Here is a 128276-nt window from a genome sequence, read left to right as displayed (position 1 = left end):
AGAAAGGAAGAAAGGAAGAAAGAAAGAAAGAAAGAAAGAAAGAAAGAAAGAAAGAAAGAAAGAAAAATAAAATAAAGAAAATAAATAAATAAATAAAATAAGAATAAAAGATTTAAAAATGTAATACCCTGGTATCTCCTCTATCAGTGTCCTTGCCCCAGTGGTGAGCTACAGCCTCCCCCTGCCTCCCTGGTAGGCCTCCAAGACCTCTAGGTAGGTCTCTGGACCTGCTGTGTCAGCCCCACCTCTGCATGTTCCTCTCACCAACATCTCTTCCTGAAACTGGCCCAGAGCACATGTGCCCATGCTGGCCAACTGGGGCGTAGGCCTCCACAAGCACATCCGCAGGGGCTGGAGCAGCCAGGAGGCCTGCTCGGCCTGCCTGGATCCGCTTGGCCAGAGGAGGCCCTGTCAGGGGCCGCACTTGGGCTGCCAGGCCCTGTGTAGGTCCTGGGCTCAGGCCCAGGACCTGCATGGCTGGAGGGGCCCCAAAGGGTGAGGGTTCAGGCTCAGTACTCCAGCAGGCTCGCCAGGGCCTGAGCAGGCAGGGGAGATGTTGGCCACATTCCCCTCTGATCCCCTGATCCTGCAAAGGTCCCTCTCTGTCCTTGCTGATCTCCTTGCTGTGAGTGGGCCGCTCCACGTGTGGGAACCTCTCCCCTCCCCCAGCACCCCCTCAGGGGCACTGGTCCCATCCCACCTCCACTTTCCCTCCCCCCCTTCCCCCCCACGTCCTACCTGGTTGTGTGGGTATTCCTCCCATCCCCTTAGGTGTCTGAGGTCCCCCACCAGCACCTAGTAGGTGCCCTATTAGGGCACCTACTAGTTGTGAGGAGACACGAACTCCACATCCTCCTACTCTGCCATCTTGACTCTGCCCCAATATATTATATATTATGTTATATACTTAATATATATATTATATAATATATAACATGATATATTACATATTATATATAAAGTGCATGTATAATATATGTATGTTATATTATAATATATTACATATTATGTATTATAATGTATTATGCATATATATAAATGTATGTATATTATAATATATTACATATTATATATATAATGTAGTATAATATGATACAATACATATATTATTGTATGTAATATATACTATAATACAATATATTTATTAATATATGTAATATGCAATATATTATATATAATGTTATATACTTTTATATATTATATATTATATATCTATTATAACATATATATTTTATAAAAATATAATATGTAATATAGTATATATTGTATACATATTATATTTTATACAAAATATTAATATATTTTATACATAATAATATATTATATTTTGTACATAATATTAATATAATACATATTATAATACAATATAATGTAATATGTAATATATTAAGTATAACATGTTATATATTATAAACTTATATATAAATAATATATAAATATAATAAATATATTACTTTATAATATATATTATTATGTATAAAAATATGTATATGTAACACAAAAGAAGGCAGTAATGCAGGAAGTGAGGGGCAAATTTATATATATATATTCTATGTATTTTAATATTCTTGTCCTTTCTTTTTCCATGTTTTCTGAGTTATTCTCTTAGTGCTGTCCTGGGGATTACAATTAACATCTTAACTTATAAAAAATATAGTTTGGAGTAATATAAACTTAATTTCAGTAATATACAGAAAATTTGTTCCTGTGCCCAGATCTGTGCCCAGCCCCCTCCTTTGAACCATTACTGTCATACAATTTATATCTTTACATATTGTGTGTCTTCCAACACAGATTTTTAATTATTGCTTCATGGAATAATTATTTGCTTTAGTCAGAAACAAAAAATACATTTTAATGTCTTTTATGTTTACCTTTGTAGTATCTTCACTGGTGCTTTTTATTTCTTCCTGTGGATTTTATTGAGTCTGTAGTGTTCTCTCATTTCAGCTTGAAGTACTTCCTCTTTTCTCAAAGGGCAGATTTTCTTGTGACAAGTTCTCTCAACTTTTATTTATCTGTGAATGTCTTATTTTCTCCTTCAATATTTTAGGATTGTTTTGTTAGAATTACTGGTTGAAATTCTTTTTCTTTCAGCACTTGAATATGTAATGTCTTCTGACCTCCATGGTTTCTGATGGAGAATCAGATAATAATCCTATTGAGGATCCCTTATACCTGCTAAATCTCTTGTTTCTTGCTGCTTTCAAGATTGTCTTTGATTTTGCTGTGTCTAGGAGTAAGATCTCTTTGAGTTGATTCTACTTGCAGTTCTTACTTTCTTGGTAGTGTGACAATATTTTTCATAAAATTTGGTAAGTTTTTGGCCATTCACTCTTCAAATATTCTTTCTAGTACTTTCTCACCTCTCCACTGGAACTGCCATTATACATATGGTGGTTACCTTGAAGCTACCCTGCAGGTCTCTGAGGATCTGCTCATTTTTCTTCTTTCTTTTTTCTTTCTGTTCCTCAATTGATTTATTCAAGATTGATAACTCTTTGTCTTTTGCCTGCTCAAATCTGCTAGTTAGGCCCTCTGATGAATTTGTCATTCCAGTTATTGTACTTTTCAACTTTGGGACTTCTCTAAATTTATATCTCTTTATTGATATCATCTATTTGGTAAGACACTGTTCTCACAGTCTCCTTTAATTCTTTATCCACAATTTCCTTTAACTCTTGTACATATTTAAAATAGCTGATTTAAAGTCTTTGTCTAGTAAGCACAACATCTGGGCTTCCTTAGGTACAGCTTCTATGGACTTTCTTTTTTCCTGGGTATGAGCCATACTTTGCTGTTCCTTGCATGTCTAGTATATTTTTACTGAAAGCTGGGAATTTAAAATAATATAATGTGGAAACTCTGGACATCAGACTGCTGCTTCCCCAAGGTTTTTTGTTGTTGCTAATTGTTTTAGTTGTTGTTTATTTAGTGACTTTATAAGCTAATTTTGTAAAGTCTGTATTCTTTGTGATGTGTGGTCACTGAAATCTCAACTCAGCTTGGTCATCAGCTAATGAATGGACAGAGATTCCTTAAACATCTGAAACCAATAAATGCCCCAGTTTTTGCTACAGGCTCTGTGTTCATGTTTAGACACACCATCCACACTCAGTCAGGCAGTTTAGACTCTGCCTTAGTTTTCACTTCCTTTTTGTACAGAGCCTGAAGGTCAGCCAGAGGTGAGAGCTTAGGACCTTCTCAGGTTTTTTGAGCATGCACACGGCCTTACATATGTGCATGGCTTTCTGGGTTCCCACAAATACATTGGAGACTTTCAAAGCCATAATGCACATCTTCTCCTTCAGCTTTTCCTTTTAAGCTTTTTAGCCTATTGTTTGTCCCAGTGGTTATTCATCACCTCAGGCAGCTATGATTAAAACATTTGCCAGTAAATGGTTTTGACAAATGACGCCACATAGAGGCTTTTAGTGCTAGGTTAGGTTTAGTCAGGTCAAAAAAGATAAGCCTTTGAATGGGGTCTTTCAGGGAACCTCCAGACAGGTCAAATAATTACAGTTCTTTCAGAACCAGGCTTTGAAGAGCTCCAGCTCTGTTCTGTTCCCTCTGGTACCAAAAATGTGGGCTGTTATTTTCAAGGCTACCTCTGAGCTAGGAAGCAGCAGATAGGACTAGCGTAAGTTAAAATGCCACAAAGCTTGTTGTTCTTACTGAGATTCAGCTGTTTTTCTTGAATAAATGCTCTTGGAGTTGCTGCAAACCTTTGATTAGTTTTCAGTTCTGAAAAAGTCAATTTTGACAATTTTTGCTAGCCTTTTCTTATTTTTTTATGCGGAGGAGAATTTTTAGAGTTCTGTTGCCATTTTCTAGGCCCGTATATTTAAGGGCAGATGCTATTATTGATCTTTCTTGGCAAAAAAAGAATCTTGGTATGGCAGGGCTTTCTAATATATTTAACAGAGTAAGATATAGCATGTTCCCTCCACTAACTTATGAATTGATTTAAGAATATTTGACCAATGCATGCCACTAATGGAAGTGACATTGAATTTATTATTAAACAGATATTGGTCAGTATGTCAACAGTTTTAAGGCCACTCATTAACTTGTAATAGTCAAACTCTGTTATTGCTCTAAAGGATTCTAGTCTTCCTCTAAGATATATAATGGTGATATGCATCTCTTTACTATAAAAGTTCTATCATTATTTAGATATTTTATAAAGGGGAAGATGGGCTAAGAATGTAGTCCTTGTTTAACCTTTTATTTTTTTTAATTGGAGTATAATTGCTTTACAATATTGTGTTAGTTTCTGCTGTACAACAAAGTGAATCAGCTATATGTGTACATATATCCCCTCCCTCTTGGAACTCCCTCCCACCCCCCCTCCAACCCACCCATCTAGGTCATCACAGACCACCAAGCTGAGCTCCCTGTGCTATACAGCAGGTTCCCACCAGCTATCTATTTTACACACAGTAGTGTATTTATGTCAAACCTAATCTCCCAATTCATGCCACCCTCCCCTTCCCCCTCTGTGTCTACCCATCTGTTCTCTATGTCTGTGTCTCTATTCCTGCCCTGAAAATAGGTTCATCTGTACCATTTTTCTAGATTCCACATATATGCATTAATATATAATACTCGTTTTTCTCTTTCTGACTTACTTCACTCTGTATGACAGACCCTAGGTCCGTCCACATTATAATACTGTGTAAATTTAAGGTGTACAACATGTTGATTTGATACACTTATATACTGCAAAATGATTACCACTGTAGCATTACCTCTTTTCTAATTCTTAAAAGAGGTGAAGACACCATCTGGCAATTAGAATGGCTGTCGCAGAAGAAGGGGCCAGTCACAGTCTAGGGTTTAGATATCAGCATTGTGGGACAGCCTGAGATGATCAGTCTCTGAAGATTTAATTCATACTACCTAAACTTTCAAAAGACTTCAGTATAAACCAGAATGTGATTTTACTAATCATAAAAATACATTCTGCAATAGAAACTGATATGTAGGTTGTAACAGTCTTTGCCACTGTGCATTATCTTCCAAAAGGCAAATCCAGACAAAAAATCAAAATGAAAAGAAAAGGCTGCCAGATAAACATGGCATTAGTGTGAGGCAAACAGATTAGATGACTTTAACCACTATCTTCACCAAATTACCCTGATGTATAAATATCCAGTAGAGGAAAATATCTGACATAATCTGAAATACATTATTCCTTTTCCCAGGATAGTAGTAGAAACTTTGTGACCAAGTCTTCTTCTTGGCTCATTGCTGACCCAAAGGTCTCTGATAACACAGTCTAACATGCAAATAAAACTTGATTCAGTTTAGGTTTTTTTATTTTTTTATTTTAAGTTACAGTACATTCTAGTCATTTCTGAGACTACACACTGGTAGCCTGCCTTCTTTCTTTTCTTTTTCTTTCTTTTTCTTTCTTTCTTTCTTTCTTACTTTCTTTCCTTTCTTTCTTTCTTTTCTTTCTTCCTTTTTCTCTTTCTTTCTTTCCCTTTCTTTTTTTCTTCCTTCCTTCCTTATTTTCCTTTCTTCCTTCCTTCCTTCCTTCCTTTCTTTCTTTTCTTTCTTTCTTTCTTTCTTTCTTTCTTTCTTTCTTTCTTTCTTTCTTTCTTTCTTTCTTTCTTTCTTTCTTTCTTTCTCTCCTTCCTCCCTCCCTTCCTTCCTTCCTCCTTTCCCTCCTTCTTTCCTTTTTTTTTTTTTAGCTTGAGTGTTGTTAAACCTTCTTAGCCAAGGGAATCTATCACAATACATAGTTTTAACGTTTCCTTAACACTTCTCACTATCTGATGTTGTCTTATTTACTTGTATAGTATCATCTCCATCTGAACAGACTTTCTCTTGAGAACAAGCTCCTGGAGAACAGGGACTTTGGATATGTACATTACTTTTACAAGTGTCTGGACCACAGAAAACAATCAATAAATATTTGATGAATTAACTTACTGATTTTTGTTTTAGGGGAGAATATTTCATAAAATGATTTTTCCTAATTTCATCCAAGAAGTGAAATCTTAACATTAATTTTGGAGATTCACTGTTGTTGCTTCCATACTATTTTTGAGACTAGAATTCGAATGATTAAAAAGCCAGTCCTATCTGTGTCCATTCATATAGTGGAATAGTACAAACTTTAAAGGAGTATGGGGAGAGGTTGGTCAAAGGGTTAAACTTTTGGTTACAAAATAAGTAAGTTTTGGGGATCTAAAGTACAGCATGGTGACTATAGTTAGTAACACTGCATTGTATACTTGAAATTTGCTAAGACAGTAGATCTTAAGTAGCCTCACCACATCAAAATAACTAAAAAGGTAACTATGTTAGGTGGTGGATGTGTTAGTTAGCTTGATTGTGGTAATCATTTCACAATGTACAGTCGGCCCTCTGTATCCATGGGTTCTGCGTCTGTGGATTCAACCAACTGTGGACTGAAAATATTTGAAAAAATATTCCAGTAAGTACAAAAAAGCAAAATGAATTTGCCACATTGGCAACTATTTACATATTTACATTGTATTCACAACTATTTACATCACATTTACATTGTACTGGATGTTATAAGTAATCTAAAGACGATTTAAAGTATACAGGAGGATGTGCATAGGTTATATGCAAATACTATAGCATTTTATATAAGGGACTTGAGAATCTATAGATTTTGGTATCCACAGGGGTCCTGGAACCAATGCCCTGGGGATACTGAGGGATATATATCAAACTATCACTTTGAACACCTTAAGTACATACAATTTTTATTTGTCAATTATACTGCCATAAAGTTGGAAAAAATAAAATATATGCTTGTTTTGAAAGTGAAAAATGGGATCATAGATAGCTGGGATCTATAGCCATTTTATATAGCTACAGAAGCAAAAAGTGATCAGAGCAATAAATACTTCAGAATGTCTTAAATTTGTCTTAATTATATGTCAGAAAAGTAAAGCAAAACATTGACTAATTGTTCCTATTATCTGCTTGTTCCTCATAGAACATATTGAGAGAAATTCAGAATTAAAAACTTGTAGTTGGCTAGCTCGCAAATCAATGGGTCAGAAATATGGGGGAAAAGGCAGTTGTTCTTTCTGGAAATGGGGTAGGCCAGTGGTTCTCTACCGTGGTCTCATTACTTATTGGTTTGCACAATCAGTTGGTCTCATACTTATTGGTTTGCCCAATCATCAGTTGTTGGAGGCAACGTTAAAAGTTCACATCAGGGGCTTCCCTGGTGGCGCAGTGGTTGAGAATCTGCCTGCCAATGCAGGGGACACGGGTTTGAGCCCTGGTCTGGGAAGATCCCACATGCCGCAGAGCAACTGGGCCCGTGAGCCACAATTACTGAGCCTGCGCGTCTGGAGCCTGTGCTCCGCAACAAGAGAGGCCGCAATAGTGAAAGGCCCACACACCGCAATGAAGAGTGGCCCCCACTTGCCACAACTAGAGAAAGCCCTCGCACAGAAACGAAGACCCAACACAGCCATAAAAAAAAAAAAATTAAAAAAAAATAGTTCACATCAAAGCCTCTGTCAAACATTTTTTTCAAAAATCTATTTTCTTCTGTTTCTATAAAACATTAGGGGGAAGTATATTCCAAAAGCAGTTAAGAAAATGCTTCAACTAGATGTCACCACAGGCCATTAAATTCTGCCTTGAGGAAACAGTGAAAAGAGCCTGTACATTATTCTTACATTATTCTCCTCAGAACTTTAGTCAAGTCCTGCTCAGCTGCAAGCTGAGGGCAACCCCCTGCTGTTCATTCCTAGAGTTAAGTGAGTCACACAAGTTCAAGGGTCCACGATGCATCACACACCATCAGGCATGAAACCGTGTGGAATCTTGCTTTGGAATCTTGGATTGACTGTATTGTGGCTCTCAAAAGAGTTAAGGTACAGTCTTATCCTGAGAGAGAAGCCATGCCTAATTTTGGAAAGTCTGATATCAATTCCATTTGATGGAATGGAAACATCTACCAAATTATACTGTGAAATTTTCAAAATCAATGAAACAGGTTACTCATTTAAAAAATTTTAATATGATTTGGTCACAGCCCATAACCACAGCTACATCCATGGCATTTTACATATATGCTTTTATTTCAAGTAATAGTTAACTCATTATATTTTATTAAAAAACATTTTCTTTTATAATTTTATTTGGCCATGCCACGGGGCATGAGGGATCTTAGTTCCCCAACCAGGGATCGAACCTGTGTCCCCTGCATTGGGAGCATGGAGTCTTAACCACTGGACCACCAGGGAAGCCCCTCATTATATTTTAAAATAATATTATTATTTTCAGGGTTATAAACCATACTGTGCCTCAAAGTATGTGAGTTCCTGTTGAGATTAATGTGACCAAGTCATTTTATTTATTTTGCTTTTCAACTAGCAAATGTTTTTTGCTTAAATGCTTAGTTTATAAAGGTGATTTGAAAACAGTACTATCTCTGTTTTCCAAGAAAGCATTTAGGAAGGTCTAAACAGTACAATATAGAGGATGAACATCTTCTACTATAGCTCACTCTACATACTCTTGTTTTGAGTGTGTTAATGAAAGAACTAATGATATCAAGATTATTGAATGAATGAATAATTGCAGATACTTGGTATTGTGGACAGAACCTGTGAACATGATGGAGTATCCCCGTGGGAGAATCATCATGAGAATATCTGTATTCATTTTCTATTGCTGCATAAAAAATTACCACAAACTTGGTGGCTTATAGCAACTTATTTATTATCTCACAATTCTGCATGTCAGAAGTCCAGGCACAGAAGTCCATGTTTGCTACTGAGGGCCTTGCAAGGCCGAAATTTAGGTGTCAGCGGGGGCTATGGTATCATCTGAAGTTTGGAGCACTCTTTTAAGCTAATTTAGGTTGTTGGAAGAATTCAGTTTCTTGAGGTTGTACAACGAAGGTTCCAATATTTTCTTGCTGGCTGGTAGCTGGAAGGTAGCTTTCATCTCCTAAAGGCCACCCATAGATCTTAGCCAATGTGGCCTTCCTACAACATGGTAGCTTACTTCAAGGCCCACAGGAGAATCTCTCGGACTTCTTGTAAGCTCTTCTAAGCTCACCTTATTAGGTCCAGCCCCCAAAGCAGCATCTCCTTATTGACAGTCAAAGTCAGCTGATGAGGGACGATAACTGCATCTGCAAAATGCTTTCAAATTTGCCATATAACATAATCTAACAACGGCCATATCATCATGGGAGTATCATCGGGGCATAATTGGCTTATGGTGAATGATTGCTTAAAATAGCACACTGTGAACATGACCCTATAAACAAATGACTGTAATAGGATTTTACAATCATTTATGTAAACATTAAATTTTATATCACTTTACAAGTTACAAAGTGCCTGTACATATTCTGTATCATTTGATTTTCATGACTACCTGTCAGAGAGGCACAGTAGATAATTAGTCCAACGTTACAGGTGAAAAAACCAAGGTTCAAAGCAGCTAAGAGGTTGCCCAAAGCTTTACAGAAAATTAGTAGTGGAGTCGGGCTTCAGCCCAGGGTCTTTCCACCCTATAGTTCAGTCCTCTTTTTTGCTAATTCTGAGTTTTCATACTGTGTTTGGTAAGGTTCCAAGGAGATCTCAGGGATTACGGTAAGACCTCAGAGTGAAAGTAGGGCTAAGTGTTGCTACGGCGGCTCTACTTTTGTTTGTTCTATATATTGGGGGTTCTACACAAGCTTTAATAACCACTGCATGCTGCTTTGTAAAAGGTAAAGAAGAATGTTTACAAAAAAATCTTAGTTTAAAAAATGATTTAGATAGCTGTATATAAAAAGCCAAGAGTCTATTCCAGTAAAGTTTTAAGAAGCTGTCATTTCTTGCAGCAGTTGTTGAACCTGTTATAAAGAAAGAAAGATAGAAAAAACAAAAAGAACCACATTAAATAGTTGGTTTGAAATGTACACTTAGGAAAAAATGACAAACCCCACCTCCTTCACTTTTTAAATATATGTAATAAAAATACCTTCTTAATGTTTGGTCTTTTATTTTTCTTTTCATGCAGACATTGACTGGCAACAGAGTACATAGTTTCAATGGAAGAGGAATCAATGTCATTCATTTTCGTATCAATATAATCTTCAATTGTCTTTTCTTCATCTTCAATTTCTTCTTTAATATCCAGCTTTAAGACAAATGTTAAAACTTTAAGAGCATCAAATAAAAGGGAAACAAATCAGATAAATTTATAAATATATTTATAAATAAATATAAATTATATTTATATTATAATTAATTTATATTATCAATTATATTATAAAAGAATACATTTAAATTATTTAATCTATATCATAATAACATTTACTTTTAGTTTACTATCTACCGTTGCAACCTTATTAAGAATTGAAGACATCTAGGAGAAGCTCTATTTATTTACTTACTTACTTACTTATGCACACATATATACCTCCCTCCTAGAAACTTTCAGCCATTTGCCTATTGGTTTTTGTATTTATGTGACTGAGCTAATTGCTCTCATGTACTCAGCAGTATTTACTGGCAGCCAGCACAAGGAGGTCTGCTTCTTTGCTGTGCTTCTGATGATGCAATTCCAGCTTCTGAATGCAGACCCCCTCCCTGCACAGGCACACTTCTCTACGTGTACTCACACTGTTGAATCAAAGAGAAAGAGGGAGGAGGAGAAAGGGGGCAGGGCCACGATGAAAAGATAATCAATAGGGAGAGAGGTGGAGGACTAGGATGGTGTAGTGGGTTGAGCGGTGGCCCCCCAAAAGATATGTCCAAGTCCTAATCCCCAGAACCTGTGAATGTGACTGTATTTGGAGAAAAGGTCTTTGCAGATGTAATTAAGCTAAGCATTTTGAGATGAGATCATCCTGGATTACCCAGGTGGGCCCTAAATCCAATGGCAATCATCTGTTTAAGAGACAGAAAGAAGAAAAAAAAAAGACACAAAGGAGAAGACGATGTGGTCACAGAGGCAGAAACTGGAGGGATGTGCGTACAAGTCAAGGAATGTCAACAGCCACTGGAAGCTGGAAGAGGCAAGGGAAGACTCTACCCTAGAGTCTCCAGAGGGAATGGAGCCCTGACAAAATTTTTATTTCAGACTTCTGGCTTCCAGAACTATGAGAGAAGAAATTTGTCATTTAAAACCCTATTTTGTGGTAATTTTTTCCTCCTATATATTTTTTTTTTTAAATGAGATTTTCTCCTATGATCTGACTGACTATGTTTGTCTCTGAGTGCAAGCTACAGCATTTAAACCTTAATGCATACAGTTTTGGACAATATCCACATCTGGTGTTTTTTTTTTGAAATTCACGTTCTTTTATTTATTTATTTATTTATTTATTTATTTATTTATTTATGACTGTGTTGGGTCTTCGTTTCTGTGCGAGGGCTTTCTCTAGTTGCGGTGAGTGGGGACCACTCTTCATCGCGGTGCGCGGGCCTCTCACCATCGCGGCCTCTCTTGTTATGGGGCACAGGCTCCAGACGCGCAGGCTCAGTAATTGTGGCTCACGGGCCCAGTTGCTCCGTGGCATGTGGGATCTTCCCAGACCAGGGCTCGAACCCGTGTCCCCTGCATTGGCAGGCAGATTCTCAACCACTGCGCCACCAGGGAAGCCCCTCCTCCTATATTTTTAATCTACACACTTTCTCTGTATAATCCGATCAACACACAAAGCTTTGGCATGCCTGTACACGAACAGCTCAAAAATTGTAACTCCAGCCCAGGCTTCTTTCCTGACCTCCAAGAACCAATGGGACAGAGGATTTTATTTCTTTGATAAGACAAAATTTCACTATGTGCTACTGTAAAATATTATGAAATATTACGAAAATATTAACTTTTCACAATTATGTTTTATAAATATATTTTAATGTGAAATATTATATAGCATGTAATATTCATTACTACATATCCAGGAACCCATGGAAAGCTTTATAATATATAGTTTTATAAGGGACACTTGTAGCAATATTGTAATATAGAGATATTATACTTATGGTTTTTCTTAAAAGTATGGCACCAAGCCTTTGAGCAAATATATTATACCTTCTGACTTTCTAATCCTCATTCTAGGGAAATAATCTGGTATACACATGTTGTCTGAATTTGTCACACTGGTTTGTTCCATTAGAACACATAAATTAGAATAAAGTCAGTGCAGTTATTTAACTAATTTTAAGAAAAACTTATATATAGTAGTAGGTATTTCTGTAAGTCTTTAATTTTATTAGAACACTCTCCAAGTTCTTAAAATTTAATATATAGGAAAAAAAAAAGGCATGGCATAATTTTCCTATAGTTTTAGCATTCAGTTAGTCTATTTATATAATTGTCAATGAATGCCTAATATAACACACAGGTAAAGTTTTCTATGATAACTTTATTAAAAAAATACTCCATAGAGTATCCATAGAAATGGATAGAGAATTTTATTAGCAATTCTATTCTGATATAAATTGCAAAGGAAGCAAATGTTGCTTTTCCTCTCTGCTGTTAGTAATCACCATGAAAGTAACAAAATAAAAATATACTGGAGGAGACCTCAGAAATCAAATAGCTCTATTGTGATTTTAGACACAAAGAAACTAGAACAGAATATATAAGTGTCTTTTCCAAGCTTCACAAATATTTCATGGCAGAGCTGAGATTAGAAATATTTGATGCTCTTTCCATATGCCACTATGTAATTGCCAACAGAAAGACTGCCAATAGAAAATGACATTTCTAGATGCCAAATTTACCCACAGAAATTTAGATTCTAAATGCAAAGAGAAAAGGACTGGAAAAAATGAAATCTTTCAATTACCAATAACTGAGGTTCACGGTGTTCATCCACAGCTGGAAGTCCAGTTATTATTTCTAGTAAAACCTAAGAAGAAAGTAAAATCCATTAATACGACTCAAGACAACATATAGAAACTAGAAGGAACATGGCTCTTGATTATGAAATCTGATGAACCATTTCCACACACTGCATTATGCCCTTTAGGCATGAAAGTGGAAAGAACATGAGCTGTGGTCATTTCTCACCACTCTTTCTTCCCGGACACCCGGATCCCACCCAAACCCACAAGCAGTTCTTTTCTACTGGCAACTTACTAAACAATCAGCACCCCCTCAACATGTGTTCTGGACACTGCTTTTCCTGTCTTGCAGAGGATTTTTCACAAGAATAATTTTCTCTGGTTCTTAGGAGAATATTATTTTCTAAACCTCAGGCATATCCTAGAACCCTGTGCCTTAACTTCACAGTACTATGAAGATAAATATCCATAAATGAAACACATATGAATAAATAAGATAAAGAAGCACCCAATTTCTCCAACCACTCCCACCCACTCCTCATACCATCATAAAAGTTATTAGGAACAGACTGGTAGATCAGAAAATGCCAAAGCATATTTTCTTCAAAAAATATTTCATTTTTAAAACATGACATTAAAGTGCATACTGTATGACACAATTTGTTTTATGCATTAATTCAAGTTTCATACTAATTCATGTGGCAAAAAATTATTTCTTGCAGTAATTTCAGGAATCAATTTAAAAGTTTTACAAATTCAGAGTAGTTTTTATAACTTTCTCATTTAACTAGAGGTTAAAGTGAACAATTTTAATCTTTACGTAAGAGAGCTAAGCAACATAGGTGTATTCAAAATATTCTATTTCAATTTCACAGGTACAGCCAGAATGATTATTGTTACTAATTATATATATAATATATTATTTTATATGTGTGTGTGTGTGTGTGTATATATATATACATATATGTATATATATATATGTATATGTATATGTATATATATATATATATATATATATATATGAAACTTACCACACCAAAGCTGTAGATGTCAGATTTGGCTGTTATTTCTCCTCGCAAAGCTTCTGGTGCCATATAAGCTGTTGTTCCCACAATTCTGCTTGTCAGGACTGTTTGGGCAAACTTCTCAGAAGCCCGTGCAAGCCCAAAGTCAGATATTTTGGCTGTAAAGTCTTCATCTAGTAAGATATTTGCACTGAAAAAAAGTTTTTCTTTTCAAGCAAATCAAATAGTTCCATAGGTAGGTGTATGAATGTTTGTATTTATACAGTATCCCATTTTATAATATACATCATAAAAGCCTGAAATTTGTGTAAATAAATGAGAATTTCAGATTAAAGCTAAAGAGAAATAAAACTGTCTTCTTTTCTTTATTGTTTCTTGAGGGAAAATCTGAGGAGAATAAAAGTGAAATAAAACTGTTGATATTAGTGAGAGATATTTTTATTCACAAATAATTTATTACAAGGTAACTTCCCTCGAAGTGTCCTAAAGCACCCTTCTTAATTCCTTCCCTAAAATATTCCAATTCATTTAAAAAATTTTCAACCAAAGTATCTTAATTATTTATTTCATTTCTTGGGGGGTATTTGAAATCTTTTGAAGAGGAAAGAATGGCTAAAAGATCTTCATTCATTCATTTTATGCATGTGCTCCTACACTCATACTTTCATTCAACAAAACTTTATTGAGGACCCCCAATGTTTTATAGTATTTAAGCTCAGGGCTGGGCATAGGGGCTATCTTCGAATCTTGTCTGTAACAAAGGTATAGGAATAATTTTTTAAAAATCCAGTAAGTGTTCATAATGGTGATATTAGGCACAAAATGCTGAGAGAACAACCATGTGTCTGGAAGAACTGCAGAAAATTCCAAGGAGAAGTTGAAAAGTGTGCGTAGTCTTGAAGGATTGTTAGAAGTTGAGGTTAAATGAAGGAAAGAAAGGCATCTCAGGCAAATGGAGCAACATGAACACAGTGATGAAAACATAAAAACAGATGATCAATTTGAAGAAACTGGTGTCAGTGGAACATGAGGAGAATTTGAACTTTATCCTGTGAGCAGCAGGATATCAGCTAATGGTTTTATAGAAGGGAACTGATGTTATCAGACTTGATTTTTAGGACCACAACCTGTCAGTATAGTAGTGCATAGATGAGAACTGGTACAGACTGGTTAAAGGATGACCAGGAAAGTTTGTAATAAAGCAAACAAGAGACAGAGTGTAAATAAAGGCTGGGGAGAAAAGGGAGGTGCAAATTTTGAGGCACACTCAATAGAACTTTGTAATTTGTATGATATGGGGAATGAGAAAGTCTTTAGCTTGGGAGACAGGATGAATACTGACTTCATTTGATTAGGAAAGAAATACAGAAGGAAGAACTTGGGTTGGAAGAGGAATGAGTTTGATTTCTGACATGTTGACTTAGGGGCTGCTGTGGGACAGCTCAGTGGGGTGATTTGGTCTGTAAACACTGAAAATATAGGACTGGAGGCTAATGATACAGATTTGAGAGTTGCCCACATAGAGGTAGAAGTTAAAGTCAATATATCACTCAGCAAGAATATGTAGGATGAACCAAAGAGACGATGAGGTAAGAACACACCAACTGGAATACACCAATGTGTAAGGGATGGGAGATGGTGTCTCTTCTCTTATCTAAGGCCAGTCCCTCTACTTGGACTCCTTTCTACATTCTCAGGAAGCTTATTCTATAAATTATCTCATTTCTCTCTTCTGTTCTATCACCTCCTTCTTCCCGTAGACATAAAAACATGCTTTAGTCTCTGCCATCTTAAAAAAATGCTTCCTGAATGACACATTGATTTCCAGTTATCCCTCTTCATGGGCTAAACGTCTTATCAGACTGTCTATACTCACCTCTCAGTTCTCTCGCTCCCACTCTCTGCTCAACTACAACCTGAATTCTGACCCAATTTCTACATGGAAGTAGGTGTCCATAAAGTCGCTAATGACCTTCATGGCACTAATCAAGTTGCTAATGACCTTCATGGCACTAATCAAATGCCTCATTAAAAAATTTTTTTAAAAAATGCCGTATTTTTCAGTCCTCATCCTGACCTCTAAAAAAGCAACTGACATTTTTGACTAGTCCTTCTTGGGAAACTCTCTTTCCTTGTTCTCAGGGATACCACACTCTCCTGGTTTTCAGTGTACTTGTAATACTTTCTTAGATTCCTTTTTAGATTCATTCTCTTCTACTTGGCCATTAAGTCTTGAAGTTCCTCAGGACTAAATCTTGGGAACTTCTCCTAATCTAGTTCTTTCTTAAAGTGAAGACAACCATATGATAGCTCTTCAATTAACACCTATATGCAAGTAATACACAAATTGATATCTTCAGCTCAGACTTCTTTCAGCTCCAACATGTACATCACACTGATTAACATCTCTACTCACTTCTGTATCTTAAAGGAACCTCTAACCACAACATGCACAAAAGAGAACTCACATTTTCCACCCCCAACCTTGTCCTCTTTCAGTGCTTTCTCTGTAAGTGAATCATGTCACAATCATTTCAGAATGCAATTCTGGAAGCCATAAATCGTGGTGTCACTCCTGATATGTCACTCTCCCTGACACCCCTGCAGCCAAGAATCAGCAAGTCTTGCCATCTTAAGCTCTCAAATCTGTTCATGTCTCTTCATATGAACTGCTACCACCAAGCCTTCTATGATAGGCTCCAAGCTACCCCTCCTTACAAACTGTTCTCTACACTCAAGTCAAAGTGATCTTCTCAAAACTTAAATATGGTGCCACATTCCTACTTACAGTTTTTCAATGGCATCTGATTACACCTGTGATAAAATTAATGTCCTTATTTTGGTCTATTAGGTCCTACAGGGCTTAGCTCTCTGCCTACTTCCATAATTTTATCTTACATCAATCACCCCTTGAATTACCGCATTTCAGTCATTTATTTCACTTCCTGTAATTCATCATGCTCCCACGTTCCCTTTCAACACTGGTCTCACATATGTGGTTCCTTCTTCCTAGAATGCTCTTTCCCCATTTTCTATGGCTGCCCTCAAATTGTGCCTACTTATTTCCTGTTCATTCTTTGGATCTCAGCTTAAATATCATTTCCTCAGGGAACTCTTCTTTATACTAATACTATAGACTATATACTAAAGTTGTTATTATTTTGTGATTATTTGATTGCTGTCAGATGCTACAAATGCTACTTTTGCTAACTATACCATCTACGGTACCTATCATGTCATAAGTGTTCAACTAATATTTGTTAACTAAATAAATACATAACAAGAAAGATAAATGAAATGCACCCATGGAGGATAAAAGTGATTCAGAAAAGAGCAGTGATTCAGAAAATAAGAAGGAAAATAATCTTGACATGGCAAAAATGGTCAAGAAGAACAGAAAAACATACTATTCTTTTAAAAAAGGTAAATTAGGATGAATACTGGAAATAGGTCACTGAGTTTGAAATAAGGCAGATTACAGACATCCTTAGTGAGGAGAGCTTTCATGGAGTGCTCCAGGTTAAGATGTGCATGTGAATAGTGAATAGAAAGAGTGATAGAAAATTATTCTTTAAGAGAGTTTTCCTAAACCTTTGTAAAGGTAGCATTTACCTTTTAATATCTCTATGAATATGATGGTTTTCATGTAAATAACTGAGGCCATTAGCTGCACCCTGAGCAATCTTGCATCTTATGCACCAAGAGAGTGGTGGAGTATCATCCTTATGAAGTAAGAAACAAACCAATTAAAAAAAAAGAGGAGGATAAAAAAAAAATCTATGCAAATACATAATAAGATTTTTTCTAAGCAGCTACTGACAATTATATTACATTGCTAAGAATTTACAAATATCACTTTTTAAGTTGTTAAAAAATAATCTCTAAATAAGATCAAATGGGGATTAGTATTTCTTATTTAACAATAAAAATATATAAGAGCATCTTCAAAGTCTAGCCTTGACTGATATTTTTACAGTTTAGATTATCACCTGCTAGGCAATTCCAGTTGTTTACATAACAACTGTATAGTTTTCACAGACCCAGAAAAATATTAAGATTAATACAGTTTAAATGATCCTGTCACAAAGTAAATATTAGTATTCCAACACAGAAACATAAAGCCTAACAATGTGATGAACAAACATCTTACCAAGCAAGACAGTCTGTCTAGCAATGAACCATTGGGCATGTAAACATACACTAAGCAGAGGTCATCTCCATCACTTGAGAAACCAAGTAGTTCTACTAAGTTTTCATGTTGACACCTGTGACAAATAATTTTCCACTCAAAATTATTATGATACATACATATATTTAGCTGTAGGTTATAAGTTATTTAATTTAGAGCTTTAAAAGAAAAAAAGAGCAAGAAATAATTATATGCTATATATCACTGTAATATGATACATATGTTTCTAACATCTTTATATATGTTTATTATAACTGCTTATAATTTTCTGCAAACAGTTCTCCTTTCAGTCAATATTAATCAACATTAGAAGCAAAACTGCTTTTGATTTTATAGCAAAAGCTCAATAATTCAGATCATTGGTACTTGTAATAGTTTGGTTAAGAACTAGGCTGATGTTTACCTTTGTTTTGTATAATTTTCAATGATAGCACAAACAAGATTTCAATAAGTGTGTTGAAACTTGTATGACAATCCTACAATCCTTGTATGACTCCTCCCAGAGTCTGCCATTAGCCCCACCAAAGAGCTCCGTAGGCTCCAGTGCTGGGTTGCTGCAGGCCAAACAACCAACAGGGAGGGAATCCAGCCCCACACATCAGCAGACAAGCGGATTAAAGTTTTACTGAGCTCTACCCACCACCAGTCCCTCCCATCAGGAAGCTTGCACAAGCCTCTTAGAGAGCTTCATCCACCAGAGGGCAGACAGCAGAAGCAAGAAGAACTATAATTCTGAAGCCTGTGGAAGGAAAACCACATTCACAGAAAGATAGACAAAATCAAAAGGCAGAGGACTTTGTACCAGATGAAGGAACAAGATAAAACCCCAGAAAAACAACTAAATGAAGTGAAGATAGGCAACCTTCCAGAAAAAAAATTCAGAATAATGATACTGAAGATGATCCAGGACCTTGGAAAAAGAATGGAGGCAAATTCGATAAGATGCAAGAAATGTTTAACAAAAACCTAAAAGAATTAAAGAACAAACACCTAGAAGAATTAAAGAACAAACAAACAGAGATGAACAATACAATAACTGAAATGAAAACTACACTTGAAGGAATCAATAGTAGAATAACTGAGGCAGAAGAATGGGTAAGTGACCTGGAAGACAGAATGGTGGAATTCACTGCCGCAGAACAAAGTAAAGAAAAAAGAATGAAAAGAAATGAAGACAGCCTAATAGACCTTTGGGACAACATTAAATGCAACAACTTTCGCATTATACGGGCCCCAGAAGGAGAAGAGAGAGAGGGAAAGGACCCGAGAAAATATTTGAAGAGATTATAGTTGAAAACTTCCCTAACATGGGAAAGGAAATAGCCACCCAAGTCCAGGAAGGGCAGAGAGTCCCAGGCAGGATAAACCCAAGGAGAAACACGCCAAGACACATAGCAATCAAATTGACAAAAAGTAAAGACAAAGACAAATTATTGAAAGCAACAAGGGAAAAGTGACAAATAACATACAAGGGAACTCCCATAAGGTTAACAGCTGACTTCTCAGCAGAAACTCTACAAGCCAGAAGGGAGTAGCACGACATACTGAAAGTGATGAAAGGGAAGAATCTACAACCAAGATTACTCCAGCTGGCAAGGACCTCATTCAGTTTCGACGGAGAAATCAAAAGCTTTACAGACAAGCAAAAGCTAAGAGAATTCAGCACCACCAAACCAGCTCTACAACAAATGCTAAAGGAACTTCTCTAAGTGGGAAACACAAGAGAAGAAAAGGGCCTACAAAAACAAACCATAACAATTACAAAAATGGTAATAGGAACATACATATCGATAATTACCTTAAACGTGAATGGATTAAATGCCCCAACCAAAAGACACAGGCTCGCTGAATAGATACAAAAACAAGACCCATATATATGCTGTCTACAAGAGACCCTCTTCAGACCTAGGGACACATACAGACTGAAAGTGAGGGGATGGAAGAAGATATTCCATGCAAATGGAAATCAAAAGAAAGCTGGTGTAGCAATACTCATATCAGATAAAATAGACTTTAAAATAAAGAATGTTACAAGAGTCAAGGAAGGACACCACATAATGATCAAGGGATCAATCCAAGAAGAAGATATAACAATTATAAGTATATATGCATCCCACATAGGAGCACCTCAATACATAAGGCAATTGCTAACAGCTATAAAAGAGGAAATCGACAGTAACACAATAATAATGGAGGACTTTAACACCTCACATACACCAATGGACAGATCAACCAGACAGAAAATTAATAAGGAAACACAAGCTTTAAATGACACAATAGACCAGATAGATTTACTTGACATTTATAGGGCATTCCATCCAAAAACAGCAGAATACACTTTCTTCTCAAGTGCACATGGAATATTCTCCAAAATAGATCACATCTTGGGTCACAAATCAAGCCTTAGTAAATTTAAGAAAATTGAAATCATATCAAGCATCTTTTCCGACCACAATGTTATTAGATTAGAAATCAATTACAGGGAAAAAAATGTAAAAAACACAAACACATGGAGGCTAAACAATACGTTACTAAATAACCAAGAGATCACTGAAGAAATCAAAGAGGAAATCAAAAAATACCTAGAGACAAATGACAATGAAAACACGACGATCCAAAACCTATGGGATGCAGCAAAAGCAGTTCTAAGAGGGAAGTTTATAGCAATACAAGCCTACCTCAAGAAACAAGAAAAATCTCAAATAAACAGTCTAACCTTACACCTAAAGGAACTAGAGAAAGAAGAACAAACAAAACTCAAAGTTAGTAAAAGGAAAGAAATCATAAAGATCAGAGCAGAAATCAATGAAATAGAAACAAAGAAAACAATAGCAAAGATCAATAAAACTAAAAGCTGGTTCTTTGAGAAGATAAACAAAATTGATAAACCTTTAGGCAGACTCATCAAGAAAAAGAGGGAGAGGACTCAAATCAATAAAATTAGAAATGAAAAAGGAGAAGTTGCAAAGGACACCACAGAAATACAAAGCATCATAAGAGACTACTACAAGCAACTCTATGCCAATAAAATGGACAACCTGGAAGAAATGGACAAATTCTTAGAAATGTATAACCTTCCAAGACTGAATCAGGAGGAAACAGAAAATATGAACAGACCAATCACAAGTAATGAAATTGAAACTGTAATTAAAAGTCTTCCAACAAACAAAAGTCCAGGACCAGATGGCTTCACAGGTGAATGCTATCAAACATTTAAAGAAGAGCTAACACCCATCCTTCTCAAACTCTTCCAAAAAATTGCAGAGGAAGGAACACTCCCAAACTCATTCTATGAGGCCACCATCACCCTGATACCAAAACCAGACAAAGATACTACAAAAAAAGAAAATTACAGACCGGTATCACTGATGAATATAGATGCAAAAATCCTCAACAAAATATCAGCAAACAGAATCCAACAACACATTAAAAGGATCATACACCATGATCAAGTGGGATTTATCCCAGGGATGAAAGGATTCTTCAATATATGTAAATCAATCAATGTGATACACCATATTAACAAATAGAAGAAGAAAAACCATATGATCTCTCAATAGATGCAGAAAAAGCTTCTGAAAAAATTCAACACCCATTTATGATAAAAACTCTCCAGAAAGTGGGCATAGAGGGAAACTACCTCAACATAATAAAGACCGTATATGACAAACCCACAGCGAACATCATTCTCAATGGTGAAAAACTGAAAGCATTTCCTCTAAGATCAGGAACAAGACAAGGACGTCTATTCTCGCCACTATTATTCAACATAGTTTTGGAAGTCCTAGCCATGGCAATCAGAGAAGAAAAAGAAATAAATGGAATACAAATTGGAAAAGAAGAAGTAAAATTGTCACTGTTTGCAGATGACATGATACTATACAGAGAGAATCCTAAAGATGCCACCAGAAAACTACTAGAGCTAATCAATGAATTTGGTAAAGTTGCAGGATACAAAATTAATGCACAGTAATCTCTTGCTTTCCTATACACTAACAACAAAAGATCAGAAAAAGAAATTAAGGAAACACTCCCAGTTACCATTGCAACAAAAAGAATAAAATAACTAGGAATAAACCTACCTAGGGAGACAAAACACCTGTATGCAGAAAACTATAAGACACTGATGACAGAAATCAAAGATGACACAAACAGATGGAGAGATAGACCATGTTCTTGGATTGGAAGAATCAATATTGTGAAGATGACTATACTACCCAAAGCAATCTACAGATTCAATGCAATCCCTATCAAATTACCAATGGCATTTTCTACGGAGCTAGAACAAATCATCTTAAAATTTGTATGGAGACACAAAAGACCCCGAATAGCCAAAGCAGTCTTGAGGCAAAAAAATGGAGCTGGAGGAATCAGACTCCCTGACTTCAGACTATACTACAAAGCTACAGTAATCAAGACAATATGGTACTGGCACAAAAACAGAAACATAGATCAATGGAACAAGATAGAAAGCCCAGAGGTTAACCCATGCACCTATGGTCAACTAATCTATGACAAAGGAGGCAAAGACAATGGAGAAAAGACAGTCTCTTCAATAAGTGGTGCTGGGAAAACTGGACAGCTACATGTAAAAGAATGAAATTAGAATACTCCCTAACACCATACACAAAAATAAACTCAAAATGGATTAGAGACCTAAATGTAAGACCGGACACTATAAAACTCTTAGAGGAAAACATAGGAAGAACACTCTAACATAAATCACAGCAAGATCTTTTTTGACCCACCTCCTAGAGTAATGGAAATTAAAACAAAAATAAACAAATGGGACCTAATGAAACTTAAAATCTTTTGCAAAGCAAAGGAAACTACAAACAAGACGAAAAGACAACCCTCAGAGTGGGAGAAAATATTTGCAAATGAATCAACCGACAAAGGATCAATCTCCAAAATATATAAACAGCTCATGCAGCTCAATATTAAAAAAACAAACAACCTAATCCAAAAATGGGCAGAAGACCTAAAGAGACATTTCTCCATAGAAGACATACAGATGGCCAAGAAGCACATGAAAAGCTGCTCAACATCACTAATTATTAGAGAAATTCAAATCAAAACTACAATGAGGTATCACCTCACACCAGTTAGAATGGGCATCATTAGAAAATCTACAAACAACAAATGCTGGAGAGGGTGTGGAGAAAAGGGAACCCTCTTGCACTGTTGGTGGGAATGTAAATTGATACAGCCACTATGGAGAACAGTATAGAGGTTCCTTAAAAAACTAAAAATATAATTACCATATGACATAGCAATCCCACTACTGGGCATATACCCAGAGAAAACCATAATTCAAAAAGAAATATGCACCCCAGTGTTCACTGCAGATCTGTTTACAATAGCCAGGTCATGGAAGCAACCTAAATGCCCATTGACAGATGAATGGATAAAGAAGATGTGGTACATATATACAATGGAATATTACTCAGCCATAAAAAGGAATGAAATTGGGTCATTTGTTGAGACCTGGATGGATCTAGAGACTGTCATACAGAGTGAAGTAAGTCAGAAAGAGAAAAACAAGTATCGTATATTAACGCATATATGTGGAACCTAGAAAAATGGTACAGATGAACCGGTTTGCAGGGCAGAAATAGAGACACAGATGTAGAGAACAAATGTATGGACACCAAGGTGGGGAAAGTGGAGGGGGGTGGGTAGTGGTGGTGGGATGAATTGGGAGATTCGGATTGACATATATAATTAATATGCATAAAATAGATAACTAATAAGAACCTACTGTATAAAAAAATAAATAAAATAAAATTCAAAAAAAAAGTATGAATATACAGGTAAGAAACTTGGCCAAGGTCATTCTGCTAGCAAGGTCCAGAGATTGGTACTTATCAAAAAATAGCAGTAATATTTAATGGTGGTGAGGTAGCAGTGAAGTCTGAAATTATAATAAATTGGTGGTAGAAGTATAAATTATCATAACTTATCTACAAAGCCATTTGGACAAATACTTAGAAAGTCTTTAAAAAGTTCATGCATTCGTAACCAGTAATTCTTCTTCTAGGACTGTCTCCAGATGAAATAAGCCACTTTGCATTTAAAGATTTATGTACAAAGAGATTTAAAGGAGCTTTAATATGTAATACTGAAAATTAGAAACAAACCTAAAAGGGTAATGGTTAAATAAAATATAATCCTTATGTATGCTAGAATGTTATACAATAATTTTAAATGTTTTAAAATTATTTTTAATGACATGGGAAAAATGCTACACACTCATCATGAAGCAAGTACATCAAAATACTAGCAGTGGTTATCTCTGAGTGATATATTTAAGAGATGACTTTTATTATTTAAAAATATTTTCCTGATTATCTATTTTGAACAAGTTACTTTTAGGAGGGGTTACGGGTACGAAGAACAAATCCTGAACAGAAGGCTTTTTAGTTTTTTCAGTGTGCATTATTTTTACTGTGAATGAATTAATTCCAGTCTATTCTTTCTTGAAGTTAAGCAACTAGAATTGGTGATTTACAGCAATGGGTCTAATGAGAATAAACTGGTAAATCCCATGAAGGATTTAGATCAAAAGCTCAAGTTCTGGAGTCAGACAGATCCGGATTTGAAATCCACGTATTTATTGTTTATGTGGCCTTGGGCAAAGTTTTTAATGTTTCTAAATCTCAGTGGAAAAAAAATGTGTGGGTGTGGGGGGTGTTATAACAATTGTTGGTTAATACATTGCAGTTTCTGGTCTATTGTACATACTCAAGTATCAATCACTATAATTATTGAATAAATTTCCTAATTTATTTCTCCTTCTCTTCCTGATAATGTCCAACAATTTTCAAACATACTGAGTCAATGCCTTCTAAACATTCTTACATATAACACTTCCCTGGCTTATGGTGTTAACTTATATCAAAGGGACTATTTGTCATATATATATATATTTACACATATATGTATTTACACATATATGCACATACATATTATATCGACAATTTATCTCTCATGGACTTTGGGAGCAGAAAACACAATAACGGAAGTTAGTTGAAATTCCATGTAATTTTCCCACGATTTAGAATAACGACTGCTGTTTAATCTACACACATACAAAAGAGTATATGTAGTCACAGAATTGTAGAGTCAAAGTTCTTTCAAGTTCTCTAAACTATTTTAATTTACATTATTTGAAAATATCACTAGTTCATGGCACACTCTGGGTAAGAAACAGGTCCCTTACTCCTTGTCCTGCTTTTTTCCACAGTACCACTCTGCCAGATTAACTTACTTTGCCATTACTTTTATTTCTTGATCAAACTGCTGTTTCAGTTCTTCAGTACTAATGTCAACCATCTGAAAAAATAAAATAATATACAGTATAATACCATACAATAACCCCAAGTCTCCTAAAGCTAAAAGGGGCACACGAGATCATCTGGCTGATTCTGCTTTCTTTAAAATAGTAAGGCATCATTCTCCCCATTTTATAGGACAACTGAGAACTAGAAATATTAGTAATTTGCTCAAGGTCTCATGGCTGGTGAGTGGAAGGAAGAAAACCTTATAAACCATGTAACTACATAAACCTCACTGAGTCATTATGGGAACAAAATTAAATAATATGAGACTTTACTGCATAAACATTCTGGAAAAAAAATTCAATGTAATAGAAATCATAAGCAAATTTGAAGGGAAAAAGAAAAACAAGACCTGCAAAAGTATTTGCAACATATATGACAAAGGGTGACTATCTTTATTGTATAAATATGTATTGTATTGGTATTTTTAGAATATAATAATAGATTTAAAATATAACAAATCGATAAGTAAATGGTAAACACTCTAATAGAAATGGGAACAAAGGACATAGATAAGAATTAGAAAAATTTTCTCTGATTGTATATTTTCTAAACTTTATTTTTAAATGAGAAAAGTAATACAAGGAAGCTACTTTTATAAAACTTTTTAGAATCTTACCGTTTTAATATTGATCATGCATGAAGCACTGTGTAGAGTTCAGCTTCTCTATTTTGTGAATCTCCCCAAATTATATGTATCATTGTATGTATGTGTATATAACTACATTTTTTATAGGGACAGAGTCCATAACTTTCAACAAATTTTTAAATGTTAAGAACTGCCAGCTTAGAATGATGTTTATTTAAAGAAAATACACACTGAAATCATATGCTTCCTAAAGATTAATTTAAAATTTATTATATAACACACTAGGAAGCAACTCTTCCTCTAATTCTTTGTCTTCCTGAAAATATAACTTACTGCTGCAAGCTTCTTCACTGCTACAGTCCTGTTGTTCACATAGCCTTTATACACAACTCCAAATCCTCCCTCTCCCATCTTGTTACCACCAACAGAAATGGGTCGTTCATCAAAGTTATTTGTGACATCCTTCAACTCATAAAATGAAAAACTGTGAAAACCTATAATGTCAATAGAATAAGAAAAAAAGGGCTTCAGTAAAAAAGAAACTGGTTTTAATAACTTCAGTATTTTTTCAATTTGGATATTTCATACATATGCAAATATTTACAATTTTGTATTAGGTACAGTGGAAGAGAGTAAAACCATTTTTAAAATACAAATTTTAAGGTTTATCTTGAGAACTGTTTGGTGGTCCTCCACTTAAAACTCTAGTCAGTTATTTTCTTTATAAAATGACCCTTTTAAGTTATGTAAATATTTACTTTTTTTTTTTCATAGCTTCTGTGGTTGTTCATATGTCCTATTACCTCTACTCACTTATAACACTGACTAATACAATGAAGATGGTGCTTAATAAATCAGGGGAAAAAAACAACCACAAAAGAGCTATTGCCAGAGTGCACAAACAAAAGGAGAGATTGATTTTAAAGCAGTGATGGTCTTAATAACAAACCCACTAGTGGAAAGCACTGCAAATGTTACTTACGTGTATCACTAACTTCTAAACTTCTATTTTCTGGACATGAGGAGTCAGGTGGCATATAGTTTTGTTCAGTATTCTCATCAGATATCACAGATGTCCTGTCTTTGCCATAGAGGGGCATATGTTTCTGCTGAACTGTTACAGGGACTTTAGAAGGCAGTGTATTAACAGTTTTGGGAACAGCATCTAACAAATGAAATAAGATACAAGCTGTCATTCCATTAGAAAAAGTGTTTGTGAAAAAGTTAAATTAGGAACTTGGTTCACTTAACATCATTCCAGTTTCTACACGTTAGCCCCACATTTTCACAGCACTACACAAGAAGCTACCTAGTAAGAATTTGTAAATTTTGATAAGGATGGGTAAGGCAGTGTTTCCAAAAAGTGGTTCATAAGCCACCTGCAACAGAAGCACTGAAGTACTTGTTTAAAAACTTAGACCTTGAACCTAATTCAAGAATTCTGATAATGAGGTCTAGAGTAGAGCCTGGAACGCTACATGTTTAACAAGAACTCCAGGCGATTCTTATGCCCTCTGAAGGGTGAGTACCACTGGTGTAAATGGCATCAAAGGGAAAAAAAGTAGCTTATGAGGAAGGCAACTAGACACCAGCCCACTGGAACACAATGTAAGGAATTCACGATCACAGAGTCCCATCAGGGTGGAAGTTGAGGGTGAAAAAAAGTAAGAGTTTTTTCTCATCGTTGTAAACTTCTTATTGGCACAAAACCACCTGACTTTAATGGTGGGATCAGACTCAATCCTGAAGCCTCCATTTCCTTAGCAGCAAGTCTGCAGTGTCTGGGGTGCTTGCTAAAGAGTTGGGGAGAGTTGAAAGAATGAAAAGGAGTCTTAAATGTAAGGCTCATCTACTATGAGAAGAAAGTAAGAGTCAGAAGAAATGTTCCTATTTCTGCTACTTGTCTTTCCACCCTAATTATTGATACCCTAGACATGCTCAGTTTACCTGGTAGCAAAAGACTTGCAGGGGCAAAAAACTCATTTTGGACCAAAAGATCCACGAGATCACCAACTGTGCAATTTGTGGTGCCCCAGTCAAACAGTAATTCACAAGTGGGACTTTTTCCAGTTTGAAGTAATGCTTCAAATCTCCTTAAAGTAAGTAAAAGAGAAACAAGATTAGTATGTAAACAGAGTTAACATGTAAATAGGAATTATTCCCCCCAGCCCACCTTGTCTAGCCCCGAACACTTCCTACAATACAGCAAGAGAATCAGCAAGAATTACAGAGAACAGGAAAGATAGGCAGAAGGAAAAAAGATGCTGAAGGTGATGGTAAGTTGACAGACACTGTGTACTTACAGTGGGCTACAGGATGCACACACATGAACCCATTTAACTCTCGAAAACACTATGAATATCATACTAAGTTACCAAAGAGGAAGCGTGAGAGGTAAAGTAAGCAGCCTACAGCCACACTGTCAATAAACTGCATACAAACTGAGATTCAAATTCAGATCTCACTTGACAGAAGGGTATACTCTCAACCTACTAAGCTATATTACTTCCTTACATGACATACTCACTCTGTTAGCCACATGATTTTTAATAAACCAGACTGCTTAAAGAAATAGAATATACTCAAACTTGCAGAATTATCCCAAGTTAAGAAATAGTTTTATTTCTATAGTTAAGAAATATAGTTCTTAACTATATTTCAGTTAAATTGAGGGAAAAACACAGAGCAGTTTTTCATTCAAAATTTCTTTAATAACTAGTTTTGAAAGTAACATCTAAAAACTTGAACAACTTGGCTTTTCCCCAAATTTTTTTATTTCAAAAAATTTCAAACCTACAGAAAAGTTGAAAGAATAATACCATGAACAGCCATCTGTTCTTCATCTAGATTCACCAAATGACCAATGGATAACATTTTGCCATGTTTGTGCTCTCACCCTCTCCATCTCTGTGTCTGTGTGCTCACTTTACAGAGTGTAGGTCAGATGCCTTGTAGAATTCACACAGTCTAGATCTGTCTGACTACTCTCTCACGATTAAATTCAGGTGAAAACCTGTTGGTAAGAACACTCCATAGATGACAATGTGTCCTTTGCACTGCATCACATCCGGAGGCACATAATTGCAGTTTGTGCCATTATTGACGACACCAGTTTGATTACTTGGTTAAGGAGGTGTACTTCAGATTTTTTCTCTATAAAACTACCTTTCCCCTTTGCAATTCATAAATAACCTGTGGATAATACTTTGAAATCGTGTGCGTATCTTGTTCACCAGCACCCTTTCGCCTTGTGATTTTAGCACTCGCTGATGAGCCCTCGGTAATCAATTACTCACGGGTAGTTGTAAATTGGTAACTTTTTAGTTCTATCATTCTTTCAATAATTATTTGCTGCCATTATTCTGTAAAGAAGAGTCTTTTCTCCTCACTACCACTCCCTCGACTATGCTCTCAAAGTTTTAAATAGTTAATATCAACAAACTGTCTATAAAAATGGTTTTCAAGGTTTAAACTTAAGCTTCTTCCAAGTAATTTAAGATGCTCATCCTTCATATGAGAAAACGTTTCCTGAAAGGACTAGTATGGGAACTAAGGCTTCAGGGGTTTTTCAGGTTAATGCTGAAAATCACAAATAAATTTCTTTTCCCCTTGCTTCCAAAGACAGATTTTGACATAGGTTTGGGCTGAAATAACTGACAAAAATAAAATGTGTACTTATATATTACACTTAATCAAGCAGAGACAAATAGATGGAAATTATCTGAAGATAGTGTTGAAAAATCCTGGCTAAGAACTAAGAAGTCTATTCATAGATGTGTACATGTACAAGCAACTTTAAAATGTCACATTTGAAGAATTCCTAAAATATACTGTTAAAGTGAATTAGAGACTCACACACTTTTAGGCTCCAGAATTTTACTAGAGATTCTTAAAATATTCTTATGTTACTTCAATCTGGAAATGACAGGTATGAGGCAGAGTGTACTGGGCTCGGCTTGCCAAACAGAAATTTAGAGTAAAAGTTGGAATCTTGATTTTAACCTCAAAAACTTATTTGCAATATCACAATATTGACGTAGCTGATATACTCGAGAATGAAGCAAAAATTGCAAAAAAAAAAAGGGTGTGTGTGATTTATTACCATTATCTCCCCTAGAGAGAGGTTTATTTTCTGAACTGCAGCAGTAGACAGTATTTGTACCTATTAATCATTCTAGATTGTGATGTAAGAATTTAAAAAGAATTTTACATGTTACCTTATGTGAAACTGATTGTATCTATCATCACCAGATGGTTTTTTAATAGCAACTGCTAACTTCTTCCATCCTTCTTGAGGATCAATAAAATCTGAAAGCTTTCTAATTAGTCCAAGATTGAGGCAGCGCACATATGTTGATGCTGTTATGGGCTTGTTCATCTTTTATTCCTAAAATACGGAAAATTCTCATTAAAATTTTACAGTAGCTTTAGCGATGACATCTGTAAGCTTATACATCACACTTTGCTCTAACTTATGAAATGTTGGGAACTCATTACACCATAATAAAGGAACACTCCAAAGCCAGGTAGTTGCTATTTTCGTCTTTCTCCATCTCTAAATATCAATAAATAAATTACAGGATTATTTTTTTTCTGGCACTAACATTTTCCAAGTGAAATTTACACAAGGGAGCAAAAAGTTTACTTTTTCAGAAAAATTCATGTAAACATATTCAGGAATCAAATCTATTACGAAAAAAGTTTTCAATTTAAAATATTTTTCTCAGTCCGTATTTATTTACTATTAAACATTTATACAACACTCTTTGGTGGAAGTAAAAAATGTCTTGAAATAATTTGCACAGCATTCAAAGATATGGTCTATCCACTGACTTTTATTTATTTATTTATTTATTTATTTATGGCTGTGTTGGGCCTTCGTTTCTGTGCGAGGGCTTTCTCTAGTTGTGGTAAGCGGGGGACACTCTTCATCGCGGAGCGCGGGCCTCTCACTGTCACGGCCTCTCTTGTTGCGGAGCACAGGCTCCAGACGCGCAGGCTCAGTAGCTGTGGCTCACGGGCCTAGTTGCTCCGCGGCATGCGGGATCCTCCCAGACCAGGGCTCGAACCCGTGTCCCCTGCATTGGCAGGCAGATTCTCAACCACTGCGCCAGCAGGGAAGCCCCTATCCACTGACTTTTTACATAACATGTTCTTCCTTGGTGCAGCCACAATTTCTGAGTCCATCAGATCTGCCTGATCACAGTTCATTCCCTACTGAGGCAAACCCTGTGGTTTACCACCTAACTACTCTCTAGACAGAACTTTTATTTCCTCAGTCCCCCTTTTCTTCTGCTACTCCAGCCTGGAGAGCTGTAGCCGGGGATAAATCTCACAGTTTTACTTGTACACCAGCGCTGCTGAATACAGCTGTGGAGAACTAGGTAACTGAGCAGACTGGTATGAATACAAATTTAGGGGACCCTTTTCCATTGGGCCTTCAACACTGCTGTTAGTCCTTTCACTTGTCTTTGCTCATCCTCCTTGGTGACTATTTCCCACCTTTAGCTCTGTCCACGTGCTTTTATTTGATCTCCATCTCCCTCATTCTCAGCAGGTGGTCACCTTTGCTTCTAATTAATCAAAACAAATAGATTTAGATATTCTTCTGTCAATTACTCTCCTGCTCCCCTACATATTTCTATTTTTAAAGTGTAATATAACTAATTTTTGGAATGAAGAATAGATTCATGTGGTATGAAATTCAGACGTTACAGAAGAGTAAGAAGCAAAAAGTCTCCCTGTGTCTTGTGCCTCTTATATTAGCATTCTCTTCTCTTTGGCCTTCTTTGACCACAGCTAGGTAGGTCCATCTACTCTCAACTTAATTATCTTTCATCACTGCACAATGTATTTGTAATCATATATTTATTTGTTTAGTTGTTTACTAATGGTCTCCCCCATTAGACTACAATCTCCATGAATTCAGGGTCTATGCTCATTTTATTCACTAATATGTAACTAATTACTAGCGCTTTGTAGATATTGGTGTTGTTAAGGGTTAGGAATGAATGAATTTCTTGCCCAGTACCATGCTAGGTGGTTTATATATTTCACTTAATCCTCACAGTGACCAAGGCCGTTTTATCATCTCTATTTCACAAAGGTCGTAAGTGAAAGAGCTAGGTCTTGAACCATATCTGACTCCAAAATTCATGTCGCATGTCCCTGTTTCTCTAACTCAATGCATTGTTCATGTCATTCTCTTTTCTAGAAAGACCAGTCCTTTCATTCATTCATAAACTCAATAAACATATATGTCAGGCTCTGCGCTAAGTGATGGGAGCTACAGAGAAGAGAAAAATCTGTTTTCAAGCTCCTCAAGTCTAGCAGGGGGTGCAAACAATTGCAATGAGAATAAATGTTACAAGAAGTGTGAGCAGAGTGTTAACGGGGCCCAGAGAAGGAGCATCAAGGGAGGCAGTCTGAAGGAGGTATGCCAAGACAGATTTGGGTGGGTCAGAGGTTGGAAGGATGAGTGAAAAGCAATGGGGATAAACCCAAAAGGAAATTCCAGGCAGCAGGAATAGCATGGGAGAGCATGGGTTAGGCTAAGGCAAGTAGTTTGTTAGGGCTGGACCACAGGACACATGTCATTAAAAGATGAGATTGGAGAGGACCAAGTCATCACACGCCTCATATTCTATGACAAGGGATTTAAACTTTATACTAAAAGTTACAGGGGAGCCAGTGCAGGATTTTAAGGAAAGGTGGTATGTGACCTTATGTGGCTAAGTGGATTCCTCTGGATGAAACACTGAAGGACTGTGTATTAAGGCAAAGAGAACAGTTTGAAAATTTTACAATAATCTAGAAATGAAAGCCTGAAGAAAGAAGTATACAGTTGGGTAATGGGGAAGAAAAAACTCCAAAGGTTTAGGAGGCCAAATCAAAGTAATTTCAGGATATTAGAGGGAAAGGAGACGGAGGGAAACAAAGAAGCTGATTCCTGGCTTTTTCAGCTTGGGTAATTATGTAGATGATAGAGGAAATAATGTGTTCAGTCCTGTACATGTTAAATGTGAAATATCTACCTCTGGCACCACCTAGGGGAGTTGGCACTAAGTAGCTAAATATATGGTCTGGAGCTTAGGAGACAGGTTCAGGTAAAGAATACTCATATATTCATACATGAATAGTTGGTTGAAACAACAAGAAATATGAGCCTGCCTATTAGGAATATATAGAATGTGAAGGAACGAAGGGAAAAAAAGAAACTTTTAAAAGTACTGATGAGTTGTGGAGGTAAGAAGGGAACCAGGACAGTAGAATACCAGCGATTTCTAGAATTGGCCATAGGTTGGTATAAAAGACCCAAAGAGGTCGAATAAATACTGATGGGTAACCAGAAGGTCTTTGGGTGACTTAAGAACAGTTTTAGTGGAGTGATGAGTGCATGGTACAAATGCATTTTCCAGGAAGTCTGGCTATGAAGGGAAGGAGAAAGGAAGAAAGGAAGAAAAAAAAAAAAGAAAGAAAAGGAGCAGCTCTCAGACTATGTACACTTTACAGTCTTAAAAATTGCTGGGGACTCCAAAGAGCTTTTGTTTATGTTGGTTATATTACCAATATTTACCATATTAGAAACTGACACTGAGAAATTGAAAAATTACTTATTAATTCATTTAAAATAATAATAAATGTACTACATGTTAGCATACATAATATATTTTAATAAAAACTCTATTTCCCCCCAAAATATGAGTGAAATTTTTTTACAGTTTTGCAAATCTCTTTAATTTTTAGCTTAATAGAAGACAGCTGGATTCTAATATCTGCTTCTGCATTCAATCTGCGGCAACATAACATTTTGGTTAATGTATATGAAGAAAATCCAGGTTCACACAGACATATAGTCAGAAAGGGAGCAGTATTTTAACAGCCATTTCACAAAGTAGTATTTTTCTTTGACGCTATACTAAAACTTGATAAGTGACAATTTGCTGAAAGTTAGCTGCAGTGCAGAATCTGAAACCATATCAGTGAACTTTGTCACATTAAAATCCATTGCACTCTGAATGAATCTTTTACCCATACCTGATTTCGACCTTACGAACCTCTTGAAAGAGACTCAGAGACCCCAACCACCCTCTGAGAACTGCTGGTTTAAGGTTTAAGACAAAACTTGGTTGAAGATATGAAACGGATAGTAAACAGAGGTGAAGGGGTCAACCTTGAATATAAGAAAACCTCTTCTTCTGAATCTAACAGGAGGGAAGCAGAGATTTGGATACAGAAATATTTGAAGCAAGAGGGAGAATTCCTATACAATGTTATTTTCTCTGTGAAGCAGGAGGTGAGGTCATCCAGGGCTAGGTTAAGAATCGCTCAAGCACCTTGAGGGTCACCTGGTAAATGCCTACTATTCCTTCAAGCTCAACACAAAAGGCACTATTGGCTTTTCCTGATAGTCATCTCTTTTGCTCCAAACTGTCACCTGGTTATTCTTCTATTATAACAATTATCATATTTTATTATTTATTGGTCTGCCTTCTCTCCTAGATGGTGTGCTCTCCTGGGCAGGGACCCAACCAACTTCAGCTTTAGCAGCTACTCAGAATATTTGTGCTGAATGACAGAAGGCTGATTTTTTAAATTAAGAAATCACATCTGCCTATAGATTTTACAGTTGCTACATTCACACTACTTTTTCTTATTTACTTATATTTCTCTCCATTGTTAAGAAGTACAATGTGATTGACAAAGCTAGTAAAGGTAGAACTGCTTAGTAATCCTAAAAGCTAGAGCTAAAATACAAAGAATTGAGAATAAGAGCAGTCTATCTGAAGACCAGGGATAAATTCTGTAACTCTCCTGCATCCAGATTTCTAACAAAGGTGAGAGCGTAGGGATGACAGAAAAGGAAGGCCTTCTAACAACTCCTCCATATATTTAAGTCTAGAAGTTCTAAACTTCAGAATTTAAAATGTTACTTAAAACATACATCCATATATCACCACCAACACGTATTTGGAAGAGCATACAGCAAAATTTTAACTGTGGTTATCTCTTGATGGTGATTTATATGGTGGTTTTGTTTTCATTTACTTTTCTGCATTTTCTATAATGAAAATAAATGATTTGTGCAGAAAAAATTAAAAAGTGTCACCTCTTTCAAAGTATTCAAGATTTTACTTTAGTACACTTAGGATTAATAGAAGTGGAACAGGATTACTGCTTACAAATAAATAAATAAATAAATTCATGACTATTTTCTCATACCATTAGTTCTCATGGTAAAGAAAAACCATTCATATTTTCACACTAGACAACTCAGCCAAGAATATGAGGTAAGGTGATCATTGAGAAATAATACTAAAACGAGTATCTGCTTGTGGAACCCAGTGCCTTCCCACCTGCATGCACGTTCTCAAAGTACAGTTCAAAATAGAAATTCAAAAAATTCTTATGAAATGCATTAATAAAGTTTTAAGATTGTGCTTCACTAACAGTCTGGTCAGAAGAAGAGAGTGTAGAGGGGTGGATGGAAGATGCACTTTGAGGTTGCCTGGGCCTGGGTTCTAATGTAGCTCTTCCACAAGCCAACTGTGACCAGGGTCAATAACTCAGTTTCTCTGGACTTTGGTTTCTTCATCTGAAAAACAGAGATGGTCTTACCTAAGAGTTGCTGTATAGATATAAAATTAACAAACGCCTAATCCTATCAATAATGAGTGATCAAAGAAAATGTAGCAATGACTATTGTATGGCAGAAGTTATTCTTATGTCACATTAAAAAAAAATAAATGTGCAGAATTGTATTTAAGCTCAATTTTCAGAATAGCAGTGACTGAAAGAGTAGAACTAAGAGGTCTGAGAACATAGCTAAGCTTTTCATGGTGTTATTTTATCAAGCATAGTATCTTTAAAATGCTTATAACCTTCCTAAAATACATCATCTACGCATGCTTTCTTAAGCAAAATATTCTAGACATTTCTGGACAACTCAATATCATCATTATGAACAAAAGCTCATGATACCTTCTAGACCTAATAAATTATATAGGGCTGCCCTTCTTAAACAGGATATGTGCTGGTATTCCATAAATTAAACATCACATACCATTCTCAAACATTGATTTATCTCAATGGCAAGTATTTAAACATTTTGGATATATTTTTTAAAAGCCAAAATATTATACATTCATCAAATATTTACTGAGTCTCTATTTTGTGCTGGATATTGATCCAGGTCCCTGGAGATAAAGCATAAGTAAGAAAAAAAAAAAACTGAATTCATGGAGCTTATATTCTAATAGAGAAAGACAGGTAATAAGCATTTGCTTTATAGTACATTAGATGGTGCCAAGTGGAATGGAAAAAAATAAACTGAGAAAGGGTTTTAATTTTAAATAGGGTAGTCAAAGTAGCCCTCAATAAGAAGGTGCCGTTTGATTAAAGGTTTGAAGGAATGAGAAAGCTAGCCACTGGGATATCTGTGGGAAAGGTTTCTGGGCAAAAGAAATCGTAAATGCAAGGGTCTGGAGTGGGTCCACTGAAAAAGAGCAAGGAGACAGTAAGACTGGAGAAGAGGGAGCAGGAAAGTAGAATAGATGAGAGAGGTAATGGGGCCAGGTCCCCTCGGGCCCTAGAGCCTTTGGATTGACTTTATCTTCTGCAGGAGATGAAAAGACAGTGGAGGTTTTGAGAAGAGGAGAGACACACTCCATACTCATGTCTTAAAAGGACACCGGGGACTGCTGCTGAGAATAAAGGATATTAAAGTACGGGCAGAGAAGCAGGAAGAGACCAATTAGGTCAGTACATCAATAATCCAGGTGGGAGGTGCTGGAGGCTTGGATCGGAGAGGTAGCAAAGAAGGTAGAAGTCCTAGGATGATGGATATTTTCTGAGGTAAAGCACACAGGATCCTGTGTGCTGATGTGAAGGGTGAGAAGATGGCACCTTTACTGAGGTGGAGAAGCCTGTGGCAGGAGCGAGTTTAGCCTGGAAGCTCAGGAGCTCTGTTTGGACAGGTCGGAAGCAAACTTCAAATGAATGTTTAGTGTGCAAACAGAAGAATTAAGGAAATCTGAACTTTCTGACAGATCTCTTCAAGGATTACCCCCAGAAAGCGAAAGGGCAATTCTGAATATTCTCCGCTTAGGGCTCCTCGGGCAGACACGTTTTTGAGGCACTAAGAGAGCCATTTGTTCCCATTCTAAATGGCTAAAATGCTTTCTGAGGTCTGCTTTTCATCCCTTCGTTCCCCCTCTTGTTTCCAGGCTGTCTGTACACTTTTCCCATCTGATAAGATACTGACAACCCCGCTCCACTTTCTAAGTTCCTGGAAGCCTGACAAACAAGCTAATTAGAATCTCGGGGAGGGGTTCGGAATGCTTTCCAAGCGGCGAGCATCTCCGCCGGGTGCTGGTCTTACTTCCTGGTTCTCAGGAAAAGATATTTCATTTCGTAAACGGGTTCTCGGAACACACCGCCCGGGAGTCGAGAAATCCCAGGCGCTGTCTGACGGAGCCACCAGGTGACGTCTCTTCTCGCCCCACGGTCCTCCACAGGTCCCACTAACTTTCTGATCCCCAGGGACCCACCCACGTCTTCATCCTGGAGCAATTACTGCCCACGCAACCTACTTCCTCTCTACCTTTTCTCACTTGGGCTGAAGATAAGGCGATTTTCCTTCCGAACCGTCCCTCCACAACCCTGGGGCAGAGAAGCCGAGGCCGGGACGCGGACCTCGGACACCTCGCGGAGAAGGTGGCGCGCACGGCCGGAATCCCTTACCTGCCCAGGCGCGGGGAGCGGGGGGCGGGCGGGGCGCCGCGGGGCTGAGCCAGCGGTCGAGGAACCCGGGCCCTAGGAACGGCTGGGGCAGGCCCAACCCGTCAGGCCCCGACCAAGCCCGCCCCCAGGCCCGCCCCGTCCCCACCCCCGTCCCGCCCTCTTCCTCTTTGTGCCTCCAGGCGGCTCCACAGCGTGAGAAATTCCAGGTCTCTTTTAAGGTTCTTCTTTAAGCGGGAGCCTGGCCCTTTAAATAGTCCGTGTCGGAGGCTATTTTAAGCTTCCGGTCATGCGCACAGCGTAGTGCAGAGGAATGCCTTCACCTGGACATGAGGTAGGCCGGGTTGAGTTTCTTGCGCCATGTGGGGCTTGTGTATGCGGCGATGACAAGATAGGCACTGGGACCCTGACCCTTTGTCCCCAAGAGGAGGGCGACCTGAGCTAGTATCGCGCCTTGGGGTAGGCGGGGCTGGGGGAGGAGAAGAAGCCAGTGGAGCTGCTGGCTGTGTCCGGGGTGCTTTTGAATGCGCCTGAAGGCTACGCAGCAGGGGACGTTAGTCCTGCTGGTTGGTGGCCGAAGTAGGAAGTAGGAGTGAGTTAGGCGGAGCAACGGCAGTGGAAGGAACTGGAGGCGCTACTGGCCTCCTTTTTTCTTAACACCCTCTCAGACTCTGCCCTTAGCCAGCACTTCCCCAGCCTCGGGTCAGCCAGACTACCCTCTCTCTCCCCGCCCCGCAAGCTCTTCAACGCATCTGTTGCCTGGGAACACTGCACGTGTGTGCTTTACTCCACGTGGGTTCCTTGGCTGCCTTACAGCACGGTTCCACTCTTACTGAGATGCTTGGCTGTAGTAATTCCCTCATCATTGTATTCTCCTCAAGTTGTTCTACCTATGCCACTAGCTTAGAATGTCTCCATATCTTCTTCCTTTTACTGGGTAAAGAGTAGGTCATTATTCTTTCCAAGGCCAATCCAGCAGCTGAGCTCTTGATCACGTCTCATTGCTTTCCAACTCTTCTAACTCTTCATCAGATTCATGTTGCTCAGTGCTGTCAGTCATCTTACTAAAACATCTTTTTGGATTGTGTCATTTTCCTATTCAGACACCTCCAGTGGCCATCCATTGACCACTCAGTGGATTCTAAGTCCCTGACAAGGTGTTCAGTATCTTACCTTGTTCGGCACTAATCCAGCTGTATTTTCCAGAACTGTACTAGAAAACACTTTCTCCTACTGCTCTGTATCTGGGCTCTTCAGTTCTCTCTAACACATTGCATATGTTGTTTGTGCATCATTTGTGATAGGTCTTTGCCTCATTTCTCTCTCCTGAACTGTTTTGAAGACTTGGCCACTTCTTGTATTATGCCTTTACTGATGATTCTAGGCAAAAGTGATTCCTTCTTTCTTCCTTTTCACTCTTACAGCTCTTTATTTGTACTAGCTGTTTCGTTGATTCAACAATCAGTATTGATTATGTGCCTACTATGTGCTTGACACTGTTCTAATTGTGAGATAATCAGTGAATAAGGCTGACAGGGTTCTTGTTCTCATGGAGCAAACATTCTAGTTGGGGGAGTTATGCAATAAATAGTGAAGAAAATTATTAGACAGAAATGCTATGCAGAAAATTAAATAGGATTTTGTGAAAAATAGTGGCTTGCTGGTTCCTCTGGATTATTGGTCAAGGAAGACCTCTTTGAGGATGTTATTGAGGAAGTACTGTTTTAATCAACAGGAACAGTTGGCACAAAGGAACTGAAGAAGGCCAGTGAAGCTGGAGTACAGTGGATAATGGGAAAAAGGTACAAGATAAATTTGGAGAATAGACAGAGTCCAGGATCTTAGAAGTCTTTGGAAGCCAGGGTAAGTAATTTGGATTTTATTATAAATGTGATTAGAGGGTTTAGAAAGGGGTTGTGGTATGATTTAATTTACCTTTTAAATCATGATTCTGGCTACTCTGTGGAGAATGGACTATAGTGGACTAGTAATAGAAGCAGAGATTAGAGACCTTCACAGTGTATAAGAATTTCTGGAATGGAAGTCCTAAAGTAGAGGTGACGAGAGGACAGCAGGAATAATCAGAGAGCCGGATGCTTAAAGGTGATGCAACTTTTGGTGATGAGAAAGTCAAAGCTATGACCGAGATGAAGTGGAAATGGTGTGAGGTTGAGACTGAGGAACTGAGGGACTGATGTTAAATGGATGATCCATATAGATGGTCATGGAGGTCATGCTGGATAGTAGATTTTAAGCCAGGTATTAAAGTCATCAGTGAATGAAGAAGAATTGTCCTGGGACCAGAGAGAGTATGGCAGCAAATAGTACAGCCTGACGGCATGAACTTCAAAGGAAATGGGATTTGGGGAGGTAGAGGAGGAAGAAATGGTTTGGAAGTAGCAGTGGCAAACATAGAAAATATTTACAACCTCCAGATCCCAAGGTTGGTATGAAAGGAAAAATAGCCTTCACATGAGAGGACTACAGAAGAAGCAGCTTGGGGAAAATAGCCAGGTTTCATTAGGGCAAGAAACTGGGGAGACTGTGCAGGAAATAAAGGAATGAGGGAAAATAAATATATCCTATATATTCCCTAGGAATTTAGGGTATAGAGAATTTGCTGTGATTTCTACATGACATAATAGAAAGGATGGTGTGGCGGTGGTTTTCTCAATTGGTTCAGATTAGTAGAATACACTGTAGAAATGGGGTGAAGGTCCAGATGATGATTAATTTCTTGGAGAGTGTGATTAACACAAAGAACGGAGTAGTACCGGTCCCCTGAGCATTTTATTTTTCCTGAATCTCCATCTGGTAGCCATGGGTTGTGTGAAGAATGAGTGAAGTTGGCTTCAAGAAGGTTTGTAAAGGTTTTTTACTCTCTGATGCCAGAGAGAGATGGTTGGAATTTTCCTCTGGGTCAGCCGCAAAAGATTGTATCTGTAAAAGTTTGTATCTGGCTTTCAAGAACGTTTAAGGTCCAGGGTTAATTTAAGCCTACCTAGAAACCTAATCACATTGCAAGTTGGTTTTAGCACTTCATTTATCTATCAATTTGGACTATTTCTTCCTGTCTTCTCCTCATCCCTTCTTCCATCCCTATCTCTTCATATATAAATATCTAGCTACAGATTCTCTGGAATTAGCTGGAAATTTTAGTTTTCAGGGATGGAGTTCAGACAAATCATTGTAAACAGATGTATGTTCTAGTCTCTTCTTTGTAGGCCTACAGATGGTAATTTAAAAGTGAACTTGAAACTTAACCCATTTTAATCCTGGAATTTTAATAGATGGAAGCCTGGAGTGGGTGAAGAGTCAAGTTGCAAATCACCAGATATCTCGGTATAAGAGAGTCAAAATACACATGATATATAGAAATAAATTAGATTAGTAATGTCTTTTAAGGGGACTTAGGATTGGAAGGGAGAGGGAGAAGGAGAATTAAATAAATCTTTCAAACCTATTTCTTTTTTTGTTATCCAGAATTTTTCTTTCTGGTAATTGACCACCTCTTTGTTTCTTTTATAGGCGTTGTTATTTAAGAATGGAAGAGGATACAGATTTTAGAATCAGGTTTAGTTCTTTGTGTTTCATTACGGATCACGTTGGATTTCATGGCACCATAAAAAGCTCACCAAGTGACTTTGTTGTTATTGAGATTGATGAACAGGGACAGTTAGTTAATAAAGCCAGTAATGAACCTATTTACAAGGTTAATAAAATACTACCTGGGCCAAATAATTTGGCTAAAAAAACAAAACTGGATCCTCAAAATTTATCCTTTGAAGAGAGAAGCAATCAAGAAGTCAGTACTTTGGCTGGGTGCTCTGGTGATGACCAAAATTATGAGCCTGGTTCAGAAAAGGAAGATACTATCAAAGATGGAACTTCCAAAGGTGAAGAAGAAAACATTGATGTATTAGGATCCTTGTTAGATGAAAAAACTAATGAATTACTGAATCAGTTTGCCTGTGATATAAAAGAGAAGTGGAATTCTAAAACTGAACTAATTGGACCATCTCCTGAATTCTCATTAGGCAGAATCCTTGACAAAAACCGGAGGGCTATTTTGCATAGTGCTATTAGGCAGAAATTTCCTTTTTTAATAACTGTAGGAAAAAACAGTGAAATTGTTGTAAAACCAAATCTTGAGTATAAAGAACTCTGTCACTTGGTATCTGAAGAAGAAGCATTTGACTTTTTTAAATACTTGGATGCAAAGAAAGAAAATTCCAAATTTACCTTTAAACCTGATATAAACAAAGATCACAGAAAGGCTGTCCACCATTTTATCAACAAAAAGTTTGGAAATCTTGTGGAAACCAAATCTTTTCCTGAACCGAATTATAGTGCTGATAATCCAAATGTAGTGATAACAGTAAGATTTCGGGAAAAAGCACACAAGCACAGGAAAAGATCTCTTCTTGAATGCCAGGAAAGAAAAGTTATATACACAGGTAATTTAATACATCATTATTATTTTCTTAGATAAACTTAGTTAAAGTTGCGTGAAAGCTGAATAATTTCAAATGAATTAAATAGCCTTGTCCAGAGGGATATTGGAAACAATATATGGGTCCTTTTTTTTAATGGAAGAGAAAGTCTTTCAAAATACACTGGTTGTAAAAATTAACCTTATTGATCAAAGTGTCGTTAACACAGATACTTATAGTTAAGGTAGTCACAAATGTATAAAGTTGAAGTAGTTACTTTGCATTTAAGTAAGTCTTATGGGGATGAATCTTGATTTCATATTTTGAGAGTTATCTTAATTAAAATTAAGTATTTGGAGAGAAGTAGAATATGTTTGCTGTGCTTGGGGAAGTGAAGAGAATACCTTGTAATCCAAAACAGCTGGACTTCACTGCCCAAGGTAGGGAACCTGGAAACTTACAGGGAGTTCCTTCGTTTGGCTGTCAGTCTTTTAGACAAGAGATTCTGATTTTAGCATGCGTTATAATCACCAAAAGGGCTTGTTGAGAGAGATCTCTGAGCCCTATTCTCAGAGTTTCTGATTTAGAATGTTTGGGGTAGGTCTTTCACAAATTCCCAGGTGATCCTTTTTCTGCTGGTCTGGGGACCACATTTTGGGAATCACTGTCTTAGGGAATATATTCACTTTCTAGGATGGAGTGGAACTGATGAAATCTCACTCTACAAGTTTGGCTGACCAGGTTTATTTGGCCTGTATCCTACGTGAAGGATGGCTAGTGTTTCAGGTGGTCCTGTTTTATAAGTAAACAGCACAGCATTTAAAATAAAAACAGCAACTCAGACTTGCACAAATGTGTGTGGCACAGAAACAAGGTTGTACTATGTAGGGAACTCTGTGATGTAAGTGAAAAGAGTTTGGACCTTGGAGCTATGTGGGTTTTATTTTACATTATGACTTTAGTTCATAAAAAGATTTATGAACTTTTTAATATCTTTAGGACTTAGTTTCCATAAATGTAAAACTGGAAAGAATAATACCATGGGCAAGTTACTTAACAATTCATAACTTTTGGTTGTACTTTAAAAATGGGGTAGTAGTAAAGCCTAATTAATTCACAATGATACTCCAAGGATTAGATGAAATAATGAATGCAAATGTTTAGTATGTAATCGTTTTTCAAATGTCGGTGTCTTCTGTCTTTGAAATTTGTCCAGTTGTGTGACTTACCTTTTCCATGAAAAAGCTGCTAGTATAGGAGTTGACACATGAGGCATGCAATAAATGTTAACAATAAATCTATTTTGAAGGAAAAACAAAACTAGTTTTACACGGGAGAGAATTGCTGATCAGTGATTTAAGCAGGTATAGATTTTGTACTACTTGAAATTCTAACAGTATTTGAATTAATGAACCAAAAAATTGTGGAAACTTTTATATATTAGTTTAAATTAGTTTTACAAAAACTATGAATAATTGGAGAGACATGTTCAAGGGAGGAATTGATGGTTCACCAGAGGTTAGTATGAAGATACTGGGATACCTATAAGTACAAGAACAAAGAAAAAGACAAAGATAAACTTTGCCTATCCCCGATTTTGCTTAGGCCAGCCGTTTGTAAGAACAAAAATAGTTCATATGAAAAAATTCCTTAATAAGTAGACCTACCTAAAAAATAGAAAACTTAAAAAAAACTTTTATTTTTATTTTTAATTGTTATAAGATATACATAACATAAACTTTACCATTTTAACCATGTTTAAGTGTACAGTTTAATGGCATTAAGTGCATTCACATTGTTGTACAACTATCACTGCCATCCATCTCCAGACCCTTTTCATCTCCTCAGACTGAAACTCTATGTCTGTTAGACAATAACTCTCTATTCCCTTCTCCCCTAGCCGCTGACCACCATCATTCTGCTTTCTGTCTCTGAATTTGACTACTCTAGGTATCTCATATAAGTGGAATCATACAACATTTGTCCTTTTGTGATTGGCTTATTTCACTTAGCTTATGGTTTGTAAGGTTTACCTGTGTTGTGTGTGTGTGTTAGAATTTCTTTACTTTTTAAGGCTGAATAGTATTCTGTTGTATGTATATATACATCTTGTTATTTTGTTTGTCCATTCATCTGCTGGTGGACACAGTTGCTTCCATCTTTTGGCTATTGTGAATAATGCGGCTATGAACATGGCTATATTGTTTTAAGTTCCTGTTTTCAGTTCTTTTGGGTATATACCCAAAAATGAAATTGCTGGATCATAAGGTAATTCTATGTTTAATTTTTTGAGGTAGTGCTATACTGTTTTCTTAGACACTTTTTTGAAGAAGGAATTGTATGAAAAATTTAAGCGTCCAATGACATTTTCATTTTAGGTATTGCATTTCTCAGCTCTAGAAGTTTTATTTGGTTCTTTCTTAGGTCCTCAATTTCTTGTTATGTTCATGTTTTCCTATAATCTTTGAGCCTAATTTTTTTTTAAATTTTATTTATTTATTTATTTTTGGCTACGTTGCATCTTTGTTGCTGCGCACGGGCTTTCTCTAGTTGCTGCGAGCGGGGGCTACTCTTCCTTGCAGTGCGTGGGCTTCTCATTGCGGTGGCTTCTCTCGTTGCGGAGCACGGGCTCTAGGCACGTGGGCTTCAGTAGTTGTGGCACGTGGGCTCAGTAGTTGTGGCTCACGGGCTCTAGAGTGCAGTTTGAGCCTATTTTTAATGGGTCTTTAAAAATATTTGTCTGCTAATTTCATCTCTGTTGTTTCTGGGTCTGTTTCTATTGACTGACTTTTATTTGGTTCATGGGTCATATTTTCCTGCTTCTTTGCATGTCCAGTACTATTTTTTTGGAGTTTGAACATTGTGTTATCTTGTTGAGTGTCTGGATTTTGTTGTCTTGTTTTAGAGAGTGTTGAACATGCTCTAGCAGGTAGGAAGTAGTTTGCAGATCCATCTGAGGCTTCATCTTGAATTTTATTAATGGAGGTCTAGAGTAGGCTTTACGCTAGTGCTGTCATATAGCTCTACTATGTATTTAAGGAGCCTATCCACACTGGACCTGATAGAGATGAAAACTACTCGAATTTGAGCTGATGTTTTAATGGGATGAGTCTTTGGAGCATTGGGAAAGAACGAGTATATCTTGAATGGGGGTGGGACATAAAGTATTAGAGCCAGAAGATAGATTCTCAGCATCTGAGAAGACTCTCAGTGGCTGGTGTGATGAATGGAACATGACAGAAGTGACGGTGTGTGATGTTTAAGGCTAGGTCATAAAAGGTATTGCACTTTTTGCACACAGTTCTTGGATTGCTCACTCTGGGGTAAGCTAGCTACCTGACTTTAAGGATATTAAAGCAGCTCTTTGGAGAGGAACTGAGGCCTTCCGCCAATAGCCAGTACCAACTTGCCAGCCATGTGAGTGAGCGATCCCCTTGGAAATGGATCCTCCAACTCCTATCAGGAGTTTTGAATAACTGCAGCCCTAGCCACATTGTGCTGCAACCTCCTGAGAGAGCCTGAGCTAGAACCACCAAACCAAGGTGCTCTTGAATTCCTGATCCAGAGAAGTTCTGAGAGATAAGTGAACATTGTAAGCCAGTAGGGTTTGGGGCAACTTGTTACACAACACTAGATAAATGATATGTAACATTTAATTCTAGGCATGCAGATTACTAATCAGCAAGGAACTCAAGGGATCACCTATGCAGATTTCTGGAACACGTTCTCTTACTCTGCCCTATGAATTCCAGCCCACTGGGCCTTCTTGAACTCCAGCCTCAGGAAGACCACTGTGCTCTACTTGGATTCCTCCTCCCTGGCCCAGAAAGTACCTCTAGTTAGGAAACCATGGTATTTTAAGACTCACCTTGTTTGTTTTGCTTTTCCTTTTGGATCACAGTTCTGTGATGCCTTTAGTCCGGGGTCCAAAGACAGGTGTTTCATATGTTTTGTCTAGTATTCTATTTGTTTACAGTGGGAGTTCAAGGCTGGTACCAATTATTCCAACATGGTGCTAGAAGTGGAAGTCTCTAAAATTGAATTTTAAAATTTAGCATAGTTGATTTTCTTTTTGAATACTTCATGTATTCCAAGTAATTAAGAAAATGTTATAAATCTTATAAATTAAACGTAAATTTGGTGATGTTTACATTTTCTTATATGTGCCAATATTATTTACTAACTTAATGAGATTTCAATGTAAAAAAGACAAGTTTAAATCAATTAGACATTTTTAATTGGAATTACTTGAGTTTCATTACCTTAAACATTCCAAGTGCGTAAGACATTCATTAACACAAATACTAAAAACCATGAATTTGATCATCTTAAATATTTCTATTCTAAATTCTATATCTTCATGGATAAAATATACTTATGCACTAAGGCTAATCAGCAACAAACTGATATAATCTCAAACAATTTGGAGGCTCCTTCTTAGATGGCTGAGCTTGCCTAATGACCTGTGAGTGACATGCCTAGATTGTCAGGGACAGATTTGACACATTGAACTCTAGTTATCAAACACATGTACTTTAAAACTTTAAGTGTTGCTCTCCTAGCCTTCTTACTTTATATAATACACTTTCTTGGTCTGTTTTTCACAGTTTGTACCTCCTAGACAGGCTGCTGCAACACTTTTAAGTTATTTAATTCGTGTCTGTCTAATTCCATAGATTTGGTATATTTGAAAGACTACTATATTTTTTCACATTATTACTAATTGATTCTCAAATGTTTGGTTCCAGGACTAGTATAGCTCTTATAAATTATTGTGAACCTCAAACAGCTCCTGTTTATGTGGTAATTATATTTAACCTATTAGCAATTTAAAATGAATTTTAAAAGATATGAATTTATTTAAAATAATCTATTTTATTTATCGATGAAGGTGGTCAAAAGGTACAAACTCCCAGTGATAAAATAAATAAGTCCTGGGATATAATGTACAGCATGGTGACTACAGTTAATAATACTGTGTTGTATATTTGAAAGTTGCTAAAGGAGTAGATCTTAAAAGTTCTCATCACATGGAAAAAATTTTTGTAGTGATCATTTCACAATATGTACAAATACTGAAGCATTATTGCTGATTTTAAAAACTTTTTAAATGCATGTTTTTCTTCATATTTTTGAGACTTGCTATTTTCATGTTTTTCGAGGTTATTTATAGAGAGATCTAAAGAACATACAGATCTTTCCCTTTCTTTTAAACAGCATGATTTCTAAAGTGTAGATATTACAAGCTTTTGTTTAGCTATTTCATATGTTCAGAGATAGATAGATAGATAGGTAAATTTCACATCCTTCTACTTCCTGAGTCACATGTACGTTAAATGTTCATTTTTCTTAGAGCACTCCTCAGAGAGACCCATGTAGCTGCTGATGATAGTTACAAGAGGTGAACAAAATAGAAATTATTCTGCAGAAAACTTTGAATTTCCTTTTCATGATTTGAGGGAAAAGGGCAGTACTTTGAAGCATCTTATATGTATATGGTGAACTGAGGATTGAGGTATTTTGTTACTGTCAATGTTGGCAGGTTATATAGGCCAACAAGTTGGGGGGCTTTTTTGGTGGCCGTTACTGCGCTTGTTCCTTCTACCTCTTCTGCAACCTCACTCCTACCCTCTCATCTAGTAGACATTTGAAGCAGCTACCACGAAGCAAGTATGGTTTTATGTACTGGTTTGCTGGCCTGGGACTCCCAGTCCGTGGGGTGCACAAACTTAAAGAGATAAATTATAACACGGTGTTCAGTGTCACAATATAGATAATGACAGCTAGTGGAGACATGCAGATTTAAGTAATTAACTTCCTGTAAAGTTCATTTATTCATTCATTCAATAAATACTTGAATACTTACTATGTGTTAGGCTGAAGATATGATGGTCAATAAGACAAACGTGATTGCTGCTTTGCGAGCATTCAGCCTTGAGAACCTGGAAAGAATTTGAGGGGTTCAGAACTGCTGTGGCCGTTGGGTCTTGAAGCATGAATAGAAGTATGGCAAATAGTAAATGGAGGAGCACATGAAGGCTTTAGTCCATCCAAGGATTGTGAGGAGTTCTCTGTGTTAGGATTATAGGTTATATGAATGGGAGTGACACATGCGGAGACTGGAAGGGTAGATTAGGGCCAACGTGACTGGGGCCAGTATGAACGTCAGATCAGGGAATTTGGATTTTTTTTTTCTGTAAGCCTTTAATGAGCCCACTAGCATTTTAAAAATGAGCGCTGAAATCCAAGAGGTTTTGTATTTTACTGGTTGTACTTTGATTAAAAAGTACTTATTTAAATTAGTGATTTTATTCATTATAATGATCTGTCAGTCTGCTAAGAACGTAATTGATGTATGTTAGCTGCTTTTTTTGTAATCAGGGATTGTTTTTTTTTCAGCCTTTACCCTTCGAAAAGACAATTTGGAAATGTTTGAAGCAGTTGGTTTTTTAGCCATCAAACTTGGAGTGATTCCTTCGGATTTAAGTTATGCAGGACTTAAAGACAAGAAAGCCATCACTTATCAAGCAATGGTTGTTAGAAAAGTGACACCAGAGAGGTAATAAGATGTTACTTTAAAGGACAGACTTTATTTTCTTATTGCATCAAAAACTCAGAATAATACTGGGAGCATATTAACCTCACTATCAATAGTAATTGACTACAGCCTTACTCAGCAACATATTCTGCAATAATAGTGTAATTATCTTCTAAATAGAGTTTTGTTTTGTTGTTGAACAAAACAAAACTCTATTTAGAACTCTAAAGTCTATTTAGAAACAAAACTCTATTGAACAACAAAACAAAACTCTATTTAGAAGATAATACATATTTATTTAGAAGATAGTACATGTATTATTTAGAAGATAATACGTGTATTTAGAAGAAATACATGTTTATTATAGAAGATTTAGAAAATAGAAAGAAGAATAAAAAAGAAATTAAAAGTCACTAAAAATTCTCTTACTCAGAAATAACCACAATAACATTTTGATCCATTTCCTTCCAGTCTTTTTTCAAATACTATGCTACATACAGATGCTACAAAGCCATTTTTTACATATGTGAAAATCGCACTGTATGTGTAATTTATATTTTACTTATAAAAATAATTAGTATTCTTAATGAAAATTTATGTCATGAAATATTTCAGAGTCATGTTCATTATACAGACTAATTTATTTAACATTCCTCTGTTTGGGACAGAAATTTGTTCCAATTTTTTTACTGTAAATACTACTGTGCTTAATATGATTGTCCTTAAATCTGTGCCTTGTGGATACTTTCCTCAAGATAAAGTTCAGAAAGTTGAATCATTGAACCAGAATTCTGCCTAACTTGATGTAATATTGATATATTAATCTTTAGTCATCAGATGTTTAAGTATTCACTACTTGCAGGTAGATGTTTCTAAGTTCTTATATGTGGGACAAAAAAAAATTGTTTATGATTTTGTCTTTGCGGTCAAGTGCAGTATAGTAAGAGAGAATGACTTTAGATGTTAAAAGGTATTTAGATGTTAAAAATTAGTTTTTAACCATCAAAGACAAAACAAGTTATTAGTTTCTAGGAGGAGCAGGTACTTTGATTTGGCTTATGGGTAGGGGATTTTAATTACCCATCAACTAACAGTAAGATTTTAGCAGATGCAGAAAATCTGAAGATAGTTTAGAGGGGCAGTAAGCTAAAAAGTCTGCCTAATAAAGCAGATAGTTCCTGTAAGGACTACAGAAAATATGATGTAAAGAAGAATTTACATCAGTTCTTACAGGATCTTAAAAGTTAGGCTAAGACAATTGGAATCTATTATTTAGATGTTGGTGAAAAATTGAAAATTTGAATAAGGAAGTGTTCAGAGCAGAATTTTAGGAAAATCCTCTGGCACTAGTGGTTTTTTGGTAACACTGGAGAAAGAGAGACTGAGGAGGAAAGGAGCAAAGTCTAAGGACAGGAAGAGCAGAGAACAGTTACGAGGTTCTATCCCTTGAACTAAGAAGTCAGAAGGCTACATAGAGTAGTAGCATTAGGAATATGTGTTCCAGTTCTTAAAATAACTCTTAATATAGTCCTATGATAAAGGGTTTTTAGTGTACATTTGTTGAAATAAATGAAAGATGTGTTTTTGAAATAGTCCCCCCAATTTTTGTTTTAGTATTCTGATATAAGTGGTTGTCTGCCAACTGTCATTTAAACTTTATTTAAACTAATTTTTTGACATTTTTAACATTTTAACATTTTTAACATAATTTTTTAATGTCTAAGCATTTAAACTAATTTTTTAAATGTAAGATTAAACTGAGTCTATATGATTTATCATTTATAGGTTGAAAAATATTGAAAAAGAAATTGAAAAGAAAAGAATGAATGTGTTTAATATTCGGTCTGTAGATGATTCCCTTAGACTCGGTCAGCTCAAAGGAAATCACTTTGATATTGTCATCAGAAATTTAAAAAATCAAATAAATGATTCTGCAAACCTGAGAGAGAGAATTTTGGAGGCAGTAGAAAATGTTAAGGTAAGAAAACTGCACTTTTTAAAAAAATTAATTTATTTTTGGCTTAATCGGGTCTTAGTTGCTGTACGTGGGATCTTTCATTGCGGCATGTGGGCTTCTCTCTATTAGTTGCTATACGTGGGATCTTTCGTTGCAGCATGTGGGCTTCTCTCTAGTTGTGGCACGTGGGCTCTAGAGTGTGCGGGCTCTCTAGTTGTGGTGAGCGGGCTCAGTTGCCCCACAGCAGGTGGGATCTTAGTTCCCCAACCAGGGATCAAACCCGCGTCCCCTGCATTGGAAGGCAGAGTCTTAACCACTGGACTACCAAGGATGTCCCAAAACTGCACTTTAAAATAGAGTATTATAGGAAAATCTTTATAGTCCCTCCCTTTATATTGAGATAAGAAGGGAAATTTTTCTTTTTCTTTTGTACCTTTTCTTTTTATTGCATGTATAATTATTTTTTAAAATGATAATTAGGGCCATTTGACTTATTTTTTAATTTTTCTTCTTAGTGCACATTTTTGTATTGAAAAAACACAACTTTAGTGTAATAAAAGAAAATTGTATAGTGTTCCTCAGTGTGGGGGTAAAAACTATCTGTATAAAAAGACAGATTTTTTTTTTTTTTTTTTTAGTATCTGCCATATAGAGTAGTATTTCAGGCAAAGAGATTAATTTTGGGGGAAACTTTGTCTAGTAGTTCTTTTCAGAAATCTTTGGCAAATAGTTTTTATATTACTTTTCACAATCTTTTTTCTTTTCAATCTAATTTTGAATTTTGTTTCAGTGTATACAAATGATAAATCATATACATTTTGTCTTACAGTAAAAAATTATTTACCATAAGTTTTTAAATGACATTTGCCAGGCATCTAAATATGCACATACAACCATAGCCTTCATTCTGATCATGTAGACTATCGGTTCAGCAAACTTTTTTCTGTAAAGGGCCAGATAATAAATATTTGTGGTTTTGTAGGCATATGGTCTCTGTTGCAGGTACTCTACTGCTGTTGTGTGGAAGCATCCATGGACAATATGTAAATGAATGAGTATGGCCATGTTCTAATAAAACCTTGTTTACAAAAACAGGTGTTGGGCCAGATTTGACTTGTGGGCCAGTTAATAGCTTGCCAACTCCTGATCTAGACCCATAATTCTCAACCTGGGGTGCTTTTAAAAAATTTCAGCAGTCTGTCTCTTCTCCCAAACCAATTAAATAAGAACATTTGGGGATGCAGCTTAGGCATTAGCATTTAAAAAAAAACTCCCTAAGTGATTCTTCTCTACAGCTAACACTGAGAAACACAGATCTAAGTTTCTGACCACAAAGACCTTTTTACCCAATTTTATGCCTCTCCAGCAGGAAAACAAACAGAAATCAGGTTTTAATCAGTGTCATGCCCAACAGGAAAATATCTTCCAACTAAAGATTTTTAAAATCTTTAAAATATACAGGCATTCCCTGATTATATACTCTTTATATGGTTGTTTTTTCCTTTTCTTCTAGACCTACCTAAGATTCTTTTTTTTTTTCTTTCCCCTGATAAACTATTAAAAAGATATCCCTTAGAAAAGGGAGTGGGGTTTTCCTAACTCTGATAGCATTTATTGCCAGACTTTCATTTGGTATTTATGCATATACATTTTAAAATCCCCACTAGGAATAATCTTAGATTTAGCCAACTTTCCTTTAGTTCTCATGATGAAGGGAAGGAAGTTGAGAAGTCCTGAAAATAAGAAGTTTATGGAGTTTTGTTTTAAAGGGTTATAAACCTTTTGTTATATAACCAACCCTAAGTAATTTGGAGGGGTACTTAAAACTCTTCTGGTGTTTGTAGGATATTGTCTAATGTTATTTTTCCAAATTTGAAATAATTAAAAGTATTTAACTGTGAGATTTAATACAGGGAGTACTTATTCTATCTGCAATTGATCTTTGTGGCATGAGGTCAGGACACAGTTCCTTGTGTACCATGCTGATTACAAATTATCTTAGCATCTTTTATTGAACAGTCCTGGAGTTGGTACTTGATAATCATTGTTGAATGAGTATATATTCCCCCATAAAGTGAGTGTAGAGAACTCTTTTGTCTTTCAAGAAACCATCTGGGCCTGGGGTTTGCTTTGTGAGAACATGTTTAACCACTGACCAATGTCTTTAATGGTTGCAGTGGTAAATTACAATTTTCTATTCCTGCTGAAGTGACGCCATGCCATTGCCTTGGCCCAGGCTTTCAGAAACAGAGATAATCGAAAAACCAACCGTTGTATATAAAGAATCCAAGACTTGCTGGGTTTGAAAATAAATCTGCTTTGTATTTCAAGCATCTCCAGACAGCAGAAGTCTCAAAATCAGAAAGAGCTTGAGGGCAAAGTGCAGATCCAGTACTAGGTAACCAGTATATCCCAGTTTTCCCAGAACTTTCATGAGTTTGGCACCAAGAGTCCCACATTCCAGAAAACTCCTCAGTAATGTGAATGAAAAGCTGACATATTTTTAAAGATTTTTCACTTATTTTCTAACTTCTAATCATTTGTTCTTTTACTTTCTATATTTTAACTGTATAGTGTTTCTCAGCCCATTTGGTATCCGTGTGCGTATTGCCAATTACAAGATTCTTTTATTGAAATAAATACAACAAGAAAGACTTGATTACATATTCCAACACAATAATTGTATTTATTTATCTTAGTTTGGGGCTATAACAAAGAACCATAGACTGGGTGATTTTTAAACAAGAGAAAATTACTTCTCATAGTTCTGGAGTATGGAAGCCTAAGATCAGGGTTCCTGCCTGGTCTTCTTATTGTATTCACACACTGCAGAAATAGAGTGGGCTAGTTCTACCACCATTTCCTATAAGGGCACTAATCCTATTCATGAGGGCTCTATCCTCATGACCTAATTACCTCCCCAAATCCCCACCTCCAAACACCATCAGATTGGAGGTTAGGATTTCAACATATGACTTCTGGTGGCTCACAGGCATGCGGTCCATAACAATATACTTTTAATTAATTGATTTTTTTTGTATTTATAGAATAAAGGGTTTGTGAATTACTACGGACCACAGAGATTTGGGATGGGAAGGAAAGTTCACACAGACCAAATTGGATTGGCTTTGCTGAAGAGCGAAATGGTATGGATTCTTTAAAAGTATGGACTTAGCTGTTTTGTCAGTTGTCCTTACTACATAAGCCTGCTCCTTGCTTTCTTAACCCAGCATATAAATGCAGCTATACCGCCACATACATATACCATACATTACATCATGTTTATTGAGCAGCCACTATATTCTTGGTATCACATTATAGCAAAGCAAACTGTATGTGATGCCCCTGTATTTAATACCTGCTTGAGACTAACAGGGACTTGACCAGCACTCATCAAATTCTTAGTGAGCTGAATAGAGGATTTTGAGAAAGCTCACACCCTAATTCGAGAAATCTGGTATCAGATATTATGCAAGATAGGAATTCACCCAATGGCAGAGACTAAGAGGAACAGCAAATTTGAAAAAGAAAATCTGGCTAGTTTCAAACGAAACTAAAAATGCATGTCACAAATAAGCCACATTTGCCCAATTATTATATTATATATTTTTTAAATGTATATTATATATATATAATTACATATTGTAAATACACACATATATTTTCACACAGGTTGCAGTGCACATAATAGAGAAAAACTACAAAACTGTGAAAATTATATATTTGAGCAAATGCAGTATTCTTCATAGAATAGTGTCATGCTTACTCATTTGTGTTCTGATATGCTTTCTTGAGTGGAAGAGAAAGGAACAGTAGAAGCACTTATGAGAAGCATTGTGCATGTGAACATCATCTTACACATGGAAATAAGGTTGACAGCTGGTGATGTAGACCACGTCTGCAAAACTGCAGTCAGTCTGGGCTTAATATTTCAGAGGGAGTTTAGCAAGTGGGATATAACTGATATGATAAAGGGTCTAGAAACTGTATTGATGAGAAATGATTAACTGAACAGTGTTTTTTCAGTCTAGAAAACTCTGAAGAGGAAATTAACTTACAAAGTATTTGAAATTTTGTCATATGGAAGAAGAATTTAATAGTTAGGGGTCTGAAGAATGCATCATGTGTTCTGTTTGAGTTCTGCCCGTTGTCAAATATGTCACTATAGGCAGGTTAATTAATTTTCCCAGCCTCGGTTTTCTTATCTGTAAAATGGACATAATACATATTTTACAAGACGTTCGTGAGAAGTAAATGAGATAACTTTTGTGAAGCATCTAGCGTAGTGCCAGGCTCATAGTAGATGAGTGTTCAAAAATATGATTAGACTGTTAATTGTCTGGTTTTAACAGTGGTAGAAATTCAAGGGGCCAAGTTTTAGCCTAGTGTAAGAAAGACTTTTCTAACAGTTGTCCAAAGAAATGGGCTTCCTCCTCCGCCACTCCCCACCCCAAGAACTGGAAATTCCTCTTGCTATCATTACATTTAAACAAAAGCTGGCTGGCTACCCCTTCAATGGCTACCTCTTTCAAACTTCATACTCCATGCTCCTAATTATTTGTTAACTTGCTAGACTATTGGTTATCAGTTATTGCTGTGGAACAAATTACCCAAAACTTAGTGGATTAAAACCACAGGCATTTATTATCTCACTATTTCTGAGGGTCAGGAATCTGGGAGCAGCTTAGCTGGGCATGTTTGCATCAGGGTCTCTCATGCATTTGCAGTTATCTGTCAGCCTGGGTGGTCTCTGAAAACTTGAGTGGGTACCGAGGATCTACATCCAAGCTCACTCTCATGGTTGTCGGCAGGATCCTTGAGTTTCTTGCCATAGTGGTACTCATGGCATGGCTTCTCCCGGAGAGAGGAGTCCAAGAGCACAAAAGAGAGAGAGAGAGAGAGACCACAACAGAGAGAGAGAGGGAGACCACAACAGAAACCTCATGGATAACCAACAAGGACATACTGTATAGCACAGAGAACTCTGCTCAATATTATGCAACAACCTAAATGGGAAAAGAATTTGAAAAAGAATAGATACATGTATATGTATAGCTGTATCACTTTGCTGTACACCTGAAACTATCACAACATTGTTAATCAACTGTACTCTGACATAAAATAAAAAGTTAAAAAAAAATAGGGTCATATATCTCTTGACACGCTCTCTTTGCTAAAGGAAATAGAATATTCCTTCAGAGAAATGAAATGAGAAAAAAGTTGCAGTTTGGTAAAATGGAGGGGAGTAATTCCTTTTCAGAGGATACAGTTTTTAGCCTCATAAAAGTTCTTTAAAAATAGAGCATTTATTCCTTTCTTCATTCTTTCATACTCAATAAATATTCATTGAATAAAAAAAGAAAAAAGAAACCTCAGTGTCTTTCATAGCCTAATCTTGGGAGGGACAGACCTTCACTACTTCTGTATTCCACGGTCACGCAGACCAACCCTGACGAGTGTGGGAGAGGACTGCCCAGGCGTGAGCACCAGGTGCTTGAGACCACTGGGGCCTGTGTTAGAGGCTGGCTCCCACAGCTGGAAAGGCAGATTTTTTTTTTCCTTTTGCTTGAAGCACGCCCTCCCCAACCTTTACATTCCTTATGTCTCAATTTAAATTCTCATCCCACTACCCAAGAATGAGTGAATTCCCCTTATCTTGTGACTGCACAGCCTCCTAGACTTCCCATCTCAGGTTTGATTACATTTTATAATTATTGCTTATTTAATCTTTTCCAATAAACGGAGACCACAAGTCTTTTGCTCAACACTCTATCCCTGGTATCTCCACAGTGCCTGGCACATGGCAGATGCCTAATAGTATTTGTTTGAATGAATGAATAATGTTAACAGAAGAATGAGTGGGAGATTAGGTTGCTTGACCTATTTTAAGATCCTTTCCTACTCTAAGGCACATACTTAGAAATAAGTTGTGCTGGAGACAGTGGTAAAATATAGGAACTAGTAGATACCTTTTTTTTTTATTTTAAAGGAGCATCTTTTAATCTATTTAGGTTTTAAAAGAAAATATTAAAGTTGGCAATTTTTAAAAATGACTTTGGCAATTATTTTTAAGACCACAGAATTCTGAGACTTGAGAACACAAATGAAATTAGTGGCTTGCCATTCCCCTATGCTTGTTCCTTCCCTTATTTTTGTTGTGTATTTTTGTTGGCTAAGTCTGAGTTTTTATGTCATCACTTAATACTTGCGTTCATAGTTCGATGATAGAGGCAAAGAATGACAGAAGAAGAACTGTGGAAGTGGTGGGGGAGCACTTTTCCAGTCCATAATATTTTAAACCTATGTATCAGGTTGCTTTGTACAGGAGGTTAATTCTAAATTTAACATTGTATAACTTTTGAACACTTAAAGACAAGATTGCCATGTAAAATATCATGTTAAATGCTTATTCTTGTTCCTTTGTTAAATGTCTGGCATTTGTTAGATGTCAGACAATTTGTACCTTTTTAAAAAAAAGTAAGTAATTTTTCATTTTCATTTAACATATGTTTGCTTGTTTGGTTTTTAAAGGTGAAGGCTGTGAAATTATTTCTTACACCAGAAGATTTGGATGATCCTGTAAACAGAGCAAAGAAATATTTTCTTCAAACTGGTACTTAAAAAGTTTCTTTACCCCATACATAACCATGCAGATACATAATATAAGTGTTATGTCAGCAGGAGGGCATTCATTACAACATAAATATGATACGAAATAGACTGTAATATATTGTATATTCAAGCATTTTTATTACGTGCCCTAGGCACTCCATTTTTGGCCAGATCTCTGGGATTTTTGTCTGTTCTAATTCTTCCTTGGGGGTAGGGGTGAGGGAAAAGATGCTTTCTGAGTTTTTCTTGGCCTAAATCCTCGAAGGATTTAGGTATTGATGGAAGTATAATTCACTACCATCAGAGGAGACTGAAAAAATAAACTAAATAAAAGTACATTCGTTATATCTGATACTTTGTGCATTGTTTTTGATCTAGTTGCCATTTAGCCCTGACTGCTGATTTTGAAAACTTTAGCCCAATATATGTAGAATGCTTAATGAGAAGCACTAAAAAAAAGTTGTTACGAGTGTGGGTTCTAGAGTCAATCTATGTGGGTTTAACTGTCAACTTTAGTACTTCCCAGCTGTATAGTCTTGTGCAAGTCATTTAGTTTCATTCTTTTAGTTTCTTCATCTGCAAACTGAAGCTAATAATGGTATCTAAAAGACTGTCATGAGATTTAAATAAGATAATAGATATAATGCTTTTAAAATAGTGCCTGGCACGTTCTGAATACTGAATAAATATTACTTGTATTTAAACAATAACAGCAACCATAGCATTTTAGATTCATTCAAATATATGATCGACAGATACGTGCATATTGAATTTCACTTACATTGAAATGAAGGACATCAGTTTTCAAATATCTCCATTCATTGTTTTAAATTACGTACATCTTACCTATATGTAATGATTCATAGGAGAAAAATATTTTTATGCCACACCAGAATCTGTAAACAGTGTGAGAATTTCAAATTGTTATGAGTAATCTAAGGAAAATTCAAAATTGCATCTATTGTAGGGTCCTGAGAAAATAGTTTCCTTTTGGCAGTGATTCTTAAACTTTAGTGTGCTTAAGAAACCTGGTGCATTTATTAAAATGCTGAATCCAAGGCCCTACCTGAATAAGCATCTTTGCCATGGAGTCCAGTAACCTAATTTTAAAAAGCATCCTACTAGCAAGACCTAGTAGAACACTTGAAGGATCCAGATGTCAACCCTTTCTTATTCAAAAAATTCTGTGTAAAACATCCATAATAGCTCTTTAAAAATCTCTAAGCTCAGGGGTTTATGTAATGCTTTAAAAATAAAAAAAAAAAGTCCTCTAAATAACTGCAAATTAGTTTTACCTCCATCCTGAAGTTGGAGTTACTAATGTTGTGCTCTTTTTAAAGCAGGGAAAGTGATTGAGCTATATGATTAATGATCTTTATTAAAAACAAACAAACAGGGGGCTTCCCTGGTGGCGCAGTGGTTGAGAGTCTGCCTGCCAATGCAGGGGACATGGGTTCGGGCCCTGGTCTGGGAAGATCCCACATGCCGCGGAGCGACTGGGCCCGTGAGCCACAACTACTGAGCCTGCGCGTCTGGAGCCTGTGCTCCGCAACGGGAGAGGCCGCGATAGTGAGAAGCCCGTGCACCGCGATGAAGAGTGGCCCCCGCTTGCCGCAACTAGAGAGAGCCCTCGCACAGAAACGAGGACCCAACACAGCCAAAAATAAAAATAAATAAATAAATAAAAATTAAAAAAACAAACAAACAAAAAACCTCTTCAAGTGTAGCTCTGACTTATAGTTGGTGCTGAGCATCATCTTCATACTCAGGTTCCCAGGACAGCTCAGTTCATTTAGAGAGCGTGGTAAAGCTCTTAATAACTGGCCTTTAAGTAAAGGTGACTAACTGATCTTCGCTTTATTTCAGAGGATGCTAAAGGCACACTTTCACTGATGCCTGAATTCAAAGCTCGGGAGAGAGCATTGTTGGAGTCCCTGCATCGCTTTGGCGTGACAGAGGAGGGCTGTATCCAGGCGTGGTTCTCTTTCCCCCACTCCATGCGCATATTCTACGTTCATGCATATAGCAGCAAAATCTGGAACGAGGCAGTATCTTACAGACTTGCAACCTATGGATCAAGAGTGGTGGAGGGTGATTTGGTCTGTTTGGATGAAGATATTGACGATGAGCATTTACCAAGTAGTAAAGTAAGTGTCATTTCATCAAGAGTAGTTACCACACCAGGAATACGAATTTTCAGAAGCCCTTATTTTAGAAACAATTTAAAACTAAACATGCTCTTTTTTTTTTTAACTTGTATTTGCTCATCTCCTGCTTCTACTCTGCTGTCAGCTGACGCTTAACATGCTATTGAATGGAAAAATAAAAATAGTGGTATGAAGTGAAAGTTACAAAGATAGTAAACCTTCCTTTAAAGAACACATTCTTTAGAGTAAGATTTTTATAATAATGGTATACAGGGTATGTAATGTCATGTGCGTTTCTTTTATATAGGTGCAATTTTACAACTTGCTTTTTTCCCTCTTAACAGTATCTTAGAGGCATTTATATTAATGAAATATAATTTTGTATTGTAAAAATTGATCCTTCCATTTCCTCCCCATCCAACTAGTATTTTTATAGTATTTTAATCTCTGTGAGATTGAACTAAATAATGAAATTTAATTCCATAAATCATGTAAGGCAATTTATTTTATAGTATTGTAATGCAAAAAGAGCAGACTATTCTCCATCATTATCTTAATTCAATCTCACAAATATATTTTAAAAATTAATGAAGGGATTTGAGTAGTGCTTTTGTATATAACATCATAAAATCATTGACCTTTAGAGGACAAAAAGATTTTAGAGACCCTCTTTTCTAATTCCCATTTTATAGAAATGAAAATTGAGACCCAGGCTGGAGAGGAGACAGATTAAGTGACATAGGTAGCACTTAATCTGTTGTCTGATTCCTCACCCAGATTAGTCTCTACTAGAGAAATTGTGGAGTATAGAAAAGGTGTCAGCATCTAGAGATAAGGCATGGCCCAGTTTTTCAAAAATGGAGAAAAATAGACTGAACTTTCCATAAAGGAAGCTTGATCTAAATTAATGGCAGAATTCTAGATGTATGAATTAAGGATTTTTTTGGTTTCAAGTGATGGAAACCCACCTCAGACTAACTTAAGGAAAACAGACAGAAATTTCTTGGCCCTCATAACTAAAAGTGCATGATTGATTCAGGCACAGCTGTGTCAAGGGGCTTAAGCAGTGTCCTAAATCATCCGTCTCATTTGCTTTATCTTGCAGCTCTGCTTTCCTCTCTGTTAGATCCATTCTCAGTTTCTTCTCCAGAAAGGAGGGCTTTTCTTTCCCAACAGTTTCAGTCAAAGCCATGGAATTGAGCCTCAGTGGCTAGGAATGGCTTGGCTTGTGTCACATGTCCCCAGACCAGTTATTGTGGACTGGAGTATGTGATTGGCAAAACCTGTGTTCCAAGGGCTCCTTCCTGGAACCATCCCATCCAAACCACATTTAAGAACTGGGAGGGAAGCTCCCAGGAAAATGCAGGTGCACTACCAGAAAAGAGGGCGTAAAGGCTGAGTGATGAGTGAGCCAGAACGAAGATGTCTGCTTTACTATTTTATTAAATGAATGGCTTATAAATATTTAGGTAAGAAAGTGATCACTAAGAGCATAAATCATTAAGAATGGTCATTTAACTGAGACACAGATTCTGAAACTGTGTAAGAAAAAATCTAGCAGCATCGTAGGTTTTATTTTACCTCATATGAGTGGAAGAAGAGATGTCAGTTGATTCCATTTTGATAAATAATGAAAAAAGCACAAGTTTTTTAACACCTTTCAGAAAACATGTCCATTTAAATATTACCTAGGCAACACATTATTTAGTAGGTCAGCCATTTCTAATTCAGATTTTCAGAAGTTAAAGGTTACTTTGACAAAATATAACAATAATCTCTGAAATGCATGTGTCTTATAAGACTTCTTTGTTCCATGTAACATTTGCACGGATAGTTTTGTGATCAGGATTGAATCTGCTTTTCTTTCAGGAGATGTAGTAGAAAAGAGAATATTTTCTCCTTCACATTTTGCAGAGTTTACTTTTATTAGCAGCAAAAGTGTCTATATTTTTAAGATCAATCATTTATACTTTATTAGTTAGCACTGAGAAAAGAAAAGGCAGGAATTGGAGTCTCAAGACATAAAATATGTATAACTGAATCACTTTGCTGTACACCTGAAACTAACACAGCATTGTTAATCAACTCTACTCCAATATAAAATAAAAAGTTAAAGAAAAAACCCCAAAAAACAAAAACAAACCAAAAAAAGACATAAAATATGAAAAAGAAAAAGATAAACTAATATTTCTAATAAATGGTATATAGAACATGTCATGTTGTGCATACATTAAAAATTGTAGGAAACTGAGTCCCTTTTTTTTTTTTTTTAAATTAATTAATTTATTTATTTTTGGCTGTGTTGGGTCTTCGTTTCTGTGCGAGGGCTTCCTCTAGTTGCGGCGAGCGGGGGCCACTCTTCATCGCGGTGCGCGGGCCTCTCACTATCGCGGCCTCTCTTGCTGCGGAGCACAGGCTCCAGACGCGCAGGCTCAGTAGTCGTGGCTCACGGGCCTAGTTGCTCCGTGGCATGTGGGATCTTCCCAGACCAGGGCTCAAACCCGTGTCCCCTGCATTGGCAGGCAGATTCTCAACCACTGCGCCACCAGGGAAACCCCCCTGAGTCCCTTTTTGATAGAATTACTAGGACTACCGATGTATCTTAACTTCAAGTGACTTGGCAGATTCTCGTATAATTTTTTTGTGAACAAGATGGAGAAATGTGAGTTAGACAATGAGAATGGTGAATTCATCTTTGCAGAGCAGCCATACAGCAAAATCATGTTCATTAATTCATCGATTGATATCAACCTGGAGGGAGTTCTCTAAAGACAAAACATGGTACTCTGTACTTGACCATGTTTGTTCAGTATTTTCATAAATTGCTTAAATTGCAGCATTGTAGGTATGCTTATGAATTTGTGAAAGACAAAAAGCTGGAAGTGATGATGCAAGAGAGATCATAGCCCCATGTATTTGGTCAGATCACATCTGGAGTGTTATGTCCATTTCTGAGTGCAGCGGTTAAAATGGGTTATTTACATGTAAACAAACAAATAAACCCAAAATGAAAAACCAAAAAAGGAGAGACATTGATAAGAGTAGGGAGAATTGGGAAAGCAAGCAGGTTTAGAGAAGATCTAGACATTATATTATATGATGAATGCTTTAGGAAAATGAGGCTGTTGTAATCCTCATGGAATGATGACAGCTGCCTTTATACTTGAGCTTTCATGTGCCAGAGAAATTAGAATTATTCTGTGTCCTAGAGCAACATTTCTCAAACGTAGCTTATCACTCACCTCTTTTTTTTTTGCCTCGTATGTGTGACACCTATTACTAGTCTATGAAACGCATTTTGAGAAGCACTACTTCTCATAGAGTATTATGACATTTGTTAGGGACAGAGGTTGGGTGGTCTCACAGAGGCAGATTCTTGATTCAGCATAGTAAGAAAAAACAACTTTGCAATTTAGGAAAAGATCGTTGGTAACTGAGGTGAATGTGTTGCTTCAGAGTGTTAGCTGCCCACCATTCTCCGTGTAGTTCCACTGCAGTTATCAGGGCTTAAAGCAGGAAGAATCATTCTAATTTTTAAGTAGCCTACTCCTCTGGAAAGAAATTGTGAAAAGATCTTGTTTGGGTATGTGTATATTCAGATAAGGAGTCAAATTGTACATAACAGAGTTAGGGAAAATTGAGGGAATTTGGAACATTTGAAAATCATCTGTATTTTCATCATGTTTTTAAAAAATAGGTTCATCTAGTAACTGAAGAAGAGGAATCAGCTAATACATATGCAATACATCAGGTAAACTTGCTTAAAAATTAGTATCATTTAGATCTAAATGTACACATTGTGCCCAAAAGACAATATATATTAACCAGTTCCCTTTCTTGCTCCTTTTTTCCACCACTTTTAATTCAGGTATAATTTATATACAATAAAATTCACTCTTCTCAGTTTACAGTTTTGCGAGTTTTGATATACGTATACAGTCATACAACCACCACAAAAATCAAGATAAAGAACAGTTTCATGTCTCCCTCAAACTTCCTGTGCCCCTTTGTAGTCACCCCCAACCCCTGCCCCAGCCCTGGCTCAGCTCTTCTCTGTTCTATGGTTTTGCCTTTGAAAGAGTATCATAGAAATGGAATCATATAGTTTATGGCCTTTTGTGTCTGGCTTCTTTCAGTGAGCATAACGAATTTGAAATTCAGTCATGTTGTGTGTATTTGAGTTTTTTACCTTGTTCCTTTTTCTGACTACCTTTTGGCTGCGTTGGGTCTTTGTTGCTGTGCGCGAGCTTTTCTCTAGTTGTGGCGAGCAGGTTCTACTCTTTGTTGCGGTGCGCGGCTTTCTCATTGCAGTGGCTTCTCTTGTTGTGGAGCACGGGCTCTAGGCGCGTGGGCTTCAGTAGTTGTGGCACGTGGCTCAGTAGTTGTGGTTCGCGGGCTCTAGAGCGCAGGCTCAGTAGTTGTGGCTCATGGGCTTAGTTGCTCCACGGCATGTGAGATGTTCCCAGACCAGGGCTTGAACCCATGTCCCCTGCATTGGCAGGCGGATTCTTAACCACTGTGCCACCAGAGAAGCCCCATGTTTTTAAGTAAGTAAGAGAAATGTAAAATTATCAGCCAAAATACCAGTTACATGATTGAGTAGTAAAGGTTATTCTTTGTGTTCCAGAAAGAATATGCTTTTAGGATTGTATGACTGCACAAAGATGAAGTCTGTTGGCTAATTAAGTGTACCTCAACTTCTTGTTTCATCTCTTCTACATTAACAGCAGTTTGTCTAATAATATCTGGCTTGAGTTGGTTGCCTTGGTAATTGAGTCCTTTTTTTTTTTTTTTTTAAATATACCACGCAAGCACAATATTTATTTATTTAGTTATTATCATTATTTATTTATTTATTTTTGGCTGCGCTGGGTCTTTGTCGCAGTGTGTAGGCTTCTCTAGTTGTGGCATGAGGGTTCCAGAGTGCATGGGCTCTGTAGTTTGTGGCACGCGGGCTCTCTTGTTGAGGCATGCAAGCTTGGTAGTTGTGGCGTGGGCTTAGTTGCTCTGTGGCATGTGGGATCTTAGTTCCCCGACCAGGGATCGAACCCATGTCTCCTACATTGGAAGGCAGATTCTTAACCACTAGACCACCAGGGAAGTCCCTTAAGAGTCCTTCTTGATTTTAGTTGGCTCTTCTCTTTTCTGGGCAGCGTTAAAAGGAATCAAAGTAGTGTAATACTCAATAGCATGTTTTAGGCTGATTGTAATGTTGATATCCTGCGTCTGTTTTTACAGATCCAGGTCCCAGTCATAAAAGTAAATTTAAAATGTGATCAAATATTTTTCCGAAGGCTGTTTCACGTATCTTTTTTTTTCCCTTCCATTGCACAGGTGGTTCTTCCAGTGCTTGGATACAATATTCAGTACCCAAAGAACAAACTAGGGAAGTGGTACCAGGAAGTACTCAGCAGAGATGGACTACAGACATGTAGATTTAAAATACCTACTCTGAAACTGAATGTTCCAGGATGCTATAGAAAGATTTTGAAACATCCCTGTAATCTCTCATACCAACTAATAGAAGACCATGATATTGATGTCATGAACGAAGGTTCCCACATCGATGAAGCAACTTTATCTCTTTTGATCTCTTTTGATCTTGACGCTTCGTGTTATGCTACAGTTTGTATGAGGGAAATAATGAAGCATGACTTTTAAAACTGATCCCCTTAATATAATCGTGTATGTGCCACTTTTTAAAGGAAAGGGAGCTAAAGTTTCTTGAGCATCTACCATGTGCTGGGAGCTTTATAATTGTTATCTCCTTTAATTACACAACATCCTGATGAAGTAGGAATTTGATACTAACATTCCAGAGGACGTATAACTAGTAAGTGGCAGCATCTGAGTTGAAGACTCCAAAGCCTTTGTTCTTTCTATTATCTAATATCTCGGTGACCTTTAGTCTGTGCTATAAAAGTTACAGTCTTTCTGGACTATTAGGAACATATAATACTGCAGGATGACATTAAAGAAGATAACATTAAAGAAAAACATTTTTGGAGTAATGTTTATATCCTCAAGCTCCTTGCTTAGAATGTAGATGAAACTTGGTTGTAATGAAAACAGGGTTGGAAAGATAGATGAAGCATTTTGTTAATTATTGCCATTCTTTCCTATTTTTGAAATTATTGATCAGAACAGTACATCAGGAAAATATAATCCCTCTATTTATGATAGCTACCCCAGGGTAGTTTACCCCTTTATGAGGGAAATAATCTTTGATGAAGATTGAAATAAAATTTATCCTACAGTTTCTTTATCTTGACACATATTGACCCTCCACTTTTTTGTTATTTTTGTTCTATCATCTAAAACATAAATTTTTAGAGTCAGACTGATCTGTGCTCAGACTCCAGCTCTGACACTTACCAGTGACTGGGTGTTATTGATTCTTTTCGAGGCTCATTTAAGGAATCAAGATAGCACCAATCTCATAAGCAGCAAACAATAGAATTATCTCCACCTTTTTATGTTGCTGGAGGAAGAAAACATTTTACCCATTTCGAAAATTCTATATTTGTTGGTTTAACTATCCCGCATCACAAACCATCCTTATCCACTTTACATCAGGTACATTTGCGGGGAAATGGGATATACTGATTGGGAAAATCTGAGCATTCTTTTATTGCTGGTAGCATTACATAATGACTTAAAAAGCTGTCAAGAGTATTATATATTAGTAATGTGGCACTTTTATATACTTAAGTCAGTCAAACCATTTTGGGTATATTAACATAAGGAAATAAAATTCCAAGGAAGGAAAAAAACTGCAATGCAAAATTTGCTTAGTGCAGCATTTTTATATATATAGAAAGAAATTAGAAACAGTTTGGAAGTCCAGCATTAGCTAACTAAAAGTAAAATGAGATGTAACAACTTGATGGCAAAACATTTAGTTATTAAAGTTGATGATGAAGGTTTTAGGTATGTGAGAAAATGTTGTCCCACAAAACCATATATATATATATATATATATATATATATATAACATATAAAACACAAATGCAGTATATACACTGCATGCACCTTTTACACAGGAGAGGCACTTTAGCATAGTGATTAAAAGCTTAGATACTGGGGACAAACTCCCCTGGTTTGAAGCTTGCCTCTGCCACTTAACAGCAGTGTGGCCTTGGACAAGTTGTTTAAGCTTTGTGTGTTTCAGTTTCAACATCTGTAAAACAGGGATGGTAATAAACCTATCTCTTAGGATTATTGTGATGATTTGCTGAGTTAGTATATGTAAAGCAGCTTAGAAAAGTGCCTAGCATTTAGTGATTGTTAAGTAAATGTCCACAAATGCAAGTTTGGAAGGGAACAGAAAAAAATGAAAATGCCATTCTGTTAAGATCATAGAATGTTTGGAATTTTTTTAATACTAGAAAGTTCCTCTTTTGTCTTTATATATTTTAATAATAAACAAATTCAGGACACAAAACTTGCAGATTGTGGTACTGTGGATTTTAAAAATTACCTTTATTGCCTTAATGTTTATCGAAAATGAAATGATGCTATATTAAATAGTAAAAAAATTTAGAAATAATGTTTTAACTTTATTTTATATGATAAATTATATCCTATAAATGTAATCAGAAACTGAATTACTAAATAATTAAATCCCAGTTTTCTTTTAATCATTGGGTAGCAATTAGAAAATATGAAATCATTAAAAATGTGCCATCATTGATAGTATTTTCTTTGCCTGTAGATGGCACTATAATTTTAGGTATCTTTCTAATTTATTTGTTTAGTACTTTGGCCCTGTGTAAAGAAAGGATCACGAAAGTTATTTCAGGTCACCATAAAATGTATTCAGATACTGTTCATGTGAAAAATTATTTTATATACTAATAATATTTGCCATGTTAATTTTTTTTTTTTTTTTCAGTAAGGACTTGAGTAGACTTTGGACCAAATGATGAGTAGTCACCTAGGTTTTTGCAGTTTTTCTGGAGCATTTCAGGCTTTCAGAAGAAGAATCTTTGAATCAGCTTTAATTTTCAACGTTGCATTTGAAACTGAGCAATAGTGCCTCAGGATTACTAAGGTAAAACAAATGGAGGTCTTTTTATTAAGATAAGAACACTTGGATTTTTGTAAGTTGTAATAAACTGAAGTCATAAGCAACTTTGATCCAAGTAACATTTTTTCTGAGTCTTGTGCCACTCCTCTCATTGTAATCCATGTACCCATCCTGTAGGTGGGTAGTGTTTTCCCTGTTTTTGCAAATGAGAAAATATTTGAGTGGTTTACTGACCTATTCAAGGTCAAACAAGATGCTATTTGGGAACCTGATTATGCTTCCTAGAGCAGTACTGCTTTCATCTACCTGATATTTGCCTTCTGAAAACAAGTTTTTTGGTTAATAATTTCTATTTCTACCAACTTGTTATTTCTTGATATTGATTAATAGGCATACTGGAGCAGGTCTTGAGAGAAACGAGATTCCTTTTGAGGTTCTGAAACCAAAATAAAAGTAAAGGAGATCGTTTAGGAAATTTCCAAATCATTTTGGGGTATTTTCCAGAACATTTTTGGACTTGTATCTCAATGATGGGCAACATCATTATAGGTCATAGAAGGTTACTTTAGATGATACCTGGTACAATATTAAATATCATTGAAAAAGTACAGTGAGAGGATTGTTTATTTATTTTTTTTCCAATACTCTTTTAATCTTTTAATCAACCATTCTGTTTAAGACAAGGAGAAAGCTGGCTGAAATGAGTTTACATATATCGCTTGCTGGATTTACCTTTTTAACAGAGATTGTGCAGGCCTGAGGCTCAGGAATACCAGCAAGCAACAATATCTAACTAGAATTTCATAATACTGCTTTGTTTTATTGAGTTTGTTTTTCTAGTTACCTTTTTTATGGCAAATAATCTTGGTTTTCAACTTATGTGATGTTTCTTTCAAAAATAAATTTTAAAAAGAGAAACTCAGTGTAAAGGTAATAAGGAACTACTAGTACAGATATAGCAGTAATTGTGACAGCAGTACATGAATGATTGAAGTTTGGGAAATAGTGAGAGTACCTGAACTCAGAGAGTGCCTCTACCGCTGCACTAGGGTGTCCCTTTAGTAACCCAGTGAATTTCTCTGTTGTGATCTCAGGTGTGAAGTAATGTTAGCAATCATTTTTCAGTCCAGGACTGTACTGCATCAAACAAAATAATGAAAAATACACAAATGCAAGATACTATGAACATAAGTACTAATGATCACATGCCATATCTTAAAATTTCACTGATAGGGATTTTCTTTTAGAAAATCTTATGAAACACTAAGAACAGTGCCCAGCACCTAGTAAATTCTCGGTAAGTGGCAGCTAGTGTTATTATAGTTAATATTACATTACTGTGCTCTCTGATGAAAGTTTTACAGTTGAATGGTTAATGAATTTCCCTTGAGATCTGATCTGACTCTGTCTTAGCATAAAGTAATTACAATTCAGCACACTTTTATTTATTTTTTTGTAAGTGGAAAGAACTACGTATTTCTAAATCTGGGAATTCAGCAGTTCATTCAAATTTAGATCTTTAAGAACTATCTAGGTCAGTGTGCCTCAATATTTTCCACCTGGGAACTACCCTTAAGAGACCAAGAAGAAATGAAGCTGCATATAACAGTGCAGAATTTTCTTGTGTTAATGTCAGGATAGGAGAAGAGGTTGGAGGGAGACATAGGGAGTAAGAGAAATAGGACTTTTCATTTTTTTCTTTATTTACTTCTGAAATGTTTGGGTATTTAAATAAGAATACATTTGTATATTAATTTTGCAATTAATTAAAGAATACTTGAAGAATACTGAAGCTTCGGAGAGGGTAAGGTAAGGGAACTGATGGATTATGATTGCATATTTTTCAGAATGGTTCTGGTGGGTCATGCCAACGTATTGCCAGAGAGAGAAATTTCTGCATTGTATATTTTAACAGTACTAATGGCGGTTAATATAAATAAAGTTTAGTACCTGTGCTATGGATTTTGCTTTCCGATTCAGAAAGATTCTTACAAATAGCTTGATGTCTTATGGTACTGTTTTAATCTTTTTTTTTTCCTAAGCCCTTCTGCTTTACATATTTCTGATAGGCCACAAAGCAATGCCAAATATATGACATAATAATCCACAAACATTTGAGTGCCCCTAAGTTAAAGGCACTCTGTAAGATGCTACGGGGAAAGACAAATAGATAATATCCCTGACTTTGAGGGATTAACAGTGTTATATCCTTGAAGATATCATTTTATTTGAGATGCCGTCTGGAAAAAGAGTATATAGACCACTAGATGGCGAAGGGAAAAACAAGCAGCGTCTTTTCATTTCATTTATGGCTCACTGTATGACGAATAATAGGTTTCTTGACCTCTCAGCACCTCATTCTGAATCTTTAAATGATACCTATATTAGCATTTCCACGCATTTTGAGATCGCCTCTTAAAATATGCTTTGAAGTATTCAGTCTAAATGCTGCTTTCTCGAAAGCTATAGTTTAAAGAATGGGAAATGGTGTTAGCAGAGTTAATCTTGTGTAATTTCAGTGTGGGTTGTCAGGAATACCTTTAAGTAAAGAAAATGACTCTAATCTTCTTAAGCAATTCGTTTTCTCAGCAACTGGGAGGCAGGAGCTAATTTACTCTGCCTGTGTACACAGACCTGTCTTATTCAAGGAAAATTTTACTCATGGAGAGAAGTCACAATACCCATGAAATTATTTATATTTAGACACTGGAAAGTATGGCAAAATATAAGAAACATTAAATTATCTTTTCTGTATCAGTTTCCTTCCTAAATACCCAACTCAATTACCCATATTTTCTGTTACAAAGAGGAAATTTAATCATGGAATTGAGACAAGAGCTATTTGGTTGTTTTTAAAGGGAGGAGAACAGAGAGCTGGTCACTCCCTCCTTAGCTGAGGGTGTTTGAGCAGCAAGATGGGTGGAGAGTGGAGAGGGTTAGGGACTTAGATCTTTATGCTTTGATTCCAAGTCACCCTTTTCTGATAAGCCTTACTGGCATTTTCTTAGACTGGTTATGTCAGGATTCTGAAGCTTTCACTACAATAGGGTGTTAATCTTAGCTGATTATTTTTCCCATGCCCACCCCTGGTCATAAAGGACTAGTGTTCTTTTCTGGAAAGGGAAGATGAAGACTCTTTCTATAAATAACCTTTATAGTTTCTTTAGGTTATAATAAAATGTGGTGGGTTTTTCTTTTTTGCATATGATTTTCAAAAAAAACTAATTTTTCCATAAAATATCTTAAGGGAAATCTAATAGATTTTATGGTATATCAAGAATAACAATGCACTTTTCACATTTAGGAACCAATAGAAGAACGGGGAAGCAGTTATTCTGAACTCAAAGAACATTCTTCCAAGACATTGAAAGAGAAAACTTTAATTTCATAGTGAAATATCTGATGATTGTGTTTTTAATGTACATATTCTCTCTCGTTTTGATTGTTGTGATAATTTTCTAACTGACCACCTCCATTCTTCACTCTAACTGGTCTATCTTTGTATATATACTCATGTCAGTTACCGCCCCCCCCCCCCAAAAAAAAGTAGAAATCTGATCCTGTCATTGTATTGAGACCATATAACATTTCAGTGGCTTCCCAGTACCTATGGAATGAAAGTCCAAATTCCTGAACACAGCACATGTAGACATGTAGAGTATGGTTTCAGATTATCTTTCAAATGTCATCTGCCTCTTACTCAGTAAAACATACCTTTTGGTTAAGTTCTGTTTGCTCCTTGCCAAATATAGCAAGTTTTCCCATGTTTTGTACCTCAACCTCCCATTCTCCTTGGCAGAAAGTCCTCTCTGTTTAGGTTAAATAAATGTCTTGTCTGTGAAATCTGTGTTCTCATAACACTCATACTGTTCATATCATGTTATACTTATTTGATTGAATATCTGGCTCATCTACTACTAACTATTTAAGGGCATTCTTCTTTATACCTCAGGTACCCATCAGTGCCTGACATGTAGTAGGCTTAAAAATGCTGAATGAATACCACAAACACACCTTAGTAAAGTTACTTGGTAAATATATGTATCTCAGGAAAGTTCTAAAATAGCCTTTTACCCTCACAGAAAGTTTAGAGTATTAGAATTGGAGCTCATTATAATGCCTTTCCACTTTTACATGAATTGCCAAAATAATTTTAATGGTTTCATCTTTGTCATCACTACCTATAAAATGTGTACTTTTGATTTAAATATTAAATGCATTGTAGAATTTCACTTAACAACTCAGAACAAGCTGTCAGGGAATGTAACCAGTCTCATGTTACAAATGAAGATTCTAGAGCTTGAAGAGGTTAAGTAGCTTACCCGAGGTTGCAAAGAGAGTTTACCCTAGCTCTTTTTGTTTTCAAGGCCCATGGTGGTAACAACTTTGCTCTGCTGATTCCTAATGCAAAATGCCTCTGTTCACTTTGCTTAACTAGTGATTATTTAATTTCTGCCCATCTCTGAATTTACCTGTATATTTCTAGTACTTTATGGCATTAAGGCGACCTGGGGGAAGACTCACTAAGTGACAAAATGATAATGGCTGTTAATCATTGGGCACTATGTGCTTAGCATTTTATATCTTACCAATAAGCACTTACCTATGGGATAAGTACCATTATTTTTATTTTATAGATGAGGACACAGAGATAGAGTACAATTAAGAACCTTGAGAAGGGTGAAACACAGAGCCAGAGCTGAAACTCAGATGCTTTTTCTTACAGAATCCAGAGACTCTTAAGCCATGAACTTGGTTTGAAATTAAGTGGTAGTGACTCCGGTCATGTCACAGAGCCAACACAAATGTTCTCTTGAGGAAGTTGCCTTCATCCCAGGTTTCCCATACATGTTCAAAGACAGTAAGCAGCACAGAAAAAAAAAAGCAAGGCATCATGAATAAGTGTCAGCAGAAACAAAAGACAGTATAAATAGACCTGCAGGACTTCAGAATAATAGACATGGACTTCATGTTAACTATTTTTAAAGAAGTAAGAGATGAACTTGAAAATCTGCAGGGAACAAGAAGCTACAACACAATCTAGTATATTTGAAAAAGAACCAACAGACTTTCTAGAAGTGAAAATGTAGTAATCAAAACTTAAAACTCATGAGTTTAATAACATTGCACAAAATTGAAAGCAAATTAGTAAATTGGGCCCAAAAAAATCCAGAAAGGAGCAATGAGATTTTAAAAAATTATGGAGATGAGACATGGAGGATAGAGTGAGAAAATTCAAAATACATTTAATTGGAATCTGAATGAAAGGAGAAAGAATAAGGTAAAGGCAATAGTTGAACAGATAGTGGCTGAGCGTTATCTGGAACTAGTAAGACACTAAAATACAGATTTCAGAAGTCCAATGAATCCCCAGTAGTGTAAATAAAAATAAAGCCAGATTGAGATACATCATAGTGAATATGCAGCACATCAGTAATAAAAAGAAAAATCTTACAAGCAGCTGGATAAAGATTATTCTCAGGGTGTGTGATAGCTTACTCTCCAGATCAACAATGGAATATAATGAAATAACTGAGAAAGTTTACAACTAAGTACTAACTCTGACCAGAGGAAATTAGAACAAAAACAAGCTTCAGGCAGAAGGTAGAGGATCTCAAATCAAAAGCCTAAGGTGGAGGAATGAATGATGAACAGGAAAAGTGGTAAATATGTGGTTAAATATAAACAAACATTGCCTTGATAAAATGATAATATCCACAATATCTTGTGGGTTAAATAAGGATGATAAATTAAAACATAACACCTGGGAGGGAACTAAAAAGGGTTAATGATCTAAGGTGGTATTAGCTGAAAAAAGGATAAACTGATTAATTTTAATCTTTGATAAATTGGAACGGTGTGGTATAATATCTATAATACTAAAAGAATAAAAACAGTTATAACATCCAAACTTGGTGCAGGATGATTGCTCTAACAATGTGTTCTCTACAGGTTAGAGTTCTGTGATTAGTTTGATATACTTGATAACAGACATTTGATTCAATACAAGAATCATTTCCATTGTCATGAAAAATCTTAACATTGAATATTTCAAGAATAGGAAGAGTTAGCTTCTTCAAACATAATTTCAAGTGTTGTAAGCTTTGAATGATTGTAAAAAAAGATTTAAAATTTTTCCCACAAAATTTTATGCAGTTATATGTTTATAGTATTTACTATTTTCTAGGCATTGTCACAGACACTTATTCTCTTAATCATAAGTTTTGACCAGGAGGTGTGCAGATGTTGCTATTTCACACACGGAATCCATGATTAAAACATTATGGTCAGAGAAGCAAGCTCAAATTTCTTATTGAAATTTTGAAAATACTTTATTTTGAAACTTCATATGTATTCAATATTTAATATCTTCCATAGTAGGTCTATTTTATTTTTCTTATCATAATTATATAAAAGCAATACTTTTTTTCACTAACTCATACCCCTAAATTCTTTCCAGCCTACATTAGTGTGATACAAATATCATTTTCTACATGTGAGGGAAGAGGCTGGAGAACACTACATTATATAGAGCCAGATAGAGTGGAGGAGAGTATGATCACTCTGCATTCTGCATTTTTAAGGCTATATTAAAAACAAAAAATATTAGAAAATACATGCATAATAAATATGACTACTCATATTTATTTCCTTGTGTGTTTCTCCTTTACTTTTCTCTTTCTTTTTTGTTCATGCCCCCATGCTCTCAGTCTGCATTTGACAACTGACTTGATCAGTTCCATAGCCACAAAAAGTCATAAGTAGTTGGCTTCATAAAATACTTCTGTGACCTTTGTACTGATGGTTTCTTAGTGCTCCCAGAAGAAAACTCACTAGGAGCCAGCCTTCAACTTCAATGCCTACTCTAATTTCACAGTGAAATATATCCTTGTACTTATAACCCCCTCCTCGCTCATCTAACTCTGCTAGGTATTCTTCTCCATGTTTTAATGCTCTAAGGAAAACTGGGGGGCTATCTTAGAATTTTCTCTGCCTATTTCTGGAGTGTTAGAATGCTTATTTTTTATCATGCAGTCACTTTCTAGGTGACAAATCAAGTAAAGTATTTGGGCAATCAGCTTAATTGCTCTAGTAATTGCAGTGGAATAGAATTTCTCCTAATAGGAGCTATTAGGAGATATTCCACATGTGTTTAATAAGACAAATTAGAGAACTTAACGTTTAAATCCTTGGTTACTGTTTTTATAATTGGGTTTAATGTCATCCAAGAGACAATAAGTCTTACAAGTCTTAAACTTAGGTCTGTGGTCTAAACACCTTCAGGTGACTTGTGATATGAATGTGGTTGTGCAAGTGGGCTTTTACCCCTTTTCCTGAATGGAAATCATATAAAAGCAATAAGGAAAACAGCACTTTTTTTTAAACCAGCAAACAATATGATAAGCAAATTTAAAGTGCATGTAAGAACTGCCAAGGGAAGCTGAGACCTGAAAGACGTTGCATGGTAGGACGTGGGAAAAAAAGTGGCAAGAGGGTTCAGTAACAGCAGGTCTCAAAAGCAGCAAGAAAGGATTTTCCTAAATATGACAGGTCTACCCTGAAGAGAAAAATTTGGTAGGTAAGGCTGGTGGCAAAAACACTGCCAAACCTGGTTTGAAGCATCTCAAATAATGATGTTGTATTTGTAGGAAACAGAAGAGAGCATCTTTGAGTTATAAATCATGGAAGATTATCCTGGCCTCTCCTGCCTAACCAAGAACCTCCTGCAAATTGCTGGCCCAGGAAAATTCAAGTCATTCAGTAATGAGTAGCAAAGGAAACTGGCACAGTCTCAACACAAAGGTAAACGTGGGAGAAAAAGATAAACTTGTGGAAAAAAGCAGCAAAATTTACCAACAGCCTGCAAAAAGGTGACCATGAAGATAAAAATTGTGCCACGCTTTTATTTTATTTTTTGGTAAAGCAATCACTTCTGTGAAAGAAAACAAAAGAGAAATGGAAGAAGAAAGAAAAGAACGTAGGAAATATAACACAAGATAAAGGAAGGAGGAGAGGAAACCTGAGACAGCAGATTTCAAGAAAGGTGCAGAAAACAAAACCATCAGAGAAATGAAGATGAAATTGAAGCAAGCACAAAAAGCAGTAGACAATGAGAAGAATACAAGGGACAAAAAAGGTAAGGAGAACGAAATTGAACTCTCCTAAATATTTGAAGATTTAAACACACACACAAGAAATCACAAAATATTAATGGTTAGGATGTAAAAGGATATAAAAGACTTTTGTGTTTGTGGAAACAAGAAAATCTGGGACAAAATAAAAATTATACTTTTCTATGGAATTATAAAATAGACTTGGATGCAAGGAAGGCATGATGGACTGAGTACTGGGGTGAGATGAGTTCTTCATAGTTAGCAGAGAACCATGTTAGCTTCCATATCTGAGGGTAGGTAAACCCACCCTAACTAAAACTGTGGGCCAGCTGCAAAGCAACTCAACTCCTAGAGAGAATCAGAATAAACAGCCTTTCTTTCCAACAGCCAAATTAGGAACACACTTGTACTGTTTGGGAAATAATTAAAATAGTACTGATCCTTTATACTTAATGTTGGCAATGAAATTTAAAACAATAAAACATTCAACGAAGCAAGAAAATGTGATCCATAATGAAGAGTAAACTTAATAGTGAAATATAGAACAGCTTCTCTTAAGATCAGAAAAAAGGCAGTGATGTCTGCACTCATTAATTCTGTTATATTAGAGGTTCTAACCACTAGGGTAAAGCAAGGAAAAGAAATTAAATGCATAAAGTTCAGAAAGGAAAAATTAAATTTTTATCTTTGGAAGACAATATGATTTTATACATAGAAAAGACAAAGGAATCTACAAGAAAAACAAACAGCTGGAACTAATAAATGATTTTAGCCAGTTCACAAACTACAAAGTCAACGTACAAAAGTCAACTTTATTTCTATATAATAGGGATGAATAATTGAACAATGGTATTTTAAAAACAATACTATTTACAATAGCATAAAAACATGAAATATTTAGGAACATACTTAACAAAGGCTTACATGTCCTCTATACCATTAACACAAACATTTCTGGGAGAAGGAAAAAAAAAAAACCTAAGAAAATTGAGACAGATATGTTCATTGACTGGAAGACTCAATATTGTTAAGATGTCAGTTCACCCCAAATTGGTATGTATATTTAATTAAATAACAATTAAACATACCCAACAATATGACTCAGCAATCCTATTCCTAAGTATTTATTTATCTAAGATTAATGAAAAATACATCCACAAAAAATGTACAAAATGTTGTACAAAAATGTTCACAGTGACTTTATTTATTTATTTCAGCAACTGGAAACCACCCAAACGTCTATAAAAGGAAAATGGATAAAGAGATGGTGGTGTATTCAGACAATAAAAGAAAAATTTTAAGATACATGCGACGGCATGATGAATATCAAAAATATTGTATTGCATGAGGGAAGCCGGGAACAAAAAGAGGACATGTGCTGTGATTCCATTTATATGAAATTCAAAGAAGGCAAAATAAACTGTGGTAATAAAAATCAGAACAGTTGTTGCTTCAGTGTGTATGTGTGTACGGTGGGGGCAGAAGCAAGGGGGGTTGGATCTAAGGGCTGGAGGGGAAATTTTTGTGTGAAGGAAATATTCTGCGTCTTGTTTGGGATGGGGTAAATGGATTTATAAATTTGTTAAAACTTGTTAGACTGTGTACACTTAAGATCTGTACATTTCACTGTAGGTAGATTATAATTGAGTAAAATATTATAACGCGTCTGTGGTAGCCATGGAGCTCTTTCACTCAGATATTCCTTCAAAAATGACCCTGCCATATGGCGTGCTGTTAGCCTATAGCCTCCAACTGTAGCGTCTTCAGAATGTGCTGCAGCACTGGAGCTGACGTGTTCTCTCTGCAACTCCAGCCAGTGGCTTGTTATGACATAGGTAGCAGAGCCTGGACATTCTGCCCAGGGAGAGACCCCTCAATGGGCAGTCTTTGCTCTAGAGCTCTTGCTCCAGACTGGCCATAATGTTTTCAGAGCTGCACTAGTCTGAGGCTCTTGCTACCCAGCTGTCCTTGCTTTCTCCTCTCTTTTCTCAAGTTTCCCACCCATACCATGGTCCAAATGCTTTTCCATCCTACTTCTTCTTCCTCTCGCCTTTAGTTTCACAGGCATTATTCTTAGTGATCTCTTGCATGTCTAACTCCATCTTGGCTTTGGACACAAACTTTCAATTAGAAAATAATCTGGGATAGAAATGAGAACCGAAATATGTCATATCAATACATTTATATTGGCTTAATTCCAGAAAAGTTTTTTTTTTCAAGAAGGAAATCACTCTTTATGCCTTTATGCTATATGCAACAAGTTCACCTAAAACAATATATTTAATGGTTGACTATAAGGCTGTGAATAAAGGCAAATGCAAACAGAGAGTAGAAGTCATGGTCTTAATATCAAATTAGGAGGAATTTAAGCCAAAACACATTAAGAGGAGGAAATATTCATTTTGACAGCTCGAAGAGACATTTCAGATACAGATGACTTTAAAGGCAACTGACAAACTTAAGGATGAGGAGAGTAAGAGGAAATTTCCCCTGAAAACAAATATTTGAGCATGTAAATCATTCTGTAGTTAATTTAATTTAGTAAACCTATGTGGATGAGCCAAAAATATTAATTTATGTCATATATTCTTGTATATAGCTCTCTCTTCAAAAAGTTTTCTTTAATAACCAAAATATATGTTCTGTCTGAGAAACTTTATAACATCTTTTTAAATAGTTATCGATAATAATTTCCAAAGTAATTCAAATCCATTCCTAGCATTTATCTCAGTTGAAACTTTATAAATTTATTTCTGTGATTACTTGCTTAATGTCTCTCTCACCATGCAATGAGATCCATGAAGGCAGGAACATTATTTTTTTGTTGATTGGTTGGTTTACTTGTTTTATCATTGTATCCTCCACATCTTGCACAGTGTCTGGCACATAGTAGGTACTTAACAATTCTTATGAATGAATAAATGAACCTAACAATAATATCGGTATAATTTCTTTTGAAGGACTACAGCTAAATTTATTCCTTCTAGATGCAAGTCTTTCTGGAAGTAGAGAGATGCTGTGCTCACTCATGGATTCATCTATTCATTCAACAAATATTTATTTACATGGCAGACACTATGCCAAGCATGGAATACACAGTGATAATAGGAACAGATATAATTCCTGCCCTTGAGGAGCTCATAGTCTGGTCGGTAACTGCTTAAGAACTTATTAATTCTCTACTTCTAATATTTTATGTACAACTATAATTATATATTTGTAATAGTACTGTATCAGAGAGCTCTCCTAAGCTCTTTTCTTATTTGATTCTCAAAGCACAGATATAAAGAAATAGATATTAAAAAGTTATGCTTTGGGGGCTTCCCTGGTGGCGCAGTGGTTGAGAGTCTGCCTGCTAATGCAGGGGACACGGGTTCGAGCCCTGGTCTGGGAAGATCCCACATGCCGCGGAGCAACTACGCCCGTGAGCCACAATTACTGAGCCTGCGCGTCTGGAGCCTGTGATCCGCAACAAGAGAGGCCGCGATAGTGAGAGGCCGGCGCACCGCGATGAAGAGTGGCCCCCGCTTGCCGCAACTAGAGAAAGCCCTCGCACAGAAACGAAGACCCAACACAGCCAAAAATAAATAAATTAATTAATTAAAATGAAGACATCCAGGGTCATGGGAAAGCCATCAAAGGGAGCGCCAAGTCCAAGGCAATGAGCAGGATGTGAGCTTGGCATATTCAAGGGGGAAAAAGGCTGGTGGTATTGGGACAATGGGTTATGGGTATGAGGTAAGATTCAGGACGATATGAGCCAGATCCCACAGGGCCCTACAGGCCATGGATTCTATTCTGCATGTATTGAGAAGCTAATGGGAATTCATACAACTTACTTAGCACGGGTACTCACAGATGAGGATTTCTTAGCAAGTATAAAGTAAGCAAATTGTGCTTAAACCTGATTTCAAAGAAAATGTAGACTCAATAGAGAAGTTGAAAGTGATTATCTTACAATCAGCTGGGGAGTTTCCCGTACACCAGTGAATCACCGAGACCTGAGCATATCACTCCTTAGGATAATTTTTGAGAAGACTTCTTGTCAGGAGGAAAAGGATGTAATCAGGGGTTTTGAGTTTGTGGGTAAAGCCAGGGATCTTAGAGAATTCAGGGGAAATAGGAAGCCCAAAGAGAGATGCTGAACTTACTACTAAAAAGGCAGGTGTGGGCTTAAGCAATTCACTGGAAAAATAAAGAAGTGACCTCATGTGCACCCCAAGTTTATGTGGCAATTTGTAAATGTTACATACGCCACCAGAATTTTGGCTTGTCTGTGGGATCAAAACAGTTTATGGCATGCAAAGTTACATGAATTATTTGAGATTTAGTAGCTCCTTTAGGGTCACAAAAACAGGCTAGCTCCAGAGTTTGTGTTCTTATCCACTATTATTTTATTTTTTTGGACTATCCATTAAATTTCTTTTTAATGCTGTTGTCTTTATTTAGCATACCGTTTTTATCATTTTGGTTTCTGGTTAAGTACATTCTAATTTCAGTCATTTTTGCCACTGCTCAAACAGTAACTAATGAGTTGTTTTAATAATGTATGTTCTATGTATTGAATGAATATGCATTTGAAGCTGTTATTTCTTTATAGACTCCTTGGTATACAGGGTTGCTTTACTTGAGAACCCTCCATAAAGACTCTCTGTTGTACCCATCTGATATTTGATTTTTGTTTTTTTTTTTTTGGCTGCCGAGACTCCATTGCCCTTTCCTAATGGCACTATGATTTGCTCTTTCCAAATTAGCTATCTTTTGCTGTGTGCAGTATTGACATGATGGAAATCCAAGTGCTTGATTTGCTTCTACCAAAACCAGAGAAATTTGTTGGCTATTCCTGCCAAATACTTCCTCTAACCTTCCCCAGTAGTGTCAACAGTAAGGTAAGTGACAAATATGACTAACCAATTGCTCTCCTGGGACACTGACACTTGAGTGAGGTGTGAAGAAACTGTTGTTTATATCTGATCGGCTGTGGTCACATGGGATTGGGAAGACCTTCTGGGGTTGTCTGGTTCCACTTTTTCCAACCTTGTTGTTCAGCTCTCCCTTAGGGCATGTAAGCTGCTCATATCATTATGTTTTCTTTTGACTTAAATTAGCCAGGTTTGGTTTCTGTTGCTTGTTACTAAAGAATCCTAAATAATACATGAATCATGCCGAGGCCTATCTTAACTTCCCATTCCCTCAAATAAATCCTCTAAGGATATAAGTCCCACTAGGAATATAGATAGCTAAGCTGATAATGAAACGCTCATCACGGTTTTAATAGTGGAATGTATTACTCCTGCCAGATACTGTTTGCATTTTCATAAGAAATGCTTTAATGGAAGAAATGTTTTGGAAATAATGTGGTAGGGTCTTACCCCAAAGTTGTCCAGGGACGACTTGAACAATATTTCTCACATTTCTAGCACAATAGACAGCATTCCTAGTTGACACTTCTGGTAGGAGTCAAAAGGGCAAAGAAGAGGGATGAAGAGAGATGAAGAGAGCAGGAATTCTTCTAGACCCGTGCTCCCTAAGAGCACCTTAAAGGTCTTGTAACTTAAGCACACTTTCCTTTTCTCTTATATATTTTATATTTGTGTTTCCACTTTGAGTTTCAACTTAGAGTTTTCAAAATTCCCACAAAATAAGTAGGTGATACAATGTAGTTTTTATACTTAGTCAGACCATGTTGTGGAAAGATTTATCAGTTTTTTCAATAGTATAAAAAAAGTCCTAAGATTTGATTTTTCTCTTTCTAACTTTTTTCAAGACCAATGAAAACAAGCATTTATGAAACTGAATATAATTTTATTAAACCTTAAATCTAAAATAAGCATTAAAATCAGGAAGTTATATTTTAAAATAAGGTTATTTCTTAATAGTATTATTTTGCCTTGTGTTTATTTTGGCTTACATTTTCTTTTATTGTTTTTTTGGTCTCTGGTTAGCATATAGTGTACTATAGTCATTTATTTTAACCATCCCTCAAATAGCAAATAGTAAATTGTTTCATACTATTCTGTATGTTCTATATCCAATATATTCTATATATTGGAGTTGAATCATTATTTACAGCTTATTTTCTTCTTTTTCAATGACATGTAAGCAGCATTTAAAATTTCTATTACATTTTAATTTTTTAGCTCTTTAACATAGATGGACTAAGTAATCTGAATATCTGTGCTTTATATTTTTAGCCTTATTATTTTGCTGTTTTCTTCTATTCTATTTTTTTTAATTTTGTTTATTTATTTATTTATTATTTATGGCCGTGTTGGGTCTTCGTTTCTGTGCGAGGCCTTTCTCTAGTTGCGGCAAGTGGGGGCCACTCTTCATCGCGGTGCGCGGGCCTCTCACTATCGCGGCCTCTCTTGTTGCGGAGCACAGGCTCCAGACGCGCAGGCTCAGTAATTGTGGCTCACGGGCCTAGTTGCTCCGCGGCATGTGGGATCTTCCCAGACCAGGGCTCGAACCCATGTCCCCTGCATTGGCAGGCAGATTCTCAACCACTGTGCCACCAGGGAAGCCCTATTCTTATTCCTCATTTTGATTAGCCAATTCCAATCATCCTAATAAGCATGACTCGAGTCTTTTCTCTTCCAGAAGTTCTTCTAAGAATGTTCCAGCGAAAACCGCTGTATCTCTAACATTCATCTAACATGGATCATGGGTTCCTTTGTGATCATTTTTTTGTTGTCTTATTATTTAACATTCCACGTATTTTCCCCTCAACTAGATGGCAAATTCCCTGAAATTTGCAGGGACCGAGGCAGTACAGCTAAGTATTTTAGGATCACATACTTTCTAGCTGGATTGCTTTGGGTGAATCCCTGCACTCTCACTGTTTCCCTGTGGGCATAAGAAAACTTCTCTAAGCAGTTTCCTCTTCTGCTTAAAATTACTGTAAAATAAACGTCCACTCCTATTTTTCAATAATAAGTATCATTTACATAGCACTTTAGCACAATTTATTGGATTTAATCTTGATAATATTCTATTAAATATATATTATTATCCTCACTTTATAGACAAAGATCCTTTTGCTCAAAGAAGCGAGAATCTTGCATAAGATGATAATGTATGAGGTGGAACAAAGGCTTGAACCTAAGGGCGTTCATCTACACCACAGTTCTTTGCACATTGATGGTATTAAATTAGGTGATTGATGAGTTTTCTCTTGCTTAAAATCTTTTCCTACTTGGGCTTTTCTTACATGTAAACAGCTGTTAATTTCTTTGAATTTCTCCCTGTTCATTTCCCTGCAAACTTCCCTCTTCCTACCTCAAGACTTTTAAGAACAGGAGAGGGTTAATTTTGTATCAGCTACCATTTCGCTATGTCTAATCAGACTCTGATATTAATTTGAAATTTCCTGCTTGACTTGAAAAGTCATTTTGTACTTTCCAACCTCATCTCTTGATCACCTTGCTGTGACTGCATAGCTGAGTCACTCTTTTATGTTCACTGCTCCATCGCTTACTTCCTTTCTTCCCCTCAAGCCATTACATCTGTCCTTCCTTAAAAAATATGTTTCTTGTTGGTTGAATCTGTTTTTAATTCCAGTCTTCAATCATCCTTCATTGCCTGGAGTACTTACAGCTTGTCCGAAAGCCCATTTGTAATTTTACCCCTTTACTTTAGATTTTTTCTTCTCTTTCTTTTTTCCTTTTAGGAATCTTGCTCTATTGATTTTCTTATAGTATTGTCCCTTTATCTATTGCTTGTTCAAACTTTACTATTTTTCTCTGCTCACTATAGCAGAATGAGTTGAAATTTATCTGTTCATAATCACACACATATTGTTAATTAGAGTTCACTCTGTAACTATGTAGATTGAAAAAAAACCCTACCTCTGCCTCTTTTTATCAATCTAAATTTTAAAAGCTAGGATTTTATTTTGTTTTAAAGATGATGGAATTTCAGGAGTAGGTAAAATTTGGGTAAGATAGAAATTTCTATGAAAACCTGGATAGACTACAATCCTACATTGGGATAAATAAGCTGATTTTGGCATAAATGTGTGGCTCAGTGTCTGTAAAAGATTTGAGACTCTCTCTCTCTGTCTCTGTCTGTCTCTGTCTCTGTCTCTCTCTCTCTCTCTCTGTTGACGTAGGAAACTTATGATACTGCCTATCTCTGTATACGGATTGCTTTTTTCTCATAGTAGCATGAAAACACAGTGGATGTGATGATCCAAGGTGTCTCAGCCTCTTGGGTTTTCCCTTTCACGGTTTAGCTATCAGGCCTAGAGCCTAAAAGAAAAAAACTCCATATTCTTACATTTGAAACCAAATGTCGTATTTCAGGTTCCCAATAATATATATAGTTTATGCATTATGCTTGAGAAAATACAAGACTAGTCAGCAATACTTAATTCTACCAGATGAAGAATGTCGTACCAGGGTCTTCACTAAATTGGCCCACCCCTTGATTTTAAGGGATCCTAATTTGACAGCTGATGTGATCTTGTATTTGATAAAACTCTATCATGCTCATAAATTAGCTTGAGAAAGTCTAACATATCTGGAGTTTGGATCCCTATATCAAGAATTTCCTAATTCTTCAATTCTCTCACTCCTTCTTCCCAGCCAAGGGTATCTGAAGTTTCAGTCCAGTCTCTTGCTATAAGATATATTCTAGCACTGGGTTAAACATATGGGGAACCCTAAACCTACAGACTCCTTGGCTCAATGATAAACCTCATTTTTACTGTTGATTACCCATGCCTGTTTGCTCAGAGCCTTCTAATGGGAACCTAAGCCCTTGCTGCTAAGCTATTTGCCTTGAGTTTCTGATCTTGTATTGCCCAGAATCTCTAATCTTTGGTCTCAGTCTTCTAGCAGAGCTTCAAATCAACCCTGATTCCTGATTTACTGATTTCTAATCAGGGTCCAAGGTACTTGCCAACTCCAGCTTGCCTTTACTGATTTTCTTTACCTGGATCTTTGCCTGCTTAGATCTTCTTTAGTCACAACCTTAACAACTCTTATGGCCCCGTTCCTAGTTCTGCCTCTGTAACCTCCATCCTTTTTTATTTCAATCTAAACTCTGGTTAAATACCCCGGTTAGTCATTCTACAACTTGCACATTATGTGTAAGGAGAAATGCTGTCTTTCTCAAAGCACAGTTTTGCAATGTAATCAAATATAACACCAAGTAGTAAATCGAAAGAATGATGAATGCTCACGTATCAACACACTTTGCCAAATGAATTAATACATTAAATTATCTAAAATTACGAAAGAGGAATGTAACTATTGAAATTTTCATTCAGTAAATGAATTGAAATGGCTTAAATAGCCTCACTATACTATTACCTCAGGCTTTCAACAGATCTTGCTAAGGCTGATTTATTTTTAGCTATAAGTTAAAAAGGGCAAGATGTAATAGTTTCTAGTTCAATAATGAAACAAAGACTTCTTTTTAAAGATAAAAATGCAATGCCCTGGTAGAGAATTGTCTTATTTATATGTATAAGAATAAATCAGCATGGGAAATAATACAAAGAAGAAGTTTAATAAATGTTGATCAAATAAATGAATAAATGGGTCAACCAACCATACTATTTATTTCTCATGGCTTGTTTTTGGATCTGATTATTTTATTTGTTCCAATATATCTGGTTTCTTTCCTCAAAAGTTATGGTGCAGCTAAATTATTGGTCAATTGATAACAAGGTGATTTTAAAAACTCATATCTGATTGGAATTTATGTGCAGAGTTTAACTTCCCAAAACAGGTCTGAGGAAGTTTGTACATTGAATGTGTTTGCTGCTTTTTCTGTATCTAGCAGTAGTAAATTCAGGTATGCCTTATTTGCTATCAGGTATAAATACAGATTCATTACCATTATAAACCTTGTAAGTAGTGTACAAAAATTGTTTATCTGTACTGAGATTTTAATATGACATACATGCTAGAGAGAGATCTTAGTACTTGGCACAAATGTCCAAGAAAATGAGCTGGTGCAATATTATATATCAGATATAGTAATGTTCAGTTGCCAGTAACAGAAACGCAAAATAACAATGGTTTAAATAAGTGAGCAATTTATTTACTTCTCAAGTAAAATTCCAAAATGGACAGTGCAATGCTGTAGAAGAGATTTATCCCACAAAGTCCTTGGGAACCAGATTCTTCCTGTCTTGTTTTGTAACAAGGTCTACTCATGGTCCAAATTGGCTGCTCCACCCACATTTTTAAGGCAGAAGGGAAAAAAGGACCAATAAAGGAGCAAAAGGTGTGGGCCAACTATTTGTAAAGAAACTTACATGTTATTAGCTAGAATTCAGTCAAGTACCACATCGAGCAACAAGGGAGACCAGGAAATATAGTTCATATTCTGGGCATCCATAAGTCCAACTAAAATGTCAGAAGCTCTTTAATTATGGAAGAAGGAGAGGACATTGAATGGGCAACAAGAATTCTCTACCACCACATGTGAGTTACTTTAGGTTAAGGATGCCCTGGAAACAATAAAGATTGAAATATTTAATTACTTTGATTAGTCATTGGAGATTATTGCAAGGGAGTCATAATTTTTTTTTTTAATTTTTATTTATTTATTTATTTATTTATTTTGGCTGTGTTGGGTCTTCGTTGCTGTGGGAGAGCTTTCTTTAGTTGCGGCGAGCGGGGGCCACTCTTCATCGCAGTGTGCGGGCCTCTCACTGTCGCGGCCTCTCTTGTTGCGGAGCACAAGCTCCAGACGCGCAGGCTCAGTAGTTGTGGCTCACGGGCCCAGTTGCTCCACAGCATGTGGGATCTTCCCAGACCAGGGCTTGAACCCATGTCCCCTGCATTGGCAGGCAGACTCTCAACCACTGCGCCACCAGGGAAGCCCAAGGGAGTCATAAATTTTTAATATAAAAATCACCATGTGTTTACATATTATAACCTACTATGCATCTTGTCAATTTTACAATTGAAATATGCTTGGAATAAGACATAGAGAAAAAAAGTAAGTAGTAAAAGTAAAACATTAGCCATAAGTTCTAATTGTTAATTTACCAAACCAGGTCAAGTATAAAGAATTGCTCAAAGTTATCTGAAGTTAAAGTAAAGCTTCTTAGTAAAGTAGTATTTTAGTAATTTTATACTCCTACATTATTACTTTGAGTGTGGAAAAGAAAAAGAGAACAGGATAGCTGCTTGAAACAGATCAGCTGAACTAGAAATCCTGATGAACACCATTTAACAGAAGGTCAGGACTAGTTGGGCTAGTGTCAAAGAGAATTAGGAGAAGGTGTTGCATATATATACACAGTGGAATACTATTCAGCCATTAAAAATGTGATTTTGCCATTTACAACAACATAGATGGACCTGGAGGGTATTATGCTTAGTGAAATAAGTCAGAGAAAGACAAATATTGTAAGTTATCACTTATATGTGGAATCTAAAAAATAAAACAAACTAGTGAATAAAAAAAAAGAAACAGACTCATAGATATAGAGAACAAGTTAGTGGTTACCAGAGGGGAGAAGAAAGCAGGGAGGGGCAAGATAGGGGTAGGGGATTAAGAGGTACAGACTACTATGTACAAAATAAATAAGCTAAAAAAATAAATGAATAAAAAATAAATAAGCTACAAGGATATATTGTACATCACAGGAAATATAGCCAATATTTTACAACAACTTTAAATAGAGTATAATCTCTAAAAATTTTGGATCACTATGCTGTACACCTGAAACTAATATAATATTGTAAATCAACTATACCTCAATTAAAACACAAAAAGAATTAGGAAGGCATAAACATGTTGCAGACCAATCTTTGCAATAAATACTGAATGTAACAATGTTAGATTTTGCATTTCCTTGCTATTTGCATATTGTGATTGAATAAATTATAAAATGAGGAAGAAATTGTCCAGAACCTTATGTTCTATGTAAGTTTAAAGAGAATAGAAAAATGTGCTATACTCTTCTTTCCCCCCCAGAAGCACTCTGCTCGATTTATATTTTACTTTGTGGAGGGAAACTTAGAGTTTTTTGTAATGCTTTTTAACTTGAAAAGATTGCATTCTCTAAGGTTACTTTCCAACAGATGTCATTTATTAAATGGTTATGTTTTCTCATTAATCTTAGCATTTTTCTCATCTGTCATGCTATGAGAATGTAACCAAAATAAAACTTTAGGGACAGTTTGAGGCGTCTACTGCCCACTCCCTTCCTTTCTTTGCCTCTGGAAACAGCTGTGTTTTAGAACGAGGGTGGTTGATAATACAAAGAGGGCTTTCTTGGTCTCTTCCTCTACCATCGCTAGGAATTTATAATGTCGGTATGTGTTTTGTAGTACACAAGTATTATTTGTTGGTCATTAACATTTTGTGCAATAAAATTAGGCTTCTCCCCAAATGCACCAAGTCCTAACCACTGGACCGCCAGGGAATTCCCTAAAAAGGATATGTAATATGGGAGGGAGGGGGTTCTTCTTTAAGAATTGAAATACAAAGTATCTTTACAAGCTTAAAACAAGTGAACAAGTGCCCACATTGATTGGGCCGCTTCCGGGGTCTTGGAGGTGGCCTGTACAAAGGTGAGGCCCTGAAGTGTCTTCAGCTTCCTGGTAAGTTTGCCTCTGCTTGCTCTACAGTGTTTATATATACTTTGTGGTGTTTTTGCCATTGATCTGTGTTACATTTCACCTGGTCGCCCATTTGACTTAACGGACTTTTCGTGGATTTGTTATTTCACAGAATAGAAGTAGAGTGGTTTGGCCCAGGATATAGGACTGTTCCTGCAGAGCCTGTTTTGGTCCATGTGTTGGAACCTAGAAACTGCCCTTTTGTTTTCTCTCTAATAAGAGATCATAAGGTGTTTTTGGTTAGGGTTAGAGTTCTTTTTTTTTTTTTTAGAAGGAGAATGATTAATGAATTTTCTTCTCATAAAGAACCATGATAACTTTTGTCCCTTCATTCTGTATGTATTGATTATCCAGTGTAAACAAAATATTTCAAGTAGAAATCTAAATGCCATGAAATGTAATGACTATGATCCCTGTACAACTTCTGTGAGCACCCATCAGCTAGATTAGGAAATACGAAGTTGGGTGTGTTTCTGTGTGTGGATGAACGTGATAATTTTGTCAGATTAACCAGCAAGGATTTTCACTTAAAAAACAGAATTTCTTAGCACTTTATATATATAGGTTATTAAAATACATAATTTAACTATAAAGAAATGGGATTAATTTTTAGATAAATAAACTCATATTTTAAAATAAATCGTTTTCCCCTTTAGTGGAGTTATTTTGGAAAGTTATATGCTTATTCCTACATTATTGAAATACTTGTTTTGGAATTTCCTATAGAATTTGTTTTATAAATACATTGTATTTGTGTATAAATATGTACATACATATACACAAACACACACACACACACAGTTTTGTCTCTTGCATGACCTATGTGAAAAAATTTACAAAATTGTTGTTGTATTTATTTATGTGGGAAGATGAAAGGGTAAAATAAAGAGAAATAGCATATGCATGGATAGGAAGACTCAATATTGTCAGCATACCATTTAATTAAGTGCAATTCCAAGCCTTGTTTTGGAGCATTTTACTTTGGAATTCGAAAATTAAAAAAAGATTTTAACGTGCATTTAGGGAAAAAAATCACGCAAAAATAGCCAGGAAAATTTTCAAAATTAGAGTAATAACCAGAGAATTTATCTCATCATTAACATATATTTTAATATATTGACATAATACTTCAGCAATTAACATGTATTCTATGAATATGTATTATGTAATTAAGTGGTATGGTATTGGTGTCAGACTAGGCAAGTCAATGGGAAATGAGCCCAGGTATCTGTTATGATTCAGTATATGGATACAGTACACATAAAATCATTGTGCAGGGTCACAAAATAATAACAGCATTTACTGGGCATTCATCATATACCAGGTGCTGCTCTAATCACTTGACACATATTATTTAATCCTCACCTCACAATAACCTTGTGAGGTTGTACTGGGACTATTTTATAGATGTTGAAACTAAGAGAGATAAAGTAACTTGCCAAAGTTCTTACAGTTGATAGGTGAGAGGCAAGTTTTGAACCCAGGCAATGTGGCTCCCAACCCAAGCTCTTAAACATCATGCATTGTTACCCACAGTGCCCCTTGCCAATTATAGATGCTAGTTATTTTAAAGCATTGTTGGTATACCAAGCAAAACACTTTTTAAGATTTTTTTTCACTTTTTAGATTGCATTCTTTAATTACCAATGAGACTGAACTTCTAAAATATTTGATATTTTAGTTTCTTCTTTGGTGAATTGTCTGCTCCTCCTGATATGTTCAACTTTCCCTTATTGATTTATAAGAATTCTTCACGTATTGAGAATATTAACCTTTATCTGTCACATATACAGCAGCCATATTCAACTCCATTTATTTCCTATAATATGGAAACCCAATTATTTCCTATCTTGCCCCTGTTTCATCAACTGTATTGTTTTCACTCTTCCTGCATAACCCTTACTCTTCAGGATCTCAGTTTATGTTTAAACCCTGAAACCCTAGACGGTGAGAGCCTCCTCTTCTAGGCAACCAAAACACCCTGTACTTCCCTCTTTTACACACAAATCATACTTTTATTTACTTGTCTGAAGTATATCCATTTTAGTAGAGGGTAAATTATCTGAGTCTAAGCATCTTGTCAATCTTGTATACTTCTTGCCTTTGCCAAGGAAATCAAGGCTCTGGCTGACTTTCCCCTTAGTCTATTTTGCCTCCTGACCAACACTGGTATTTTCCCCTGTGACTCTGCGTGGCGTGTGGTAACCCCCCTCTCTGTGAATGTAATAAACTTCCTTCCAAGCCTCATTTTGTTTCTTCTCGTGGCCACACTGTCTTTATCATACCATATAAAACGTACATTCTTAGAACACTATCTGTAGAGATAGGGCACTCAATATTTGAGGAATAACTACAGATGGCCATTTGGGAAGATGTATAAAAGTTCCACCTTTGACCTAGCAATTTCTTTTCCACAAATTTTTTTTTAGATTTTTAAAAAATGAAGTATAGTTGATTTACAATATTGTGTTAGTTTCAGGTGTATGGCAAAGTGATTCAGTTATACATATATAGAGATACTTTTTGCCAATTATTTTTCCATTATAGATATTGAATGTAGCTCCCTGTGCTATACAGAAAATCCTTGCTGTTTATTTCATATATGGTAGTGTGTATCTGTTAATCCCATACTCCTAATTTATCCCTCCTCCCTTTCCCCTTTGGTAACCATAAGTTTGTTTTCTATGTCTGTAGGTTTGTTTCTGTTTTATAAATAAGTTCATTTGTATTGTTTTTTAGATTCCACAAATATTTTAAAAAGAAATAACTGGACAAGTGTAAAAAGATTTATGTCTGAGGTAGCTTATTACTTCATAGTGATAATAGTAAAAGAAAATCTGAACCACACAACTCTCTAACAAAGAACTGATTAAATAAGTTGTGGTAAAACCAAGAATGGAATTCTATGCAGCCACTAATATTAATTTGTATTAATATTTTAATCTAGTAATATAAATATTAATATATATTAATAAAGATGTTAATAACTTTTAAATTAAAAAGTAGGTTATAATAATATTAAAAATAATAATGATAACTTACACTTAAATAGCTTTTACTACTTTTTACAAAAGACTATGTGTGGCTTGATAATATTTTTATAAACATATATATTTACATAGAAAAATGTCTGGATATGTCATATACCAAGCAGCTCATTATTGACTAGGATGAGAGATAGTTTTCCTTAAAAACTCTTTTTTCTATAATGAATATGTAAAATCAACAGGGCTGTACAATACCAGATAGATTTAATATTTTAAAAGAGATGGGGAAAAAAAAAAAAAAAAAAAGAGATGGGCGTTATCTAGGGGTGAGTACAATGGATAAGGTAGATAATGCTATATTGTGTGTAATTATACAACAGTAAGGTTGATTTTCCTGGTGACTTGTAAAGTGATTCTAAAGACATTTCCAAGATTGGAGTTCCAAAAATACATTGAGCGAGAGCAGTATGGTGGTAATGAGTGTTCTTCCTCCAGAAGGGCCACTTCAAAAAACAGCTTTTACTTGAATAAGTAAATGTTGCTATGGTTGTTAAAAAAGATTCATTTTTAAAGTAATGCCCTCGTATAGCATAACAGCGGGTGTATTATATTATACTGATGCACTAAAATTTATCAACACCACAATGTACTGAAGGTAGGATGAATGGAACGATGGCTTCCAAAGATATCATGTGCTGATCCCTGGAACCTGTGAATGTTACCTTATATGGAAAAAGGGAGATAGGGAGGTTATCCTGGATTATCTAGATAGGCCCTAAATGCCATCACAAGTGACCTTATAAGAGAGAGGCAGAAGGAACTTTGACATGAAAGAGGAGAAGACAGTGTGACCACGGAGGCAAAGATTAGAATGATGTGGCCACAAGTCAAGGAATGTCGACAGCCACCAGATGATGGAAAAGAGAAAGGATTCTCCCCTAGAGACTCCTGAGGGAGTATGGTCTTGCTGAAATGTTCATTTAAGACTCCTAGACTCCAGAACTACAAGAGAATAAATTTTGGCTGTCTTAAGCCATAAAGTTTCTGGTAATTTGTTATAGCAGCTGTAAGAAACTAATATAGTACTAGTTATATATTCATGATATTGGAATCTGGCTTATTTTCATTCTTTGAACAACATTCTAGTGAAACAAGAAACAAAGCTAATTCATGCTTTTAAAAAGGTAAACTAATGCTACTAGTTTAGTAATATATATTATTTAAATAGAGATATAATTCACATACCATAAAATTCACCCTTTTAAAAAATATAAAATTCAGGGGGTTTAAGTATATTCACAAAGTTATAGAACCATCACCACTATCAAATTCCAGAATATCGTCATCATCATCCCCCAAACAAACCATATACCCATTAGCCATCACTCCCAATCTGTCCCTCATCCCAGCCCCTGGCAATCACTAATCTTCTTTTTGTCTGTATGAATTTGCCTTTTCTGAACATTTGATATATTGAATCATATCGACACAATACGTGGCTTTTTGTTTCTGGCTTCTTTCACTTAGCATAATGCTTTCAAGGTTTCAACATGTTTCCATGTTGTAGCATATTTCAGTTTCACATTTCACTTTATTCCTTTTTGTGAATGAATAATATTTCATTGTATGGATATATCACATTTTGTTTACCCATTCCATCAGCTAATGAACATTTGGATTAGTTCTACTTTTTGGTTATTTTGAACAATGCTTCTGTAAACGTTCATCTGTAAGATTTTGTGTAGACATATGCTTTCATTTCTCTTGGTTGTATACCTAGGAGTGGAATTGCTGGAGCATGTGGTAACTCTACATTTAGCTTTTTGAGGAAATGCCAAACTTTTCCACAGTAGCTGCACATTTTATATTTCCACTAGCAACATATGAGTGTTCAATTTCTCTACATCTTTGCCACTACTTGTTATTATCTCTCTTTTTGATACCCATTCTAGCAGATATGCTGTGGCACTTCATTGTGGTTTCAATTTGTATTTCTCTAATGATTAATGATGTTGACCAGTATTCCATGTGCTTGTTGGCCATTTATATATTTTCTTTGGTGAAATGTCTATTCAGATCATTTGCCCCCCTTTTTCTTTGGATGATTTGTCTTCTTATTTTTGAGTTGTAAGTGTTCTTTATATTCTAGATACAAATCCCTTATGAGATATATGATTTACAAATATTTTCTTCCATTCTATGGGTTGTCTTTTAACTTTCTTGATAGTGTCTTTTGAGCCTGTAAGTTTTTAACTTTTATGGAGTCCAATATATCTGGTTTTTTAAAAATTTTATTTTGTTGCTTGTGCTTTCGGTGTCATGTCTAAGAAATTGATGCCTAATTCAAGGTCACAATGATTTGTGCTTCTGTTTTCTTCTAAGAGTTGTATACTTTTAGTGCTTACATTTGGTTCTTTGATGAATTTTGTGTTAATTTTTGAATATGGTGTGAGGTAGGGATCTAACTTCATTCTTTTGCACATGGATATCCAATTGTCCCAGCACAATTTTTTGAAAAGACTACTCTTTCCCCATTGAGTTTTCTTGGCAACTTTGCCAAAAATCAGTCCATGTAAGGGTTTATTTTTGGACTCTGAATTCTATTCCAGTGATGTATGTCTAACTTTATGCCAGCACCACACTGTCTTGATTATTGTAAATTTGTAGTAAGTTTAAAATCAGGAAGTGTGAGTTCCCCAACTTGGCTCTTCTTTTCCAAGATTGTTTTGTCTATCCTGGGTCTCTTGCATTTCCATATACATTTTAGAATCATCATGTCTACTTATTCCATAGAGCCAGCTGGGGATTTTCCTAAGAATTACATTGAATCTGTAGATCAATTTGGGGAGTATTGCATCTTGACAATATCAAGTCTTCCAATCCATGAACAAAGGCTATCTTTCTATTTTTTTTAGGTCTTTAATATGTCTCAATGATGTTTTCTAGTTTTCAGTACACCCCTTGCTTTTCCTTTTTAAAATTCATTCCTAAGTATTTTGTTATTTTTTATAATATCATAATTGCAATGGTATCTGTCTTCTTAGTGTGTAAGTTGTGAATTATTTGATGAACAGTTTTCATAGGTTTTGATTACATAGTATTTTAACTGTTACGATTCTATGGAAAAAATAACATCACAACTTCGAAATAGACAGTTTTATGTGAAAGGCCAGCCAGATTATTTTGGCATTATTCTCTTGCTACTTACATGCTAAGCTCAAACTTCATCATCTTTCTTTCTGCCTTCCTGACTTTTGCCATATCTGCATGCCATTTAATATATTTTAAAAAATATAATCACTTTTTAAACTTAAATAAATTTATCTAAAAGGAAATTTTATATCAAAGATTTAGGGAGAAAATACATAATTCATTTCTAATATGTACTGCTGTAAATGTATTATTATTAAAATGTTTTCATGTACTACCTAAAGTTATTTTTATGTAATCACATGTTTACTACTCTTTGGGAATCTCTGCTATAACCAGCTTAATTTACTGGATGAAATAGTTTTCCTAAAATTTATTTTATGGTGGCTAGGTTATCCCTTTCTGACATGAAGCAGAGATTTAGAGTCATTATCAGAATACCTAGGCAAAAGACAGACGTAATTCCTCCAGTTCTTGATTTTTCTTTCCTAAGGAATAGCTAAAGAATATATATCAGTTAGTGATACTCTCATGAATAAAATCTGCTCTCATTCAATGCTCCATGGATTACATCATGCTGCTATCTGATAAATATAAATAATTTCCTTCTAGAGGGTAGAGACTGTGCATTTAACTTGCTTCATACAGCATGCAGCATAACATTATGTTCATTTGGGCACTTAATAAATGCAAGTTGATGATATAATGCATTTGTTAATCACCAATCATCCTGAAAAATAATGATGTCCCCAGAGCTGATGGGTCCACCCCAGAGTTTTCTTATTGAGGGTGGAACATTATGAGAGGCCTCCACTTAAAAGGAAACAGTAGAAAAACTGTTCAGCTTTTCAACAAAAAGAGGGAGCTTTTGTCCTTGATAATTAAATTTCTTTTCAAAGCTAAGAATTACCTGAATGTTTATTTTACTTGGCGAATAACAATATTTATTTAAATAAAAATTTAAAGCATTTCATCCAGAAAAGAAAACACTTCATCTCTGGATTTTTAAACGACTTTTCAATAGAAACCAGGCCACAGGATCCTTGGCGTGAAGAATTAGTTAAGGGTTAAGAGGTAGAGAAACAGACTCTTGGCTATCTCTTGACGCAAGCATGTTCAGATATTTAGAGAAACACCAAAATTAGCCTTATTTCACTTCTCTGTCTACCTGCAAACACTCCTGCCTCAAATTCCTAGTTCACGGTCTGTGAAGCTAGGGACAGTCTTCAAGAGGGAAAGGCCTTTTCTTATCGTTATTGCCATGGTCTAGCAGTGCAAGAGCTAAAAGAGTAGTTGTATTCTGACTAGTTACTACTAGAAATACATGATTCACGTAATTTGATTTTGAGCATAAAATTTCCTAGATGTTGCTCTTTGGAAAAAAAAGAATCAGTGCAGCCAAAGAAAGGTAGGAGGGTATCATTTAAAAAAATGCACAGGAGTATTTTGGAAGCTTTATAATCTAATACAGATTGTGAATTACTTTATAGACTGGTACCATGTTGCTATAGCCCTGCAAGATATACCTGAAATGAATTATAGTGGTTTTTAATTTACTTTTTCATTTTATTAAAGAAACAATGAGAGCCTTTCTCCTAAGAGCAGTTTATTGTACTGTGTCATGACCTGCGTCTTTCCCACTTATAAAATGTATGTTCCTGTATGTGTTTTGATTTCATTGTATCCTTGATTGAAGAGTTGTTAGCTTGATTAAAATGATGATAGGGCATCTATCTGACTGGTAATCTAAATAGAAATTCCTGCCCAAATGTGACAGGAAACTTCTTGATCAAATGCCCAGACTAAAGGTAATGTAATTATTTGTCTTCCTGTTGAACATGCCCTTTATATTTCAAGATGTTTGGATACTTGAATGCAGAGTTTAGGATTAATCAAACAGTCAGTATTCCCAAATCCTTAAACATCTATAGGGCTATAAATTTAGGTTGTTTGTTCTTTTAAGGCCAGAGAAGTTTGATTATAGCATCAAAATATAAAGTCTGGAGGATGAATTATTTTGCAAGAGTAAAATTAAAACTAGATCTACATTTTATTTCTTAGATTTTTTTTTTTTTTAGAATAGCGAATACATAAGCAGAGAGATCTGTGTGTTTAAGTAATAGAAAGTTAAAGTGAATGGCTAAAACGTCTAAGGTCAGGCCTCTTGGTGCTGAGAAGACTCAACCCTTTTGCCAGTACACATACACTTTTGCTTTGATATAGTCAAGGTTGTTGGTTTAAATAACTTCCCTTCCCCATCTTGTGTCTCTTAGGAATTGGGCACAACAAATCCAGCCCTCATGTACATTTGTCACCCTCCTTCCCTGCCTCTTTCTCCCTCCCTTCCTCCCAATGACTTGGATTCTCACTCCTTGTTGAAGTCATAGCTCCCCTTGTTTGTAGACCCAAACTAAGACAAGCCCCCTCTCACGCTTATTTGCCATAAAAAAATGTATATAAATTAGGATTTAGTTTTTTTTTATGTCCTGTGACCATACAGCTTTTAAGTAAAAAAGTTTCTGGATTAAGTTATCATTATGATTATTATGAATACAAAAATAATTAAAAATGTACATATGTTTTGATAATGAATGGTAAATACAAAAATAAACTTTTATTGGTAATATATTTCTTAATGAGATGGGCCAGTTCCCCTAATTAGATTATGTATCTGTGGATGATTATCCATGCTAAGGGTATTTCCTGAAACAATATACTATAGTAAGATTAGGATGGGTGAGAATTATGTTTTCCCTTGTAAGGGGGAAAATGGCTATCATGAAAGGGAATGTGGGCAAGAAAAACTTGCCTCTTTATCAAAGGTATTTTCTCAGGTAGAGTCTTGGGACATTTTAGAGTCCTTATGCAAATTGATTACCTAAAATATATCTATGAAGATTAGAGTGATGCCACTACAAGCCAAGGAGTGAGAGCAGCCATCAGCATAGGTAGTATATACTGAGGTATAAGCTTAGCCCAAGCCTCAGGCTCTCTACTAGAGGCTAAGGACTTTCTTAGATACAGAAACCCCTATGCCAAACTGAGCTCATTGCTTGCAGAATGCTGATTCCAAGGTATCTGGAAACAACCAAGAGACCTGGAGCATATTCCAGAGAACGTAGATTTTCTTCTAGGTATACCAGAGGCTTTGGAATTGTATATGAACTAAATTAATTTAGAGGCAATGGCCATAGATTTAGTGATATTAGTTCATCTTAGAGAAGTTTATAATCTTTAAACCGATTCTATAGTTAATACCCTATGAGAAATTTAGCTCCAAAGTAAAATTTTCGAAATGCTCTAATTCTCTGACAATTTCTCAGAGTGAATCTACTTTGTGTTTTCCTTGTCCTGATATTTATCATTGTCTTTTTCCTTTTTTAACTTGGAAGCTTCAGAGAAGGGAGAAATTAATAATTACTCACAACCCATGACCCAGAACTAATAGCTGTTAACATTTGGCTTTTTTGGTTTTTTGTCTTTTCTCTATGTGTATTCTTTAAAAAGATTATATAAGTAACCTAGAGTATTAGTTTCCTGTGGCTTCTGTAACAAATTACCACACACTGGTAATTTGCTATAGCCCTGTGACTATGTGGCTATAAACAATAGCCACAGTAGCAATAGTGACTTAAAACAATAGAAGTTTATTCTATCCTAGTTCTGGAGGACCTATGTCTGAAATCAGTTTCACCGGCCCAAAATATAAGATATTTTCAGTTCCATGCTCCCATTGGATGTTCTCAGAGAGAGTCCATTCCTTGCCTCTTCTAGCTTCTGGTGGGTGCTGCTATTGCTTGCTTTGTGGCTGTATCTCTCCAGTCTTCAAAGTCAACATCTTCAAATCTCTCTGTTCTATCTTCCTATTGCCTTCTTCTCCGTGCGTCTGTGTCAAATCTCTTCTACCTCTCTGTTATAAACATACTTGTGATTGCATTTAGAACTCATCCAGATAATGCAAGATAATCTCTTTATCTCAAAATCTTTAGTTCATTCATACCTACAAAATCTTTTTTATATAAAAGAACATTTTTAGGTTCTGGGATTAGAATCTGATATCTTTGATGGGGGGTGACATTTTCAGCCTACGACATGTATGAGTATATAGTCCATTTAAATTAGGATGTTGCAGATAGAGGTAAAATCCCACTTGATGTCTGCTCCCAGTTCCAGCCCTCTCTACATTCCCTTAGGAGTCATCACCATGTTTAGTTTGTTATCTTTCTAGTACTTTTAAGAACCTTTTACCTTTCCATACATGTACATCCATAGAAAATGTGTGGCATTGTTTTTGTGTGTGTGTGTATATGTAAGCCCCAAAATGTTAACAAGCTATTCTGGTCATTTTTGCAACTTAGCTTATTTTTACTCAAAATGTTTTTGGGATAAAGTTGCATTGATATACTTAAAAACACTATTTTTTAAAATTACAGCATTTCATCTTAAATATGTACCACATTTACTCTATTCCCTTATTTATGGATGTTTATTTCTATTTTTTGCTATTATATGCAATATCCTGTTACAGGCATCCTTCTGTATGGACATGTATTACTGAAAGTGTATGAAAGAAGAGATTTCCCTATAACCTGACCTACACTTCACGTTCTCAGATATTTTACATTTTGTTCAGGTTATTAATATATCTAGGCTTTATTTGTGTGTATTATTGACATAAAATTATAATTTTATTTTTTTCCATTTTGTTAGCCAATTTTCAAACATTACATATTAACTGTTCCACACTTTCCCATTTGCCTCTTCTGTCACATAGCAGGTTATTTTGTATGCATAAGTCTGCTTATTGTGTCTTCATTCTATATAGTGAAATAAGTTTTATATTAAGCCATTCTATTTACCTTTCTCTACAGCACTTGTCTACACTCAACTTGCTCATTTGTTCATGATCTCTTTCCTGCCACTGTAATATAAATTCTATTGATTTGTTCACCTTTGCCTCCCAGCACATAGAATAATACCTGGCACATAGTAGATGCTCAAAAAACATTTATTGAGTAAATTTTTCTAATGGCTAGCTTATACAGTCATTTTCAGTGATATTTCTCTGATCTATTATTACCTCTGTATGTGTGGTATGTGTCTGTGTGGGTGTGTCACTAGATATATAATATAGGTAAAATGTCTAGCCTTTAATTATACCTGAGAACTGCTTCATAATGTTGGGAGACATGTTGTTCTTTATGAGTCTCATATGTCTGCGTATCTTGTGAGCAGAGACACTGAGTGCCTTTGTTTAATACTATATTTTTGAGGATGTTTTTACACCAGAGGTGGCCCATGGATCAATTTGGCTTGCCATCTGTTGTTGTAAATAAAGTTTTATTAGAATTCGCCATATCTATTTATTTACATATTGTCTGTTTCTGCTTTTACACTACAATAGCAACGGTAGAGTAATTGCAACAGAGACCATATGGCCTGCAAAGCCCAACGTATTTACTATTTGTCCCTTTACAAAAAAATTTGCTGACGCATGGTATAGCAAATAGCCTTGGAAGACAGAAATAGTATCTCCCTTCAAAGCAAAAGACAGGCTTTTTTGTTGTCCGATATAACAAATATGTCATTCTTTGGTACCAGGTCAGGCAGGCTTACAGCCCATGATGAACCACTCGAATTCCCTACGTTCAGGATTCCAGTCCTGTAATGTAACCTACTACACATGCAGACATCACTGGCTCTCTGTACATCAACCTGTGGGGATGGGGCTCAGGGACACAGCACAAATACTGATACTCAGGCAGCTCTATTGCGGTGACTAATAAACTTTCCTTTGTCTCTGACTCCAGAGATTCCTGTCTTCTACAAGCATCCAGGAAACTGTGGCAGGCTGATTTATTAGCTTGCAAGTAGAGTAAAATCTCTGACATTTCACAGTTCTTGACCATAATATCTACCAGACTTTTATTTCCAAAATTTAAAACTAGTGTATCTATTGGCTGCAGAAAAATGCTCGATTAGCCTATAGCAAGTTACTTAAAATATCATTGTGACATAACAACTACCATTAAAATGCCTTTAGAAATTTCTGTGTCTGATCTACTCTGCCACATTTTCTTGAAGGTTTTTTTTATATCAACATCACAAAGGTAAGAACACATCTCAGATATGCTAGATCTTCTTTAACAAGGTATAGTGTAACTGAAATTTGTGATTTTTCTTTTCTTTTTGGCCTTAGATATATTTTTAATCTGTACTTCATAAGAGGACAAGAAGCTTACTACCTCCTAACAGACTTTTTATCTGGCCCCATTTGCACTGTTCTAATATCCTAGGAATTCTTGAATAATGCATATTTACTCTATGTGGTGTCATTATTGATCTTCTTGGTTCTTAATTTTATTTTTTAAAACTGTCATCATATCTAAGATCTCACAGATGTTCTGCTTTTTCATCCTCCACTCTCTCCCTGAGACATCTGCAAATTCATTATATATTTTCAAGATTTGAAGAGACTACTTATTGGGAGAAAATCACTATTTTTGGTAAATCATTAGCTTGTTAATGAACTCTTGAACAATTAATCTAAAATTCCACAATTAAAGAACATGACCATATTCTATGATACATATGACAGTATTCATAGCTCAAAGAGCAGAAATAAACACAGAAGAGATCCTTCTTCAGGTAAAAGCAAGTTCTGCCTGAAGTCTACAATAGAAGAAAAACAAACCAATAACTTTTTACCTTGAAGTTGTTGGATGAAAGATATAAAAATAAGATTTATATTATCTAAAGACAAGCTCATTTTTATAAAAAGGCTATAAGAAACTCTTTTACACACACATTTTTTTATTAATCCCACCATATACTTTATATCCTTTTAAAATAGTTGAAATGATCTCCCATAGTCAAAACAAAGTTGTCAGTGTGTTAGTCCATTTACAGCATGTTTTCAGAAAGATAATGGGTCACAGATGATGACATGAATCCTCATGAACTATTTTCTTATAAAAAGAGTTCATGACCCTTCAAGATAAGTGATATTATCATGCAAATAAGGAATAGAGAAGGAGACCCTATTTCAAAAATAAATTTTCATCTATTTTGACATTTAAATGGAATCACATTTTTCTGATAATAGATTTTTTTAAAGACAGAAGCCAACATCTAACATGATTATAGATGCTTAAATTAATGTGAAGAATGTGTTCCAAATGAGATGTTTGAAGGAGATGAAATTATCCTTGTTCTTTTAGCAACATCAAAAATGGTTGTAAGAAATTTGTTTCTTAGTTTTTCTTAGGACTGTGTGACCTTGAGCTAGCCAGCCATTGTACTTTCTTTATTTCCAAAAAAATTATTTAGATTAATAATCAGTGAGAAAAAGATTCTTGGAGACTTTAAAATAAGATAGATAATTATACTTTGTCAGTAAACGTTGCTGTATAGGTCAGCTTATGACTATCTGTCTTTCATAACAGCCACATGTCAAGGTTAACCATGGGCCATTATCATGACTCCTTAGAGATTTGGTCACTATTCATGATTTTACCTTTCCCTTTTATAACTTTCCAACCCTTTCTTTAATATTAACCTCCTCTTTTATAATAGCTTTCCTGGAAGTTGGTGGATCTGCCCTATTTCTTCCTTGTTTCCCCCAGCTATGCCAAAGGTTGCAGATATTATTAAGCTTTAATTTCTTTGCTGCCTGGACTGTCTGGAAATTCAACCATCTTTTCTTCACACAAGCCAAACCCAGTTTCATCAGTGACAGCTTGGCCACATGCCGAGGTCTTGCTTTTAGTTATTCTTGCCTGGTTATTTATTATAAAGCATGTATCACATGTAGTCGTTAGGAAAATATTATCAGTTGTAAAGAGTGAAAGCTATAATAAATTTTAAAATGTGGCAGTGAAGAATCTGATTGCTTACTGACTAAAACTAGAAAAAAAAATATCGTCATGACCCATAAGTCAGAATAAGATAATGGAACTGGTGGGGTTTCTGATGGGACTATTAAATTATTTGTTAAGTTTATATAAAAACCAATCATCTGATACACACAATTCTATGATTAGATATTTTTATAAACTCCATTTACAGTTGATGAACCTAAGTTTTAAGATAAATGAGTTGTTCTAGGAAATACACCTGGTGAGTTACAGAGAGGGTCTCAAACTCTAGTACTTAACTTCTCTACAACAGCATGCCTACCTTGGGAGTTAAAAGAGAAGATATAAGTTACATTATAACAGGAGAAAAGAGGAGGAGAAGATATTCACGTTTCATGTAATTCCCCAGTTTTTTCCTTTTCTATTTGTCCAGAAAATATCTTTTACTATTCCAAATTATTGCTAAAATGTATTTATTTGAGGAGGATGGAGGGTGGTTTCAGGCTTTTCTATCCATCTCCATTAGAATAGATTAATTTATTACAGTTGTTACTTCAATTTAGCCATTTCGGAAGAACTTAAGAGTTTGTTGGCAGTTGAGAACTGAGAGAGTCAATTTTAATAGGAAACAGGGATTTGCCTTGGAGGGGGTTGTGGTGTGGTGACTGGAAAGAATGAGAGAGAGAAGAGTGTGGGAGTTGAAAGGATATGAAAAGGAACCCTAGATAAATTTAGCCCATTCTCTTCTGTGCTAAGGGCCAGACAAGAAAGCTGGGATGGAAGTCAGGCAAGGCTAAGGTTAGCAAAATGATACTCTGATTCAATTTTCTTTCCTGCCTTATTCATCTTATCCTGTTTTCAGAAAGCCATTGTCAAAAGATAGGGTTTCATGGTGGAGCCCTTCTGTTCATGTCAGTTAAGAGAGCAATCTGTTGCGGTTAAGATTGACAGGGGTGAACTGAAGTGGGTGGGGAGGCAGAGGTAGTAGCTGCCTCTTGTGCTTTGTTCTATCATTAATGGGAAACAGACAGTCCAAACACCTCTTGTAAATGCTCAAATCTACCTCAATCAGACACTGTAAGCACTATTATGGCATCCTTTATTCTGTCTTTATCTTATGAGTATGTGGACCTTTTTTAAAAAGGCACCAGCATTTTTACAACATGCTTCATTCTACTAAGACTTATCTGAATTGAAATTACTGAGCTCCTTCTTAGGATCCAGTTACGTGCCAATGCACACATTTGCCCTTCATAGACCTGTTCTTTTACAGTGACTTAAAGGGCTTAAAGGGCAGCTGGGTATTTTATATATAAAGAGAGAATTTTTTATAAGAATGTCCTCATATTTGGTGAAGAAATTTTACCTAAAATGAAATACAATGAAGGAGTTACAGATTCTATTTCAATTTAATAACATGTCCTTTAAAACACGAAGATTTATTTAAAAGCCTAGCTATTCCTTTCCAAGTAGAATAACCTTTCTACACAAATTCCTTTTGATTCATGAGTTCTTTCCTACTTAGAAAGTTTTCATTCCTTAATGACATATTCACTCAATGATAGGATTATATAAGAACTACAGATAAAGTCAGCTAAAGAATAAAGAATGTAATTTTTTGTTAGACGTCTTTAAAATAATTTTAGAAAGATGAAGTAATTTAAAATAAATATTCTAAATTTTGGTGTTTAGTGTTCTCCAATTTTGTGGTGGACTAGATCATTAATCAGTAGGCTGTAAATTATGAGATGAGTCAATGACTGCGCATATGGGATTATAATCTGTAGAAAAATAGTAACTGAAATGATTTATTTGGATGAATGCAACATATATTTCACTATTTTGTAAATTTCTACAGTTTGATTTAAATAATGATTTCAGGGAATTTACCAGAATCCTTTATCTTAAGTTTACAGATGTGAAACCAAGCAGGACCCTGCGGGACCTCTGTGGGGACAGACCCCTGTTTCCCCTGCCTCTTGTTTGTAGAAAACTTCAGCCTCCTAGACCTTCCCTGAGTTCCAAAGAGAAAATTTAATCAGAGAAGCAAGAAAATGCAGAAACAAAGGAAAGCAGTCAAGGAAGACAAAATAATAATAGTTTAGCCATAAAACAAAGTCAAGGACCTTTAGTTCCTCCTCAAGAACTATAGATAATATCCTGAGCCACATCCCTGAGTTGTTTTGCAGATACTAAAAAATCCCCACCAGGTAGAAGCTAACTGCATGATGACCATATGCACATAGCCACCAGGCTGGCTGGAGTCTGAGGATTGATAATGTTGACTCCCAAAATACCACCCTGTTACCTCACTACCAGCCAGTCAGAAGAATGCCCACAGGCTGATCAGGTACCATGCGATCCCCTCCCTCACTTTGCCTTTATAAACCTTTCCCTGAAAGCCATCTGAGAGTTCAAGTTTTTTGAGCATTAGCTGCCTGTTATCCTTGCTTGGACTTGCAATAAATGCTGTGCTTTCCTTCACCACAACCTAGTATCTGTAGATTGGCTTTGCTGCAGTTCGGGCGAGCAGACCCAGGTTTGGTTTGGTAACAGATGATTATTTGCATATAACTTGCTTCTTAATCTGAGGACACATTTGGACTTTAAAATGTACTAACAGTTTATAGTGAGGTGAGTAGCTCACTGTAATCCAAGACAAGTGTTTGACAAATGCAAAAACTGCTCCTCAACGTTTTCCCCCAAAAGGCAAGTTAATTTAAATACTTTCCTGATACTTAGAAAAGTCCTAATTTTCTACCACCTTTGTCAGGTCTCTCATGGTCCATATTCTGTACTTTCCCTTTAATTATTGACTTGTTTATTCATATGTTGTTTAATTCAGGCCAAAGTGACTACAAAGGAAAGGCTTTGGGCTATTAGGTGGAGATTACAATTGTGTTCTTACTTCAGGTGTAGAAAGGGCCAATTGTGAGTTTTTTTTGGAAAGAATCTATCCCAGCCTCTGTGCTGTGTATGAGGTTGGAGCCATAGTGGTTAGCTGGTTTCCCTTCAAGGGTTTGAGAGAGAGTAACAGATAGCTTACTAGCCTTGCCAATTATTTTCTAAACTCTGAAAATTTTCATCTATCTTGAAAGCAAAAAGGTGATCCTAGATTTTCAAAAGATGAGCAAGACGGGTTAAATTCGTAGCTATTTCTGATTTTGAATATTGCTATTTATTTTAAGAATAGTAATACAACTCATTAAGATGCATTTAAAATCATTTAGAATGCTTCAATTCAGTGGTAGGTGGAGTTGGAAGCGATTCTAATTAATTCATTTTCAGGCAAATTCACTGGATTAGAATTTCTGATAACATACATTAACTTTTTGGACTATTTAAATTTTTGGTAATAAGCGCATCTGCAGTAAAATAGTAGGTGATATTCAACCAACCTAAAAAATACAATGTTTCTTTAAAGCTTTAGCACAGAAATTGTGGATATGGAAATTATTTTGATAAATAAAAATATTGCATATGTTAAAAAGTTGAACAGAGCATCTACTTAGAAATATATTATCAGAGGAGGAAGACTCCAAAGAAACACAGTGATTAGAAAGCCAGGAGAGATCATTGTCAAGGTGGTCAAGGGAGTAAAGTTTGGAGAAACAGTGAGAGTGGACCGTGTTAATGCAGCAGAAAGTTCCAGTAAAGTGAAGACCGAGAAGGTTACATTGCATCTGGCAATTTGGGGTTTATTGGTGACCTTTCTGAAAGCAGTTTGAGTGGAATGGTACAGTTGGAGATCGGGTTGCTGAGGCTGCAAGATAAAATGGGGCGTGAGAAATTAGCGGTGGAAGATTAGGTTCATTTTTCAAGTCCGGGTGGTTAAAGGAAGGCACTAGGAAATGACAGGGTTGAGGGGGAGTTTTGAGGGAGAAAGGCAATCAAATGTTCTGTACACAGGAGAGAAAAGCCCACGGTCAGGAGAGAAGGTAAAAAGAAAGGAGAAGAGGTCAATAAATTCTTGTTGAAGCCCTGAATTCCTTTATTCTATTAGTACAAATGGAGTTACACCAAGAAGCAGCTTCTTTTTGCTCTGTTTAAAGTTCAAAATCAGGACAAGGTAAAAATAATTTCTAAAAATTATAAAAGTGTATTTGTGTCTAAAGTTTATTGATGATGCATACTTTCCCAAGGTATTTTTAAAAATCTATTTCCATCATTCTTTGTCCTTATCAAATTTCATCCAGTTGGAAAGTGTTTCTTATTTCCTATTTTGGAGAAGATTTTGGGTAAGATTAATATTTCTTAAATGCTTAGTAAAATTCACCAATAGCCACCTGTGACTAGATTTTTCTTTGTGGGAGGATTTTTATTATTATTCGATTCATGTAATGATACAGAAATATATGTATATTTACAAACATAGGACTCTTCAAAGTTTCTATTTCTTCTTTGTCAGTGTTGATAAGTTGTGTTTTTCTAGAAATTTGTCTATCTCATTTAAAATTTAAAATTAATTGGCATTTTTGATAATTTTTATTGCCTTCAAATATTGGTAGGAAATATAAATCATTCCTGATATAGGCAATTTGTACTTTTTTCTCTTTTTCCTTGGTCAGTCTTCTCAGAGATTTACAAATTTTATTAGTCTCTTCAAAGAATTAAACTTTTGGGGCTTCCCTGGTGGCGCAGTGGCTGAGAATCTGCCTGCCAATGCAGGGGACACGGGTTCGAGCCCTGGTCTGGGAAGATCCCACATGCCGTGGAGCAACTGGGCCCGTGAGCCACAACTACTGAGCCTGCGCGTCTGGAGCCTGTGCTCCGCAGCAAGAGAGGCCACGATAGTGAGAGGCCCGTGCACCGTGATGAAGAGTGGCCCCCGCTTGCCGCAACTAGAGAAAGCCCTTGCACAGAAACGAAGACCCAACACAGCCAAAAATAAATAAACAAATAAATTTAAGAAAAAAAAAAAGAAAAGAGCCTCTTATTAAAAAAAAAAAAAAAAAAAAGAATTAAACTTTTGGTTTTGTTGACTATATTTCACTGATTTCTGCTCTTATCTTTATTATTTCCTTTCTTCTACTTTCTTTGGGTTTAATTTGTTCTTCTTTTCCTAACTTCCTAAGATGGATACTTAGATAATCTATCTCAACCTTTATTCTTTTCTAATATAAGCATTTAAAGACAAACTTTCCTTTAAGCACAGCTCTACTTGCATAGCACAAGTTTGAAATATCATACATTCATTATGATTCAGCTCAAAATATTTTTTAATTCAGATCTTTCTTATTCAACTCGTGGGCTATTTAGAAGTGTATTCTTAAGTTTCAAAACATTTGAGGTTTTAAAAATGGTATTTTTGGTATTGATTTCGAGCTTAGTCCTACTGTAGTAACAGAACTTCTCCCTGTTAATTCAGTCATTTTAAATTTGTTGAGATTTGCTCTGTTACTTAGCATATGCTAATTCTGGTAAATGTTTTATGTACACTTAAAAGTAGTGTATATTCTGAAGTTTGGGGTGAGGTGATATATGTATACTAATTAGGTCAATTTTGATAATTGTGTTATTCAAATTGTCTATGTCTTCACTGTGTGTGTCTGTGTGTGTGTGTGAGTGTGTCCTTGTTCTGTCAATTGCTGAGGTAAGTGTATGTATTAAAATCTACCTTTATGCTTACATATTTGTCTGTTTCTCCTTTTAGTTTTTATCAAATTTTGCTTTATATACCTTGAGGCTGTGTTACTACGTGCATACAAATTTGAGTTTTACATTTTTTTTGGTGGATTGACACTTCCACCATAATGAAATGCCTCTATTTCTAGTAACAGTTCTGCCTTAAAGTTTATTGTGTGATATAGCTATATAAGTATATCTATATAAGTATATTGCTTCTTACAGTTTGTGTGGTATATCTTTATGTACTTAAAAAAAAACATTTTTGTATCTTTATGTCTTGATGTGTCTCTTGTAAGCATATAGTTGTTATTTAATTCATTCTAGTGATCTTTGATTTATAATTGCAGTATTGAGTTCTTTTACATTAAGATAATTATTGGTATATTTAGCTTAAATCTATTTTTTATTATTTTCTTGTGTTTTATTTTCCATTTTCTCTCCTTTCCTTCTTTCTTTAGGGTTAATCAGGTAGTTGTTATTGTTCCATTTTTTAAAATCTCAGGCTGTAGGGAGCAAAAGGATGAGAAATTATACTCACTTATACTTCGTGTACTTTCGTGGAATCACTTTTTCTTGTTCCTATATTTTAAAATAGATTTTGTAAAAATATAGCTGTCTATTTTGCTCAGAGTTTCTGAGAAGTTATTTTGGACAGTTTATTACAGCATTTTCTAGCACCTTCATGTGAAATCAGGGAAGGTTATTTTTTGGATCACATTTCAAAAGGGTCATGTCAAACAGGTAGGGAGTTGTGGCAGAAGTAAAGTATGCAGATTTTACCTTTGATTTATCTTGAAAGTGAGAGGAGATTATGATTGTTTGATTGTTGTCAATGAATCATTAAGATCAGCATTCCTCTTACAGGAAAAGTCTGCCTCAAATCAATAGGATAAAAAAAGTAAAAAAAAAAAAAAAAAGAAGAAGTTAAAATAACTACTGTGTTATTTCTGAAGTAAATAATTATGGAATAATGTGCATATAACTACCTCAACATGTAAAGGGTCAGTTGCTCCATTAAATACTTCAGAGGTGGATATATAATTATTGGGTATCTTAGTTCTTGTTTTCTCTATTAAATAGTATAAGGACAATGCAACAAATACAGAAGGCTTTTTGTTGTTGTTGTTGTTTCAGTACTTTTTCCTATGAGACTCTGGGCAAATTTCTAAAAATATTTGTACCTATTTTAGCAGGGTAACTAAATATCACTGCATGTTAAAATTTTGATTCATTCTGTCAATGTGCTTGGACTGCAGAAGATAATTATGAGATAAACTGAAACCTTGATTTTATGTTGTCTGTGAGCCTCTGAAATTTCCAGTTTTTGTCATAAATCATCTAATGCAGTTGAAGCAAATTGAATTTGGATTGTAATTCAAGCGTTTTACCACCTAACTTTAAATTTGGCTTTAATTTCCTCGCCTGTTGGTTAAGAGTTCATAAAATGTTTGCATGTGGCTATTTCTGGGAAGTGAAGTGCCTCCAGTGTGTTTTACAGTTTCCCCAGAACCAGAAACTCTGCATCCTGGGGAAATTTTCATTCTACTGATTGTGAAGAAAAGCAATGATATAAATATAGATGATTTTCCCTCCTCTGTGTTCCTTTATCCCATCCCCAAATGAATCCAAACAACATAAACTGACTAAACTCTTCTAAATAGATGAAATATGTTAAGAATGATAAACCAAGCAGGATAAAAAAAACTCTAAGCACCACTATAGGTACCTAATAGACACTTACCTAGCACTTACCATATGCCAGACCTTGAGCTAAACATTTTCAAATGTTAACTCATTTTGAGTATCCTAACACCCCTAAGAGGTGTTAAGATACTGTTAAGAGGTGTAAGATACTGTTATTATTCCTCACAGTTTCCACATGAGGAAATGTAGGTATTGAGAGGTTGAGAAACATGGCAAAGGTCACAAAACCTCTAGCAATGGAGCTGGGATTCCAACTCTCCCATGTGTGTTTCTAACTGCCTAATTGTGCTGCATCTCAGTAAATGATGATGAATTTATTGATTATTTTAAGTAATAAATGATGACCTGGTGAATCTGTATTTATAGTGAGTGCTTTACAATTAGTGTGTAGCCTCCTAGCCTGTCTCCCTCATTAGGTGGTAAGAAATGTGAGGAAAGAAACATTATCTGATTTATCTTTGTATTCTCTGAGTTTTTTTTTAGCAAACCACACCATAAGCGTTCAACCATCTGTACTCTAAATGGAGTCTTATTTGCAGGTGAATGAACAGTCCCTCATAATAAACCTCATATTGCCCCGAATTAGGCCTTTAACTTCTCAGATTGCCTAATTGCCCAGCAGTTAGATTCAGTGTAAGGTCACTGCACTGAACATCTCCAGGAGGTGTCACTCACATTGTATACGTGGCACACAGAGTACAAATATTACTAAAAATGTATAAATATATAACATAATAGCTTATTTTAGGGCATTCCTATATGTAATTATCTTTTGAACAGCTGTCAATTTGGGAACCTATGTTTTATTACGTATCATAAAGAACTTATTCATCCAACTTTTTTCCTATACTATGTGGTTTTTTCACAAACTTAGAAAGTACTGTTTCACATGGGAATACTGACCATAAATAGAAAAAAAAAATCGATTTTATTTTATTGGGCATATTCTGGGAAAACCGAAAGTCCAAGCCATGCCTCTGGCTACAGTTGGGGTGACTGGCCAGTGAGGTGTGCAGGAAGGGGGCTCACTGATTCTCTTTCAGTGAGTCCTCGCTCACTGAAGACTGTGAACGTGGTGCGGCCACCAACTGCTTCAAAAGGAACAGCCCAGCATTTATCTGAGAAGAATGTTTTGAACCAGAACGGTAATACCAGACCATGGAAACGTGTTCGGAAACCACTGGGCTAGATGAGCTTCTTGAATTTGACTGTAAATTACCTGATTTTGGAAATACAAACAAAACAAAAAACCCAACCACACAGACACTGCTTGCAAAGCATTTGTGATATAGCTACGGAAATAAAACAGGACCGAAAGAATACAAAGGAATTACATGCCAAATGAATGAACTAACTGTAGAGAGATCAGAAGGTTTGAGAATGATGGAAAGCCTCAGGGAAGATGGGAAATTTGATCTGGGCCATAAAGAACTAGTAGGATTTGAAAAAGTAAAAGGAGAAAGAGAAGTCTTTCTAGGTGGGAGGAAGAGTGTGAGTAGAGGCCCAAAGGAGTGGGCTCATCATAGATCACGCCAGTGCCAGTGGGGGCTTTACCAGCCGAAGTGGAATGGGTCTTACAGAAGAGTGAAAAAATGTTGATTTCATAAGAAAGGACAAAATTAAATGGCTCTAGAAAGTTAGGTCTCAGAGTTAGACTGTGAACTGTGATGAATGACATGTATAGATATTGGAGAAGCAGAATGATTTTACATAATTTCTTTAGCATGTATATTTATTGAGTACTACAGTGTGTCAGACACCGTGCAGAGTCCCTTTAAGGAGACGATATGTCAGATGTAGTCAGTGCTGCTAAATGTTTAACAACTGGCTCCCTGGGGGAAAATGATCCCCGATTCATAGTATTCGCTGACTACTGTGTTATCAGTGCCCCTGCCATGGCCAGTTTCAAGCTGTTCACACAGAATTCAGAGTTGAGAAGAGATGGGCACAGTCTGGTCTTGCCAGCTGGTGCGAACCAGCTCCAGCCCACCCCTGGATAATCCCAGCTCTCATGACTCTTAAAAGTGATGTCTTTGCAAGAGTCATCTAGCAATATTGCTGAGGGTAACTTGTCAGAGGAAGGGCACAGCAGCCCAGCCAACTGGCTGTTTGCTGTATCCAGGCACAAAGCAATATGCAGAAGTGGCAGCAGTGGAAATGGGGAGAAAAAGGTGGATAATGGAATCATTTCTAAAGGAAGAAATGGCTGGATTTGGAAACAACTGTGGGTGATAAAGGGAAAGTCAAAGATTGACTTCAGAGCATTGAATTCAGGAGACTGGGAGAACTATTATTAGAAACAGAATGATTGGCATATTAGCTGTCCCAGCTCTCCACTCCCGTGCCCTTTCACCTCAGCAGCTGAGGCTCTTTCACTTCTTTTTTTGGCTTAATCCTATCCCTGGCTCTGGGACTAATCTTGGCCTATGCAAAGGAAGTTCTTAAAAACTTTATGAGAAGCAGCTGTGTGATAAAATGAACTCGACCAAGTCCTGGGTTCAGGAACTGAAGGTTTGGTTTCAAATCCTGGCTTTACTACTTGCTAGCAATGTGGCCTTGGACAGTTTGCTTCCAACTATTAGCCTTTAGTTTCCTCATCTGAAAAAGTAGGATCATTATGATTAACATTTCACTTTCATATATACTATCTCATTTAATCCTCAAGACAATCCTATACAGAAGACTATTCAGGTATTATTAATGCCCTATATTCCTTATGAGGAAAATACAAGTTAGAGGACTTAGGATTCATAGTTAATGACAGAAACAGGAATCCTCCAGGTGTTTTGACTGCAAATGTATTTAATGACAGTTATAATTTTTTAAAATCCTGACTACAGGCCAGGGATTTTATATGTGCTAAGTTCTCTACTTATATTACCCCCATTAATCTCACCATCACATTGTGAGCTACAATCTCTATATAAAGAAGTTGAGGTTTAGAACTGAAGTAAATTGCCCACATTCAGAAAGCTATTAAGTAGTGAAATCCGTGTGCTCTCCGTGACACACTAGTTCTCTTACTCTTTTTTAAGGGATGGTATATCCGATGTTATAATAAATGTAAAAGTATTTGCCAAAGTTAACGCCACTGTGGATTTCATTTTGTTATTAAATCTCATTTGAGTTAATCATTCACAATTATTACAAATACGTAAGAAGTACAAATAGAGTTCAATCACCATATTTTAATAGTCATACCTTTACTGCTCTAGATCAAAGTATAAGATTATATTTTTCAGAACATATTTTAATCATATTATTTTAATTAGAAGGATGAATGAACAATTAGGCTTTATAATTTAAATTAACATTCATTTGATAATGCAGTCATGATTTTAGGAGTATGATTATTTTGCATTTTTAAATGTATATTGCAGACAGAATTTTACATTTTATAAAAAATATTTATGTATTTCTAGGAGCTATGAAAGTGACCATCATTTAAGAAAATTTGGAAAACTATTTCCACAAATCAAGAAATAAATTTAAATGACACAATTAGTAGATAGATTCAATTTCTTTCAAAGAAAGTATTTCTGGGAAGTTCCTGAGGAAAAATACCATCTGACCAAAGGCCATTCAAACTGCTGGGATGCAAGGACAAACCTAAACTATTTCAGGAAATTATATTTAAGTTGCTTAATTATCAGTTTTTCCTATAACTCCAATTAAACATAAATCCAAGAAGTGTGTCCAATTATAAGGTTATACAATTAAGTCTCTTTGTAAAATTATAAATTATTGGAAATAAACAAATAAGCTAGGCAAATTTCTTCCTTTCCTTGGGACATTGGACAAAATTGCTCTATGAAGTAATACCAAATTTGTAATGTGTCCTTTGAAAATTCAACCTATATACTGTTATACCAATGCCTTTACTTAGAAATGTTTTAATTGTGCCCTTGAAATAGCTTTATTAGATCTATTTGGCCAGAGATAATAAAAACTTCTGATGGATATATAGAAGTGTTAATATAGCATGTTTTACTTCCTAGATATCTCCTTGCAAAATATTGCTAGAAAAAGAAATCATTACAATATATTTGCATGATTTCCTGTGTGTTTGATCAAATTAGAGAAACAGATGGTGATCTTCCAATGGTTTTGTGTTATGGATCTTGGTGTCTACATAAAGCTGCAACTCTCCTAACCAAGTCAGCTCTCTCTTCTGGGCCAGAAGATACTCTGCTGGGTTTTCTTTCATATATGTTCTTCTAGATTTTCCATCAGTAAACAATCCTCTAACTTATTTGACAGAATCCATTGATATAATATCTTCCTTTTAAAAATCACACAAATAATGTCATTAAACGACAGATTATAGAAATCATACAGAATGCTATCATTAAAAATAATCTAATTGTTTTAATCTCCCATAATTCCTTTTGAGATTATTTAAATCTAAACCGAATATTCTTCAGACCCTAAACCCAATTTCTGAAATTGTCATCTTAACTTGTATTCTAAAATATTTCCCGGGGCTTCCCTGGTGGCACAGTGGTTGAGAGTCTGCCTGCCAATGCAGGGGACACGGGTTCAAGCCCTGGTCTGGGAAGATCCCACATGACGCGGAGCAGCTAGGCCCGTGAGCCACAATTACTGAGCCTGCGCGTCTGGAGCCTGTGCTCCGCAACAAGAGAGGCTGCGATAGTGAGAGGCCCGCGCACCGCGATGAGGAGTGGCCCCCGCTTGCCGCAACTAGAGAAAGCCCTCGCAGAGAAACGAAGACCCAACACAGCCATAAATAAATAAAATTAAAAAAAAAAAATTCCCTAAATAGTATTTTCTCAGGAATTTAAACAAAAGAACCTATGAAACCCATAAAATTTTATCATTCTGACCTCTACCCATATCTCAGTTTGGGTTCCCAGGAACTCAAAAGAGAGTAGTATGTGGGATATTTATTAGGGGGTATTCTTCTAGGAAGAAGGAATGTGACAGAAGCAGAAGTGGGCAGAGAAACAAGTTGAGCTGTGATATGGTCCTAATGAGAGTCTCAGCCAATACTTGCAGGGGGGAGGCTCTGGAACTGAGGTGGTCCTTCAGATTATCCTGAGTTGGGGCAAGGAGGCTAGACTTTACACTCTGTATAGATTAGTCACTGGATGTGGACTGACCTTGGAATGAGAAATGACCTTGGGGAGAGGCAATTTTTTAAGCCAAGGCATGCCACCTAAAGAGGGCTGTTTTCAGGCCACACTCTCAGTGGCTCTGTTCTTATTTATTTTGACTTGATTTCGTTAGAGACCAATTTCCCCCCACTGATGTTCAGTGAGAGTGAAGATAATCCAAGCAAGTGGTCTATTACTTAAACTCATGGCAGTTTTGAATTGGAGTTCTTTGATGGCATTAACAGGTCTGGTGTAACTTTCCTCCAATAACACATGTCTATAATCATGGTTGGGTTGACACTTAAGAAATAAAGGAAAAATCAAGATGGCAATGTAAAATATCAGTATATGCAGTTTATTCTATCACCATAAAATTCTAGACTCCCATACATTGAGAAAGAATGGAGTATAAGATGGAGAAGCTTTTTTTTTTTTTTTTACAAGATAAACTCATAACAGGATGTCAAGTGAGATTTTTCCCATTTTCCTTGAATTTCTGCTAAGGCCAAAAGCTAAGATGAAGAGTTCCTAAATCCCTGTATCCTACATTCAAGGAGCTTCTGGAAGTCAAGATTAGCCACCTTCCTGCAGGTCTTACTTAATTAACTAGATTACCTATAACCACCTTCACCTCCTCTCCCAGCAGTTAAAGTAAAAATAGGCCAAAGAGAGAGCAAGAGTCATCAGTCTTTTGGTGAGAGTGGTGTCCATGAAGAGAGGCTGAGAGGAAGGGGCTGTTCCCAATCCTCAGTATCAAGGGGAAGTGTTCTGAGATAATCACTATAAAAGATTAATGATGTAGCAAGGAGGAGGAACTTAAATCTTTTTTCTCCTGGTTGTTAACAGGTTGTAAATAATTTTGCTGATTTGCTTCTGGACTACCTGAGCAGGGAAAGGGAAAATTAGAGAGAGATCTGGGGCTTCTGGGGGCATGAGACCCTCACTCTTACTTGTTGGTCTGGCAAGCATAGATGAATTTCTCACAGAAGAGGGCTGGTCTTGGCCTGGGTTGCTGCTATTTCCCCTGGATCAAGAGCTCAGCAGTGGGAGACTGCAGACAGGCTTCCTTTCGTGGAGGTTGAGGAGTGAATAAGAAGACAAAATGGAGATGACCTCCTGCTTCAGGAAACTATTCAATAGTAAGGACCCTGGAAGAGCCAGGATTTGGATACCTGCCACACTGAGGTCACTGACAGTCAGTGTTTAGCAGTTAAGAGTGACGTCTCCAAAGAAAGGACTGCTATGGGCTGTCACGTAAGGGTTCAGTAAACCAGGCACTTTAGATGTTGCACTGCCTTCCTCAATTCTGAAAGTTGAGCTAGTGTGGGTCCCCCTCTGGGAAAGCAAGTATTAGCAGGAAATTCTACTGATCCAGGGTGATCTTCTATTTTGTTGGTTCTTACTTTGCCAAGCAGTGCTGAGTCTATAAATAGAAGGTTCTTCATGACTGCAATTGGAGAATTGCAGTTGTTTGCCTGACTTTATATAATATTCTGCCTTACTAATTGTGTGATCTTGGGCAATTTAGTGAATATTTCTGTGCCCCAGTTTCCTTATCTGTTATTTGGGAATAATAAAAATGCTATATTATACGGTTGTTGTGAGGTTGAAGAGCACACAGTTCATGCAGATCATTCAGCATAGGGCCTGGGATGTTGTATGTCCTCAATAAATGTTTATTGTTAATGAGTAGGGTTATGTCTTGTCATTTCATTGTTTGATATTGAACTCTGCCATGAATCTGTAGCTCAAGTGGCTGGAATTCTGTTGACATCCTACCTTCTAAAGGTAAATAAAGCTTTTGTCTGCATTCCCAGCCATTGGTGAAGTTTCTCATTCAAATAAATTCCTGGTATTGCCATTTTCTTGGCTTAGACTAATGAGCCTCAAAACTCAGGGTACTTAAAAACCATTTGGGGGGTACTTCAAAACCATTTGGGGGGTACTTCTAAAAATACACATCTTCATAACTTCATTCATAGAAATTCTGATTCAGTAGATCTGGGGTGGAGCTCAGAAAGTCATCTGTAGATCACAGTTCCATAAATACTGGCCTAGAGTAGTATTGTAGAATTCTGTTGGTGGGATCATTCATCATCCAGCACCCACTTAGATATTGATATTGGCCTAGAATTAACAAATATTTATTGAGCATCTACCATATGCCAGGCACTTTTACAAGCATTCAAAATACAGTCATAAATAAGATAACGTCCCTACTCCCAAGTAGTTCCCAGTGTAATGGGAGAGACTAAGTCAATCAGCACTTATAAAAAAACACAACATACTGTTCTATCTGCAAAAAGTCTATTTCTTCCCCTTTTGTCCTGTTAACTTATCAAATTCCCTTCCCTGACCTTCTTAATTAGTTCAAATACCCATATTTTATTCTCTCACAACACTGTGTGCCTCTTTTTTGTAATGGTTATTATTGTTGTAATTTTTCCTTTTGTGGTTCTTATTCAATTTTCTTTCTTTTATACTTGACTGCTTCTCAGCACAGAACTTGTCTGTATTTACTTACCTTTATATTCCAAGCACTTAAAGTTCAATAATTATTGATTGATTGAATGAACATATGAATGGGATAAATTCTGTGATAGGAGTAAATGAAGGGTAAAAGAGAAGTACATAGGAAAGAGACCAGAACCAGGCTTAGAAGGTCAGAGACAATCCATCAGAGAAAGTGCTAGCAAACTGCAATGTGAGGAATGAACAAAAGTGAGGTGTGTGAATATCATGGGTCAAAAGTGATTTAGTATGTGGTTTGGTCTGTGGGACAGAGACTCAAATATCTGGCTGTCATGAGCCTGTAGATAGTTATTGAAGCCACAGAGGTGAAGAATATTACTTAGGGAGAGTGCATGGTGTGATAGGTGAAAAAAAGAAAAAAGCCAAGGACAGACTTCTGAGATGATAAGAAATATCATCACCCCTCAAGTTAATGGATTTCTTCTTTTAATATATCTTATTCTAACAGACAACTCTCAGTGTAGCCAAATTTTTTCAGGAGTAGCCATCTTTACAGACATTCTTACTTATTTAGTATGAAAATGTGTTTGAAAGTCTGATCAACAGATTTACATATTAAAAAGTGGAGTCCGTTTCCAGGGAGCCAGAAAACAAAAGCTTTCTAACAATGGCTTGTGCAGGCTTTGCCTCCTTTGGACCCAGGTGGAATCGTTTATGAGTGAGAATGTTCACAGGCCCCAGGCAAGGGTCCTCCAGGCATTTTCCCTCCTAACTTTCTCTGCCTGACCCTAGGCCAGGTAATCACAAACAGTTGACTTTGAGACTTCTAAACATGACTATGTGGATGGCTGGAATAGCTTTTGGGAAACATTTTTGATTTCAGTTTCTAATCCAATGGAAATGAAGGAAGGGCTCACCCAATGCATGTGACTCCCTCCCATCTTTTCCCCTCACCCCACTGACCTCCCTAATGTGTCATCTGTCATCCCAAACAACCCATCACCTTCCACCACTGCAGGAAGAGTGGGAATGAAGATGATAAGGTAAGGCCAGAGATGGGGTGAGAAGGAAACTCTGGCTGGGGGAAGGGACTTGAACGTGGGTCCAAGACCCCAAATAAGCAAGCAAAATATAGATTCCTGTGGGTGGGCTCTGAAAATCAGGAAACCAGGGGGTTCCTTCTGCCAAACGCTCCTCTACAATTCCCCTACAAATGAACTGTTCAGTGGTGTCAACATATTATATATGAAAATACTTTTGTGTGAACTGAAGCTGTGGTAAGCACAGGCTGTGGTCCTGGACATTTTTGGATACTGAAGACAAGGTCCCTCCTCCAGGAGTTCACAGGCCAGTTGTGAGACAATCCATGTGTAACCAAAGTGCCCTTTACACTAGATGCTGCATATAAGCCACTCTCAGCTGAATCCACCCCCCCAACCCGCCGTAGACTTGCTTTGTATGGTGCCTCATAGTGTTTTAATAAAATCATAAATTCATTGGCTTCATTTAAAAACAGAGTTTTCACATGAACATTTCTGGGTTTTCTGAAAAAAATCAGAATGTCTGGCATTTCTAGGTGAAAACACTTCCTCTGGCAAAAACAAGCAGCTGCCCCTTTTAGATGAGGCAGGCCCTCCAGTGCTCATCACTCAGGTAATAGACGTGTTTAGGGTTCTTGAGTTTGTAACACCTACTCTGCTCCTGGCGGGCTATAAATACTATTCTCCAGCCTGTCCGCAGGCTGCAGCATTTTAGCGCTTTTAAGCAGCAAGCGCAAAGGCCCAATATTCCCCTCTCCAAGTCTCCAGTTCCTCCTTAGCATAGTTCTGGGGTCTTCTAGTTTTAAAAGTATCCTGGGGCCGCCTTGGAGGCCAGATCTTCCCAGATAACTAACTTGTTCCACACCTGAGTGCGGCAACTTTTCAGAAAATCCCTCAAAACCAAAAACACTTTTATAGTATGTTTCTGACAGGATCTGCTAGGCAAACATTTACATACCTAAGGGAGATGATGTAAGTGATTCTCCACAGAATAAGGAAGATCTATCTCTTTCAAGTAATTTATTCTTTGGCTAGAATAACGGGGCCCATGGCCCCTATACTTTCATCACTATGGAGACCACTTAACAAGTCCTCACAAAACAAAGTTACCTATTTATTCTGTGGTGGGTAACACCACCCATAGGATTCTTTGCTACACGTGTAAAACAATTGCAACACAATGAAAAAAATATTACAAAGATATGAGCCTGGTAGTTGAAGTTTATTTAACAAATTTTAATTGACTCAATGACCCAATTAATATTAAAATAGTGAACATTTTCTCTGATGATTGGCACATTTGAACATTAAAACTTATGCAAACTTGCCTGAAAATGATATAGCATTCGAAAATCTAATGTAATTTAAAGTCCTTATACTCCAGCCATTTGCCAGAGCCCAGTTTTTCATGGCTAGGAAAGAAACACTTTCTTTTTTTTGACATTAGAAAGTACCAGCATGAAGGGATACATGTCCTTTTGGTTCTTGTTTCATAATACAGTATTACATGATAATAGAGCTGAAAGAGTCTTTAAAGATCATCTAGTAGAATCAAAGTATTTCATTTTTGCACATTACACCCTTGACAGACGTTTTTAGATCCAGTTGTATTCAACTAGTTTCCATTATGTTTCTAGGCTTTGATCTAGAAGATTCCTTATCTGTGGTCTACATAAAATGAATTAAAAACCATTGCCTTTCATCTCCTGAAGCAATATGTGTGACTCACTTGCTTAACCCTGCTTCTTTTTGATGATGTGTTGTTCCTCTCAGTGGTCCCGGTAAGAATTCTTTTTTCCTGATGAACCAGTTCCTTTATCTGTTTCTACAAAAGGGCCAGCAGATGTCACTTCACATTTGTCAAGCCTAAAGCACATAATCTTTTTAGCATGGGATATTTTACAATGTCTTCCTGGGACTTTCTGTTTACCATCTTACTCCTCCAAATTGCTAAGTAAGTGAACTATGTGATCAGGAAATATTGGCAAACTTTGGGAAGAGAGCACAAACTCTGTATCTCATTTCCATATACAGGGGACATTCAGTGACTAATTTGGGACAGTTCACTCAATTGTCTGAATTAACTGTATAGTTTCAGAACTTAGGGCAGCCATATTTAAAATTTAACCACAAACTTTACAAGATTTAGATATTTAAGTCACTATCTTCATGTTACTGTAGGACAGTATAAGGATGACTATAACACAGTTGATATTTCTGTAAGACAGTACTTAATAGTATTTAAGACATTCTCTCTCATGGTGGCATTAAAGGAGAGAAGTTGAAAAATAATTTCCCTTGCCTTTGGACATAGTACCATTCTTCTGTCATTCAGTATTTAATCTAACCCTTATTAAAATCAGTTTAAAACATGTAGTTAATACTTTAATTGCTCCCTGAGAGAATATGTAATTTATTCACATATTCACAAGCAATTAAAAAAATATATTTCCTAGAAAGCCAAAATAGTTTGAAAGAATTTTGTAGTTTAAAGTTAGTTCTGCTTTAAATATTATAGTAATATGTTCCAAATATGTTGACTTCTTCATATGATTGTGCTTTTTTTAAAACAAAAGCTTCAAAACCAATTGTTTCATCAAATAAATAGTGCAACAAATGGAAACAGTACACTGGTTGTGACTTTGAAATAACAAACTGGTAATTATTTTTTTCTATAATCACTGTATGTGTAATATAGTTTCACTCTGTCACTGCTAACCATTTCTATGTACAAAATATTAAAGGAAACATAAAAATCTTATTTTTGAAGTTATTTTGAACTTGATTATAATAGGAATGACATATTAGCACAGCTTGTATTAAGTACTAACAACCTAAAATTAACCAATATGAACCTGAAATGGACACCAATGAAAAAGGTATAAAAACCGAATTCCTAGAAAATTCTAGGAATTTTGGCTGCATCTTCCCTGAGGTTGTTGTTACTGCTTTCATAATTAAGTTGTGGCTATTTCTTCTCAAGCCTTAGCTGAAAGTAAAATTTCCTGATCAAATTATTAATTACTAACTGTAAAGAAATGCTGACAACCCGTAATTTAATCATTACAGAAGTAATAGTTCTGCTATAATTAAAGGCTAGTCTAATCCAGCAATTCTATAAAATTTGCTTAGTTTAATTTCAAAAATATGCTTATAGTGTGGTTTGTTTGATTAGAAAAGCTTTCTTTGTTTTGCTCTAGCGAAATTTAAATATCTCTCTCAGGAATCTATATTATTACCAACGTACAAGACGTTAGAATATAAGGCAAAGTTTGTTAAAACCCCCAGAGTCAGAAAATTTAAGATATCTACAAGTATTTGGGCTACTGAGATTTGCTGAATGAAGCTTTCTATATGATCTCTTCTTTTCTACAGTGGTGTAGTCATTACTAAATAAGGCTTTCTTGAAGTTGATAAAATTTCCTATAAACAGATTATCCTGTGCCTTTTTGTAAGGGTCCATTTTATTGCAGTCAAGTCAACTGCTATTAATTTAGTCCAAGGTATTTAGTTATATTCCCATTATAATATTATCCAAATAGTTTTAATGAGTTAATAACATTTAACATGTTTGAGAGAAGATAACTGTCCTTACGTGTATGAAATACAAAATTATTTGAGATTCATTTTGTATGAATCATTTAACTGATTATTCCCTGTGCTTTGCCAGCCTTCCAGGACTTTTCTAATTAACGGGCTAGATTAGCATGTTCACATGCTTCTGCATACTTCAATTCTCACCTTCCTTCCAAACATTCAGCATTAAGAAGCAGCACAAATTTTTGTGAGCACGTGGGGTCCAACCTTCCAGGAGAGCGAGTGCTTGAACTGGTGTAATTCTAAGTGGAAGTGGAATGGCTGGGTCTGGGTTAATACTACTCTTAAATGTTCCCAAACCCCCTGAAACCAGTCCTGAAAGTTTCATGGGGCACTTGCGGACTCTTAATTCAGGATTGCCACTTTTACAAGGGAGCTGAAAATTTATCTCATTTTTCTATGAGGACAAAGGAAGTGTTATGGGTGGTCAGTGTCCATTAGAATAAAATCCCTAGATTGACCTAACCACTGCTCTGAATCTCAATCCTGGAGACAAGGAGAGTTGTGATGAGCCACAGGAAGGCTACTGAAATGACTAAGCTATTAGACTTTCCTTTCTCTGGGCAGACTCTGATGTTCCTTCTGGGGTGAATAGGGATGTTGACCCACATTTGACATTAGCCTTTGTATATTATACTCTCTTCACAACCACATTATATGTGTACCATGATACACACACATATATATACATGACATATATTTTTATATTAATTAGTAGACTAAATACGTAAATATACTACAAGAATATTCACTTAGGGAAAAAAATGCCTCTGGATAAAAATGTCAGACTAACCTAAAGATTAAGTAGTTTTTTAAAATTGTTGTTGTTGTCAAAAATGGATGTGTCATTTTTATTGTACAAAATAAATATGTATGACAGAGAGAAAGAGAGAGAACAAGAGGGAAGGAGGAAAGCAGAGAGGAAAGATGAGAGAGAGGGATTATGTGCCGACTACATTTGTACATGTAGAATCCAACAGTGTCACAACCTGAAAGGATATTCATGACCCTCTAATCCAACCCCTTTATTTTATGCTAGAGGTAAAAAAGAAACTCCAGTGATTTATGATCTGGTTATATCTTTCGTTCTCTCTGAATTTATCAATTTGAGAACATTTCAGGGACTAGGAGAGTAGAAATGGTATAAGAAGAATGAGCAAAGCAAATTGGGGAGGATTGTTACCTCTGAATGACCGTGGCAATTCAGCGGTAAGTGCTCATATATCTATATTAACATTGCCTGTATTTAATGCTCTTGTCTCATGGTCTCCTTTGGATGACAAGCTTATTTACAGCAGAGGAAAAGCCTTTCCTAGAACCTGTGGACCTATTCTCTGCAGTGCTGCATCCAGCCCAGCCAAATGATGATTCCAGAGTGAGGGAGAAACAAAGATCTTGTAGGAAACCAAGAACCAAGAGTCTACCTTCTGGGACTTGTTCTTAAAACACACTTCTACTTCTAAGCTTCTGTGAATTTTCTTTCAACTTTTCCTTCACTTACCTTCTTCCCCCCTTTTCCTTTCATATTTTCCATCAAAACCCTGTTTATTTTCAATGTACAATGCAAATGCCAATTCTTTGTGATATTTGTTCAAATGCTCCTAATAGATTTTATTGTATTGCCTTGTATTGTTTTAGTTATTTGCATGTCTGTCTCATCTATTAAGTTACAGAGCTGCCTTGAGAACTAGTGGGTGATTTAAAGGCAGGGTTCTGGCAGGTGGTGTAGGTGGACTTAAGACCCTTTAGGTTTTATGTCATATATTGTAAAGAACCAATACAGTTTCTTTGATATAACTGTTCAACTGCTGAAGACCAACGTTTAAAGATCACTACCAGCATTTTTAATTACTGAAAGGATTATTCTACTAATTTCTGTAATATGGCAACCTTGGAATGAACAGGTTTCCAGTAAATGAAGAAATCAGTAGTTATCCAATCAGATATAAGTTAAAAGAACTCTATTGCATTTTAGCTTAAAACACAACGAATACACTCAGTATTACTGCTTGAAAACCAGTCTTTCTCAAATGTTAAACTGGGAGAAAGACAGCCCCTCAAATGTTGGGAGTGGCAGGGGAAGAGAAAGACTCAGGGCCCCTGGAATTGATTTATGAAGAAGGGTGGTGAGATTTTATGGAGTGGAAACTAACAGATGGTACATACTTTTTTTTTCCTTCCCACAATCACCCCTCCCTGAGCTCCTTCTGGAATATACATTCTGTACTGGCACAAAAGCCAAAAGCTCTTTGGAAGCTCTGCTGGAGTCACACACAATGATGACTCTCGGTCTCCCCAGTCTCCAGATTCATACTTGTGGGTATTGTGGATGATGACTTTTTTCTTCTTCTTACAAAACTGTCTTACCAGACATAATTTAGCAGAGGCTTGGGGAGTCACAGGTGTGCTTTTGAAACTTCTAGTCTAGACAGAAAGTATAAAAACATTAGTCAACCTCTTCAAATTCATTTAAATGAATCATGAGTTGATTTCCTCCAAATCCATTTAACAAACATCAGTCAGTAATATTTTTCATTCTTTTAAGAACCAGGCTTGGTTGAAAAAAACATTCTTTTAAAAACCAAGTATGTTTAAAAAAAACTTATTTATATTTCAACCTGCTTAAACATTTCACTAAAGTAAAAGGGAACTTATAAAATATGTACTTGGCTCCTTAAAGTTCTTGACTTAATTTAATTTTGTTTAAAATGTAAAACAGATTTCTAAACATATAGTACTATTGAACCTGGAACTGGAGTGTAAAAGGGCTTTAACTGTCATCTAATCTAACCATCTTCCAATGTGAGAATCATATAATAATATTATGTATACATACTTCAAAACCATTTTTCATGTAACATTGATTCCTAGATCCTTTCAACCCTAGTCACATTTACCAGGAACACTCCCCAATTTGTCAATGTCCCTCCTAAATTTATGATAAATGCTTTTAAAACTGATTATTTGGATAAGCTCAGATATTTCAAGGAACCCAAGTACTTTAGCTTTAAAACAAAATACCAAAAAGTAACTTATAAACAAAAATTATTAAAGTTAATTATTAAGTATTAGACTACTTTTTGATATTCCACACCATACTTTTATAGGCAAAAAATTCACCTCCAGATTCTTCATTCTGATACAGAATAATGAAGTATTTTCAACTTCACCTAAGTAAATCTGCCAATGTCGTCTCAGACAAACCTGCTAATATTTTGCTGCTTATATTTGCATGTGTTCTTTTCACTGACAATTCTCACCTCCTCAGAGAAGCTTCACTAATAAGCTTCTTTTCCCCTTGACTGAGAAAGTCCTTGAATTGAATTATTTTCCTCTTCCATGTTAATTCATCAGGCCTGAAGAAGAAAACAGCATTCCCTTTGCCACTGTCAATACACAACTTCTCTTTTTTTGAGGTTTATACCATTTCCTTTTATTATTTTCTTCCCATTGTCAGCAACACCATCTATTAACTTCTAGGACCATCTCTTTCTTTCCACAGTGATTTAAGTAGTTAGATCACGATGTACTTATCGTCTCCACTTTATATATAGTACATTGGAATCTCGCCATCTCCAATGATTTACATGTCCGTCCCATTTTTCCCATCCAGGTGCATAGAGCTTGAGTAATTCTTGTTTGTATTAAGCTGGAATTTGCCTCTCCTCTAATTCTCACTGATTAGTCCTAAATTGTGCAGCTTCTCCAAATCTTTACACAGGTCTGTTGCATTTCTACCTTCATTTTGAAATCTTAAACTCTAAAAGTAACATTTCTGACCCCATGTGCATTATCTTTCTAATCTTGGGACCTGCTGAACCTGCACTGAATACTCATTGATTCTTGAATCCTTCGACTTCCCTTAATTCTCTCATTTTATCATCTCTTTAATTCCTTCTTTCTTTTTACAGCCTGCTTCCTATGGCCAGCTATGTCAGTCAGACATTTACAACTTCTCTAAAATTCCCGGTCAGATCCTAACTTTTCCTTTTTTCAGTTTGCACTTGCCAGATGGCAATCACTGATAGTCAAAACCGGACTGACAAATTCCATCTATTTGTGTTGTTTAACTTCAATTATCTAATCCTTTCATTTAATTAGTATGGATTGAGAAGATACTACATGAGCCAGCAACTGTGCTGAGTCCTAGCTATGGAAAGAAGAATTCAATTCAATTCTTGCCTCTAAGGAGGTAACAACCCAGCAAGGAAAATAGCCACAAAGAAATAATTTCTACCCATGAAGTATGCTAGACTGTTGATAGGTTCAATATTCAATTAAAGTATAGAGGAAAGAACAAGAAATAATTCTGCCTGAGTTTACAGGAAGTCTTCAGAGGAAAAAAAGTATAATTTTTTTCAGTGTCTTGAGTGATGAGGTATATTTTCTTGTGTGCTCAGAAAGGTTGAAGTGGTGGGGAGAGGAGGAATGGCCATGCCAAGCAGGTTGAACCTTGTGACAAGAATGTAAAGTGTGGAGGGAATGCCCTGTGGTCCAACGGTTTGGACTTGGTGCTTTCACTGCCATGGGCCCGGGGTTCAATCCCTGGTTGGGGAACTAAGATCCCACAAGTGGCATGGCACAGTCAAAAAAAGAAAAAAAGAATATAAAGTGTGGAAATGCAGAGCAGTTTACAAACCTAGGGTGAAGATGGTCAAAAGAAGATAATAAGAGAGAATAATAAAAAGACAGAAGTGAGCAACATTGAGAAGGTATTTGTACACAGGAGTTTAAAATTTATTTTACAAGGCAGAATTCCCAGGCTGAGTTCTATGAGCAATAGTTTCCCATGTTTTCTTCTGTGAAAAAAGGTCTTTGTGATTATATACACTGGGAAAATTCTATAATACTGTAACCCTTCTGAAGTATTCATAATTCACATTCACATAGTAAAAGTTCTGAAATTCCTGTATGAATAAGCTGTTTAATTTTGTTTAACCCAGGGTTTTCTAATACAAGCAGATATGATTTCTCCTTCCTCTGAATCCCTCCTTGTTGCCTTAATGGTATCCATTTGAGTAGGGCAAACTCTTGGCATCTGAGCATTTTGAAGGAGACTTAAAAGTTCGTGGTATATAATATTTGCTGAGGTATCATTTTGAATTGTGAGTGCTTCAAGGCTGTTGTGTGAGCATGAGTCATTGGGCAGGTAAGAAAGTCTAGACAGACACGCAGAATCTACACACCTCAATGCAACAGTGCTGCTCCCTATGATACCTTATTCTATTTAATTGTCGAAACAACACCGCAACGCTTGTATTATTATATTCATTTTAGCTAGGAGGTCACTGATGAAATTATATTCTGGTATTTGGGTATTGTAAACATCTTTGGGCATATGTGTCTTAATTTCAAGATCTACCATATTTGTTTTGCCCCTTATGCTAGCTTGCATGCTTTTTGTAGTCAAGGCTGCATTTGATGGCTCTATTCTTTGTTTTGCTTTACTATCTAAATTTTATTTATTTTGTAAAAATTTATTTTATTGAAGTATAGTTGATTTACAATGTTCTGTCAATTTCTGCTACACAGCAAAATGATTCAGTTATACATATATATATATATATATATATATATATATATATATATATATATATACACACACATTCTTTTTCATACTTTTTTCCATTATGGTTTATCACAGGGTATCAAATTTAGTTCCCTGTGCTAAAGAGTAGGACCTTGTTGTTTATCCATTCTATATATAATAGTTTGCATCTGCTAATTCCAAATTCCCAATCCATCCCTCTCCCACCCCCTCTCCCTCTTGTGATGGCCCTATTCTTTTACCACCCTCAGTACTTGGGACAATTTGTTGAACCCTATAGGTTCTGAATCAATGTCTGAGAAATGAGTCAATGATAAGGTTTCAGAGAGAAGAGGTTATATAGGGTACATTGACGGGTTAACTTGAGAGGACATATCTAAGAGGAAAGTAATATATGGTGAAAAAGATTACTAGAGCCAGAGCAATGCAAAATAAGCTTCAGGCAACATAGTTATGAATTTGAATTCAATGAAATATTTTCAAAATCCACCAGAAATTTTATAGGAGAAGTATAACAACTACATTGGTAGTTGTATTTTGACTTACTAAATTGAAAAGATATTCAGAGAAATGCTTTAATGATGAAAACACTGCCAACTCCAGGCCCAGTGAAAATTGCTCAGGGTCCAGGTAAGGGATTAAAGATTTAATAGAAATGGGAAATTAAAAACAGACAAACTTGTGTAAAAATAATTGCTGAACTGCAATATGTATTAGTTTTCTAGTGCTGTCATAACAAAGTACCACAGACTAGGTGGCTTAGACAACAGAAATTTACTGTGTCACAGTTCTGGAGACTTATTATGTCACAGTTCTGGAGATTAGAAGTCCAAAATCTAGGTGTTGGCAGGGTTGGTTCCTTCTGAGGGCTGTGAGGGAAGGATCTGTCCAGGCCTCTCTCCTTGGCTTGTAGTTGGCCATCTTCTCCCTACATTTCTTCACATCATCTTTCTGCTATCTGTGTCTCTGTATCAAGATTTTCCCTTTTTTTTTTTTTTTTTTGGCTATGCTGGGTCCTCATTGCTGCACACGGGCTTTCTCTAGTTGTGGTGAATGGGGGCTACTCTTCACTGCGGTGTGC

At 36.0% G+C, this 128276-nt stretch overlaps 2 protein-coding genes across 7 annotated transcripts; one reads left to right on the top strand and one right to left on the bottom strand.

Moving 5' to 3' along the window:
- Positions 1 to 8706: 8706 nt before the first annotated feature.
- Positions 8707 to 37811, bottom strand: IRAK4 (interleukin 1 receptor associated kinase 4). 5 transcript variants are annotated; one of them, XM_036867383.1, is made up of 13 exons: positions 37686 to 37788; positions 35394 to 35538; positions 30161 to 30330; positions 27891 to 28036; positions 26926 to 27108; positions 26277 to 26437; positions 25285 to 25349; positions 17976 to 18090; positions 17438 to 17547; positions 13832 to 14015; positions 12803 to 12865; positions 9985 to 10143; positions 8707 to 9856 (listed from the first exon to the last, which is right to left on the bottom strand). In XM_036867383.1, exons 3-13 carry the CDS (start codon positions 30319 to 30321, stop codon positions 9821 to 9823), a joined length of 1383 nt encoding a protein of 460 aa, XP_036723278.1. In that variant the 5' UTR covers positions 30322 to 30330; positions 35394 to 35538; positions 37686 to 37788; the 3' UTR covers positions 8707 to 9820. The 5 variants fall into 5 exon arrangements, with proteins under 5 accessions (XP_036723278.1, XP_036723279.1, XP_036723277.1 ...); XM_036867384.1 differs by lacking the exon at positions 37686 to 37788 and adding an exon at positions 37546 to 37560; XM_036867382.1 differs by lacking the exon at positions 35394 to 35538 and having other exon boundaries at positions 37686 to 37811.
- A 76-nt stretch (positions 37812 to 37887) lies between these two features.
- Positions 37888 to 71184, top strand: PUS7L (pseudouridine synthase 7 like). 2 transcript variants are annotated; one of them, XR_005021600.1, is made up of 11 exons: positions 37888 to 38016; positions 39418 to 39545; positions 41211 to 42139; positions 48515 to 48674; positions 50439 to 50631; positions 53658 to 53756; positions 57142 to 57223; positions 59089 to 59369; positions 63067 to 63120; positions 64704 to 67422; positions 70703 to 71184. XR_005021600.1 is itself a non-coding variant. In XM_036867381.1 (10 exons), exons 3-10 carry the CDS (start codon positions 41227 to 41229, stop codon positions 65028 to 65030), a joined length of 2109 nt encoding a protein of 702 aa, XP_036723276.1. In that variant the 5' UTR covers positions 37888 to 38016; positions 39418 to 39545; positions 41211 to 41226; the 3' UTR covers positions 65031 to 69571. The 2 variants fall into 2 exon arrangements, 1 of the variants encoding a protein (XP_036723276.1); XM_036867381.1 differs by lacking the exon at positions 70703 to 71184 and having other exon boundaries at positions 64704 to 69571.
- The last annotated feature ends 57092 nt before the right edge of the window (positions 71185 to 128276 follow it).

Source organism: Balaenoptera musculus, chromosome 10 (genome assembly GCF_009873245.2).
Source record: "Balaenoptera musculus isolate JJ_BM4_2016_0621 chromosome 10, mBalMus1.pri.v3, whole genome shotgun sequence".
NCBI lineage: Eukaryota > Metazoa > Chordata > Mammalia > Artiodactyla > Balaenopteridae > Balaenoptera > Balaenoptera musculus.
This window is presented reverse-complemented; position numbering and strand designations above follow the sequence as displayed.

What these genes read in the sequence shown, in the direction of transcription:
- PUS7L (XM_036867381.1), top strand. Translation starts at nt 41,227, where the DNA reads ATGGAAGAGGATACAGATTTTAGAATCAGGTTTAGTTCTTTGTGTTTC. An exon ending in AGAAAAGTGACACCAGAGAG is followed by an intron (nt 48,675 to 50,438) that starts GTAATAAGATGT and finishes TATCATTTATAG; the next exon opens with GTTGAAAAATATTGAAAAAG. An exon ending in AGGCAGTAGAAAATGTTAAG is followed by an intron (nt 50,632 to 53,657) that starts GTAAGAAAACTG and finishes TTGTATTTATAG; the next exon opens with AATAAAGGGTTTGTGAATTA.
- IRAK4 (XM_036867382.1), bottom strand. Translation starts at nt 30,321, where the DNA reads ATGAACAAGCCCATAACAGCATCAACATATGTGCGCTGCCTCAATCTT. An exon ending in GAAATAAAAGTAATGGCAAA is followed by an intron (nt 18,091 to 25,284) that starts GTAAGTTAATCT and finishes TATTTGTCACAG; the next exon opens with GTGTCAACATGAAAACTTAG. An exon ending in ATTCATAGAGATATTAAAAG is followed by an intron (nt 14,016 to 17,437) that starts GTAAATGCTACC and finishes ACTTTTTTTCAG; the next exon opens with TGCAAATATCTTACTAGATG.